This window comes from Hemitrygon akajei, chromosome 4 (genome assembly GCF_048418815.1).
Source record: "Hemitrygon akajei chromosome 4, sHemAka1.3, whole genome shotgun sequence".
NCBI classification, from domain to species: Eukaryota; Metazoa; Chordata; class Chondrichthyes; order Myliobatiformes; family Dasyatidae; genus Hemitrygon; species Hemitrygon akajei.
Window position 1 is genome coordinate 33,906,877 of NC_133127.1, and position 144,179 is coordinate 34,051,055.

The window sequence follows — 144,179 nt, forward strand, 5'->3', positions numbered from 1 at the left end:
TGGAGCCTCTCTAGCAAACCTACCTGCAAGAATATTTGTCCCCCTCCAGTTCAGATGTAAACCATCCCGCTGGAACAGGTCCCACCTTCCCTGGAAAACTGCCCAATTATCTATAAATCTGAAGCCCTCCCTCCTGCACGATGTCTTCAGCAACATGTTGATCTGCGCTATCTTACTATTTCTAAACCCACCTGCACATGGCACTGGTAGCAATCCTGAGATTGCTATCCTGGAGGTCATGTCCTTTAACTTGGCACCTAACTCCCTAAACTCACCTTTCAGGATATCCTCACTCTTCCTAGCCACATCATTGGTCCCTACATGGACCACGACATCCGGCTGCTCACCCTCCCTCTTGAGAATACTGAGAAGTCGATCCAAGATACCGCGGACCCTGGCACCAGGGAGGCAACAGACCATCCCGGATTCTCGATCTCTTCCACAGAACCTCCTATCTGTCCCCCTAACTATCGAATCCCCTAACACTACTGCTCTCCTCTTTTCCCTCCTTCCCTTCTGAGCTGAGGGTCCAGTCTCGGTGCCAGAGACGCAACCACTGCAACTTGTCCCTGGTAGGTCATCCCCACCAACAATATTCAAAACGGTGTACTTATTATTGATAGGAACGGCCACAGGGGTGTTCTGCTCATTCTGTCTAATCCCCTTCCTTCTCCTGACAGTCACCCAGCTACCTGTCTCCTGACTCTTAGGGGTGACTATCTCCCTGTAACTCCTGTCTATTTCTGCCTCTGCCTCCCGAATGATCCAAAGTTCATCCAGCTCCAGTTCCCTAACACGGTTTGTCAGGAGCTGCAGCTGGATGCACCTTTTACAGGTGTAGTCATCAGGGACAATTGTGCTCGCCCTGACTTCCCACATACTGCAAACGGAGCACGCAACTGCCCTAACTGCTGCCTCCATTACCTACTCCTAAGGTCATTAGATTAATTAAAGGAGCTTACCTGGCCTTACCTCACCTGGAGTGAAGCTCGTACTCAGCCTCTGCTCGCTTTTTAAAATTCCCCTACTGATCTCAGAGGCCGACTTTCACGTGCTTGCGCAGTCGTGCCCCATTCAAACCTCGCCTCTGTCTGTTGAGCCAAAGCCGTCCCACTCTGCCTCAGTCCAGTCCGACGATGGCCGCTGTATATGGCAGTCTTTTCTTTAAACATTGGCGCGCTACGTCACGCACCTGCGCAGTCTAGCATCTTTTCCCCGATCAGTTAAAAAAAACGGCTTCTCTCTGAGATGTCTTTACTTCTTCCCTCTCCGCCTCTTGCTTCGATTTAAAAGTTACTATTTAATTTAACTTTACCTTGATGTTATTGTTACCTTAGTTTCTTTTTGTTCATCCAGCTTTAAGTGCTCTGACCTTCCTTGTGGAAATCTACCAAGTGCATATCTGAACCATCACCTCCTGAAAGCATGTCCATTGTCCAACTGCAGTTTGGCCTACCAGTCTTCCGGTCCAGTTTACTCAGCCCAGATCTGCACTCATCCAAGTTAAACAGGCTCTATTCCTGATGATTAGTTTTACCTTAGACTGATCTATAAACTCTCTATCAATCTTCTAAACTTTATATTATTCTGATCACTGAATCAATGATTCCATTAGTCTAAATAGAATCTTACAAAGTGACTTTTTAAGATGAGGAGGTATAGAGCCTCTTGTAATAAATTCTCAAGCTAAATTGGCAACAATTATATACTCTTTACAAAGAGTACATCACAAAAATCAATACAAACATACTCAACTAAAATAATTTCTCGCCTAAGTTGGCAAAAATATTTCCTATTTTACAAAGAGCACACCACAAAGAATAGATACCAACATTTTCGATTTTTAAAAACCTCAAGCTAAGTCAGTAAAAAAAATTACTATTTTACAAAGAGTACATCATATAAATGGATACCAATTGATTTGCGAATGATTGATTTGTGAGCTTTCACCACAGAGGGCTATAGGTATCTGAGGGATGGGGCAAATTGGTGAGGGGCGTGTGACTCTGTAAGTCGGTGGGGATTGCAATTCTTTGGAAACAGGACCAAGATCCTCACGTAACACCATGCAACTGGGGGACGGTTGAAACTAGCCTGGCAGGGGAATGGGAACCTGAAGTTGGAATCAGGAGAGAGAAAAACTGACCTGTAAATAGACAAAAGGGGTCAGCTGAATGGTATTTAGAAAGGCAAAACAAAAGGAGCAGGTAAAATGCAGGGCAACAGCAGGGTAACAATAACTCAGAGTATATCAGGAAGGGGCAAAGCAGACAAACACGGGAGTGCATCTGCAAACAGAGTCAGAGTACAGAGAGAAACGATAAGATAAAATTAAAGGCTCTTTATCTTAATGAACACAGCATTCATAACAAGATAGATGAGTTGGCAGCACAAATAAAAATTTATGGGAATGATCTGATAAGTAATACAAAGATGTGGTTGCAAGGTGACCAAAGCCGGGAACTGAACATCCAGAGGTATTTGTCATTTCGAAAGGATAGACAGAAAGGAAAAGAAGATGAAGTGGTTCAGTTAATAAATTATGAGATAGTGGAAGTAATATATCGGTTCCCTAGCAGCAGCTGTACTGTAGGTCGTGATAGATCAAGAAATAAATGGGCCACTTTCGTCATTGTATAAACTGGACCAAATATAATTGGCAAGGATCATCTTGTTCTTGACTTCATTGTATGTATTCTGGTTTATTAGAACAGCAACTTGATGAAGCAATTAGCAAACAAGCTAGCTTCAATCTAGTATTGTGTAATGAGACAGGATTAAACTAATGATCTTATGGTAAAGGATCCCATAAGAAAGAATGATCACAACATGGCAGAAACTTCAGTTCAGTTTGAGGTCAAGAAACTTGGGTCTTAAACCAATATTTTAAATTTAATTCAAGGGAAATTTACAGTAAAAGGATAGAATTGATAAGGAAGGTTGGGATTAAGGGTGACTTGTTTCCACACCTATTCAGTGGTTTGTGAGGTGGCTGATGAGCCAATGTGGGAATGACATACTCTCCCACAATTTGGGGAGGAGGCGGCTGACGACAAGGTCAGGTGGGTAGTTTGTGGTCTTTTGTGCTCTTCCTGCTGTATGTGCAAGGTTTCTGTGCAATGCCAATGGATAACCTCAATGATCTCAACACCATCTCAAATGTTCCTTCTCCACTTTGAGCAGTCATGAGCCAAAGGTTCCCAACAGTCAGTCAGGGTGTTGTACCTCTTCAGTGAAGTTTTCTCATCCTAGACTTCCCAATCCTTTTTATGCCATGGTCCCCATACCATTAACCGAGAGGTCCATGAACCCCTGGTTAGGAATCCCTGTCCTAGAATCTTTGTTCTCTATTTAACTGGTAATGTCTAGAACGGGTAGAGTCTTTAATTATGCTGACTGCTTTACTGAGACAATAAGAAACATTGATGGAGTCATAAAGGAGAGGCTGGCTCCTGTGTGTGTGTGTGGAGCAGTGTCCAAAACGCAAAGAGATATGGACACAGCTCAAGCACACCATGGGAGTGAGCCTCCCCTCCATGCACTCTACCTACGCTTCTCGCTGCCTCAGAAAAGCCGAACTCGCCCTCTCCAGACATTCTCTCTTCACTCCTCTCCTACTGGGCAGAAGATACAAAAGCACATAGGTTTCAATTCTACTATTATTAGACTCTTGAATGGACCTCCTGCATGACAAGATAGACACTTGACCTTACAGTCTACCTCATTATAATCTTGTTTACATGCACTGTACTTTTTCAGTAGCTTTTACACTTCATTCTGCATTCTAATTGATTTACCTTGTTCTGCCTTAATACACAGTGTATTGATTTGGTCTGTATGAACAGTATGAGGACAAGTTTTTCATTATATCTCAGTTCAGGGGACAATAATGAACCAATGCCAATATCAACACCAATCTCCTCCGATGACAGAACTCTGAAAAGATTGTCCATTGAGAGAGTCTGGTGTTGGAATTGTGCTGCCCAGTGTAGCTGACACAGGGTAACCTGAGTCACCATGCTGGATTGCTGGCTTGGGACAGAATGCTGACATTTGGTAAGATATTAGGAAGACGATAAAGTAGTAGTGTTAGATATTTATGAATCATTCCTAAACCTCAGCAAAGATATAGTCAGTGAGAAATGGATGCACTTTAAGAAGGGAGCGCTATCTGAAGGAAAATAATGAGAGCATCAAATTAAAAGAAATTTCCTCCAGTCTTGCAAAACTTAGTGGTCGGCCAGGGGATTGGGAAATCTTTGGAAATTAGCAATGGATGGCTAAAAAAAATTATAAAGAGAGTAAAAGATAGTGTATGAATAAACTTGTAAATAATATACAAATAGTAAGAGGTTCTACAAAAATCAGGAGGGTAGCTAAAATAGTCAATAGGAGGTGAGATTGTGGATTTAAAAATGGAAATGGCAGAAATCTTAAATAATTATTTTGGATCAGTCTCCACTGGAGAAAATACTAAATAGATTCTGATAATAGAAGATAATAAGAAAGCTATAGAAAGAAAGGGATTTAAAAATCATCTCTAGAGAACAGAACGAGACAAACTCATGGAACTATTGATCAACAAGTCCACTGGACATGATGACCTGCTTTCAAGGAAGAAGTGGAACAAACAGTGAGACTCAGCAACACAATTAATAAGGCTGCTGCCTCATAACTACAGTGACCAATTTTTAATCCTGTCCTTGGGTGATGCCTACGTGGAGTTTGCTTGTTTTCCCTGGGATTTCATGTGATTGCTCCAGGTTCTCCATTTTCCCACCACATCCTGAAGATGTGTTTGTTGGTGGGTTAGAACATAGAACAGTACAGTACATGAAAAGGCTCTTTGGCCCACGTGTTGTGCCAAATTAATTAACCTAGTAATTAAATGCCTCAGAATCAGAATCAAGTTTATTATCACTGTCTTATATGATGTGAAATCTCTTCTTTTGAGGCAGAGTAAAGCCTGAGCAGAAGGTATGGAGATCCTGAAGTGTCCAGTCGTCAAGATTCCCCTCTTGGCCTCACCAGTGTAGTCCTAAAAAAAACTTATGAAGCAATACATTTTGCACCAGCTTGGCTGCAGGAGCTGCTGGAAGGATGGTCAAAGACATCCAGCCGCCTTAGGGGCTTCACTCCAGATTTGCTGACCGGGTTTATTCCTGTAGCCTTCATCTCTCCTGAGGCTGTCCACAAGGCAGTAGGGCTATTTACCCATTGCTGGGGATCTAGTTCATGAGCATCAGGGCGTGCCTACACACCAGTGGGCCTGCGTGCTACGTGTGCAGGGGCCAAACCTCCTCCCTGTCCTCTGTAGTTCAGCCTGAGTCCGAAAGGAGTTCAGTTGTCACCAACGAAGAGACACTATATGAGGCTTGCTGTTGGAGAGGTTATGTACTGGCAGGGAGAGACTTACACATTCAGCTCTCCTATTTGCAAGACTGCTATCCAGTGGTGGAAGCCAAACGTGGGAGCGACAAGCATTACCCACTATTCTACCACACTAGACGCATCACAACAGTCACTTGACACCATTAATTAATCATTGTAATTAGCCTCTAATATGCCGTATGGCATCCTGCATGTATTGGCTGTAACCTACCAAAAATTCCTGGATTCTGGAGAGATCCCAATGGATCAGCAAAGCAATGTGACAATTCAAAAAAGGTGCGTGACAGAAAGTAGGAATCCCGGGAACATCTGGCCTTGCTCCTGGAATCCATTAATAAGAAAATAGTAAGAAATTTAGATGTTATAATTGGGAACAGGGGACATGGAATTATGACAATATGAAATATGAAATTGTCTTTAATAACTTGGAGTTGAGCCCTTGAATGCACACACAAGCAAGCGTTGACTGCTGACTGAAGTCAGGGATGACCTTCTGTCCTGGGATGTTTAGGATTCCACGGGAGATCATGTCAATCCAGCTATATTGGGCTGCAATGCAGCTTTAACATTACCTCCCTATATTGGTTTATTCTTGTCTCACCTACTGATACACAGTGACAAATCTTTGTTTGTCGTCCACACAGATCATTTCATACATAAAGTACATCAAGGTAGTAAAAGGGAAAGCAAAAAACAGAAAATAGTTTCACAGTTACTAAGAAATCACAGGGCAGGTAGACAAGTAAAATTTATTTAGTTTATTTGTTGAGATACAGCACGGGCTCTTCAAGCCCGATGTAACCTTAGTCTAATCACGGGAAAATTTACAATGACCAGTTAGCCTACCGCCTGGTACGTCTTTGGACTGTGGGAGGAAACTGGAGCACCTGGAGGAAACCCACGCGGTCACAGGGAGAATGTACAAACTCCTTACGGACAAAGGTGGGAAATGAACCCATGTCACTGGTACTGTAAAGCGTAGTGCTGACCACTACTGTGTCACCCCTTTTAATTACTTCTCACTTTAATTCTGCTATTCACTTCCTCTGGGAATTCTCTGACCTCCCTCAACCTGTTCCTTTGGAGTTTGAGAGAAAGTGCCTTCCTTCCATCCCGGCACAAGAATTGTAAAACGATGTACTAACCTCTACATTTCCAAAGTGGAAGGGGCTCTGATGAAGTAGATAAACATAAACAGGTAAGGACTTGATGTGCAAAAGAAAATAAACTTTGCAAATAAAAATAATACTGAGAACATAAGTTGTAAAGAGTCCTTGAAAGTGAGCTGTCCTTGAGCCTGGTGCTATGTACTCACAAGCTTTTGTATCTTCTGCCTGATGGTGGGGGGGGGGGGGGGGGAGGAGAGAATGACCGGGGTAAGAGGCAATCTTTATTATGTTAGCCCCTTATGCCTACTCTGCCTTTCAATAAAATAATGGCCGATCTCTTATCTCAGCAGCAGATTCTTGCAGTAATCCCAAATCCCTTGATTTAATTCGTATTTAAAGACCTAAAAACCAAAAGGTAAATGAGCAGTATGTATTGCAGCACACCCAAGTGTCTTTTCCAAATGCACTTGAGGAGCTGATTTGACATGGAGCAGGTCCACCCTCTTGCACTTTCAAATGAAGTACTGTTATCTAAACATGTGTGGCAGCCAATACGTGTACAGCAAAATCCCACAAATAGTAAATAAACAACCACTCGTCTGCTGAAGTGAAATATTAATGTTGACCTGGATAAACCTTTTATTCCCTACATCATCATTTATTTAAACCTTTCTCAACAGGCACTCTTCTGTTTAATGACACATGACAAGTGGTGTTTCCTGGGATTAATCCTGGACCTAAAGTTTTGGTCAATAATTTGGATTAAGTATTAATGAGAATGTATAGATATTTACACACAACATTAATTTGGTTTAGATGCTAAGTGATGTGGATAGGGACAAGTCTAGAAAGACAGACGTTTTCATTGGCTGACCTAAACTTTGGCAAATGGCTTCTGGGGGTCCAAGTTCACACACACGAAGTGCTGGAAGAACTTAGCAGGTCAGGCAGCATCCGTGGTGGGGAATAAACAAAGTTTCAGGCCGAGACCCTCCATCAGGACTGGAAAGGAATGAGGAAGGAGCTAGAATAGGACGGTGGGGGAAGGGGAAGGGATACAAGGTGGTCGGTGATAGGTGAAAGCAGGTGAGGAGAAAGGTGGATGGGCGTGAAGTGAGAAGCTGGGAGGTGATAGGTGGGAAAGGTGGAATAGGCTGAAGAAGAAGCAATCTGAAGGAGAGTGGACTATGAGAGAAAGGGAAGGAGGAGGGACACCGGAGGGAGGTGAGGGGCAGCTGAGCAGAAAAGAAGGGAAAAGAGTGGAGCCAGAATGGGAATGAATAAAGAGAGAGGAGAGAGGGGGGAGAAATTACCGGATTTTAGAGAATTCAATGTTCATCCCATCAGGTTGGAAGCTACAAAATAAATGGGAAAGACTAATATGATCATGGCCTCCATTTAAGGAACTGGAATACAAAGAAGACAATGTTATACTTCAATGGCCCAAATACCATACTGGAATTGTACTTTCAATTTGGGATCCTGACCTCAAACAGGATGTAATTGGCCTGAAAGGGCATCCCATTAAGCCTCAGCAGAATAAGAGTTCATCAAAGTAAATTAGGACAGTCTCCTTTTTTGGGGGCGGGGACGGGGGTTCTGGATATTAACAGCATGCGCGGCCTTTCTTGGCCGTCCCAGATCCTGCTTGAGGAGGTGGTGGTGAGCTGTTCACTGCTACGGTCCCTCTGTTAAAGGCACTCGCACAGTGCTGTCGGACGCGGAGTGATTTAGATTTTGGTATTGGTATTGGTTCGTTATTGTCCACGTACAGTGAAAAGCTCTCACAGTGCATTGAGGCAGAACAAGGTAAAACACTAACAATACAGAGTAAGTGTAAAAGCTACAGAGAAAATGCAGTTGCAAGTAGACAATAAAGTGCAAGATCATAACGAGGTCAGGAGTCCACCTTATCAAAGAAGAGGTCCATCCAATAGTATGATAGATGACAAAAGTTTGCTGACGTAGTTCTAAGTCAGGTTGGTATACAATTTGAAGGAAACCTGGACATAGTTGTGCACCTCTGCACTTGTCCTCTGGATAGTAGAGTTCTTGTGTTTGTGAGGAGCTAGCAGAAAGGCCTGGATGAGTCATTACATTGCATTTTGTAATGGTAGACAGTACAGCCACTATGTGGGGGTCATTAAGAGGGAGTAAATCATAGGTGATGAACAGGTCTTGGCTTGTACAAAATATTGAGGTGTTCTGAACGAGGTTCAGAATGTTAATAGGACAACCACGGCTGACAAGGGAAGTCACAGCTAGTGTAAAAGCAAAGAGAGGGTATATGATAAAGCAAAAATCAGCGAGAAGACAGAGGATTGGGAAGCTTTTAAAGCCTACAAAAAGAAACTAAAAGAATCATTAGGAGGGAAAAGATGAAATATGAAAGCAAGCTAGCAAACTACATCAAAGTGGATAGTAAAAGCTTCTTCAAATATTGCGGAGGCATTAGTAATGATCTTTCAAGAATCATTGGACTCTGGCATGGTGCCAGAGGACTGGAAAATTGCAAATGTCACTTCACTCTTTAAGAAAGGAGGAAGGCAGCAGAAAGGAAATTATAGACCAGTTAGCCTGACCTCAGAGGTTGGGAAGATGTTGGAGTCAATTGATAAGGATGAGGTTATGGAGTACTTGGTGACACATGACAAGTAAGGACAAAACCAGCATGGTTTCCTTAAGGGAACATCCTGCCTGACAAACTTGTTGGAATTCTTTGAGGGGATTACAAGTAGGATGGATTAAGGGGATGCAGTGGATGTTGTATATTTGGACTTTCAAAAGGCCTTTGACAAGGTGCCACACATGAGACTGCTTACCAAGTTAAGAGCCCATGGTACTACAGGAAAGTTACTGGCATGGTTAGAACATTGGCTGATTGGTTGGAGGCAGCGAGTGGGAATAAAAGGATCGCTGTCTGGTTGGCTGCCAGTGACTAGTGGTGTCCGCAGGGATCGGTGTTGGGACCGCTTCTTTTTATGCTGTATATAAATGATGTAGGTGATGCAATAGATGGCTTTGTCACCAAGTTTGCAGATGATACAAAAATTGGTGGAAGGGCAGGTAGTGTTGAGGAAACAGGTAGGCTGCAGAAGGACTTAGACAGATTAGGAGAATGGGCAAGAAAGTGGCAAATGAAATACAATGTTGGAAAATGCATGGTCATGCACTTTGGTTATAGAAATAAATGTGCAGACTATTTTCTAAACAGGGAGAAAATCCAAAAATCTGAGATGCAGAGGGACTTGGGAGTCCTTGTGCTGAACACCCTGAAGGTTAACTTGCAGGTTGAGTTGGTGGTGAGGAAGGCAAATGCAACGTTAGCATTCATTTCCAGAGGTCTAGAATACAAGAGCAAGGATGTGATGCTGAGGCTTTGTAAGACACTGGTGAGGCCTCACCTTGAGTATTGTGAACAGTTTTGGGTTCCTCATCTAAGAAAAGATGTGCTGGTATTGGAGAGGGTCCAAAGGAGGTTCACAAAGATTATTCCAGGAATGAAAGGGTTATCATATGAGGAACATTTGACAGCTTTGAATTTGTACTCACTGGAATTTAGGAGGATGAGGCGGAATCTCGTTGAAACCTTTCAAATGTTGAAAAGGCTAGAGGGTAGATGTGGAAAGGATGTCTCCAATGGTGGGGCAGTCTAAGACAAGAGGGCACAGCCTCAGAAGAGAGGGGCATCAATTTAAAACAGAGATGAGGAGAAATTTCTTTAGCCAGGCAGCTGTGGAGGTCAGGCTGTTGGGTATACTTAAGGCAGAGCTTGATAGGTATCTTGATTGGACATGGCATCAAAGGTTACAAGAAGAATGCCAGGGAGTGGTGCTGAGGAGGGGAAGGAAAGGATCAGCCATGATTGAATGGCGGAGCAGACTCGATGGTCCAAATGGCCTAACTCTTCTCCTATGTATTATGTTCTTATGGTTAAAAGAAATCTGAATTGCTTTCCCTCACTAGAGGACTAGAATATAAAAGGAACAACGTAATGCTGAGACTTCATAAAGAGTTGATCAGATCATGGAGCATTGCGAACAGTTTTGGGCCCTATAGCTAAAAAAGGTTTTGCTGGCATTGGAGATGTCCAGAACAGGACTACAAGAAATATACTGGGAATGATAGAGTTAATATAAGAGGAGTGTTTGATGGCTATGGGCCTTTTCTCATTTCAGATTAGAAGGATGTGGGGAGATCTCATTTAAACCTACCAAATATTGAAAGCCTAGATAGAGTGGACATAGAGAGAATGCTTCTAATAGTGGGAGAGTCTACCACCAGAGGACACAGCCTCAGAATGGAAGGACATCCCTTTAGAACAGAGATGAGGAATTTCCTTAGCCAGAGGGTGGTGAATCTGTGGAATTTATTGCCACAGATGCCAGTGGAGGCCAAGTCTTTGGGTATACTTAAAGTGGAGGTTGATAGATTCTTGATTAATAACAACATCAAAAATTTAGAAGGTAAGAGAATGAGATAGAAAGGGAAAAAAAATTGGCCATGACTGAATGACAGTGCAAACTCTGAATGGCCTAATCCTACTCCTATGTCTTAAGGTCCCTTCACAGAGCAGTCTAGAATTGGCAAATCCTCTCTTCCCATCAACATGCTTGAGAATGAAATTAACAGACATTTATTTGGGATAGACATCAAGAAATATGCAGGTCAGCCTCGATCAATCTGAGTGCCAGGACAAACGGGAGGGGCTGTATTCGGGTGGGAGCCGTAATGTGCCTCACTGGAAGATGGGAGTCATTCCTCCAGCTTATATTGAGCTTCATTGGAACAAGGCAGAGTAGAGGTGGGAGAGAGACCCAAGTTACTGGCAAACTCAGGGACACACTTGGAAGGAAGCTACTTAGCAAAGAAGACATCCAGTTTGCTTCTGGTCACATCAGTGTAGACACCACATGAAGGGCATTGAATACAGCACAGTGAATGGAAAGAAGCATAGGTAAATCATTGCTTCACCTGGAATTAAATGAAATGAGGGGAAGGTTCACATGTCCCGCACATGTTACTGAATTCTTTATTACAACATAGAAGGTCTAAGCAAGCTTGTGACAGCTTCTAGAAATCTCATCGTTTTCATTCCACCCCCTAATTCCTCCCACCCTCCAGCCTCTGTAACCTCTTCTCTACTACATGCCCGTCAATTCCTCCTGATTCACAAATGACACCCATTTACACTAAGAGCCAGTTGCCATAGCAATGAACCTATCAGCATGTCTTTGGGATCTGGGAGGAAAGCAGAGCACCTGGAGGAGATGCATACTGCCAATTCAATGCATTGCTGGGTCAGGATTAAACACAGATCATTAAAACTGTGAGGCAGCAGTGCTAACTTCTGCACCTCTGAGCCATCTGTTGAAGAAGTTGCAGAGCCTGGGCCTCTGTACCTCCCTCTGCAATTCGATCCTTGACTTCCTAACCGGAAGACCACAATCTGTGCAGATTGGAGATAACATATCCTCTTTGCTGATGATCAACACTGGCGCACCTCAGGGGTGTGTGCTTAGCCCACTGCTCTACTCTCTGTATATACATGACTATGTGGCTAGGCATAGCTCAAATACCATCCACAAATTTGTTGACGATACAACCATTGTTGGTAGAATTTCAGGTGCTGATGAGAGGGCGTACAGGAGTGAGATATGCCAACTATTGGAGTGGTGCCACAGCAACAACCTGGCACTCAATGTCAGTAAGATGAAAGAGCTGATTGTGGACTTCAGGAAGGGTAAGATGAAGGAATATGTACCAATCCTCATAGAGGGATCAGAAGTGGAGGGAGTGAGCAGCTTCAAGTTCCTGGGTGTCAAGATCTGGTCTAACCTGCTCCCAACATATCGATGTAGTTATAAAGAAGGCAAGACAGCAGCTATACTTCATTAGGAGTTTGAAGAGATTTGGCATGTCAGCAAATACAGTCAAAGACTTCTATAGTTGTACAGTGGAGAGCATTCTGACTGGCTGCATCACTGTCTGGTATGGAGGGGCTACTGCACAGGACTGAAAGAAGCTGCAGAAGGTTGTCAGCTCCATCTTGGGTGCTAGTTTACTAAGTACCCAGGACATATTTAGGAAGTGGTGTCTCAGAAAGGCAGCATCCATTATTAAAGACTTCCAGCACCCAGGGCATGCCCTTTTCTCACTGTTACCATCAGATAGGAGGTACAGAAGCCTGAAGGCACACACTCAGTGATTCAGGAACAGCTTCTTCCCCTCTGCCACCTGATTCCTAAACAGACATTGAAGCTTTGGACACTACCTCACTTTTTTTTAACATGCAGTATTTCTGTTTTTGCACATTTTTAAAAATCTATTTCATATACGTAATTGATTAACTTGTTTATTTATTATTATTATGTTTTATTTTTATTCTCTCTGCTAGATTGCATTGAGCTGCTGCTGCTAAGTAAGCAAATTTCACATCACATGCCGGTGATAATAAACCTGATTCTGGTTCTGACTCTCACAAGACATTGTATGGGAAGGGTTTATGGAAGAGGAATGTGTCCCTCACTGTACTCAGCTTCCTACAGTTTTGAATAGCAGTTCAGTATAAGCAGCTCCACTTCATTGCTCCAACATGAGTCCAACAATTTTATATTATGTGAATTCCAGCATTTCTCTTCCGTTGCAAATTAGTGTTTTTTTTAATTATTGGTTTATTATGGTCACATATACCAAGATACAGTGATAGAGAAAGTGCAGAGGAAACTTACAAGAATGTTGCCTGGATTGAAGAAATGCCTTATGAGAAAAGGTGGAGTGAACTCGGCCTTTTCTGCTTGGGGCGACAGAAGACAGAGGTGACCTGAGAGAGGCATTGATTGTGTGGCCAGCCAGAGGCTTTTTCCCAGGCGGAAATGGCTAACACCAGGGGGCATTGCTTGAAGGTACTTGGAAGTAGGCACAAGGGAGATATCAGAGATAAATTTTTCACACAGAGAGTGGTGGGTCCATGGAATGCACTGCCTGCGACAGTAGTAAAGGCAGATACAATCAGGTCTTTTAAGAGACTTTTAGATAGGTACTTGGAGCTGTGCAGTCAGGAGATTCTAGGCAATTTCTAGAGTAGATTACATGGTCAGCTGAAGGACCTGTAATGTTCTGTAGATTTCTATAAATTTTTGTTTGCATCCCATCCAGACAGACACTCCATACATCATATACAAATACCGCTTCAAGAAAGTGTTTGACAGAGTCTGGCACGATGCCTTATGAGCCATCATGAAGAAATTCAACATGGGGCAGAAGCTGATTCATACAATCCATCAGCTTTATGCCAAGGCAATCAGTGCAGTACTCACTCGGCACCATTGGGGAGTGGTTCCATACCTCTGTAGGAGTCCGTCAGGGCTGCCTCCTCTCTCCCACTCTCTTCAACATATTCCTGGACTGGATTATGAGTGATGCCCTTGAAGATCGTGTGGGCACAGTCAGCATCGGAGGGAGGAACATCACAAACCTGAGATTTGCTGACAAATTTGATGGACTTGCAGGAAAACAGGACGAACTGGCCAACATAGTCAGCCATCTTGACAGAGCATCCACAAAGTTTGGAATGGAAATAAGTGCAGAGAAAACCAAGCTCATGGCAAATGCCTACGGTGCCATCACACAGACATCTCAGTCAATGGTCAGAAACTTGAGACAGTGCAGCAGTTCAAATACCTGGGGGCAATCATCAGTGATGAAGGATCAAGACCAGAAGTCCTGGCAAGAACTGCACAGACAATGACTGCACTATCCAAACTCAAGACAATATGCAGGGACAGCAACATCACCATGAAGTACAAGATCAGACTCCTGCGTGCATTGGTATTCTCCATCTTCCTGTACACATGCGAGACGTGGACCCTCACAGCAGAGCTACAGAGGAAGATACAGGCATTGGAAGTGAGATGCTAACGCAACATCTTGGGCATCTCATACTTGGACCACATCACAAACGAGTAGGTCCGCAAGACCATCCAGCACCACAATGGCCCGCATGAAGACCTCCTCACAACGGTGAAGAAAAGAAAGCTGAGATGGTACAGCCACGTAACAAGATCCAGTGGCCTTGCAAAGACCGTTCTACAAGGAACTGCGGAGGGGAAAAGGAGAAGCAGACAGAGGAAAAGATGGATGGACAACATTAAAGAACGGACAGGGAAAACATTTGTGGTGACCCAGGCCCTGGCACACAACCGCGACAGATGGAACAGACTGGTGCAAAGCTTGGCATGACGACACCTGGACGACTCCACCAGGAGCTAAGGGCGCAAGAAGAAGAAGAAGAAGATCCCATCCAGACAGACACTCCATACATCAGTGCACTGAGGTCCTCATCTTCATCATTATATGCTCTGTTGTATGACGTGGGTGATCATGGTTAACCTGATTGTCCTAGGCAAATTTTTCTACAGAAATGAATTGCCATTGCCTTCTTCTGGGCAGTGTCTTTACAAGACAGGTGACCCCCCCCCCCCCCAAGCCATCACTAATACTCTCCAGAGATTTATGCGAAACAGACACAAAATGCTGGAGGAACTGCAGATCAGGCAGTATCTGTGGAAAAGAGTAAGCATGACTGATGAAGGGTCTCGGCCCAAAACATCGACTGTTCATTCTTTTCCAGAGATGCTGCCTGGTCTGCTGAGCTCCTCCAGCATTTTGTGTGTATGACTCTTCAGAAATTGTCTGCCTGGCATCACTGGACGTATGATACGCTTCCGCGACTCATACGACCATCCACCACCTGCTCCCAAGCTACATGTGAACCTGATCAGGGGGGCAAAGCAGGTGCTACACCTTGACTAAGGGCGACCTGCAGGCTCGCAGAGGGAAGGAGCACCTTACACCTCCTTTGGTAGAGACACATCTCCACCCACGCCCCAAAAGGGAAAACAGAATGCAGAATATAGTCTCACAGTTTCAGAGAAGGAACAGTCAAGAGAGACAAGGTGCAAGAGTTATATTGGGGGTGAATTGTGAAATCAAGTATTCATCTTTATCATATGAGATGCCCATTCCTGGGTCTTATAATAGTGGGATAAATCTGTCCTTCAGCCTAGTGGTACATGCTTTCAAGTTTTTGTACCTTCTGCCGAAGGGAAAGGGGAAAAGGGGAGAGGAAGCACTGTTGTTCTCAAGACCCTAAATTGGATCTTGGTATCATCACCTACAACAAGAGGAATCTGAAATAGAATGGCCCAATAAGTGAAGAGGGGTTTGTTGATTGGCCAGGTCATCCATCACTCAGTCAGCGAACTGTATGAAATTTCGAGATGAATGTGTGAGTCAAAAAAAAAGAAAAACAGTTAACCCTCCTGTGTTCATTTAGCTCTCCGATAACTTAGGAAAACTGCAATGAATGCCATCCTTTAATGTTCACCGCTCTCTCTTCTCTCCTTTTTACGTTGTAGAAAATATTTGGCACTAATGGAAAATAGTGCCTGAGTAAAGATAATTTGCGAAAGGCATCCGTGCAGTCGTCAGGGATCTGCATTCAAGTAAAAACATAGTTGCATTCAGGAATGTGTCAGAGCAACAGTGGGGACTGCACAAACGGGTTAGACGGACACATTCTTGGATACAGCTTTCCATTAAATCCACATGAGCAGCATTTGCAGTCAAGAAAGTATTACCAACAGAGTGATGCGTGAATTATTTGGCAGTGTTCTGACAGGCTGTCAGAGTGACAGGTTAAAATCCTTCATATACAGGAGTACGTGTGGTGGGGAGTCGGTGGGGTGAGGTCAAGTAAAGCCACATGGCACTCTCCTATCTTTATAATTAATAAGTACATTAAAGAAATGGACATGAACATGGCCATGCTTAACTTGTAGTTTTAAGGTACCCTTTAAAAAGTAGCCGGATTCTACATACAATGACCAGGAAAACGGAACAAGCAATATCTGCAGTGATAGAAACAGAAATAACGACACTTCCTCAGAACATTGATAAATTTATATATCAACTGGGTATTAGTCGCAGGAAAAGAGGTGAGGAGGGGATGAGAGATGAAGGAAGTTGGCTAACTTGTGAGAAGCAAGAGATGCTAAGTGACGAAAATGGATGCTAATGGGACAAGAAAAGAAGCAAAGAAAGTGTGGAGAAGGTAGAAATAGGAGAAAGTGCATAATTAACTGGAAACAAAAGCAAATATTGCAGTTTCTGGAAATCCCAAATAAAAATGGAAAAGGGTGGAAAACCATCATGGAGAGGAGAAAAGATAATATTTCAGATCTATGACCATTACTGCTGATGAAAGGATGTCAGCCTGAAGCATTATCGAAAGTTCTCAATGAAACTGCAATAAACGCTCGAGGAAGTTTGGTGCGCAATTGCTCTGTCCAAGAGCACAACAGACTGCAGAGGGTATGAACACAGCCCAGTCCATCACACAATCCAGCCTCCCTCTATTGACTTACCATACACTTCACGCTGCCTTGGGAAAGCAGACAACATAATCAAAGACCCCTCCTCGCCTAGTCATTCTCTCTTCTCCACCCCTCTCCCCCACCACTTCCGTCCGGAAGGAGACACAGAAGCTTGAGAGCACAGAGCAGCTGGCTGAGAGACAGCCGTTATCCTGCTGTTATCTGATTCCTGAATGGACATCACCAATGCTAAAAGGTAAATAGTTCATCTCCCAGTCTCCCTTGCAGTGGTCCGGGCATCTTATTGTCTACCTGCTCTGCATTTTCCCTGTAACTATTACACTATATTACGCATCGTCTTCCACTTCAGTATTCATGATACTTATGCGTGGAATGTTGAAAGCATACGAACAAAAGCACTTCACTGTGTAGGTTTTCACAAATAAAACAAAGTGAGGCATTTTATGTTCAATGAAACCCGTAACACATTTTATTCAACTCCAAAATCTAAGCACAAAAGCCGCTAAAAGTCTTTCCATAGTAACGTCATCACGTCAGTGCAGCCTCTTAAGGTGAAACCCCAACTCAATGTCAACATTTCTCCCGATTACATACCTCACAACTGTATCTCAGTATACTTGACATTGAAAGATTCAGGAGATTCTAAGTACATTTTTTATCAAAGCATGTCTGCAGTATACAACCCTAAGATTCGTCTTTCCACAGACAGCCAAGAAACAAAGAAACACCATGGAATCTGTTCAAAGAAAACATCAAACACCTAACGTGCAAAATAAAGAACAAATCACGTCATCGCCAAAATCGAGCAGAAAACACAGAGTATATAACATCAAACCAGTGAGGGAATGTTTATTTTAGTTTAACTCAGTTCAATTTCACGCTGTATCATTCATTGACTGCAGGCCACAGTCAGTCTGCCTCAACATTAATAAAACAATAATAATAGTTTCTCTGCATTGTCTTGAAGAAACACATTGCTGATGTTCTCATTTCCAAAACAGTCATATACATATTGTTTTGTCATTATTGCATTACTTTTCCTGAGTGTCACATGATCACAGTGCCCGGTACTCCAAAAACAAGCAGCCTAAGTTAAAAGGGAGGAAATTTAAAGGGGACTTAATGAACTCTTTGAAATCTGGAACTCACTGCCTGAGGGGATGGTGGTGACCCTCACAACATTTAAGGAATACACTCAGTGGCCACGAAATTAGGCACACCTGTGCGCCTGCTCATTAATGCAAATATCTAATCACCCAATCATGTGGCAGCAACTCAAAATGCATATAGGCATGATCACAAGATTCGGTTGATGTTCAGACCAAACATCTGAATGGGGAAGAAATGTGATCAAAGTGACTTTGACTGTGGGATGATTGTTGGTGCCAGACAGGATGGCTTGAGTATCTCAGAATCGGCTGATCTCCAGGGAGCTTCATGCACAACGGTCTCTAGAGATTACAGAGGATTGGAGTGAAAACAGAAAAAAACATCCTGTGAGGAGCAGTCTGGGAGATAGGCCAGAGGAGAATGGCCAGACTGGTTAAAGCTGACAGGAAGGCAACAGTAATTCACAGTAATTCACCTGTTACAACAGTGCTGTGCAGAAGAACATCCCTGAACACACAACACGTTGAAACTTGAAGTGGATGGGCCACAGCAGCAGAAGACCACGAACATACACTCAGTGGCCATTTGATGAGGTATAGGAGGTACCTAATAAAGTGGCCACTGAGTGCATTTTGATGAGCCCTTGAAAAACTAATACATGGAAGACTGAGAACTGAAAAATGGGATTAGTGAAGATGCCTGATGCCAGCGCAGATGGACAAGAAGGCGTGTTTCCATGTTGTATGTCTCTCTGACTCTAAAACCACCCCGTAGAGTTCAAGATACTCCGTAGGCTGAGAGTCCACTCAAGTCTTTCACATTGTGCATGAGGTAGGTCTACACTTCTGACTCCTGCTTTCACTAACTTGTGCAGTGGTCATACAAGTCATACAAACCTGTCATAACATCAGCTTGTGCCTCTGCTCTCCAACCCAGAATACTCATTCAGAACAAAGGCAGATGGATCATTTTTGCTGGATTATTTTGATCAGACAATTATTCTCTGATTTGACATTCTATGGCTCAGAATTAGCATGGTTTAATAATTTCAGGTTACATTCTCACTTAGTTCTTTCCAACTAGCAGAAGCAAAACCAATCTGACCCATTTGAAGTAAACGTTTGTGAGAATGAACCCGGTGTGGTGAGGCAACTCCTTACTTTGCCTGCTGACTGGACATGTCTTGCTTGAATCAAAGGATTTGCAGTTCATTCACTGCTGATATTTATAACTCTATAACAAGCCTGTCAGCTTAGAGTGGAGCTGCCAGTGGGAGGCCGTGCTGATGAGTTAATTTTCCTTCCACATACATTTTGACTGGGGGCATTGCAGGAAGATGATATAAAGGGTACAGCCTCTGAGTGGGTCCCAGGATCGGTTCTTGTGAACCGTCGGCGGGGTTATTGCAACCATGGAGGACATTGGAGGTGACAGCTGTCCCGAGGGAATGCCATTGCAGTTTCCAGCATAATTCACCCGACTGCAATTAAATCCAGACACTATGGAAGGGTAGACCCACTGGTGCAGTATGGTCTCAAATTGGAACCACCAACTCTGGGTTGAGAAAGTAAACGGTGTAATTTTAATCCCATAGGTTCCCGTCAAGAATTGACAATGACATGCGTTATTACAGCATCTTCAACGCAAGAAAATATCTCACAATGTCCATCAAATAACACTTTACCTGAGGACATCACCGTCATGAAGGCACCAATGGGCAGGATCAGAAAAAGCTGCAAGGGTTGTGAGCTCCATCAAGAAGGCAGCATCCATTGTGAAGGACCCTCACCATCCAGTACATGCCCTTTCAGAATCCGAATCCGATTTATATCTTTGGCTTATGTCGTGAAATTTGATAGCGTTGTAGCAGCAGTACAGTGCAATACATGATAAATATAGGGAAAAAACTGAACTGCAGCAAGTACATTTATGTATATTAAATAGTTAAATTATATTTTTTGTCATTTATTTTTTATTGAAATTCAGCATTATACAAACATTTCCATAAGATGTATTTCACATACTGTACATATATATCATGTATTCATGTTTGCCACTGATCTCCACATAGTATTTATCTGAGGTATACACTAACAGAAAATAAAAGAAAGAACAAACAAAAGGAAAACTATGTACAAGTTGGGAGTGATTGTTTTTTACGACATATTCATTGATTTGTGAGAATAAAATCAGGCCTATGTAATTAAACCATTTCTCCCAGTATGAATCAAATTGTTTCAATTTATGATTGGCAGATGCTGTTATCTTCTCCATTTTGTAAATGTCCATTATAATTTCCATCCATGCGTTTAAAGTTGGGCTCTCCTGTGATAACCATTTCCTAGTAAGAGGTTATCACAGCCACCAGCAGTATATTCATTAAATATTTTTCTCTTTTCAACCATTCTTGAGGTATATACCCAAAATATATGGTCTTACTTTCTAAGGGTATTTCACATTTAAAAATATCTTGTAGGGCTTTGTGCATCCCACTTCAATAGTCTCTGATAACGGGACAATCCCTGAAAATTTGGTAATGATTTGCATTTTGATTTTCACAATTTCTCCAGCAAACAGGGAGGTTACTATCATAATGGGATTTCTGAGAGGGTGTAATAAAATAAGTAATATAAGTAATAAAAAATAAAAAATAAAATAAGTAATAAAATAAATTAAAATAAGTAATGCAAAAACAGAAATTTTAAAAAAGTAGTGAGGTAGTGTTCATGGGTTTAGGAAGGAGGAATCTGGAGATGCTCACTCAATGCTTTAGGAGCAATTCCTTCTCCTCCAGCATCAGATTTCTGAATGATCCATGAACTCTTCCTCACTATTTTGCACTTCCTTTTGCACAATTTTTAAAATATATTCTTATTGGAATTTATATTTTTTAAAAATATATTACATTGTACTGCTGTTGCAAAACAACAAATTTCACAACAAAATGCTGGTGGAACACAGCAGGCCAGGCAGCATTGATAGGGAGAAGCGCTGTCGACGTTTCGGGCCGAGACCCTTCGTCAGGACTAACCGAAAGGAAAGATAGTAAGAGATTTTCTTTTACTCTTACTATCTTTCCTTTCGGTTAGTCCTGACGAAGGGTCTCGGCCCGAAACATCGACAGCGCTTCTCCCTATTACTATCTTTCCTTTCGGTTAGTCCTGACGAAGGGTCTCGGCCCGAAACGTCGACAGCGCTTCTCCCTATTACTATCTTTCCTTTCGGTTAGTCCTGACGAAGGGTCTCAGCCCGAAACGTCGACAGCGCTTCTCCCTGTCGATGCTGCCTGGCCTGCTGTGTTCCACCAGCATTTTGTGTGTGTTGTTGTTTGAATTTCCAGCATCTGCAGATTTCCTCATGTTTGCTCTTTAATTTCACAACATGTCGGTGAAAATAAAGCTGATTCTGATTCTGACACATCAAGGTAACGATGTGATTGTAGGTACTTAAAATGGCCAATAGTTAATGTTTGTTTTGGGAGATCTGAAGCAGTCATGAGAGTAACATTACCACACTGCATAGCAGGTGTTGATGGGGGTTTGGGTGTGGGGTAGGAGTTGGTGGGGGATAGAATTCAAAATTCCATTCTGAGAAAACTATTCTATCTTGACCCAAAGAGGAATGGGGAAGATGCAAGTTTGCAGGAAGAGAAAGGTGAGATATGTGTGGATGGGGAAGGGTTCCTCATTTCAATATTTTTAATATGAGTGGCTCATGCATTCTAAAACATGTCACATGCAAATCAGATGTTTTAAAGGATCTGGGCTTTAAAACATCATCCAAAACCCAGAGGTTTCATTTGCAACGTGCTTGTGTTCTTACCAGTTATGCTTCCATCCAATACACAAATAAAGAAAAGTGACAATGTGTAATTTGAATATCTAACTTTTCAAGTTTCTGTTAACATTATTACCCAAGGAATTATGAAACAAGGAGTATTCTGAGAAATTCCTCAAGCAATGCATATTTACATCGGCAAGGAAGACTGAGGTGACGGAGTTTACACTTGTCCATGAGAGCACATTAGCATTTCAGTCCTACACTCACCAGGTAACAACAAATTTCAATACAAGTGGATGGATTGGAGAGAAAGAAAGAGCAGGAGAAGGCAAGTTTGAATTTTGAGCACATCTCCTATTTCTATCTCCAAATATGAACTCTGGACATTTCCCAGAGGTAACACACAAAGAAGGCATAATCTGATTCTAACTGTATATAAACTCATTTGGTCTCACCCTGTCAGAGGTATTTCCATTTTGCTCATGTGTTCCTCACTTTCTCTGCTATTGCAGTCTAACTAGCTTTCTTTCCTTCCCAGTTCTGCAGAAGGGTCTCAACCTGAAATGTGATCAATTTCTCTTTCCACAGATGCTGCCTGACCTGCCAAGTGTTTTCAACATTTTCTGATTTTTTTTTCCAGATTATCAGCATTTGCTGTTTTTCTTTATTCTTATTTTCACTCCCTCCAGTTTATTGGGTTTCTTCAACCTTAAGATCCCGTGACACGCGGCTGTGCCTCATAACACTGTTTATAGCGTGCTGCAGCTCAGTTGAAGTCAACTGTTACGAACACAAGCTGTGTTGACCGTACTTGGAACTCTTACATCTAGATGAGTAAATGAGTGTCTGATCCACTACTGGACACATCCAGTACTGTAGCGTTGATGTGGGGATGTGCAAATTCCTCTGCTGAATAAATTAACTGAGTGAGTTTGCAAATTTGCAAAAGCATTTTGAATCAGAATCAGGTTTATTATCACTGACACATGTTCAGTTGTCACTTTAATAAGCAAAGGACTGGAACCCATTGTGGTCTTCTGCTGATGAATTCAATTCAATCTGATGGTTTTTGGTTTTCACTCCATTTCCTGTAAACTCTCAAAACTGTTGTGTGTGAAAATCCCAGGGGATCAGCAGTGACTGAGATACTCAGACCACCCCATCTGGCACCACCAATCATTCCACAGTCAAACTCACTAATATCACATTTTCTCCCCACTCTCACTGTGCCCACAGTCACACTGTGCGCTGTGTGAGGCAGCAGCAAATTGCAGTATCTGAGTGTGTTTGTTCTGTTTGCCCTAAATAGCAACTGAACCTCTTGACCATGTCTGCATGCTTTTATGCATTGAGCTACTGTCACATGATTGGCTGATTAATAACCAGGTGTAGCTAATAAAGTGACCACTGAGTGCATAAAAGTTCAAACATTACAGCACAGTACAGCCCCTAAAGCCCTTGATGTTGTGCCAGTCTTTTAAACTACACTAGGATCAATCTAATCCTTCTGTCCCACAGAGATGTCTAATTTTTAATCAGTCATGTGCCAATGTCATGAAATTTGGTGTTTTGTGGCAACATACAATACAATACATAAGAAATTGCTACAAGTTACAAACAGAAATATATACATGTAAATGAGTAGTGTGAAAATTGAGCAAAAAAAAGTGTGGTAGTGTTCATGGGTTAATGGTCCATTCAGAAATCGGACAGCAGAGAGGAAGAAACATAGAAAACCTACAACACAATACAGGCCCTTCGACCCATAATGCTGTGCCAACCATGTACTTTAGAAATTACCTAGGGTTACCCGTAGCCCTCTAATTTTCTAAGTTCCATAAAAAGAAAGATTGTTGTCTTTCAGTCATATCTGACCTCATAGGATTTCCATGGCAAGATACAGAAGTAGATTGCCAGGCCTTTCTTCCACACATACTGCATTGGAACCCTGCCGGGCTTGAACTCAGGACTATCTGTCTTGAAGTCCAGCACTGATGCCACTACACCACCAGCCAGCCCAGGAAGCTGCTCCTAAAGCAGTGTTTTCAGGCTCCTGTACCTCCTCCCTGCTGGTGGCAATGAGAAGAGGGCACTGCTAAACAGGAGACATTCTTTGAAACTAAAATAAGACTAGGATGTGCAAAATTGGAACTCGGGACAAACTGACAGAAGCAGCACAGCAGCTTATGTTGGAAAGCTGGGAAAACACGGAGTGTGGAAACTGGCTCTTTTGGCCATTAAATCTAACAGCCACATACCAGGGGGATTAGTGACTCCGTTCCAATATTTTTTGACATCAAATTCCGCATATAAAATTGAGTCATAGTTACTCCATTTGATTTTATAAGGTCAATTCTCAATATTGCCTAACTTATAACAAAGAGTCATCTTTGGAATGTACTCTCATCCCAAAATTCAAGATCCAGGGTGTCAATATCTCTGAGGATCCAACCTAGATCCAACATATTGATGCAGCTACAAAGCAGGCACAACAATGGTTCTATTTCATTGGAAGTTTGAGGAGATTTAGTACATCACCAAAGAAACACGCAAATTTCTATCGATGTGCCGTGGACAGCATTCTGACTGGATGCTTCACCGTCTGGTATTGGGGGGGGGGGGGTGCTATTGCACAGGATCAAAATAAGCTTCAGAGCGTTGTAAACTTCATCAGCTCCTTCATGGGCACTAGCCTCTGTAGTATCAGGAACATCTTCAGGGGGCGATGCCTCAAAAAGACGACGTCCACCGTTAAGGACCCCATCGCCCAGGACATGCCTTGTTCTCACTGCTACCATCAGGAAGGAGGGACAGAAGCCTGAAGTACTCAACAATGCAGGAACAGCTTCTTCCCCTCTGCCATCCGATTTCTGAATGGACATTGAACCCATGAACATGACCTCGCTATTTCTTCATTTCTATATTTGCACTACTTAATTTATTTATATTTACTGTAACTCACAGGTTTTTTATTACTATGTATTGCATTGTACTGCAGCCACAAAGACAACAAACTTCATGACACATGCCGGAGAAATTAAACCTGATTCTGATTCTGATTCATCTCCAGCGAGTTTAGTGGGACTGAATTTCAGATATAAATGCTCCATTTAGCAGCACCAACCCCAGGACAAACCAACATGGAATTACTCATTCTGGGTGATTGACTCATCATGCATTTACGGGCAAAGTGAAGGTGAACTCCTGACCTCATCACGGCCCTTGTACCGTAATGTCCTGCCCCGCACTTCCTCTGGAACTGTACATTCTGCTATACATACCGTATATACCCAATGTCCAGTATAATGCATTCTGTCATTGTTCTTCCCTTTGTACTACTTCAATGTACTTCAGTTGTGAAATCATCCGACTGGATGGCTTGCAAAACATTTTTGAGTTTATTTCAATACATGTAACAATAATAAAACAATTACTAGCTTTTGTCTCATTAACTTCAGCAGTTTAGAAATCATGAACAACCTCTCAACTTCCCTTGACTGGACTTATTATAAACTGTAAGTTTACATCATGCTTTTTGTTGCAAATGCTGTGTTAGTTATATCCGCAGTCTTCTTTTGCTACGTAGCTGTTTGTAAGAGCTGCTGGATGAAGACTCAGGTGAAGGTCATTGTCAGAGAGTGAGAGATACAGCACAGAAACAGGCCCTGGATCCAGCAAATCTACTGCAACTAACAACCACCCATTTACATTGGTCCTACCTGGGAATCAGAGTTAGACAAAACAAACAGGCTCTTCAGCACAAATGGTCCATGCTGACCCAAAGTAGTCCCATTTGTTAGCACCTGATTCACTATCCATCTACAGTACCTGACCAACTATCTTTTAACCACTTCCTCGGGCATTTCATTCCACATACGTACCACTCTCTATATTTTTTTAAAAGGTGCCTCTCGAGTTACTATTAGATCTTTTTCCTCTCACCTTAAACTTATTCCTTCTAGTTCTTTATTCCCCAACCCAGGGGAAAAGACTGAGTACCTTCACCCTATCTGTGCGCTCATAGAACATAGCACATAGAAATCTACAGCACATTACAGGCCCTTCGGTCCACAATGTTGTCCTGACCATATAACCTACTCTAGAAGAAGCTTAGAATTACCCTACCACATAGCCCTCTATTCATCTAAGCTCCATGTACCTATCTAAGAGTCTCTTAAAAGACCCTATTGTATCCACTTCCACCACTGTCGCTGGCAGTGCATTCCACGCACCCACCACTTTCTGGGTGAAAAACTTACCCCTGACATCCCCTCTGTACCTACTTCCGGGCACCTTAAAACGATAGCCCCTCATGTTAGCCATTTCATCCCTGGGAGAAAGCCTCTGGCTATCCACATGATCAATGCCTCTCCATCTCCTAAACTCTAAGGAATAAAGTCCTAACCTATTCAACCCTTCTCTGTAACTCAGTTTCTCAAGTCCCGGCAACATCCTTGTAAACCTTCTCTGCACTCTTTCAACCTTATTAATATCCTTCCTGTAATTCGGTGACCAAAACTGCACACAATACTCCAAATTCAGCTTGAATCGCTCAATGTGTGCCTTCAGGCTTCTGCACCTCCTTCCTGATGGTAACAAAGAGAAAGTGACCTGAGTGATGGGTCCTTAATGATGGGCGGCGCCTTTTTGAGGCATCGCTCCTTGAAGATATCCTGGATACCATGGAGGCTAGTGCTCGTGATGGAGATGACTAATTTTACAACTCTCTGCAGCTTACATCGATCCTCTGCAGTATCCCACCACTCCCATTCCAGACGATGATGCAGCCTGTTAGAACGCTCTCCACCGTACATCTATAAAAATTTTTGAGGGCAACAATTATTCAACTCCCTATCAACTCACCCCCCAATTCTACCATTCACCTATGCAATAAGAGCACTTTACTGTGGCCACTTAATATACTAGTGCACAATGTGGTAGGAAACCAGAGTAAACCTGTGTGGACATAGACCATCGACAATACCTGAGCACAAGAAAACCAGCAGATGCTGAAAGTCCGAAGCACCACACACAAAATGCTGGAGGAACTCAGCAGGTCAGGAAGCATCTATGGAAAAGAGTGAACAGTCAAGGTTTTGGGCCAAGAATCTAGCTGAGGTACCTGATGACAATACCTGACATCAGGGCTGAATGTCTCAGATATTCAGCTGTGCCACTGACATTGACATCAGATGAAACATCCTCAACTGCTTGAGCATCAAGTCTCAGCTAAGCATCTGCCTCCTATTTCTACCCAAAAACATATGTTAGAGCAAAATAGCTGAACAGTCTCTGAAGGCTGTTGTTGGCATCTGTGCACACAATATTCAATGTACCTTGTCAGCCATTTAATAAAAGGAAAGGAGGACCACACACACTACAGAAACAAAATTCTGGAAGGGAAATCTATTGTCTATGTTTTAAGCCACCAGGCCTAGGTCAACATGAAGAAAGACTGTAATAACAGAGCTCGGGGCGTTTTGCTCTCTGAAGTACAGTAATAAGGAGTCAGCAATAGCACTGAGGATCCAAGCTGATGGGATAGCAGCCTCATTCAAATCAGAGATCGGAAAACACAGAAACTGTCCAGAGCTTTTGAGGAAGACACGTGACCACAGAAGTGAACAAGATTTCTGCTGGAAATCACAAACAATCAAGAAATTTCAAGTCACAGTTGTATTCAACGTTACGCTTGCTTACATATTATTTACACACAAATAGACTACGTTAGAGTCATTGTGTGGTACAATACAGAAACAAGTCCTTCGGTCCACCATCCCTGTGCCTGGCTCATTCAAGACTCTTAAACTTTGTTACTCTTCCTGATTCTGCCACCTCTTCTGGTAGCTCATTCGAAGGTTTCAAAGGTACATTTAATGTCAGAGAAATGTATGCAACATACATCCTGAAATGCTTTTTCTTCACAAACATCCACGAAAATAGAGGAGTGCCCCCCAAAGAATGAACGACAATTAAATGTTAGAACCCCAAAGTGCCCCTCCTCTCCCTCCCACGCGTAAGCAGCAGCAAACAACAATTCTCCTCTCCCCCCACTGACAAGAAAAAGCATCGGCACCCACCACTGAGCACTCAAGCATGTGCAAAGCAACAGCAAAGTCACAGACTTACAGTTACCCCAAGGACTTTGCATTTCACCCGGTATTCGACGTACCACAGGCTCTCCTCTCCCTAATAAGGGAGAAAGAGGTGTCTCCGTTCCACAGTGAGAGGGGAGACATGACAGACAACTCACTGGTTTACGATGTTAAAAAGTACGTTGCATCACTTTTTCTGAGCTCTGTGCTCAAAGATCTCGGGTCTCTGGGCACACAGCCAGAGATCTTCCATCTCCCACGACACAACAGTCTTCTGCTCAGACACCAACCTCCGGTCCCCCATCTCCAGAGCCACGAAAATTTAGTCCTCCAAAGAACAGCCAGTTATGAAACCCCGAGTTGTTGTTTTTTTTCTTGTGTTGTGGGGCTTGGGGAGGACACTAAGCTTACTTGTCTTTAATTTAGGTGCTTTTTTTGTTAAATTCTCTTCCTTTGTAGCATATTGTTATTGTATGCTTAATTTTGCACTGTATTAAAGCTCCTCATTGGGATTTGGGGTTTTTAATTTGTAAAATGTTTTGAAAAACTAATTTAAAAAAATTTAAAAATAAATAAAAAAATTATAAATCATAATTAGAAAATAGAAAAGGGAAAGTAAGGTAGTGCAAGTCAGGTCCAGATATTTGGAAGGTATGGCCCAGATCCGGGTCAGGATCTGTTCAGCAGTCTTATCACAGTTGGAAAGAAGCTGTTCCCAAATCTGGCCGTACGAGTCTTCAAGCTCCTGAACCTTCTCCCGGAGGGAAGAGGGACAAAAAGTGTGTTGGCTGGGTGGGTCTTGTCCTTGATTATCCTGGCAGCACTGCTCTGACAGCATGTGGTGTAAAGTGAGTTCAAGGATGGAAGATTGGTTTGTGAACCTGGGCTAGGTTCACGATCTTCTGCAGCTTCTTCCGGTCTTGGACAGGACAACTTCCATACCAGATTGTGATGCACCCTAGAAGAATGCTTTCTATGGTGCAACTATAAAAATCAGTGAGGGTTTTAGGGGACAAGGCCAAATTTCTTCCGCTTTCTCAGGAAATAATGGCCCTGGTGGGCCTTCTTGGCAGTGAATGGCAGTGGAGCTTCACTGCCAAACGAGCTCAACGCCTTCAATGCTCGCTTTGAAAGTGAGAGTAAAACCACAGCCATGAGGATCCCTGCAGATCCAGTGAGCCTGTGATCTCTGTCTTGAAGGCCAGCATCAGGCTGTCTTTCAAGAGGGTGAACCCTCGCAAGGCAGCAGGGCCCGATGGGGTACCTGATGGGGCTCTGGAAACCTGTGCCAACCAACTGGCAGGAATATTCAAATCTCTCACTGCTACAGTCAGGAATTCCCACCTGCTTCGAAAGGGCAACAATTATACCAGTGTCCAAGAAGAGCAGCTTTTCCCCCTTTGTCATCCAATTTCTAAATGGACATTGAACCCATGAACACTACCTCACTACTTTTTTATTTCTGTTATTTTGCACTATTTATTTTAACTTAACTATTTAATAGGCATATATACACTTAATGTTTCTTTCTCTACATATTTATTTATCATGTATTTCATTGGACTGCTGACGTAAAGTTAACAAATTTCACAACACATGCCGGTGATATTAAATCTGATTCTGATTCTGATTATGTTACCTCTCAGCATGGTTTACTCCAGGGATAACAAACTCAATTTATCAAATCTCTTTATAACTCAAGCCCTCCAATCAAGACAATACGCTAAAGAATGCTTTCTGCACCCTGTCTAGCTCAATCACGCCTATCCTGGCGACCAGATCTGCTCACAACGCTCCAAGTATGACCTACACAACTTTTCTACAACTGTAACGTGACATCTCAACTCCTCTACTAAATGCGTCAAAAAACAAAGGTAAACATTCCATGCATCTTCACCACTCTGCCTGCCTGTGTTGCCATTCGCAGGGAGTTATGTACAAGTACCGCAGTCCACATTCCCGGAGCCCTGTCATTCAGTGTCTACCTCCTGCCCTGGTTGAACTTTCCAAGATGTGCCACTTCTCACTTGGCAGAGTTCAATTCTACCTGCCATTCCTGAGTCCACTTTCCCAGTTGATCAATATTCCGAGATGCTTCAGGATGTCTCCAGGGCTCTGAACCGCGCTATGTAAACTGAAAACATTCTTAACTCTTAGCAGTTTACTTTTGAGTTTAGCTTTCAGTTTCTGAATTGGTTTTACCACCTTTGTCTGCACTTTGCAAAACTGCCAGAGTCAATGTTATTCAATCCCCTGTTCCAATGTTCACTGAGCCCAGTAGTTCCATCATTCATGAAGTCCAAATCAAAACAGATCAAGTCAAGTCAAGTTTGTTATCATTTAACTATATACATGTATATAATGTATATAACCATATAATGTATATGGAAATGAGACAACGTTTCTCCGAACCAGGGTGTAAAGCACAGTAGTACACATAACACACATAGCACATGATCATTTATGAAGGTACGGATATAATCTACAGATGAATCACACATAAATAACAAACTAAAGTGCATTAACTTTAAATATTTTAAAGTACGGAACAGATTAACCAGTGACATTTTGAATATGGTGCGGCAGTGAGTTCAGAAGCTTGGGGGGTGCGGTGGGGGGGGGGGGGAGAAACTGTTTCTCATCCTGACTGTTCTTGTTTTTATGCTTGGGAGTCCTGTGCCTGTTGGTGGAAAGTCAAAGAGGATGATGGATAGATGGGTGGGGTCCTTAATAATACTAAGGGCCCTGCATATGCAGCGCTCCTGATAAATGTCCCTGATGGATGGTAGGGAGATGCCTACGATCCTCTCAGCTGTTCGCACAGATCCTTCTTAAGTCAATGCAACTTAGGAAAATAATCACAGTATATTCTGATAAAGATATCCTGAAGTAAGCAATCCTGCTTAAGTCTTCTGTATTTTGTTTCCTTACATCAAACTACCATTTATGAAGGATTAATTCCTGTTGTCTCAAGTTACAAAGGATGCTTCCAAAACTCTGTGAGGGAAATGTACATTATATTCAAAATACGGTACATTTTCTCACATCAAGGGACAGACATATGATCTCACAGGTCCGGCAAGGCAACATTTAGTTAGAGATTGAGTAATAGCTGAGGGGAATAATTACCCTGTAATTACTTCACATTAAATAATGGTTTCGACTAACAAGGCATTCACTGATGCGGTTTAATTGGCTATTTAAATAACGGCGTCACTAGGACTTTTCTCAGTTAATCCCCTTAATATACAACTCTGCTGAGGCAGAATGTTCTGAGCAACTGATTCTATTCTCCACTCGTTTCACATCGTACATTTTCACATTGTGCTTGAACGTGTCTCCACTCTGACACTAACATTTCTGTGGCCCAGCTGCTGCGGAGGAAAACCAGGTTTCTAAACCAGCCACAAACTTTGGTGACAATTACACACAGTTCCCAGGGCTCAGTAGTTATTTCTGCAGGCAGACAAAGTTCATCTGTGTTCACACTCAGGTACCTGCCTGTGCATGGACCCCATCTCAATTTAAGCTCGGAAGAGTCAAGCCATGGGTAGAACTTTGCAAATGCTCCCCAATGTGTAGCAGACTAGAAAAGCCAACATAGGTTAGTGGTTTGTCTGAGGCCAGACAAAACAAAGGTGCTGACGAATCGGCATGCAGGAGGGAGATTGAAAATCTGGTTGAATGGTACCACAATGACAACCTCTCACTCAGTGTCAGCTAAACCAAAGAGGTGATTATTGACTACAAGAGGAAGAAACTGGAGGTCCCTGAGCCAGCCTTCATTAGGGGATTGGAGACAGAAAGGGTCAGTAACTTTAAATTCCCTGTTGCTAACATTTCAGAGGATCTATTCCTACATCTATTCTGGCATGTAAGTGCTATCACAAAGAAGACATGATAGCGCCTGTACTTTCTTAGAAGTTTGTACAGGATTGGCATGTTATCTAAAACTTAGACAGACATCTGGAGGTCTACAGTGATTGGTTGCATCACGGCCTGGTACAGAAACACCAGTGGCTAAGAACAGAAAAGCCTTCATGAAGTAGTGGAGACAGTCCGGTCCATCACAGGCAAAGCCCTCCCCACCGTTGAGCACATTTACAAGGAATGCTAGCACAAGAAAGAAGCATCCATCATCAAGGACATGATCTCTTCTCGCTGCTGCCATTGAGAAGGAGGTGTAGGAGCCTTAGAACCCACACCACCAGATTCAGGAACAATTATTACTCTTCAACCATCATGCTCCTGAACCAGCATCACTCAGCTCCACTCTGAATTGATTCTACAACCTATGGACTCATTTTCAAGGACTCTATAACTCATGTTCTCAGTATTATTTATTAACTTTTGTTGCATTTGCACAGTTTGTCTTCTTTTGCATATTGGCTGTTTCTCAGTCTGTGTGTAGTTTTTCTTTGATTCTGTTGTATTCATAGAAACATAGAAACATAGAAAATAGGTGCAGGAGTAGGCCATTCAGCCCTTCAAGCCTGCACCACCATTCAGTATGATCATGGTTGATCATCCAACTCAGAACCCTGTACCTGCTTTCCCTCCATACCCCCTGATCCCTTTAGCCACAAGGGCCATATCTAACTATTCCTTGGTTCTACCATGAATGCATGCAAAAAATGAATCTCAAGCAAGTATATGGTGGCATAAATGAACTTTGATAATAAATGTGTTTACTTACGTAGTTTATTGGCATATGCACCAAGATATAATTCCTTGGTCACATGAATCTTACAGACTACAGAGGTATTTTGATTGAAGTCGGCTGTGCCAGTGGCCACTCCTTTGATTCCTGTCAGTAAATGGAATAGGGACCCTGAAAAGAAAAGCTGAAAAGAAGGAAGTGAATTCATAGAAATTGATCTTTTCTTAGAAACAGGACAATGAAATACAGGCAATATATTATTCATCAAAAGGATACTAATATGTTTCTCAAGCAGGGTGATATTCTCTATGCAGAATGATTGCTCTATTATAAAAGTGTGTTTCAAGATCTTACAGATGACAGGATAGCCTGCTATATATTTGTATCTATTTTCAGCAAATGCACCAAGACAATATCACACACATTTTAACTAATCCATGCATAAAGCTAGTTTACAAAATCTTCTGATCTTTTCTGGGCACTTTTATAAAACTTTTCAAACTCTGGGATCTGCCCCAGGGAAGCCAGTACCCATAATTTTGTGATCAGAGAAGAAATGCCCTTGTATCTATTCCTTCATACATAATTTGATTGATTCTTGCTGGCAGCTGACACATTTTGAGGTCCACACTGAGAATGTGCAAAGAAATGGACTACTTTTCACCTCTCAGTGCTGAAGACATTGACAATGAGTTTAACCATCACCTTCAATGTATCAGCACACCCTTTGACGATGTAAATCAAAGAGTGTTTGAAGATCAAGAGCTTAGACCCAGCACAGATCTCATTGTTTACTGAGCAACTCTCATCCAAACCCTCTGTATGCTTCCAAACCTTGCTGAGAGAAAACACTTGCCTCTTAGATCCCTTTTAAATCTTTCCCCATCACCTTTAGACTCCCTTATCCTGAGAAAAGGACTATGATCATCCACTGTAAGCATCTGTAAAGTCACCCCTCAGCCTCCATCACGCCAGGCAAAACCGTCCCAATCTATTATTTCATCTCTTCCAATAACTCTTCCTATGCAGTTCCGTTCTGGGCAACATCCTTGTGACTTACTTCTGCATCATCTCTAGCTTAATAACATCCTTCCAAATTGGCAACCATACCTACATATAGTATTCCAGGCGCAGTCTCACTAAGATCATATAGAGCTGTAACATGGCGTTCTATCTCTTATACACAAGGTAAGTGATCCATCACCACCTTGTCCATCTATGTGGCCACTTTCTGGGAATTATGCACCTGTATCCCTCAGTCAGTCTGTTCGGCGACGCTCCCCAGGACGCTCTCATTCACTGGGGATGTCCTATTGTGGTTTAACTTTCCAAATTGCACCACTTCACACTTTTCAGATCAGATTCATTCACTTATCACATTGTAACATACAGTGAAATGTGCCGTTTAAACTAACAGCCAGCACAACCCAAGCGTGTGCTGGGGGAAGCCCACAAGTGCTGTCACACATTCCAGCAGCAACATAACATGCCCACAATGCTCAGCAGAATAACACAGAACACAGCAAACTGGAACATACCAGGCAACAAAACAGCAGCAGCAAAACAAGTCCCTTTCTTCCCTTCCACATACCCACACAGACAGTCTCCCAAGTTCCTTTCCAAATGATATGCTGTGTCAGTGAATCAGGCAGCATCTATGGGTGGAAATGGACAGTCAATGTTTCATGTCAAGACACTTCACCTGCACTAACAAAGTCAACCTGAAACATCAACTGACCATTTCCCTCCATGGACACTACCTGAACCTATGAGTTCCTCTAGCATCTTGTGTGTTGCTCCACATTTCAGCATCTGCAGTCTCTTGTGTCTCCCATATACACCATCCCTTCTTAAAGATTAGCTTTATTTATTACATGTACTGTACTTTGAAATATACTGGAGAGAGTTATCACCACCTTCAATAAATGTGGGAGTGTGACACCCAGTCAGGAATGTCACAGAAACATCCCTGAAGAGAGAAACAAAAACAGAGCCAACATTTTAGGTCAATGACCTGATGTGTGGAAGGTTCTATTAGGTTAGAACAAGGGCTCCCAAACTGCGGTCCACGGACCCCTCAGTTAATGACATTTAGAAGGTTGGGACCCCTGCATTAGAAAATAGTGAATTCAGCTGCTTTATTAAGAGGAATAGAGATTTAAAACAGGAACTAGAGGTCAGCTGATTTAGCATCTTTCATAGGGAAAGTATTGGAAGCTACTATTCAAGATGGTATGGCAGATTAGTTTACTAAGTTTAAGATAATCAGACAAGTTTAACATTAACAGTACATTGAAGAAAAAACAGACACTCCTGAAGACATTTGATAATGCATCCCATCAAGCATTACTGTGGAAAATAAAATCTTATGGCATAGGTAATACATATTTGCAGGGCTGGAGATTGGATATAATTGGGTATTTTTCTGATTGAAAAGATGCAACCAGTAATTGGACTTGGAACACTACAGCACAGTATAAGCCCTTTAGCCCACGATGTCGTGCTGACCTTTTAACCTACTTGAAGATCAAGCTAACCCTTCTCTCTCATGTAACCCTTCATTTTTCTATCATCCACGTGCCTATCTAAGAGGAGATTAAATGCCACTCGGTCAGAGCATTCCAAGCACCCACCACCCTCTGTGTAAAAAAACTTACCTCTGACGTCCTCCCCAATACTTCCCTCCAATCATCTTAAAATTATGCCCCCTTGTATTAAGTTACTTCTGCCCTGGGAAAATGTCTCTGCTATCATCTTGTAGACATTTATCGAGCTGCCTCTTTTTTACCTATGCTCCAAAGAGATAAGCCCTGACTTGCTCAACCTCTCCTCATAAGACATGCTCTCTAATCCAAGAAGCATTCTGGTAGATTTCCCTCCCATGACCTTCACTGGCCCTCAGGTATTTTTTCCAATAAGACAGGAATAGCACTACAGTTCTACAACGTACATAAACATAAAGGAAACAAAGATATTATCATTACCTTTGTCACTGAGCTGGATAGGAAAGGAAGCTGTGCAGGGGGCTAAAGCTGCTATGCCTTTTTGAAAGTCAGTCTAAGTGCCTCTTAAACATTGTAAATTCATCTAATTCCCATTTCCACCATTCCAGATATCAACCATTCTCTGTCTAAGCACATTACCTCTAAGATCCCTCATAAAATTTCTTCCTCTCAGTTTTAGTCTATGCCCTCTTGATTTTATACCTACTGCTAAACATTTATGAAACAACAGAGCAGTTTTGAAGGGCAGATTGGCCTCCTCTTCTCCTACTTGATGGTTGCATTTATGTTTGAATGGCTGCATCAAACAGTTCCTCGTGGTTGTAAATCTCTTTTGGACATCTTCACAGGGATACGTGTCCTTATTATCTTTGCAATATGTTGGCAAGGCCAGCATTTATTGCCCATCCCAAAGACACCCTTTAAATCTAAGTTTGTCTTTGTTTTATCTCATACAATCCCTCTGAGAGGAATTTACAAGAGCATTTTGTTTTCTAATTGCTCCAGTGATCTTCTTCAATATATTTTTTCTCTCCCAGGACATTATTTGGCAAAGGGAGAAAAGGTAGTAACGATCTTCCTATCTTATTCCAGACATTTTGAGTGTGAGCTAGACCTATTAGACCATAAGCCATAAGATATAGGAGCAGAGCAGAATTAGGCCATTCAGCCCATCAAGCCTGCTCCCACATTCAATCATATCTGACTATTTTTCCCAACCCCATTCTCCTTCCTTCTACCCATAACACTTAACTTTCTTATCAATCAAGACCTGACAACCTCTACCTTAAATACACCCAATGGCTTGACCGCTCCTCTCTACTGCCCTCTGTGGCCACAGATTCCACAGATTCACCATACACTGAATGAAGACATTCCTCTTCACCTCAGTTCTAAAGAGACATCCCTATACTCAGTTGCTGGACCTGCAGATCCTACAACTAGTGGAAGCACCTCCTCCACATCCACTCAGTCCTGGCCTATTGAAACAGTTGGCCTTTTCCTGCACATCATTCCCATGTTGGCGGAGCAAATGATGTCCTAAGACAGCTGGTATCTTCCTCCCAGGGTTGAAATGTTTCATACAAGAGGACATGCATTTAAGATAAGAGGAGATAACTTCAAAGGAGGTGGGAGGTGGCAATTTTATTTTTAACACAGAGAGTAGTGGGTGCCTGGTATGTGCTGCCTGAGGCGGTAGGGAAGGTAAACACGTTCAAGAGCCTCTGACATAAGTAAATGTACATGAAAGGAAGGATATGGACATTGTGTAGGGAGAAGGGCTTAATTTAGTGGGCACTTGGTTACTAATTTCTTGAATATTTCTAAACTGAGAGTCAACCCATGGTCACTGTCTCATTAGTTTTGCTCCTTTTGCACTATTTATTTAATTAAATATATATTGGTTATTGTAATTTATTGTGTATTTTATGTATTGCATTGTACTGCTGCCACAAGCCCACAAATTTCACAACGTACCATATGTCAGTGACAATAAAGCTGACTGTGATTCATCACTTTGTGAGCTGAAGGGAATGTACCCGTTCCTGGCATTCTGTGAAGTTCTCAACAGGCATCTCTGTAAGCCACCATGGAATAAATTCAGTTTTCCAAAGAAAAAAAAAGGCATTTCAGTGTCCTGTTCTCTTCCCCTTCCAGTAAATTTCTTAACAGAAAGAATCATTGCTCACTCCTCTGCTGCTCCTTCTGGGAGCCGGAGCCTCATGCAGTAATGCAGAAGGAGAGGTGCTGCAGAGAGGCTGTGTTCCACATTCACAGTATAATCTTCTTGGCAGGATAGGAGGGGGTGACAGCAGGGGTGGAATTTCCCAGGCCTCTGAGCCCTGATTGACTGCTTTGGCAGTGACAAGGAGAGGGTCTTTGATCCTTGCCACTGACAGGCTTCAACCAGCTCTTTGGTGTTTCAGACTTATTAAGTAATGCAAGTAATATGCATAATTCTGCAATTTCCCCAATTTTCTCAATGTTTGCAATTCTTTTAGATGAAAACAAATAAACAACATCCTAGGCTGAAGGATTTCAGTTCCAAACTGTGTGAATTAATCACTGTTTGTGAATTGGCCTGGCCTGCTATGTTCTAATGTGAGCACTGAACTAACTCACTTACATTGCTTTCAGCACTCTCCATTATTTTCAATGGGAACTCAATGACCACTTTTGGCACCTCCACGTGTTCTGTATATTAAAGAAGTACAGTGCTCAAAAACTTCTCTTGTGTACAAACAGTACCCAATTCAGAAGACTGAAACACCAATCTCTACATTCAGTTCAATAAAACCTCCCACTCTTTGGGTAGTTTCAAGTTGTTTTAAACCAAAGAGAAGATAAAGAGAACCTTAGGAAAACACAGGCAGTGATATCTTTTTTAAATAGTTAATTTCACAGCAGGCTCCCATCCACACCACCCTTGCTGTCAAACAGGCTGCTTTACATTCAAGGATTTCTGTCTTGCAAACCAGAAATTCTAATGTTTTTGTTCTTTGTAAAAGCACGTTGTCTTTGGATGAAAGGACTGATTTTACGCTATTCAGAAAAAGACCTGACAACTTAATATGCGGTAACTTCAAGATGGCCAGACCCTCCCAGCGCAGGGATTCAGCGGCAAGTATCACCAATATTGGGCCAGAATCAAGAAGCTTACAAAGCAGGACAGGCAATTTGCATGAAGGACGAAGTAACGCAGGTTAAAGATACATCAGCCTGTAAAAGTGGTATCTATAAGGGCAAAAAACTTTGAAATAATGATGGCAAGTGTTCAATGGGGCAGACAGAATCTGTGGAGGGTGGAGGTTGTAGTGGAAAATCAAATCAAATTGATGGGCACATTTTTTCTATTATGAAATAATATTGGTCCCAATGAAGTAGGTAGGGAAAGGAATGAGGTCCTGAAGAGAGAATCTGGGGAGCTAGGTAGGAATCTGCAAAGCAGGAACTCAGAGGGAGTAATGGGTGACAGGGCAGTGTAGCCATTAGCCTAACGCTATTACAGTGCCAGTAGCCAGTTTCAATTCTGCCGCTGCCCGTAAGGATTTTGTACATTCACCCGGTTCATCTGGCTGCTCTGGTTTCCTCCGACGTTCCAAAGACATAGGATCAGGTTCATTGGGTGTAACTGGGCAGCACGGGCTCATGGGCCAGAAGGGCCTGTAACCGTGCTGTACCTCTGAATCAAAAAAAGACCTGACGTTTCAGGTCATTTGAAGCTCCATCAAAAGTAGGAAAAGTTGGAAATCAAAAAATCGAACGTGTTTTATGTTGGAAGTCAGGAGGAAGTGGAGAGAACAAATGTCTGTGATTGGGTGGAGGCCAGAAAAGATTGAAAAGCATAATTACTGCTGTAGTTTTTTGGTTTTCCATTATTATCTTGGAGGTATGAACTCAAAGCCCACCATGACTATTGTGCAATTTCGAAGTTCAAAAGTTCAAGGTAAATTTATTATCGAAGTATATGTCTGTCGCCACATACAAACCTGATATGCATTTTCTTGTGGGCATTCACAGTAAATACAAAGAAACACAATAGAATCAATGAAACACCGCGCACAACAAAACAAACAGCTATTGTGCAAAAGGCAACAAAAGAAACAAAAGCAAAATAATAATAAATAAGTAACCAATAAATATTGAGAAAATGAGATGACGTGTCCTTGAAAGTGAATCTATAGGTTGTGGGGAAAGTTTGGTGTTGGGGTGAGTAAAGCTGAGTGAAGTTATCTCCTCTGGTCAAGAGCCTGATGGTTGAAGGATAATAACTGTTCAAGTTTAATAGCTATTCACCCCTCCATGAACATTACTCTGGGGCCAAGGTGCAAAACGCACTACCAGCAGTCACACACAGCACATATAGCACATATAAGACAGCAGTAAAATACAGTCACACAAAAGATATGTAGTCCAAGTCCCGACTCCATGACTGTTGCAGCAGTCTGCAGTTGAAAACAATACGCCAAACAAAAACTGCAGGGCTGCACCGACTCTAGCTTGGACCGTGCCACACTACCCCGTCACTCTGGTGGAATGCATTGACTCCAACACCTCTCTCCTGGGCGGCTGTAACAGGCAACACCACAGCTTGAGGTCTGTCCTCACTAGGAGCAAGCTCCCCCTCCATCCGCCAATAAATCAGGGAATCAGACTTGCAGACTTCCACATTTACGATCTCCAACAGGGTCTTGAAATCACAAGGAAGGCGACAAAGACGATCATTCGCTGTTAGACTGCGCACCGCCTTCGCCCACCGATGCTTCTGACGCCTCTCTGACACAGGCAGCAGCACGAGTTTCTCCTTCAGTTTCTCCGCCAACGAACAACTCACTAATGGTGTAGACGGTAGTACTTTAAGTCCTGAACCTTGTGATGTGGGGCCGAAGGCTCCCGTACCTCCTTCCTCGTGGCAGCAGTGAGAAGAGAGTATGGCCTGGATGGTGAAGGTTCTCGATAGTATTGCAGCAGGGCTCCTTGTGGATGTGCTCAGTGGTGGGGAGGGCTTTTCCCATGATGGACTCGACTTTTTCACTACTCTTTGCAGGCTTATCCATTCACGGACATTGGTGTCTCCACACAAGGCCAGCATGCAGCCAGTCAGTGCACTCTCCACCGCACATTAACAGAAGTTGGTCAAAGTTTTAGAAGATATAATAAATCTTTACGGACTTCTAAAAAAGTAGAGCACTGCTGTGCTTTCTTTGTAATGGCACTTACGTGCAGGACAGATTCTCTGAAATGATAAGTCTGAAGAATTTAAAGTTGCTAACCCTCTTCACTTCTGATCCCCGATGAGGACTGTCTCATGGACCTCTGGTTTCCTCTTCCTGAAGTCAATAATCAGCTCCTTAGTCTCGCTGACATTGAGTGAGGAGTTTTTGTTACCACCACTCAGCCAGATTTTCAATCTCCCTCCTATGTGCTGATTCTCATTCGCCCAACGACAGTGGTGTCGTCAACAAACTTAAATATGGCATTGGAGCTGTCCTTAGCCTCACAATCGTAAGTATAAAGCAAGAAGAGGAAGGGGCTAAGCACTCAGCCTTGTGGTGCTGATGATGATTGTGGAGGAGATGTTGTCAATCCAAACTCACTGTGGTCTGCAAGTGAGGAAATGTATTGAGACCCAGGTCTTGGAACTTACCAATCTGTAGTCAATGAAGAGCATCCTGATGTATCATCTTCACTGTCCAGATGTTCTAGGGTTGCGTGAAGAGCCAATCAAATAACATCTGCTGTGGACCTGGTGTGACCATCGGCAAATTGGAGCAGATCCAATTCGCTCCTCAATCAGGAGTTTATATGCTTCATCACGAACCTCTCAAAACACTTCATCACAGTGGATGTAAGTGCTGCCAGATGATAGTCATTGAGGTAAGTTACCACATTCTTTTTAGACTCAAGTATAATTAAAGCCTGCTTGATGGAGATGGGTGCCTCAGACTGCCGAAGCAAGAGGTTAAAGATACTCCAGCCACTTGATCAGCACAGGACTCGGTACTCGGCCAGGTACCCCATCTGGGCCAGATACTTTCTGTGGGTTCACCCTGCTGAAGGACGATCTCACATCCGCCTCAGAGACTGAAATCACAGGTTCATCAGTGGTTGTGGGAGTTTGTGATGGTGCCTCCATGTTTTGATGGTCAACGCGAGCATAAAAGCCATTGAGCTCATCTGGGAGCAAAACCTTGTTGTCACCTATGTCACTTGGTTTTACTTTGTAGGTGATAGCATTCAAGCTCTGCTACAGTTCTCGAGTATCCTTCAGTGATTCCAGTTCTGTCCAGGATTGCCAGTTTGATGCGAGCTGTCTTTCCAGAGGTCATACTCGAACCTTGTGTATTTTACTTGGTCACCAGACCTGAACACCACTGACCTGGACCTCAGAAGATTCCGGATCTCTTGGTTCATCCAGGGCATCTGGTTGGGGAAGACACTAAACGATTTTGTGAGGGCACATTCCTCCATGACTGAGTTTATGAAGTCTGTGACAACCCTGGGGTATTCATTCAGATCGTCTGACGAGCCCTTGAATATGGCCCAGTCCCCTATCTCAAAGCAATCCTGTAGCTGCTCCACTGCTTCCCGTAGCCACCTCTTCATTGTCCTTACATTTGGAGCCTTGCTGTTCAGCCTCTGCCTGTATGCAGGTAGGAGGAAGACGGCCAGATGATCAGATTTCCTGAACTGTGGTCTAGGGATAGAACGGTGGCCAGTCCTTATGGTAGTATAGCAGTGGTTGGGTGTGTTGGGACACCTGGTGATGTTGATAATCGGCCAGAGATTTCTTCAAGAAAGCCTGATTGAAGTCCTCAACAATGATCTGAAAGGTGTCAAGAAGTACTTCAAAAACCTGGAATACAAATTTGCATCATATTTGGGACTCCAGATCTGGGAAAAGTGATTATCTCTAAATTGATGTCTGTCATGGATAGGGTAACCTACTGAGTTTAAGAACCAAATAGCTTGGGTAACAATAGTCAGCGATACTCATATGCTGTGAACTAATTTAACAAACGCTAAGCTGCAATTTGAGAAGCACATTGAGTCCTGTAAATAATGATCTTCGCCCATTTGCCACTCTCCCTCCTCCAACCCAACTCCACCCTCTGCCATATGCAATAAGCTGGCTATCAAAATAGTGGGTGGAGTGAGGAGTTGAACAGTAGATATATCTGGAGTTATATTTGTCTTTGCTGGAAAACAAGTCAGGGGCCACACTGCAGTCTCTCCATCCCAGTGAAATGGTCTAAATGTGGTCTCTGAAGATATAGTTCCACCTGCAAGCGAAGGGGACCATTGACAAAGGAATCTTTGCCAATAGCCAGTTTCACTGTAGAAAAGAAAATAGATCATGATCCAAGGAAATCTCCTTCAATTCAAGGGATTGTACCTGAAATTACATCCATAGCACCCTGCACATGGTCAGTATCCCTCTATTCCCTCCCTGTCCATGGGCCTGTCCAAAAGCCTCTTAAGCATTGCTTCCATCTGCTTCCATCACTTCCCTTGGCAATGAGTGGCACTAAACTGGCACCCTGAATTAAATCCCACAACCACCACCAGCTGGCAACAGTGTTAAGGTTCTGCGAGGCTCAGTGACGGTGGTGGAACCTTACGTCCAACTACGCTGTCTGCTGTGTTGTGGCTCAAATCTCAAGAACAACTACATGGTGACTATTGAAAGTGCATCAGTTATCAAAGTTCTCCTGTTTGTTATTGTACATTCAAGTTCTCATTTGGTAGCTGAAGCTGCGAAGCACCCACAAGACATAGGAGAAGAAGTAGGCCATTCTGCCCATTGAGTATGCTCTTCCGTTTGATCATAACTGATTTATTTTCCCTCTCAACCCAATTCTCCCTGTAACCTTTGAAAGCCAGTGTGTTATGGGCTGGTGATCATTACTAAAGCCGAGACTGTGCGGTTCACTTAATCAGCTGCTCCAGCATTCTTTGGAGGAGACAGGGCTGGAATTGTATGGGGGTGTGATACTGGCTAGCATTACCCCTTCACTGGCAGGAAGGGTTATGAGATAAAGCTGCCCAAGTGAAGAGCAGAGATGGCGAAGTAAGGAACAACTGGAAACAAAAAAGTTGGGGGCTGGGTTGCAGGGGAGAGATGGGGGAATCTCCGTTTCCTAATTGCTCATTAGGAGCTGTCCTTTTCTCCTCTACCTTTCATGTCCGCTTTTCAAACAGTGCGTCCTAGACATTGGCATTGTACTTGAGGACAGGAAGGACAGAAAAGAATCATGTTTCTTTAATTTGGAAGGGAATGAAAGCAGTGGGAAGCCCCTCTTCGACTAATTTGACCATGAAACAGAAGCATAAAGGATGTAGAGAATCCGGTCTACACCTGGGAAGAGGAAGTTGGGCCTGCTGAATACTCCTGCCAGACTTTTCTTCCCTTCAGCACTTGATTAATGTAGTTTAAAGGGTTTCAAGAGGGGGAGGGTGACACCAGTAAATTTGTTTACCATATACCCACTCACTGACCCTATTCACGTTCACATGTCATGCTCATTAAATGACATTGTCTTCTCGTACTTGCCTTAGGATTTCACAAGGGATCGTTCTCTTAATTATCTCACCACAACCTAAACACCACCACGTTTCTTTCTTTCGCTTCTCCCCGTCCAGCTCGAGCAAGTGACAGGGTCTGATTTAACTAATTACTCTGATTGGCCTGCTCAATCTGGTGCTCACGTTTAATTGGCCTCGCCGATGTAGAATGGTGTAATCCTCACAAAGTAATGTGAGAATCTGGAGACCCATCCCAGTGTGTTTGACACTGCTTAAGAAATCAGCCGATTTTTTTTCCCAGCCAACAGACAAAATTTAATAGATGCCAATCTGGGCCACAAGGCTGAGGTCATTACTAAAAGTGAGGTGCTTCAAAGGAGCTCAAAGAATTAATTAAAACTATCGACAGTGAAATTCTTTCAGTGTCAGACACAAAGTTCCCCTCTTCATCTGACCTGAGTTCAGGGGCTTCTATATCATTGTCTAGAAGAAGATTTCCATTAAGTGTTGCTAGGCAATGTGTCTAAATAATTCTGTGAAAATGATTGCTGTTTGTTATACGTCCATTGATTCTTATTACCGTTTTTGAAAGTGGAGGCATCACTGTAAGGTCGATTGGGTACTTCTAACTTGCCATTTTTACCATTCTGAAAAGGATCATTTGGCCTTCCTGCATTCCATGTTACAGTGCTTAAAAATATTTTTATTATGAAGTCCCTTTGTTTAAATCTGAATTTTCATTTGACCCTAGAAAAATAAACTCATAGAATCATGCAGCAAAGAAGGTCATTCGGTCTATCGGTTTTGTGTTAACTCCTTGAAAGAGATTCCCAATTAGTCCCATGCCTCAGCTTTATTTGGACAGCCGTTCATTTGTCACACCCTCAAGTGCATATTCAATCCCCTTTCAAAAGTTTCTATTAAATCTGCTTCCTCCCGCTTTTCAGGCAGGACATTTTAGATCATAATAGCTCACTGCATTAAACAAAGGTCTCACCTCAACACTTCTTTCTCTTTGGGATCTTCTGGCAATTACCTTGAAGCTGTGGACTGTGGTTGTTGGCCCAATTAACATTCAAAGGGCCCGTGGTATGCAAAAAATTTATCTGAATGTCAATAGCAATGGATGCGCTATAAAGCAGAAGCTGGAATGGAGAGATAAACAGAAATAGGTGATGCATCCGTTGTGGTTGTAAGGGAAAGTGGTAGGAAGTGGGGTGATTCCGATTTATTTATCACATGCTCAGTACATTGAAGTATACAGTGAAACACATCATTTGTGCTACCAAACAACACACACAAGGATGTGCTGGGGGCTGCCCGCAAGTGTCCCCCAAGATGGTAGGTGAAGATAGAAAAGCTTTGGAGGGAATGATCCCTTTGGAATGGAGAAAGGGGAAAAGGACAAGGAATCTGTGCCGGGTGATGGGATCCTGGTGGAAATGCTGGAGAACGATCCATTGAAACATCGAAACCTAGAAAACTTACAGCACAATACAGGCCCTTCAGCCCACAAAGCTGTGCCGAACGTGTCCTTACCTTAGAAATTACCTGGGGTTACCCATAGCCCTCTATTTTTCTAAGCTCCATGTACTTATCCAGGAGTCTCTTAAAAGACCCTATCGTATCCTCCTCCACCACTGTTGCCGGCAGCCCATTCCACACACTCACCACTCTCTGTGTAAAAAACTTACCCCTGACATCTCCTCTGTACCTACTTCCAAGCACCTTAAAACTATGCTCTCTCGTGCTAGTCATTTCAGCCCTGGGGAAAAGCCTCTGACTATCCACACGATCAATGCCTCTCATTATCTTGTACACCTCTATCAAGTCGCCTCTCATTATCTTGTACACCTCTATCAAGTCACCTCTCATCCTCTGTCACTCCAAGCAGAAAAGGCCGAGTTCACTCAGCCTATTCTGAAAAGGTGTGCTCCCCAATCCAGGCAACATCCTTGTAAATCTCCTCTGCACCCTTTCTATGGGTTCCAAATTGAATACGAAAGCTGGTGGGGTAGAAGATGAGGATCGGGGAACACAGTCAGTACAGGGGAGGTGTGTAAGCAGAAGTGCAGGGAAATCACGTAAACGCAAATGGTGGAAATCTGAAATAAAAACAGAAAATGCTGGAAGATCTCTGATCAGAAACAACGATTCCCTCTCTACACCCCAACCCATCACCACTTACCTTTCCTGCTACTTTTCATTTGTATAGTCTGCTCTCTTGTATGTGTTGCAGAGGGATAAACTGTAGAACATTACCCAGACTTCACTACAAATTGCACAGAAAAAGAAATTTAACAGCACCCAAGCAGCCACCGTTTGCACATTTTCAGGGAAATTCCACCCTCCCTCACCTTCCCTACAATGTGGACCAACCTTGTTGGTTCCAGTTCCAGTTTCGATGATGGGCCTCAGATCTGAAATGTTAGTTGCTTCTCTCTCCTCAGGTGCTGTACAGCCTGCTGAGTTTCTCCAGCATTTTGCAGAATGCCTCCATTCAGTCCTCCAGGGTGACCCTGTGTTCCTAGTATCTGTCATTTAATTGTCCATCCATTCCCACCCTGACCTTTCTGTCTAAACCTAACCCCTTCCCCTTTGTTGCTGCTGAAGCTTCTACACACGTTCTCTCTCTTCCGCATTCCGAATTTCATCGTTTCCCCATTGCCAGAGACGCCTGCAACCTTGCCGGCCACCAGCTGTGGGACTCTCTTCCTTTATCCCGCCATCATTCTTCATCCCACTCCTCCCTCAAGATGCCCCTACCTCTACGTGTTTTAACAAAATCAGCAGATGCTGGAAATTCAAGGCAAAACACACCAAATGCTGGGGGAACTCAGCGGATCAGGCAGCATCTGTGGAAATGAATAAACAGCCAACATTTCAGGCTGAGGCCCTTGTGACCAACTAATCTATGGATTGTGGGAAGAAACCGGAGCTCCCAGAGGAAACCCATGCAGTTAAGGAGAGAACATACAAACTCCTCACAGACAGTGACAGGAATTGAACCCAGCTCACTGCCACTGTAGTGGCATTACATTAACCACTCCAATGATATCATATCTATTTCTTTTTGTATCTTGGGGTCAAATTTAGAGTCATAGTGTGGTATCACGCAGAAACAGGTACTTCTGCTCTTCTCACCCACGCCAAGCAAGCCAGTCCCAGTTACCTGCATTTGGCCCATATCCCTCTTAACCTTTCCAATCCATAGATCAGTCCAAACACTTTTAAAATGTTTTCATTTTACCTGCCTCAACTATTTCCATATACAGTCCACATCACCCTCTGGATGAAGAAATTGCCACTCAGATCTCTTTTAAATCTTACCTCTCTCATGTTAAACCTATATTGTCAAGCTTTTTCAGTTGCTTTCCCTAGGAAAGACTTGTAAACATTCATTGCGTCATTGCTCCTGATAATTTTCTACACATCCAGAAGTTACCCCTCAGCTTCTGAGTTCTGAGGAATAAAGTCCTAGGCTGCCCAATCTGTCCCCATGACTCAGGTCCTTAAATCCTGACACCATCCTGATGGATCCTAGTTATGAAACAGGGACACCAGGGTTTAAATTGCATTAGAAGTTTGAGGAGATTTAGTACGTCATCAAAGACTCTAGCTGTTTCCTACGGATGTACCATGGAGAGCATTCTAACTGGTTGCATCACCACCTGGTATGGAGGGGTCACTGCACAGGATTGGAAAAAGCTACAGAGGGCTGCAAACTCAGCCAATTGCATCATGGGCACTAGCCTTCCCAGCGTCGGTGTATATTTAAAAGGAAATACCTCAAAAAGGTGGCATCCATCATTAAGGACCTCCATCAGCAAGGATGTGTCCTCTTCTTATTACTGCTATCAGGGAGGAGGTACAGGAACCTGACGACACACACTCAGCTTTCTACTCCTCCACCATCAGATCCCTGGACAGACTGAGCAATGAACCAATGCATGAACGCTACCCGTGCTCTGTTTTTGTATTACTTATTTTGTTTACTTTATACATATGTACTGTATCCCATTGTGATTCATAGTGCTTTTATGTAATGCCCTGTATCACTGTCGCAAAACAACAGATTTCACAATATATTAAACCTGATTCTGATTCTGTAAGACCTATCCTTGTTTGACTTCCCAAAACACAAGACCTCACACTTATCTAAATTGAAAGCCATTTCCCATTTCTCAGCCCACTTACCGAGCTGATATAGGAATATTTCCTCGTGTTTGCATAGAAATCCTTGTTATTTTTGATAACCTTCTTCACTGTCTATAATACCAGTTCCTTTAGTACCATCTCCAAACTTACTAATCATGCCTTGCACATTCTCAATTGAATTGTTGATATAAATAACAAGCAACAATGGTCCCAGGATTGATCCCTGGGGCACACTATTAATCACAAGCCTCCACTCTGAAAACATCCTTTCTCCATCACTGTCTGCTTCCCATGTTAAACCAGTTATATATCATCCGATTTAAGATGGTGCTGGTCAAGTACAACAACTACTTTCTGGTAGCAAACAAAACAAAGAATTACTGTATTAATCACACTTTTTCTCAAATATGATCACTAAAATCAATAGCCTGTAACTTTTCGTTCAGAGTTGAGCTTTTGAACCACCCGTATGACCTTGCCATTTTTGAGGTGTGAACTGAAGTCTCGAAGGTGCAGGTCGATTGCAGCGTGGTGTGTAAGGGCCGAATCCAGGTGGCGGAGCCCAGGCCCGAGAGAGTATCAAAGTGGCAGGGCTCAGGTTCAAGAGCGAGGAATGGCCCCAGATTTGGACAATTTAAGCGCCAGGCCAGATTGAAAAGGACAGGATGTTGGGGCCAGAAGCAGGGGATGGGCTGGTTCAGCTCGAGGTTTACCCGTCTCTACACTGAACTGAGGCTGTGGGCTGCAACTAATGGGCTCCTGAATTGGCTACAGTGATGACTGGCTTCATGGCAGTAGACTCACTTTCGTGCTTCGGTTCTGAATCTAACTTGGTTACTTTTATTGTTTGCATGATTTGTTGTTTTCTTCTGCACATGGGTATATGATGGTCTTTTTTTTAAAATGGGGTCTATTATGTTTCTGTGTTTTGTGGCTGCCTGTAAGGAGACAAGACTCAAGGTAGTATATAGTATACATACTTTGATAATAAATGTACTTTGAACTTTGCATCCACTTAACTACTTTCCATGGATCCCATGCAATGTAGTCTTCCATGCGAGACTTTGTCAAAGTCTAATATGGAAGAGGGATGGGAACCAGTATGATAGAGCTGAGGATGAGCCAGTAGGTTTACAAGTAGATGATGGATGTAACATGAATGTAAGGAAGGACAAGTCAATTATTGGGTACAAATGCATTAAGAGCAAAGAGTTAAATTGTACCACAAAGGCAAAATTCAAAAGGGTGAAGAATGCAGGACTGCAGGTGCTGTATTTAAATGTGCGTAGCATTTGGAATAAAGTGGACAAACTCATGGCGCAATTAGAGATTGGTCAGTACGACGTGGACATCACTGAGTTGTGGCTGAAAGAAGGCCATAACATCAAAGGATATACTTTCTATCGAAAGGACAGGCAGGAAGGCATAAGGCAGTGGTGTGGCTCTTTTGGTAAGAGATGGAATTACATGTTTAGAAAGCAGTGGCATAGAGTTAGAGAAAGTCGAATCTTTGTGGGTGGAGTTAAGAAACTGCAAGGGTCAAAACATCATTATGGAAATCATACATAGGCCTCCAAATAGTAGCCAAAATGTGTGGTTGGGTTTGCAAAGGAAGCTGGAAAAGGCATGGAATAAGGGTAATAATAGAATTAAAATGGGGGACTTCAATATGCAAGGGGATCGGGAATATCAAGTTTGTGTCGAATCACAAGAGAGGGAATTTGTTGAATGGCTACAAGAGAACTTTTTAGAGCAGCTTGTGCTTGATCGTATTCGGGGAAAGGCTATCTTACATTGGGTGGTGCATAACCCAGATCTTATTAGGGAGCTTAATGTAAGGGAACCCGTAGGAGGCAGTGATCATACTATGATTGAATTCATACTGCAATTTGAGAGAGAGAAGCATAAGTCACATATATCAGTATCACAATGGAATAAAGAGAATTATGGAGGCATGAGAGAGGAGCTTGTCAAGTAGATTAGAGGACATTACTGGTGGAGATGATGGCAGAGCAGAGATGGTTGAAGTTTGTGGGAATAGTTCACAAGGTGCAGAATAGATATGTCCCACAGAAGAAGTTCTCAAATAGCAGGGATAGGCAACCATGGCCGACAAAGGAAGTTAAGGACTGCATAAAAGCCAAAGAAAGGGCATACAAAGTAGCAAAAGTGAGTGGGAAGTTGGATGATTGGGAAGCTTTTAAAATCCAACAAAAGACAACTAAAAAAGCTATAAAAGGGAAAAAGATGAAATATGAGGGCAAACTAGCCAATATTATAAAGCAGGATACCAAAATTTTTTTTCAGTTATATAAAGAGTAAAAGGGAGGTAAGAGTCGATATTGGACCACTGGAAAATGATGATGGTGAGGTAGTAATGAGGGCAAAGAAATGGCTGATGAACTTAATGAGTACTTTGCATCAGTCTTCACTGTGGAAGACACTAGCAGTGTGCCAGAGGTCCGTGAGTGTCAGGGAGCAGGAGTGAGTGCCATTGTTATTACAAAGGAAAAAGTGCTAGGCAAACTCAAAGGTCTTAAAGTGGATAAGTCAAGTCAAGTCGCTTTTTATTGTCATTTCGACCATAAACTGCTGGTACAGTACACAGTAAAAACGAAACAACGTTCCTCCAGGACCCTGGTGCTACATGAAACAACACAAAACTACACTAGACTACAGACCTACACAGGACTACATAAAGTGCACAAAACAGTGCAGGGCTATAAATTAATTAATTAATTAATTAATAATTAATAAACAAGACAATAGGCACAGTAGAGGACAAATTTCAATATAATAATAAATGATGTAGGTGTCAGTCCAGACCCTGGATATTGAGGAGTCTGATGGCTTGGGGGAAAAAGCTGTTTCTCAGTCTGGTCATGAGAGCCCGAATGCTTCGGTACCTTTTGCCAGATGGCAGGAGGGAGAAAAGTTTGTATGAGGGGTGTGTGGGGTCCTTCAGATTGCCGAAGAGATAACGGATGCATTGGTCATGATCTTTCAAGAATCACTTGACTTTGGCATGATCCCGGAGGACTGGAAGATTGCATATATCACTCCACTCTTTAAGAAGGGATGAAGGCAAATGAAAAGAAATTATAGGCCAGTTAGCCTAACCTCAGTGGTTGGGAAAGTGTTGGAGTCTATTATTAAGGATCAGGTTTTGGGGTACTTGGAGGCTAATGATTAAATAGTCCAAGTCAGCATAGTTTCTATAAAGGGAAATCATGCCTGACAAATCTGTTAGAGTTCTTCAAGGAAATAACAAGCAGGGTGGACAAAGGAGAGGCAGTGGATGTCATTTACTTGGATTTTCAGAAGGCATGAGGTACCACTCATGAAGCTGCTTAACAAGATAAAATCATGTGGTATTACAGAAAAATTATTGGCATGGATAAAGGATTGGCTAACAGGCAGGAGGCAGTGAGTGGGGATAAAGGGGGCCTTCTCTGGTTGGCTAGTGGTGTTCCTCAGGGGTTCAGTATTGGAACCATTACTTTACACATTATTTGTCAATGACTTGGATAATGGAATTGATGGCTTTGTGTCAAAGTTTGTGGATGATACAAAGATAGGTGGAGGGGTAGGTAATGCTAAGGAAGCAACATAATTGCAGCAGGACTTAGATTGGAAGAATGGGCAGGAAAGTGGCAGATGGAATACAGTGATGGGAAATGTACGATGATACATTCTGGTAAATGGAACAATAGTGTGGACTATTATCTAAACGGGGAGAAGGTTGAAACATCAGAGGTGCAGAGAGACTTAGGAGTCCTCATGCAAGTTTCCCAGAAGGTTTATTTATAGGTTGTGTCTTTGAGGAGATTACAAGGAGGATAGATAGAGGGAATGCACTGGATGTTGTATATTTGGACTTTCAGAAGGCCTTTAACAAGATGCCACACATGAGGCTGCTTTCCAAGTTAAGAGCCAATGGTATTACAGGAGAGTTACTAACATGGTTAGAGCATTGGTTGATTGGTAGGAGGCAGTGAGTGGGAATAAAAGAATCCTTTTCTGGTTGGCTGCCAGTGACTAGTGGTGTTCCACAGGGGTTGGTGTTGGGACCACTTCTTTTTATGCTGTATATAAATGATTTAGATGATGGAATAGATGGCTTTGTTGCCAAGTTTGCAGCCGATATGAAGATTGGTGGAGGGGCAGGTAGTGTTGAGGAAACAGGTAGGATGCAGAAGGACTTAGACAGATTAGGAGAATGGGCAAGAAAGTGGCAAATGAAATACAATGTTGGAAAATGCATGGTCATGCACTTTGGTAGTAGAAATAAATGTGCAGACTATTTTCTAAATGTGGAGAAAATCCAGGCATCTGAGATGCAGAGGGACTTGGGAGTCCTTGTGCAGAACACCCTGAAGGTTAACTTGCAGGTTGAGTCGGTGGTGAGGAAGGCAAATACCATGTTAGCATTCATTTCAAGAGGTCTAGAATACAAGAGCAGGGATGTGATGCTGAGGCTTTATAAGGCACTGATGAGGCCTCACCTTGAGTATTGTGAACAGTTTTGGGCCCCTCATCTTAGAAAAGTTGTGCTGGCATTGGAGAGGGTCCAGAGGAGGTTCACAAGGATGATTCCAGAAGCAAAAGGGTTCTCATATGAGGAACATTTGATGGCTCTGGGTCTGTACTCGCTGGAATTCAGAAAGATGAGGGGGGATCTCATTGAAACCTTTTGAATGCTGAAAGGCCTAGACAGAGTAGATGTGGAAAAGATGTTTCCCATGGCAGGGTAGTCTAGAACAAGAGGGCACAGCCTCAGGATAGAGGGGCGCTCTTTCAAAACAGAGATGTGGAGAAATTTCTTTAGCCAAAGGGTGGTGAATTTGTGGAATTTGTTGCCACGTGCTGTTGTGGAGGCCAAGTCAATGGGTGTATTTAAGGCAGAGATTGATAAATTTTTGTTTGGACTTGGCATCAAAGATCACAGAGAGAAGGCTGGGAACTGGGGTTCAGGAGGAGATAAGAAAAAGGATTAGCCATGACTGAATGGCAGAGCAGACTCGATGGGCCAGATGGCCTAATTTTTTGTCTTACGGTCTTGTGGTCTAAAGAAGGCAAAAGCAATGTTGGCAGTTATTTCAAGAGGAAAAGACTTTAAAAGCAAGGAGATAATGCTGAGCCTTTATAAAACACTAGTCATAATGCACTTGGAGTACTGTCAACAGTTTTGGGCCTCGTATCTCAGAATGGATGTGTTGTCATTGGGGAGAGTCCAAAGGAAGCTCACGAGGATGATTCTGGGAATGATGGAGTTAACATTTGAGGAGTGTTTGGCTGTTTTGAGCCTGTACTCACAGGAATTTAGAGGAATATTGGGGGGGGGGGATCTCATTGAAACCTATCATATATTGAAATGACTAGATAGGGTGGTTGTGGAGAGGATGTTTCCTATGGTGGAGATATCCAGAACTAGAGGGCACAGCCTCAAAACTGAGGGGTGACCTTTTAGAACAGAGGTAAGAAAGAACTTTTTAGCCAGAGCATAGTGAATCTGTGCAATGCTCTGCCACAGACTGCGGTGGAGGCTAAGTCCGTGTGTATATTCAAGGCGGAAGTTGATTGTTTCGTGGTCAGGCGGGGCATCAAAGGATATGGCAAGAAGCCAGGTGTATGGGGTTGAATGGGATCTGGGATCAGCCATGATGGAATGGCGGAGTAGATTCGATGGGCTGAATGGCCTATTCTGCTCCTATGTCTTATGGTCTTATGGTCTTAAAGTCTAAAGTCCTCATTGATTTTAGCTATCATGCTGTCGTCATCAATGCTCTTGGTTGCCTTGTCAAAAATTTTTGCTTCATATGACCCTCCCATGAAGTTCTTCAGCTCAAATGACAGTATTGAAAATGCTAGATAAATGCATTTTGGTATTGCTGTTGTCATCTCCATGATCCTATATTTTTTATTACCATCCACTATTTATCTCATTAAATCCTTGTACATCTGAGACTCACCTACCAAGTCCCACTGGATAAAATGCACATTAAAATATAAATTAAAAGCCAGCTGTACTGGATGCAGGCATTACTGCAGGTTTAGCTAAGATGGACCAAGTGGTTTTCCTTGTATTAGCTTATGATCTTTCAAGTCACCTGGCCTTCATCCTGACCTTGAAGGGATTAGCCCAAATAGATCCAGCATTGTAGACGCCATCACACTATACGGCAGGGATCCTCACAGCATGAGACAAAAATCAACATTTACCTCAGGCCGTGCAGATAAATTGCTCTCTTGTGATAAATGGAGGAGGATACATGGAGAATGCCAAGGTTTGTTTAAAATTACGAAACCTTGTCGTACAGTCAGATAATAAATCTGATTTTATTTCCCTCAAGTTATTCTAAGCCCCATTCTGTTAGTAATTATCAGTGTCCTGCCCATTTTTTTGTGCTGCCTGCTAACAAAGGGTACTGTATACTACAAACGCAGCAGACTTTCCATACCAGCCCTGGATCAGGCTGTAAGCAATGTGTAAATTTACACTGGAGCCTGTATTGTATAAAGACAAAACTCTCTTAGCTCAAATCTAAATCTGTCTTCTTTTCTTGGGTCATGGCCAGGCTAAGAAGAGGCAAGATTCCCACCAGAACAGATGCCATTTTATCTGAATCATTTCAGATTCTTGTGTCAGATTGAGTGGGTTACCGAGTTAACTGAACGGCGTGGCTCCAGGAGAACCTGAGTTGTTAGCATTTAGAGCACCGAACATAGATCAGTGCTACACAGGGACAGGCCCTTCAGTCCACAATATTGTGCTGCCTTGATTAAACTAGCAATTAAACACCTAACTGAACTGTCGGGCCTGCACAGAGCTAACAGGAATCACCTGTCACTCATTTCCACATCATCACCTGCAGCCTATTTAAACCCAGCTCTCTTCCACAGTGTTTACTCACTCATCGAACCAGCTTGCCTGAACCAGTGGCTCCTGGCCTTCTGTAACCTTGTTGTCTGTGGCCTTTAGTACCTGTTCTCTTGTGTTTTGTGGCTCCGTGTCGCCTGTTATTTTGCAGATCATTGTTAAAGCTATCACTCACCACTAAATCACTTCCTGACAGGCTGAGTGAACCAGCAGTTGTGCCGGGAGAGTTTGCTAGCCTAATAAAAGTTATCCATTGTCATGGCTACACGATTCAGAAGCAGCAGGATACCACTGACTTTCTGCTCAACCCTCTCAACTAACTCTGTATCTCAATAAAGCAACCCCGCACCAGTCAGCCTCCTCCCTCAGAGCCCTGGATTCTGATACCCAAACGCTTCAATGAATCCCCAACGGATGCCACAACTTCCTGCCCCAGTGCATCTTGTACTTCCAGCCATCTCTGTTTTTATGGACCAAGCCAAGATTGCCTTTGCCATCTCCCTCTTGACTGGGTGAGTTCTGATCTGACTGCCGCTAACTGGGTCAATAAAACTCCCATTTGCAGCGAATATGAGGATTTCCCTGCTGAGATGCCCCAGGTTTGTGACCATCCGGGAAATGCAAGGGAAGCAGCGGATCGTATACTTGGCCTGTGTCAAGGCTCGTGCTCGGTGCTGGATTACACCGTGGAATTCAGGACCCTCGTGATGGAGAGCGGTTGAAATGTTGAAGCACTGCTGCTTCATTCCCATCACAGCCTCTCAGAGTGCTTGAAAGATAAGCTTTCTACCAGGGAGATGACCACCAACCTCATCACTCTGTCCCTCCATTTTGACAAACATCTTACGGAACAGTGCTCCATATCAACAGACAGAGCCCCAGTTCTGTTTGCAGAACCACTTCAGGCTGCTGGGCCCCCATCAGCAATGCCTCCAGAATCCATGCAATTATGGACAGCTCCAAGAGAGTGAGTGTTGGTGGGAAAACAACTTGTGTGCTCACTGCAGATCAGACAATCACACACGAATCAAACACCCACTGTGTTTGGGAAACGGCACCACAAGGTAGAGATAAGTGCCCTTCTATCTGATAAGCTGCCCCTGGTCCCTCATTCCAACTCCACAGCTCAACTCACTCGTCCTGACCTCCTCTACACCCTGACAGTTCTATGTCCACAAGAGGCTCTGAGGATTCTGGTGCAACAGACAATTTTTTGGACTGGACTCTGTATATGCAGCATGGACTTACTACCAAGTCTACATCTCAACCGTCCTGGATCATGGTCATTGACAGACGTCTCTAGCGGTCTTGGATGGTCAGTGTGCGCACATGAGCATCAGAGAGCCTGGTCATCCGGTTCACTGCTGTGTTGGGGACCCACCTACCAAACCTAAATGTAAATTGACTTCACCCTGTGAATCCGTGGACACGGAGGAAACCAGTCTCCCTTGGGAATACCGCGACTTAGCCATCGCTTTCAGTAAAGGGGAGGTCAGCACCCTGCTGCCTCACAGACAACACGACTGCATGGTCAACCTCATCCTGAGCACCACCCCTCCCTGAGTTTGTCTGTAATCTCTCTCCCCTACTGAGACCCAAGTCATGAATGACTGCATTGCCAAAGTGCTATACCATGGCTTCATTTGAGCAGGATTCTTCTTTGTCAGGAAGAAAAATGGGGGTCTTCGCACTTGCATTCACTCCCCAGGCTCAACAAAATCATTAAGAACCGATACCCTCCCCCTTGATGGATAATGCATTAGAAACACCCCGTGGGGCCCAGGTCTTCACCAAACTAGATCTACAAAGTGCGTACAACCTGATCCACATCTGCCAAGAGGATGAGTGGAAGATGGCCACTACATCTTCCACTACAAATACTTGGTGATATCGTTCAGACTTTCCAACAATCTGTCCATTTTCCAAGCCTTCATTAGCAAGATCCTCCGAAACATGCTATAGGGATATTTTTTGGTCTACCTCACAACATCCTCATCTTCTTGAAGGGCCCCAAGATGATGACTATCACGTCCATCAGTCAGTGTCTCCTCGAAAACCAACTGTTTGACAAGTTAGTAAAATGTCAGCTTCACACCCAAGTTATTTCCTTTCTGGGTTACGTCCTCCTTTCACCCAAAGGCATAACCATGGACTCAGAGAAAGTACACCATCAATGCATGGCCTAGACTGCGCTCCCTCATACAGCTACAGCTCTTCTTGGACTTCTCCAGCATCTACCAACATTTCGTCAGGAGCTACAGCCAGACTGCCTTTTCTCCCACCTATCTTATGGATAACCTGGTCTGCTGCTACAGACCATGCCTTTGTGGACCTCGTGGAGATACTTCACCATTGCTCCCGTTCTCCACTATCCAAAATCCTCTGGACCTTTTGTGGTTGTGTTGGGCGCATCTGACATGGATGCCAGGGCCAGCCTCTCCCAGTGAGGACCAGATGGGAAGACACAAACTTGTGCATTCTTCTCACACAAGTTCATGGATGATCAGCCATGATCATACTGAATGGCGGTGCAGGCTTGAAGGGCCGAATGGCCTACTCCTGCACCTATTTTCTATGTTTTTTCTAACTCTATACAGCGCCATTTTGGAAAAGGAGACAGGGAGCTACTCACCATCAAATGGGCCTTGGAGTAATGGAGGCATTGGCTGATTGGGAACATCGGGCCTTCCTAATCTGGGCTGACCACCAGAACTTCATATCCCCCATCTTGACCCATGTGAAGCTCACTGGGCCCTCATCTTCGAGCAATTCAACACCATCTCCTACCAGCCTGGTTCCAAGCACACTCAGGAGGACACCCTGTCATGACCGTCTGACCCAGCGGAACTGGAGATCAACCCTCAGCCCATCATTCCACCCTCTCAGATACTCACCCCAATCATCTGGGACCTTCATAACCAGACCCTTCAGCAGGACCCTCCGCCAGCAGTATGTACCAGCAGCCATGTACTCTGAAGCACTCCAGTGGGTCCACTCCTCATCCCTCTCCAGCCTCACTAGGTGCACGATGGACTCTGAATTTTCTGCAACAGTGGTTCTGGTGGCCTACCATGATCACAGATGTACATCAGTTCATTGCTGCCTGCCCTCAATGTGCCATGTCCAATTCTTCCTACCAGGAGCCCTCTAGACTCTTGTGGCCCCTACTGGTTCCTCAACACCCATGGACCCACATTGCCATGGATTTCATTATGGGTTTGTCACCTACCATCGAGACCACGGTGATCATGACAGTGGTGGACCAGTTCTCCAAGGTGGCCCACTTCATTGCCCTTCCCAAACATCCATCAGCCACTGAGATGGCAGACCTGGTTCTCCAACATGTAGCTGGCTTCCACAGCTTGCCTCAGCACATTGTGTCTGATCAGGACCCACAATTCGCCTCCTGCTTCTGGCAAGCTTTCTCCTCCCTTCTCCGCACCTCAGAGTGATTATCCCCTGGCTAACATTCGCAGACCAGTGGTTAGTCAGAGAGCCATCAGCAAATGGAGAACTTTCTGCAATGTTTCACCGTCTCTAACCCTTCCAGATGGAAAAAGTACTGTAATTTTAGCTGAGCTGAGCTGTCACAGTGGTTTATATGCTTCCTCTGCCATGGGTATGTCACCCTTTGAAGTGCTTCATGGCAACCAAAACCCCATTGTTCCCCACAGAGGAGCTTTGGTTCACTGGTGCCAGAAGCTTGGAAGAGGGAATGGAAGGCCATCCGTGTGGCCAACTGCACTAACTGTCATCAGACCAACTGCTGGAGGTGCCTAGCCAGACAACTCCAGTCTGGGGACCATGTCTGGCTATATACTCAAGATCTGCCCCTGTGCACCAACTCTCGTAAGCTCTCACCCCGGTTCACTGGTCCCTGCAAGAATACCCATTGCATCAATCCAGTCACTTACCATCCCCAGCTGTCACCATCCCTCAGGATCACACCTACCTTCTATGTGTCCTGAATCATGTCTAATGCCCATGGACCTGAACCTGCATCTCTGGAACCTAGGATGGTGGAAGGTGGTCCAGTGTACATGGTTCAATGGTTGATGGATTCACATTGTCATGGATGGGCTGCGCTGTACCTGGTCGACTGGGAAGGGTTCAGCATGGGGGAGAGTTCTTGGGTAGCATCCAGTTTCATTTTGGATCCATAGCTCATCGATGAGTTCCACCAGGCCCATCCAAATCACCCTAGGTCATTGGGTGCCAACCACAGGAGATGTCCAGTCAGGGCTGCATTGGCAGGCACCTCTCAGTCTCCACCCAAGTAACAGGAATCATCTGCCACTCATTTCCAACTCATCACCTGCAGCCTATTTAAACCCAGTTTTCATCCACAGTTCTTGTTCACCTAGCAAACCAGCCAGCTTCAACCAATTGCTCCTAGCCTTCAGTAACCTTGTTGCCTGTGGTGTTCAGTACCTGATCTGTTTTGTTTTGTGGCTCTTTGTGGCTTGTTATTTTGCAGTTTATTATTAAAGCTGTCACTCACCATTAAATCATCTCTGCTGCTCTGACTTTTGGGTCAAGCCCCCTCTACATTTCCTGACATAAACTAGTCCCTCAGCCTATATGATGTTCATGTCCCTCCATTCTCTACATATTCACATGTTTATTCAAGAGCTTCTTAAACACCTCTATCATTTTTGCAAGCACCACTTCATACAGCACATTCCAGGCACCCATCCCTCTGTGTTTATTTAAAAAAATCTTTCCCCACATGTCCCCTTTGAACTTTTCTCTCTCAACTTAAATGCATGCCCTCTAGTATTAGACATTTTCTCCAAGGGAGAAAGATACCTGTCTACTTTATCTGTGCCTCTCATAGTTTTATAAACTTTTATCAGGTTCCTCTCAGTCCTCTCCAGAAAAACAACCCCAGCTTGTCCAATCTCTCCTTGTAGCACATTCTCTCTATTCCAGGCAACGCCTGGTAAACCTCTTCTGTACGCTCTCCAAGGCCTCCAAATTCTTCCTATTCAGGGGTGGCCAGAAATGAATACAATATCGCCGATGCAGCCAAAACAGAGTTTTATAAAGGTATAACATCACTTCCTGTTTTTTGAGCTCAATGCTCCAACCAATAAAGGCAAGCATGCCATACGCTGGATTGGACTCCAAAATCCCACAGTACTGTACGTCAATGCTGATAAGGGTCCACTCATTAACTGTGTACTTTTATTTTCAGCTGAGGAACGGTAAGTATGCAACATTTTATATATCACAATTGAGGAAAACGTATTAACATTCCACATCACAGCAGTTCCTACATAAAGATTTACGATGTTTAGGATGCATGAAGTTCTCTGTGTTTTTATGATTTGTCTGTGGTATTTCCTATGATTGATTTTTTTTTAAACTGTGCTGTGTGTCACCCCTAGTTAAACCGCGGTGAGTACAGGAACCAAGCCAGATCTGTGAGTAACCAGCCAATTTGGATGAGGCATCTAAGTGGTAGTTTTAAGATCCAAAAAGCCATTTTGTTCACAGTTTGAGTCACCCCAGTAACTAAATTATACAGATCCCAATTACATAATCCCCACCTATAAAATTCAATGAAGGGGAATACTTGGGCAAAACAAGAAAATGGGACCGATTGGATAGCCCAGCCAAACAACCACCGTAAATATTATGGGCCAAGTTGCTTGCTTCCTCCAGGAAATTCAACTCATGACCTACCCTTAACAAATACACATTTGATTAATGACTATATTAAATATCGCTGATCAATTGATTAGCATAATCAGCAATTACAAGCATTCAGTAGCATCACTCAATGATGTAGCAACTTCACATTACGGCACTTCTGTCATGCGTCCAGCTTCAATCCAATTGGTATTAAACGCAACCATGCATGACCGTGCATTTGGAATATGGGAGTGTGGCAAGGCTTTCAGTAAAGAGTTGCAGGTGAACTGATGAGCCTTGTTCCAGTGCCAGCGCGCTGACAATATATTGAGCAATAAATGCTGACAAGTAATATTTGTAGCAAACTATCTTGTGTTATGTTATATTGTTTGGTACTCCTAATTTGTCAGGTTCCATAAGCCATGCATTACATCAACTCCTGGCTTCTGATGACAAGTACTATGCTGATTTAAGCCAACAGTCGGTGTCAGATATGACATAGCACCATCTTACTGGAAGAGGCCTTGGATAATGAAGCACAGCCAACCTTCCATCCACACAGTTCATAGAGCCAAATATGAAACGATGGAGTGGAATATGGCCACTCAGCTTCTCAGAATGTTCAACTGTTTAATCAGTTCTTGGCTGATCAGTACCTTACCTCTATAGTTCCGTATCTCCTCAGCTCTCTAGTGTTTGGGGTTTCTGCTGCCACTTCTCAACATCTAATGTTTTAAATAATCTTGTGAGCTTAAAAAAAGAGTGATGACTTAAGCAGATGGGGGGGGGGGGTGGGGGAGGAAAGGATTGACAGATATTCCATCCACATTTGGATAACCAGCTGCCGGGAAGGCTAGCAAATACTAAACATATTATTTTTGCCTTTTTGCAAATGTGGGTGGAATTTCTGTCAATCGTCCCCGTCTCCCCTCCCCTACAGATGCTGCTGAGCCCAGTAAGTCCCTCCAGCAGATTGCTTGTTGCTCCAGATTCCAGCATCAGCTCATCTATCTGCTTATGTCGCCATTCTTTTCCTCAAATGTGCAAGATTGTTTAAATAAGCAGACCTTCCAAGTTCAAGTGAGGATGGGTCATGGAGCCATGTGCTTTACTATCAATAAGCAAAGGGAGACCTTGAACCCGAATTAGATCAGTCATTTCTGCCTCTGCGCAGGTCTTCTGGCCTCTCAGCCCAAAACTGCCAAGTTATTGCTAGTGGGGGTGGTGATTTATGGACAACATTTATGTCCTGGATTTGTGCCACCAGAGAACCAGACTGTAAATGCTTAAGCTCATTTCATCTGGAATCCTTCACAGAGAATAACTTACATCGTATCAGACAGGATTGGATTCGAACCCAAGTTCCATGGGTAAAAGGAAAACTTCGCCACTCATTCCACAACTTATGCCTAACTGATTTCCAAATACCTACTGAGTCACGAGTTGCCCGGGAAGAAAGGAAGAATTTTTGCAACGGTGTGGATTATTTTTGAATTACAGTAATATTTGCTGTAATAACCGCGTCAGTTGCATTAGACAACCAGTCAAGTTGTAATAAATAGCTGTCAAATGAATGGCCAGTTAATCTGAAAAGCACAAATGAAGTCATATGGTGCTTTCACTTCCCTTTCAGGATGTCCCAAAGCACTTTACTGCCAATGAAGTACTTCTTCAGCATAGTCACTATTGTGTTGTAGAAAATGCAGCAGCCAGTTCCCACAGTAAGTTCCTGTAAAGAGCAATGTGATAACATCCAGGTAATTTGTTCTGGTAGTGATGATTGCAGAATCACTATTGGCCCCGATGACGGTGATAACTGACCTGCTATTCCTTGAAATACAAGTAAGCAGATGGCAGTTTTGTTTTAATGCCTTATCAGAAGGATTCTGCACACCCGAGATTCTGCAGACGCTGGAAATACAAAGTAACTCACACAAAACGCTGGACAAACTCAGCAGGTCAGACATGCATCTATGAAAAGGAATAAAGAGTTGATGTTTCGGGCTGACGCCCTTTCTGATGACCCAGTCTTAATGAAGGGTCTCGACCTGAAACATCGACTCTTCCCCTCCCCCGCATAGATGCTGCCTAACCTACTGAGTTCCTCCAGCATTTTGTGTGTGTAGCTCTGAAAGACTCTGCATTAAATTATCAGCCACAATTTTGTGCTAAAGTCATGATATTTAAACCCACAACCCTCTGACTGAGAGGTGAGCCTGTTTTTGTGTTGTTTTGGGCTATGAAAGAAATATTGGCAAGCCCTCTGGAAGAACACACTATTCTGCTTTGAGTAGTGCCTTGGGATTTTGGCTATCTTTCTAAACCTCTCCCTGGTTAACAGCCAGTGGAGAGTTGTAACCATTAGTGGGACGCAGGAAAATAGAGGAAGGTTGGTTTGATTTGCCCATTCAGTGCATTTAGTGCCTCGCATCAATGGCTCTTGTTATACCCTGAACAACGTCACTGGAGAGACACTGAAGCTAGTGGATATAGAAGTGTTTATTCAGCAAAACGAGCAGCTATTCGAGATGCTCGTGGAAGAAGAGTGACTCAATATTACATGACATTTTTATATGCTAAAGATCAAAGGTAACAGCAGGACAATTCTATAGTTACAATATACCTACAATGCTTCCTTTGAATTACATATAATTTTCAAATACCTCCTTCTTCACACCTACACTCCAAACACCAAAAATGAATGTTAATTAGCACTCTCTCTCTCTCTCTCTCTCTCTCTCTCTCTCTCTCTCTCTCTCTCTCTCTCTCGATTCAAGCATCAATAGAATGGGTGTTTCCTGATTTGTAATCAACCCCAGTCTTCAACTCCAGGGAGCCTCTTGTACAGAGCTGCATTTTAAATTCAATCTACAATCCACATTCAGATCTGAAGGTTGGTTGCTGCTGAAATCAATATTTGCTATACACCTTAACTCCAGAATACGCCTTAACAGCCCTCATTTGTAAAATTAGCTATGAAGCATAAACCTTGCAAACAGGTCCTACATTGAAGTATAAAGAAATGTTGATCAATGTCGCTGGATTAGAGTGCATGTGTGATAAGGAGATTATAAACACAAGAGATTCTGCAGATTGTTGAAATCTTGAGCAACGTACACAAAGTGTGTCTTCTCGTTCTTCTTTAGCCTTTTACTTTATCCACCTATCACCTCGCACCTTCATACCCCCTCACCCACCCCCGACTTTCTCCTACACCTGTTCTCACCTAACACCTGCTAGCTCATATTTCTTCACCTACACCTCCCCCTCCCACTTTCTTATTCTGGCTTCTGCCCCCTTCCTTGCCAGTCCTGACGACGGGTCTCAGACCAAATCATCAACTGTTTATTCCCCTCCATAGGTGCTGGCTGACCTGCTGAGTTCCTCAGGCACTTTGTGTGTATTGCTTTAAGGAGAGATTGGACAAACTTGGGTTGCGAGGGAGGCTGATAGAAGTTTATAGGATTATGAGAGACGTAGAGAGAGTAGACCCATCTTTGCAGGGTCAAGATATCTAACATTAATGTGAAGGGAGTAAGTTCAAAGGAGACGTGTGGGGCGAGTTTGTTATTCAGAGAGCATTGGGTGCCTGGATTGTGCTGCCAGGGGTGGTAGTGGACGCAAATACAACAGGGGTATTTATGAGGCTCTTAGAGAAGCACATGAGTACACAGAAAATGGAGGCATGTGGGCAGCAAGCAGAAGGGATTGGTCTAGTTAGCGGTTTAATTGCTCATTGAATTAGTTTCAACAGAACATTGTGAGCTGAAGGTAATGTTCCTGTGCTGTACGGTTCAATATGCTATGTTGTTCTCTGTACCTGCACATTAGGAGTCAGACTGGCTGCCGTGGAGCAATATAACACGGTAATAGGCCCATTGGCCCATCCAATCCATATTTGACCCATCCCATGTTTAGCCCATATCCCTCTAAACCAGGGATCCCCAAACTGGAGTCCACAGAACCACTCCCTGCTTAATGGTATCAGTCCATGGCATAAAAAAAGGGTTGGGAACCCCTGCTCTAAACCATTCCTATCTAGGTACCCATCAAGGTTTCTTTTAAATGTTAATGCATCTGCCTCAATGACAACATCTGTCAGCCCATTCTATGTACGGACCACCACCTGGCTAAAAAAGTTACCCCTCAGGTACATATTAAATCTCCTCTCCTCACCTTAAACTATTGCCCACTAATTCTTGATTCCCGAACCCCAGGAAAAAATTCTGTGTGCATTCACCCCGTCTGGAGGCACAGGTATGCTCCACTGATGTGCATGTGTATATGAACCTTGTGACTTTAGTGTTTTACTTGGCTGCTGCACGTTACTAGTATTGGGCAACTGGTTTCACACTCCTTGTTTCTGCTTTGCGATGTGCTGAAAGAAAGTTGTACTCAGGATAATGATCTTCAATGAGATGCTTGACTTGCTTTTGAGATATAACCAACATGTAGCTCATCTCATCAGCATTTATAAAACTTCCCTGCTTCCCCTAAGCACATAACACCAGCCAAACCAGATAGGGGTGGGGATTGTAGTTGTTGACAGAAGTTACATAAACCTTTCTATGTTGTGGCAGCCCAAGAATTTGCTATATCTAAAACAAGTTCCAAAAGTATTAAGACTTCTGATCTGAAGTAAGTGCCACGACTTGCTAGGATGGAGCTTGGTGCAAAAACCTTAATTGTTACACAAACAATATGTCCACATAACAAGTCTAATCAGTTACCTGACTTATTCATAATAACAATGCTACACTTGGATTCAAAACTGAGGAAATTTGATCTTAAAATTAGAGCTGGGGCATTCAGGAGCAATTCTATACTCTGAATTCAGAAGACCGGAGATTATATTTTATTATTCATTTAGAGATACAGTGCAGAACAGGCCCTTTTGGCAAAACAAGCTATACTGCCCAGCAACCACTGATTTAACCCTAGTCTAATCACAGGACAGTTTACAATGACCAATTAACCTACTAAACCATACATCTTTGGACTGTGGGAAGAAACCGGAGCACCTGGAGGAAACCCACACGGTCATGAAGAGAACATACGAACTCCTTACTGACAGCACCAGATCTGAACTCTTAGCTCCAAAGTGTCGCACAAGCTACTGAGCTATCAAGGTGCTGTAATTGACCGAGATCCTCTCTGTTTACACAAGTTACCGAGAAAGAAATATGTTTGTTAGACAAGTTTTTCAGGGGATATAGAACTAAGGTAATTAAGTGATATAGTGCTATATTCAAATGGCCTAATCCTGTTCTATATTCCTGTACAATATTTTTTCATACACTGTATGATGACAAAAATAAAACCAAACTTTAAACAAAAGTTTAATCTTCTATAACATGATTCATGTTCCTTTCTGCGCAACACACAGAAAGTTGGTGCACACAGTAACCAGATAACCCGCAAATGGTGTTTCAGTTGAGGATCAATATCAGCAAGAATGTCCGGCAGAAAAAATATCCTGGGATCTTTTAAATCCATGTGAAAAGACAGATGTGGACTTAGCTTAGCATTTCATTTAAAAGACAATCCTTCACGCCCTCAGTGGATATTTTACTGGAGTGCCAGCCTGGGCTTTTTGTTCTTAAATTTGAGGTGTCTGACTTGAATCTGTGAATCTCTGACTCAGAGATGAGAAAACCATTAATTAGTCCATGGCTGACTAAAGAAGAGATTTAGTAACTGGCGAAGAGGTTTGCAAAGCAATTTTCTAACAGATATTTAACATTTTATAGAACATTTCAATCACTGCATTAAAGCACAGTGGCTTTTGCTTTCATTCCTGACAGCTCCTTCATCAAAATTATTAGTAAACTTATCCATTTATCAAAAGTACACTAACTGCAAAGTGTTCACAGTCTCAATTCAGGGTTGAGTTTGCACTGAGAGAGATAGAATTAACAATTTGACTTCACAGTTATCCCCATCATCAACATCTTCAAGAGGGAGTGCCTCAAGAAGGTAGCATCCATCCTGAAGGATGCTTACTTTCCAGGACATGCCCTCTTCTCATTCCTATCATCAGGGAGGAGGTACAGGAGCCTGAAGGCTCTCACTCAATACTTCTGGAGCAGCTTCTTCCCATCTGTCATCAGATTTCTGAACAGTCATGAACACTACCTCATTGTTCCTTTTCCATTGCACTACTTATTTCGTAATTTATAGCAATTTCTGTATTTGCCCTGTACTGCAGCCGCAAAATAAGACCACACGATATAGAAGCAGAACTAGGCCATTTGACCTATCGAGCCTGCTCCATCATCCATCATGGCTGATTTATTATCCCTCTCAGGTGCATTCTCCTGCCTCCTTACTGTAATCTATGACACCCTCACTGATCAAGAACCTATCAACCTCTGCTTTAAATATACCCAGTGACCCGGCGTCTGCAGCTATTTGTAGCAATGAATTCCACAAATTCACCCTGCCCCCTGCTAAAGAAATTCCTCCTCATCTCCGTTCTAAAGAGTCGTCCTTGTATTCTGAGGCTGTGCCCTCTGGTCCTAGTATAGGAAACATCCTCTCTACATCCACTGGTCCTTTTAATATTCGATAGGCTTCAATGAAATCCCTCCATTCTTCTAAACTCCAGCAAGAACAGGCCCAGCGTAACAAATTTCATGAGATATAAAACAGTGATAATAAACTTGATTCTGATTAATCTAATCTTTGAAATCAGTAGAACACACAGCACAAACCACTGGGGCACACCCTGGATACTGGAGTTCAGTTTTCACAAGCCGGTGTCACTTTAAATCTAATCAAAAATCAGCATGTAACATTCACACCTCTTCTCGAGTTTATGCCTTTTTCAGTATTATTCAAATAAAAACGTAAATTATAACTTGCACAGGGATTATCTGCTTTAAAGAGACTGTCAGTTCTTTCATGGGTATAATCCACCCACCCCTGCCCTAGTTCAACCCCACCCCCACCCCCACCACCCCACCCTAGACCTCCGGGTCATTTTGTGGTGGGAAAAGGTCAAGTTGTCTTTTGCAAAGGGAAGAAAGGGCAACAGAGAAAGGGACTATGGTGCTTTGCTGCCTGCTCCGCTATATTTCAGTGTCAGCAGAGGAGAGAAACTGAATGAATGAATTCAAACAGCTTTTTGTATTCATGCTTAACGCAAAAGGTTAGTAAATTAATGAAGCATTTCTTGAGTCACTGGCCTCAGTGCATAAAATTTCCATCTTCACCAAATTACAATATATCAGGCAGGATTTACAGATTAAAAACAGGCCATCCAGTCCATCTAGCCTGTGCACTTGTTTACATTTCACGCGGGTCTTCCCCGAGCATAATTCACACACCCCCCCCCCCATGTGAATAGATGCTCTTCCGTCTGCTTCACTTTCCTATACAGTGCGAAGCCCAACGCAGCCCGGCTCTCCGGGTGCTTGTGGAAAGGCCCAAAGAGAACGGTGAGATGGGCAGGTGTACCTGGTATACTTGTACAATTTATGCATAGATTTGTTGTTTGAATAAAATTAATCTTGGTAGAATTCCATGTTTACTTTTCAAAACCTGATGTACGTATTTTTAAAATTGTTCATATTTTACTAAATCGGGCTTGAGACGGTAAAATTCTAAAATTTAACCCCATTGTTGTTATGATGACCATCATTATTATTATTAATGAAACAAAGCATTTCAAAGTAGCACAAAATGCTCGAGGAATTCAGCAAGTCAGGCAGCATCTATGGAGGAAATCTTTGAAGCAATTCAAAACACAAACTGATTTTCTTCTTTTGTTATTGTCCTAAATCTTACAGAAAAAAAACATGACTTGCATTTTAAATGCAAGGAAGGCATTGTTGTTTTCCTGAAGTGAAGCCCCCAAAGGCAGGAAACACTCAGTGTGGCTTAAAACATAGAACATGGAACAGTACAGCACAGGAGCAGGTAGGCCCTTTTGCTAATGAAGCTGTGCCAAAAATAATTAAACCAGTAACTAAATGCCTAACTAAGCTAGTCCCTCCTGCCTATGCAGTCTATATCCTTCCAATCACTGCACGTTCATGAGCCTCTTAAATACATCTCCCTACACATCACACCTTCAGTGAGATAAAGCCCCACTCGTATGTGAGAAGCTGGAAGAAATACCAAAGGTGGAACTCCAGCTGATTTCAGTGGGGAGAAAACGTCATACTCATGCGAAGGAGTTAGAGAGCTTGAAGACATTCAAGCTAAGGATGGCCCTCTCAGAACAAGACGTTAAACTTGTAATCTGCCAAGTGAATCATCGATTGTCACATAACTAAGCCCACAGAATGTATTTGTAACATGTGCATGAAAGAATATGATGTTGCTCCAAGTGTCTTTTATGCCTACTGTTGTGGAAGGATAATGTGGGTGCTCTGATTCTTACAGGTAAACAAGCTTCAGAGCTAATACTAATTAGGACTCCATGCTCAGTGACGTGGACGTGTGACGAAGGACATCTGTGGATGTCGGGCTGATCCCAGCCAGTGGGTCCTGGGATCGGAGGTCCATGCAAGTAGGCGGCATGGGGAGGCACAAGGGCTGGTGAGCTGGTGAGCCCAGAGTTCAGGGTCCTGTCATCGGATGGACCAATGGTCAACACCAAAGGTCAAAGTCTAAAGGTCAATTGGAAGTCTGGAATTTGAAGCTCAATGCCCAAAGCCTGGAGACCCAGTGGTTTCTGATGGAATAGGAGAAGTAAGTGTGTGTGTGTGTGTGTGTGTGTGTGTGTGTGTGTGTGTGTGTGTGTGTGAGTGTGTGTGTGTGTGTGTGTGTGTGTGTGTGTGTGAGTGTGTGTGTGTGTGTGTGTGTGAGTGTGTGTGTGTGTGTGTGAGTGTGTGTGTGTGAGTGTGTGTGTGTGTGTGTGTGTGTGTGTGTGAGTGTGTGTGTGTGAGTGTGTGTGTGTGTGTGTGTGAGTGTGTGTGTGTGTGTGTGTGTGTGTGTGTGTGTGTGTGTGTGTGTGTGTGTGTGTACACATGCGCGAGGAAAGGAGCTTGTGTTGCTGCACTGGTTTGGTTGCTTCTTCTGTTCTGTGTTCAGTGAGCATTGTGATCATTTTAAGTTGGCACCAGAATGTGTGGCCACACTCGTGGGCTTCCCCCAACACATCTGTAGGTTTGTTGGTTGTTAACACAAACGATGCATTTCACTGTACGTTTCGACGTACATGTGATAAATAAGTGAATGTGATTCAGATCAGAGTTTGAGGACTTTAACATGCAACCTGCACTTTTTACTTCACAGGAACTAACAGCCCAATAATGCATCTTGAGTTGTAGCAGGTTCTAAAACCCGACAGAAAATATCGTTCTGAACTTCAACAGATGATTGGTGAAACACAGTAAGTTCACAATGGGTCTATAAACTATACTGAATGGTACAGTAACATGAAATGGCAACAGCTGGTTGGAATAACAAAGAGTATTAACCCCAACTAGCTTTTTTGTTGCTTTATCTTCAGTCAAATTTATGAATCTTTTTCCTGGAATATTTTCATATGTCCAAGTGTGTAAAACTTGCTCTTTCTTAACACTCAGCAGGAATTTATTGCAATTAAGAGGGATTCCAGGAGAAAGAACACACATTGTAGTTAACAAAGGTGTCATGGATAATATTAAATTTGAAAGAAGGGCATACCAAGTAGCGAGGGCTGATAGTAGGGCAGAGGACTGGAAAGTTCTTAGATCAGGCAGCAAGAGATTAGAAAGCTCATAAAAATGGTTTTGAGAGCAAACTTGTGCTTAATATCAGACAGTAAGAATTTCCATGGATAAATACAGAGGAAGAGGCAGCTAAGCTGGGTATGGGAATGAGGAATAAGCAGAGAATGAGTCTGGAGATTCAGTACAGGAATCAATAATCAGTACCAGACACCGTACATTAAGCCCACTTTTTGCTTCGGTCTTCACCACAATAAGACCACAAATATTTCTATGATATCTGATGAACTAATATCAAAAAAACAGAGGAATTTGTAAAAATCTCAAGTATTAGAGAAACTAAATGCCTTGGAACCCAAGGTTTTAATGAAAATGGCTGCCGAGATAGTGGACTCATTGACTGAAAATTTTCAAAGCCGGTATGTTCTGGGAGGGTTTCAGAACACTGGAAAACAGCCAGCGAGACTCCATTGCTCAAAATGAGAAGACAGAAGGCAGGGAACTGCAGACCAGTTGTCTTAATTTCTATTATTGGCAAAATGCTAGTCTATAATCAAAAAGGAAACAACTTATCATTTAGGAAAGCTGAATATAACCAAACCTGGTCAACGTGCTTTAATGAAAGGTGAATCATGTTTGACAATTTGCATGAATTCTTTGAGGGTGTGACAAGCAGAGGACTGGGAAGACAGAGTGACAGAGGGGAATTATAATGTAGTATATTTAGATTTCCAAAACACATTTGATAACGTGATATGTGAGGTGAGTAAACTAAGAGTTCAATGGTTTAAAAACTGGCTGTTTCACAGAAAACGAATTGGATTAAATGAGTCCGTTTCAGCCTGGGATGATGTAACTAGAGGAATATCCCAGGAAACAGTTCATTGGCCCTCAGTTGTTCATTATTTCCATTAATGGCCTGGACGAGGAGGGTTTCAAGTTTATTGATGTACAAAAGTAGGTAGAAGGGTCTGTTGTGAAGAGAACATTGTGATACTACAGTGGGATACAGACAGATTGTGTGACCGAGTGAGTACCTGGCAAATGGAATTTAACGTGGCGAACTGTGAGGTCCTGCCCTTCATTAAGAGGATTATAAAGACAGATTATTATCTAAATAGAGAGAGACTACAAATGACTGAAGTGTAAAGGGATCTACATGAATCTCAAAATATAAGCAGCCAGACCAAAAAGTAGTTAAGAATGCAAAATGCATGTTGGCTTTCAGTGTACAAGGGGTTGGAATTTACAAAGGGGGGGGGGGGTTGTTACAGATGTACGGGGTATCAATGAAACCACACCTGGACAGAGCACAGCTTTGGCCCCATTACCTAAGAAAAAATATAGTAGTCTTGGAAAAAGTCCAAAGGACGTTCAGCCAACTAATTCATGGGATGAGAGGGCTGTCCTATCAAGACACGAGACAAGTTAGATTCTTCATATCCTTTGGAGTTCAAAGGGGTGTTCTTATTCAAGTATATAAGATGCTAAGGGGGCTTGTGGGTTTGATAGGGTAGATGTTGAAATGTTTTTACCAGTGGGAGATGGTCTCAAATAAAGGTAATTATGTAATAATACACTAGATGTTTTCACAGATAATAATGCACTAGTGGGTTTTTTTAAACTGAGGTACACAGAAATTTCTTTTCTTAGAGGGTAGTAAACATCTGGAATTCTCGGCACCCAAGGGTGACGGTGGCAAGATCATTAGGCAATATTCTGGTGATAAACAGGAGAAAATCTGCAGATGCTGGAAATCTGAGCAACACACAGAAAATAACTGGAAGAACTCAACAGGCCAGGCAGCATCTATGGAAAAAGAGTACAGTCAATGTTTCGGGCTGAAGAGAAAAAGCTGGAGGACTGGAGAAGAAAAGCTGAGGAGCAGATTTAAAAGGTGTGGGGAGGGGAGAGAGAAACACAAGCTGATAGGTGATAGGTGCCACCTCCAGAGTGGGATCCAACCCTCCCGGCATTTATCCTTACAAAGAGAGCAAGTGCTTCACCTGCCCCTACACCTCCTCCCTCACTACCATTCAGGGCCCTAAACGCATCTTCCACATGAGGCGACGCTTCACCTGTGAGTCTGTTGGGGTCATTCACTGTGTTTGGTGCTCCTGGTGTGGCCTCTTGTATATCGGTGATATCCGACGCAGATTGGGAGACCACTTCGCCGAGCACCTACGCTCCGTCCACCAGAGGAAGCGAGATCTCCTAGTGGCCACCCATTTTAATTCCACTTCCCACTCCCATTCCGCTATGTCCATCCATGACCTCCTCCACTGCCGTAATATGTCCACACTTAGGTTGGAGGAACATCACCTTATATTCCATTTGGGTAGCCTCCAACCTGATGGCATGAACATCGATTTCTCAAACTTCTGGTAATGCTCCCCACACCCTCTCCGTCACCATTTCCCATCCCCCTTTCCCTCTCACACCTTATCTACTTGCCCACCCATCGCCCTCCAGTGCTCCTCCCCTTTTTCTTTCTTCCATGGCCTTCTGTCCCTTTCACCAATCAATTTCCTAGCTCTTTACTTCACCCTTCCCCCTCCAGGTTTCACCTGTTATCTGGTGTTTCTCTCTCCCCTCACCCCACCTTTTAATTCTATCCTCTTCTTTTTCTCTCCAGTCCTGCCGAAGGATTTCGGCCTGAAAAGTCAACTGTACTCTTTTCAATAGATGCTGCCTGGCCTGCTGAGTTCCTCCAGCGTTTTGTGGGTGTTACTCTGGTGATAGATTAATCTTTGAAGGATTAAGGGCTGCCGAACCTCTTGTGTTGAGGAATTCGGGGTTATGGCACAGGAGAAGAGTTGAGACTAGCATAGATCATCTGTGATTATATTCGATGGCAGAGCAGCCTATTCCTGCTTCCATTTCCTTATGTCCTTCAGCTCCTGGCCTTTAATGACTGCCGGGTTATTCAGTAACTTACCTGAATAATTCAAAAGTAAAAACTGCAGATACTGGATATATGAACTCAGACTGAAAGCACTGGGAATACTCAGCAGGTCAGGCGTCACCTGTGGAGGGAAGAAGAGAGTTCATGATGATTCATCCATACTTCACCCCCCCATAATAATCTCATCACCACATTTCAATGATGTGACAGCTGAGGGATGGGCAGAGGAGGCAACGTTGCAACTAATAACATACACAAGAGATTCTGCAAATGCTGGAACTACAGGGTAACACACACAAGCTGCTGGAGGAATTCAAAATGACCCGAAATGCCGACTATTTGTTCCTCCCATAGATGCTGCCTGACCTGCTGAATTTGCCCAGCATTTTGAGTAAATATGCAACTAAAGCTGGTGATGCCTGAAATTACAATCCAGAGCATAACTCAGATGACTTTTTTACCGTGGGTTACCATCGAAGCAACTTTCACTGCTTTAAATGGTAGTTATTAATTTATATCATAATAATGTAATCATTTTTAAATTAATAAAAAGCAAAAGAATAATGGTTAAAATTCCATGTACAATTACTTAAAAGCATAACTAATAGATTAATAATAATAAAAGAAAGGTAAGTAAACACAATAGTTAACTAAGCATAACTTTTTGATGAGTCAGCAAATCCACCCAAATACATCAGCTGAAAATAACTCGAGGGGTTGGTTGCAAAGTTCACTTTCCTGTCAGTGTGTACTGGAGTCAGCCCTGCACAAATAAACCTCTGGTAATGCCCCCTACACCCCCTCCTTCAGTGTGTGTGTGTGTGTGTGTGTGTGTGTGTGTGTGTGTGTGTGTGTGTGTGTGTGTGTGTGTGTGTGTGTGTGTGTGTGTGTGTGTGTGTGTGTGTGTGTGTGTGTGTGTGTGTGTGTGTGTGTGTGTGTGTGTGTGTGTGTGTGTGTGTGACACACAAGCAACCAATGTGCAAAAGAAGAGAAACTGACTGACAATAATAATAATAAAAATAATAATAAACAAGCATAAATAATACTGATAACATGAAATACTGCGTGGAATTTCATATAATTCTTTATTCTTTATAATTGTTGAATCTTATTGTTTTTTTTGTTTTTCATGCCAACACACCACAGCAAATTCTGAATACATGTAATGTGTATGGAAAATAAAGTTCACCCTTGACCTTTGTATTACAAGCTTCCATGTTTCCACTGGCTGAACAGGTCAAGGGTACACTGAACACCAGAGGGGTACAGGAAACAGTTGCATTCAAATTCACCATCTATAACCAGCACCCAACATCATACTTCAGTGACCTTTCACCTACCGTATTAATGAAATTGTACAAAGTTATGGCACAGTTAGCAAGGCAAAATCATTATTCTCTCCAAATGATCTTCAAAGGCTCTTTACAATAGAACCAGTTTATGACAGATTTTTTAGTTCGGAGGAATGCAAAACAAGTTGAGGAGAAGCCAAGGGAAACAAGTCATTTTCCTAAATGGGCCCATTTTTAGGACATGAGATCTGGCTATACTGAAAGAAGTTTGCACCTGTTTCACCATTTACATTCAAAGGGGAAACTCTGTTGCACATTCTTCAATTCTGGACATCATGTTTTAGGGATAATATCAAACTTTTGAGTGCAAGTAAGAATGATATCAGAAACTTCACTCATGTACAGAAACATCAGAAGCATGGGGTATTCCCATCGAAGCAGAGAAGACTGATGGAAGACTTAACAGATGTGCCCAAAACAAAACATAGATTGATTGGAGAATTAGTTCGCACCAACAGCAGCAATGGCAATTATAGGACGCAAATTGAAGGTCAGTGTCAAAAGTACTACAGGGTGAGACGAAAAGAAATTGTTTTTTTTATGTCATTAGTTACCGTTTGGAATGAACTGTCTGTAAAAAAGAGGTAGAAGTTGAACAGTGACCTTTAAAAGAGGATTATATAAGAATCCCAAGAGGAGAAGTGTTTCAGAAAAGAGAAGTAGGCTAAGACCTAGTGAATGGCCTTTGCAAAGAGACAGCTCAGGTACATTGGGACAAGTGTCCTTCTTCTGTGCATTGACTTTATGATACAATGCAACAGTTTTTCGAACTTTGCAATCACTTCATTACCAATGCTGGTGCTGCTGGAGTAAATTGGAGACATTCACCGTCTCTGCCTCCTGTAACATTAGAGCATATCAGAGGAGGCAGGTTAATCAATACCTCTGGTCTCCCGATTAAGGAATCAAATAGAAATTGCTGGAAACACTCAGAGATCAGTCAGTGTCTGTAGACAGAGGAACAGAGATAATGTTTCAAATCTCATATTTCTCACAGCATTGAAAGTCATTTGTCCCATAGAGTCGGTGTCAGTTCTCAGAGCAATCCCTTCAATCCCATTCCCCCATGCTTCACTCTTTATTGTCAACTCCTCTGATCTCCCTTGCACTCTGGGAAGTTTAACTGTGGCCAGTTACCCGGTCATCCGAGCACAGCTTTGGGATGTGGGATGGAACTAGAGTGCTGGGGGGAATTCCACAAGAATTGCAGATGCCCCATAGTTAGCACCAACAGTCAGGACTGAACCCAGGTCGCAAAAGCCATGAAGAAGCAGCACTACCTGCTGCTCCCCTGTGCTGTCAATGACCCACTAGCTTCAGGAGACCTTTTACAGAGAACCCTCTGAACTGTTCCTTTTTATTATTGTGCAACAGAAGATGGTAGCAGCACAAAGGTTAGTGTGTGAAAGTATGTTCCCACTGGTGGTAAAATGTAAGCCTCGTTCTCAACATTGCTGGTGGTATTTGTGTGGTTAATTCCTGTCTATGAACCTTAAACTTAACCAAGTATCTAGAACAACAAGTACTGAAAAACATTGTGGTTTGAGAAAGTTGCAATTGTTACAAACTTAGAAACATTTGATTAACAGTAGCCACAGCAATTTGCATTAGAGTGTAGCTCTACATGAAGGTATTACCAAGCAAAATTTGTGACTGAAATTGAAATTAAAGTAACATTGTGAAAGAACTGCGGCAACGAACAATGACAATTCATTGTTAGATTCACTGCTTATTCAAGTTCTACTATTCTTTCCTTTAATGCAGGGGTTCCCAGCCTCTGTCATGGATCCCCACCATTAACCAAGGGTCCGTGTTAGGATCCACAATGTAATGGCATTCCCATTATTTTACTTACCACCAATGCAGAGCTACCTGATTTGAAATTCCTTGGACATGCTCTATACATCAATTCCACTCCACCCTGGTCCCAAGCTTTGTAAACATCAATATCATGTAAGATATCTACTCTTCCTGGGTACCAGGGTTTTGCAAAACTCTTGTGTGGGAGTGCAGGAAGCAAAATAAATTTGGCACCAATATTCACTGATGCATCACGGAAAGCATCACAGCTTGGTATGGCAACTGTTTTGGCCCTGACCACGAGAAACTGCAGAGATTGGTAGGCGCACGGAAACCAATTTCCCCTCCATGGGCTCTGTCAACCCTTCTAGCTGCCTTGGTAAAGCAGTCATCATGATCAACGACCAACCCACCCTGGACATTCTCTCTTCTCTCCCTGCCGTCAGGCAGAAGGTACAAAACCCTGAAAGCATAAACCACAAGGACAACTTCTATCCCGCTGTTATAAGACTATTGATTAGTTCCATAGTATGATAAGTTGGACTCATAATCTAGCTTGTTATGACCATACACTTTATTATCTACCTGTGATATACTTCCCCTACAACTATAACACCTTATTCTGCACTCTGTAATTGTTTTATCTTGCACTATCTCAATGCACTATTGCAAAGAATTGATCTGTATGAACAGTATGCAAGACAAGTTTTTCACTGTACCTTGGTAAATGTGACAATAATAGTCCAGTTTACCAATTTACCATTTACCTCCATGCCCTTCACAGTAATGACATCTATTCATTAGTAAATGTGTAGATGCAATCTCTTTGGATTGGGGTTTAAATCCTCCCTGAGTTTGATTAGTTTATTTAGTATATTCCAACTTTTACTTAAATACAGTGGATTCTGCTTAATTGGGACATCAGTTAAGCGGGGTAGCTGCTTATTTGGGGCAACTCTTAAAGAACAAAAGCTAATTGATAGATAGATAGATAGATAGATAGATACTTTATTCATCCCCATGGGGAAATTCAACTTTTTTTCCAATGTCCCATACACTTGTTGTAGCAAAACTAATTACATACAATACTTAACTCAGTAAAAAATATGATATGCATCTAAATCACTATCTCAAAAAGCATTAATAATAGCTTTTAAAAAGTTCTTAAGTCCTGGCGGTTGAATTGTAAAGCCTAATGGCATTGGGGAGTATTGACCTCTTCATCCTGTCTGAGGAGCATTGCATCGATAGTAACCTGTCGCTGAAACTGCTTCTCTGTCTCTGGATGGTGCTATGTAGAGGATGTTCAGAGTTTTCCATAATTGAGAATACAGCCGGGATTCCCTTTGTTTGTTTGGGACACTATGCTGCTTAATTGGGGCCGACGACTGTTGCCGAACATTTTCTAACTAGCGTCAGTCACGTGCATATCATGTGGCCGTTAGACACTACAATTAGAGTGAACAGTTTTTAAATAGTGTCACTTGTTTGTTTGTGTTCAAAAAAGCAGTGATTTTCTCACTGATACTTAGTGAGTAATAAGCAGTTAGACAATTCAGAACAGTTTTGCTCACCGTGGTTCAAGCATTCAGACCAGGAGATGCCAGAAGTGACTGGGAGTCCTGACGAAGGGTCTCGGCCCGAAACGTCGACTGTACTTCTTCCTATAGATGCTGCCTGGCCTGCTGCGTTCCACCAGCATTTTGTGTGTGTTGCTGGGAGTGAAAATGAACTGATTTCACAATTTCAACAAGTTGGGAACTGCAAAGAATTTGAAGGTATCAACTATCATCCTGAATGTTACAATGAAAATGAAGACTTGGAGAATGCAATCGACAAAAACACCTTTGAAGGCTGTCCACTACCTGCACTAATTTTGTTCATTTATAGTCAATCAAAAGAACACAGCAGCATACGCTGGATGAATTCCTCTGTCGAATTGAATTTGAATTGAATTGACTTTATTATTCACATTGTTCATATACATGAGGAGTAAATATCATTACGTTACATTTCTGTCAAAATGTGCAATGTGCAATTATAGTAATTTGTAATAAATAGTATGTATAACAGGACAGTCAATACAACATAGAAATACAGTTGTGTCAGCATGAATTGAGCAGTCTGATGGCCTGGTGGAAGAAGCTGTCCCAGAGCCTGTTGATCTGGCTTTTATGCTGTGGTACCGCTTCCTAGATGGTTGACAACTAGTAGAAACTAATACACAGGATTTTAGTACTGTAATAGTTTTAGTAGTATTCTAATTTATTCTCTATTTCATTTAAATACATATGTTTTACTCAGTTAATTGGTAATTTGTCTTTTTTTTAAATACCTTTCTAACTATTTCCATGAAATAGACAAAAAGGATAATTGGGGCGGCAGCTTATTGGGCCAAAATGTACTGGCCCTAATGTGACCCAAGTAACTGGATCCACTGTACACTTATATTATAATTCAATGCCACTGCTACTTGTTCTATCTCTCTGATAAATATGAACTAAAATAATGACTTACTATTCTGCTGTTGTTCTATCGAATGCTATTTAATGATCAGACATATTTCTCAAGCGAGGAGTTGCATAACTCATGGCAATTGCAACCTCAAGCAGACATACCCAACTCAGCACCCTCGTCAACACAACCCTAGTGGTTTCAGTGGATTCCCAATGGAAAATATGGCCTAAAATGTCAGATAAAAAATGTCCTGCAGAATTAGATGTGGCTCCATGTTTTTTGGATAAGAATTGAGTAAAATAAAAATCAGGGAAAACATCTGACCAAAGAGATGGAACCAGAGAACTTCTCAAGCTGAGCTTCACAGAGAGACAACCTCTAGTCAGCACTTACTGCAGGAACAGTATGCAGTTGCAAGAAAATGTTTGTGAACCCTTTGCAGTTACGTGGTTTTCTGCATTTATTACTCACAAGATGCGGTTTGATTTTCATCTAAGTCACAATAACAAACAAACACAATCTGCCCAAACTAATAACACACAGGCATTTGCACTTCTTTTCGTCAATACTGAGTACATCATTGAAACAATCATAGTCTAGATTCAAAGAAGTCTGTGAACCTCTGGGGTAATGCCTTCTACAAAAGCTATTTGGAGTCAGGTGTTCCAATCAATGAGATGAGATTGGAGGTGTGGGTTGTAGAGCTCCTGCTCTATAAAAAAGGCACACAAATTCGGGTTACTGACAGAGCTTGCTCTTCTCAAGAAAGATCTGCTTATGGGAACCATGCCTTGATCAAAACAACTTTCATAGGACCTTAGAAGAAGAATTGTAGAGATGCATGAAGCTGGAAAAGGCTATAAAAGCATTTCTCAGTCCACAGTAGGAGAAACTGTCTCCAAATGGAGGGATTTCAGTACTGCTGCTACTCTCCCTAGGAGTGAGCATCCTGAAAAGACCACACCAAAATCACAACATGCAGTGCTGAAGGAGATGAAAATGAACGCAAGGGTAACAGCAAAAGACCTATAGAAATCATTAGAACTTGCTAAGTTGTGTGTTCATGTGTCCACTATAAGAAAAACATTGAACAAGAGTGTTCTTCATGGAAGGACACCATGGAGGAAGCCACTGCTCTCTAAAAAAGTTTGCAGAAGACTACCTAGATGTTTCACAGCACTTCTGAGACAATGTTCAGTGGACAGATAAGACAAAAATTGAACTTTTTGGCAGAAATACACACTGCCAAAAAGGGCACTGCACACCAACACCAAACCCTCATCCCAACTTGTGAAGCAAGGTAAAAGGAACATCATGGTTTGGCGCTGCTTTGCTGCCTCAGGGCCTGGACAGCTTGCAATCGTTGAGGGAACAATGAATTCAAAATTTTATCAAGAAATTTTACAGGTGAATGTCAGGGTAGCAGTCCGCCACCTGAAGTTTAATAGAAGTTGTATGATGCAACAAGACAATGATTCGAAACATAAATCAACAATAGAATGGTTTAAAAAGAAGAAAATTCATGTTTTGGAATGGCCAAGTCAGAGTCCAGACCTTAACCCAATTGAGATGCTGTGGCATGACCTGAAGAGGGCTTTCATGCAAGGTATCCCAGTTTTGTATGGAGGGATGGTCTAAAATTCTTCCTCACTATTGTGTAAGTCTGATCAGCAGGAAACATTTGGAGGAGGTTATTGCTGCTAAAGGAGGTTCTGCCAGTTACTTTTTCCAGCCTCGACTGTGAATGATTAAACAATGCATTCAATAAATTCATGAAAAGCACAATTGCTTGTGTGTTATTAGTTTAGGCAGACTGTGTTGTCTATTATTGTGACTTCGATGAAGATCAGACCACATTTTATGAGTAATTAGTGCAGAAAACCATGTAATTGCAAAGAGTTCACAAACTTTTTCTTGCAACTGTACACAAAAGCTGTACTTCTGCAAGGTGATCCTCCCCAACATCTGTGATGTCTCACGTACCACTTACATGCTGCTCTAAAGGTTTATTTAAAAAGGAGAGCTTTTGTGGGCGTTAGTCCATTGTACATGGCCTATCAGCGGCATCAATAGAGCTCTACCAAGAGGTATTTCTCGCCGGTCGGCAGCAGTTATTTATAAAGGGTTATTTAAAAAGAGGCTTCAGCTAGGAAGAGGCATTGGCTCTGTGTAAAGCATCTGTTAAGGTTTCCGTTTTGTGTTTTCTTCCTCTTTTACCGTACCATTTAAATGGCTGTGGTGTGCTCTTCCTACCAGATGTCGGAGAACTATTAGGCCCAGAGTCTCCTGGGGAACTACATCTGCATGAAGTGCATCTGGCTGCAGCTCCTTGAAGACTGGAGAAGCAGCTGAATGATCTTCGGCTTGTACGCAAAAGCGAGGATAAAATGATCAAAGTTACGGGGAAGTAGTCACCCCGAAGTTGCAGGAGGCGAGTAGCTGGGTGACTGTCAGGAGAAATGGAAATAAGCAGTTAGAGCAGAGCACCCCTTTGGCCATTCCCCTCAAAAACGAGTAAACCGCTTTGGATACCTTTGTGGGGGATGACCTCCTGGGAGAATGCCACGGCAACCGGGTTACAGGCACTGAGCATGGGTCCGTGGTGCAGAAGGGAAAGAGAGAGAAGAAGGGAGTGGAAGTGATAGGAGACTCGATAGTGAGGGGAACAGACAGGAGATTCTGTGGATGTGCATGGGACACCTGGATGGTATGTTTCCTCCCAGGTGCCAGGGTCAGGGATGTCTCCGATCGCGTCCACAACATTTTGCAGAGGGGGTGGGGTGTGGGGGACAGCCAGATGTCTTGGTACATATTGGTACCAATGACATAGGAAGAAGAAGCAATGAGGTCCTGAAAAGAGAATTTAGAGAGCTAGGTACAAAGCTGAGAAGCAGGACCTCCCAGGTAGTGATTTCTGGATCGCTGCCTGTGCCACACAACAGTGAGGGAGGAAACAGGGTGATTTGGCAGATCAGCGCGTGGCTGAGAAGCTGGTGCAGGGGGCGGGGCGGGTTCTTGGATCATTGGGATCTCTTCTGCGGGAGGTATGACCTGTTCAAAAGTGATAGGTTGCACCTGAACCCAAGAGGGAGAAATATTCTCGCAGGCAGGTTTGTTAGAGCTGTTGGGGAGGGTTTAAACTAACTTGGCAGGGGGTTGGGAACCGGAATGAAGGGACTCAGGATAGCACAGATGGTAAAAAAGTAAAGATGGCATGCAGTCAGACTGTCAGGAAGGGCAGGCAGGTGATGGGACTTAGTCGCAGCCAACAGGCTGAGTATCAAATCATTAGGGATGCGGAATCAGAAAGGATAGCAAATATGGTACTTAAGGTGTTCTATCTAAATGCGCATAGTACAAGAAATAAGCTGAATGATCTTATTGCAATATTACAGGTTGCCGGGAATAATGTTGGGGTTGATAGCAGTTACATACAGGCCTCCCAACAGTGGCTGGGAGGTGAACCACAGGTTACAACAAGAAATAGAAAAGGCGAGTCAAAAGGGCAATGTTATGATGATGAGAGGCATTGATCATGTGGATAGTCAGAGGCTTTTTCCCAGGGCTGAAATGGCTAGCACGAGAGGGCACAGTTTTAAGGTGCTTGAAAGCAGGTACAGAGGAGATGTCAGCAGTAAGTTTTTTACGCAGAGAATGGTGAGTGCGTGGAATGGGCTGCTGGTGACGGTGGTGGAGGCGGAAACAGTAGGGTCTTTTAAGAGACTCCTGGATGGCTACATGGAGCTTAGAAAAATAGAGGGCTATGGGTAACCCTAGGTTATTTTTTAAGGTAAGGACATGTTCGGTACAGCTTTGTGGGCCGAAGGGCCTGTATTGTGCTGTAGGTTTTCTATGTTTCTATGGTGGTCATGGCAGATTTTATCATGCATGTTGATTGGGAAAATCAGATTGGTAATGGATCATGAGAGTGAGTTTATTGAATGCCTAAGAGTTGGCTTTTTAGAGCAGTTTGTCGTTGAGCCCACTAGGGGATCAGCTATTCTGGATTGGGTGCTATCTAATGAACCTGAGGTGATTAGTGAGCTTAAGGTAAAAGAACCCTTAGGAACCAGTGATCACAATATGATTGTGTTCAACATGAAATTTGATGGGGAGAAAATAAAGACTGATGTAGCAGTATTTCAGTGGATTGAGGGAAATTACAGTGGTACGAGAGAGGAGTTGGCCAAAGTAAATTGGAAGGAACTGCTGGCAAGGATGTCAGCAGAGCAGCAATGGTGTGCATTTCTGGGGGAAATGAGGAAGGTGCAGGACATGTGTATTCCAAAAATGAAAAAAATACTCAAATGGCAAAATAGCACACCGTGGCTGACAAGGGAAGTCAAGGCTATTGGAAAAGCAAAAGGAAGGGCATACAACAAAGCAAAAATTAATGGGAAAATAGAGAATCAGGAAGTTTTTAAAAACCTACAGAGAGCAACTAAACAAAATCATTAGAAAAGGAAAGATGAAATATGAAAATGAGCTAGCAAACAATATCAAAGTGGACAGTAAAAGTTTTATCAAGTATGTTAAAATAAAAGAGAAATGAGAGTGGATATAGAACCATTAGAAAATGAGGCAGGAGAAATAATAATGGGGGACAAGGAGACGGCTAATGAACTAAATGAGTATTTTGCATCAGATTTCACTGTGGAAGACACTAGCAGTATGCCTGATGTTGTAGTGTGTGAAGGAAGAGAAGTGGATGCAGTAACTGTTGTAAGAGAGAAGGTGCTCAAAAAACTGAAAGACCTGAAGGTACATAAATCACCCGGACCAGATGAAATGCACCCTAGGGTTCTGAAAGAGGTAGTATTAGAGATTGTGGCAACATTAGAAATGATCTTCTAATGATCATTGGACTCTGGCATGGTGCCAGATGACTGGAAAATTGCAAATGTCACTCCACTCTTTAAGAAGGGAGGAAGGCAGCAGAAAGGAAATTATAGACCAGTTAGCCTGACCTCAGTGGTTGGGAAGATGTTAGAGTCAATTGTTAAGGATGAGGTGATGGAGTACTTGGTGACACAGGACAAGATAGTACAAAGTCAGCATGGTTTCCTTCAGGGAAAATTCTGCCTGATGAACCTGTTGGAATTCTTTGAGAGAATTACAAGTAGGATAGATAAACAGGATGTAGTTGATGTTGTATATTTGGACTTTCAGAAGGCCTTTGACAAGGTGCCACACGAGACTGCTTACCAAGTTACGAGACCATGGTATTACAGGAAAGTTACTAACATGGTCAGAGCATTGGTTGATTGGTAAGAGGAAGTGAGTGAGAATAAAAGGATCCTTTTCTGGCTGGCTACCAGTATCTAGTGGTTTTCCTCAGGGGTACATGTTGGGACCACTTCTTTTTCTGCTGTATATCAATGATTTAGATGATGGAATAGATGGCTTTATTGCCAAGTTTGCAGATGATACGAAGATTGGTGATGGGGCAGGTAGTATTGAGGAAACAGGAGGGCTGCAGAAGGACTTAGACAGATTAGGAGAATGGATAAGAAAGTGGCAAATGAAATACAATGTTGGAAAATGCATGGTCATGCACTTTGGTAGTAGAAATAAATGTGCAGACTATATTCTAAATGTGGAGAAAATCCAGGCATCTGAGATGCAGAGGGACTTGGGAGTCCTTGTGCTGAACACCCTGCAGGTTAACTTGCAGGTTGAGTCGGTGGTGAGGAAGGCAAATACCATGTTAGCATTCATTTCCAGAGGTCTAGAATACAAAAGGAAGGATGTAATGCTGAGGCTTTATAAGGCACTGGTGAGTTTTGGGCCCCTCATCTTAGAAAAGTTTGCTGGCATTGGAGAGGATCCAGAGGTAGTTCACAAGGATGATTCCAGGAATGAAAGGGTTATTATACGAGGAACATTTGATGGCTCTGTGTCTGTACTCACTGGAATTCAGAAGGATGAGGGGGGATCTTTTTGAAACCGTTCAAATGTTGAAAGGCCTAGACAGAGTGGATGGGGAAAGGATAATTCCCACAGTGGGAGAGTCTAGGACAAGAGGGCACAGCCTCAGGATAGAGGGGCGCCCTTTCAAAATGGAGATGTGGAGAAATTTCTTTAGTGCAAGGATGGTGAATTTGTGGAATTTGTTGCCACATGCAGCTGTGGAGGTCAGGTCGTTGGATGTATTTAAGGCAGAGATTGATAGGTTCTTGATTGGACATGGCATCAAAGGTTACTGGGAGAAGTCCAGGAACTGGGGTTGAGGATGAGATAGGTAAAAAGGATCAGCCATGATTGAATAGCGGAGCAGACTCAATGGGCTAGGTGGCCTAAATTTGCTCCTATGTTTATGATCTTACGGTCTTATATTGATGGCAGATAAACAATTCGGATAAAATTCCTAACCCAGCATCTCTAAAATCTCTAAAACCAATTGAATCTTATTCCTTTCTGCTTGGCTGAATATCCCCAGGGACTGGGAGCTCTGCCTCCTACAACTCTTTTCATCTGTTTGACACTACTTTGAATTTTTTTGACGTTTTAATGTAATTAAGTCTTTCTCAATTAAGTTATCCTAATCAGTTTTGATTCCCAGAAACAGTAATATACCATGAGTTATTTTCCCTCTCTCTCCAGCCAGCCAACACCTTCATCTGGCCTCTACCCCCAGGAACATGATCCACCAGGATAGACATTGGACTGAGAACCAAAAGTCAAAACGATTTTCCTGCTTTTTTTTCAAACTTTCTTGGCTAGAAGTTCCAAATAAACCCCCGTGATGCGTGTTTTTTTTAAACTATATTGTTTGTGACTCTGTTTGCTAATTGCAACCATCTGCAAACACAAAACTAGACTTGTTTACAAAGGTTAAGTGGCTCGTTTCCAGGTAATTGAGGTGAACAATGAAATCGTTGCAACGTGGGCATTCTTACAGAAGATCTAACACCCACATTGAGACCCTTGGCAATGTGGTATGGTGGTTCCTGTGACTGAGCTGGCAATCAGGAGATAGGAATTCAAACCTTCCCATGGTAGCAGAAAGTATATAAATTCAGACTGTGAATCAGATTTATTATCTCTGACATATGTTGTGAAATGTATCGTACTGCAGTTACAGTACAGAGCAATAAATAAAAATTACCATAAATTACAATAAGGATACATTAAAAACAAATATGTAGTGTATGGGTTCATCGGCCCTGATGAAGTAGCTATTCCTAAAGCATCTTCAGGCCCCTGTACTTGCACATTGATGGTAGTGATGAGAAGACGGCTTCTCCTCGATAGTTAGGGTCCTTTATGATGAACCCCACCTTCTTGAGGCGTTGTCTGAAGATGTTCTCAGTGGTGGGGAGGAATGTCCCTGATGGAGTCAGCTGAGTTTACAAACCTCTGCAACTTTTTGTCATCCTGTGCATTGCTGCCTCCATAGGTAATTAAGTAACAAAGTTAGTTATGATAGATGAGGATTGTATTCACGGGGGACCATGTAAAAAATCTGTTTAGCACAAAACCCACTGGTTCATTGATCTTCCTCAAACAAGGAAATTGGTTGTTCTTACCAGACCTTCATGTGACTCTTTTAACCCACAAATATGTGGTTGACGCTTAGATCCAGCAAGTGTCTGAGATGTATGACTTTTGGGGATACACTTTGCAGTAAATGTTGCCTTTGCCATTGCAGCCCCCATCTCCGGAATGAATACAGATAACTGTGGTTCTGACTATGTATGTATTGGTGAAAGGTTTATAGCAGTAATTATTTTACCCTTTGAACTCCTGTGCTCAAGGGTCCTGATGAACGGTCTGATCCAAAGCGTCAACTATTTATTCCTCTCCAGAGATGCTGCCTGACCTGCTGAGTTCCTCCAGTATTCTATGTGTGTTACTCCTATGTACTTACTTGCTAATAATTAGTTGTATAATGAAAATATTGGGGCTAAATTGAGTTAGACATGATACCTTTCATTTTCCAGTGCTGATAGTGCTGCTAAGAATTAAAAACAACACCCACCAAACAAGAGAAAAGTGAGTCATCCCTTACACCTGAACCATGTATAAAGGTCAAACACGAGGAAATCTGCAGATACTGGAAATTCAAGCAACACACACAAAATGCTGGTGGAACACAGCAGGCCAGGCAGCATCTATAGGGAGAAGCGCTGTCGACGTTTCGGGCCGAAACCATGTATAAAGGTCTACAGTATGTATAATCACAGAAGAGGCCCAATACTCTGTTGAAGGCATGAGCTGTGTGTGGGTAAAATCCTGAGGGGGTGTAGGGGAGGGGGAGTGCAAGCCCTGTCAGAAAGTGGGGTCCTCATCAGTATGACTTCCATTGTATCCAGTTTTTACAAGCTGAGTGAAGATGTGTGACTCGATAAAAGTTGCAACTCTAGGTGAGAGGACAGAATAACTCCTCTCCGAACACTTGCCAGACACAATTTAACTACCAGTAGTGGCAGATTCACACAACTCTCATGGTGAATTTTTTCCTTCAATTCCCCTACCAACTAAATTAAATCTATATTGCTCTAAGTTATTAACATCTCTGTTAAGAGAAATAAATCTTTACTGGTCATCATATCTAGGCAAGTCATAATTTTATACATCTAAACTAAATCTGCCTTCAGTTTTCTTTCATTCAGAGAAATCAACCTCAGCCCAGACAATTTCTTCTCACAACTGAAATTTCTCTGCCTTCTCAACACCCCCATAAATTGCCTCTGTATTCTTTCTAGTTAGCGCTGTCAACTATTCTTGCAGTGAGTGTCCCAGAAAAATGCACAGGTTCCTCTGCTCCTGATTACAGTACAACCCACCATTTTGTCATCTATTACCTTGGCTAAGGCAAATATTCAGTATACTTTCTTAAAAAACTTTCACCCATTGAATCCATTTTGAATCCTCCCAACAAGTTCATAAAGTCATGGAGGTATGGATGAGGTGGGCAGTTATAGTCCAAAACTGGAGGGCACACATGGAGGGGAGGAATTTAAAAGGGACCTGCGAAGTAACTTCGTTACACAGAAGGTAGTGGGTACCTGGATCGAGCTGGTCAGGGCAGGTACAATTGCAACATTTTAGAGACATTTGTATAGGGACCTGGTGGGCCGGGGTATGGAGGATCATGGTCTGCACACAGGCAGCTGGGACCAGAGGGGAGGATATGATGGTCAACATGGACCATTTGGGATAAAGGGCCTATTGGTGGGGTTATTCTATTTGCATTTTGAATCCAGTTTGCCATGTCATTTTATTTTCATGATCAATAGGCTGAGCAGGATCTTAGAAACACCCTGCGAAAATCTACAAAGACTACACTGAATCCTTATTATCTTCATAATGTCAAGTTTAACATGTTGTTCCTCTCCGTGCCTTGTGGTGCATCGAGCGGCAACCTTTGCCATTTCCTCAGCATTTGTCTGTTTTTCATCAGGCTGAGTTGCTGGCTCAGCACTGGAAAGTGTCCAAGAAGACAACCAGATTCAAAACCGGGACCACTCGCCTCAAAGTCTGGTGTGGATGCCACTACATCACCAGCTGACTGAAGTTTAACATGCGTAAGATAATTAAACCAAAAGAGACAGGTCCAGAATTAGGTCATTCGAGTATGCTCTGCCGTTCGATCATGGCTGATTTATTTTCCCTTTCAACTCCATTACCCTGCCTTCTCGTATAACCTTTGACACCCTTACTAATGAAGAATCTATCAACTTCTGCTTTAAATATTCCCAGTGACTTGGCCTCCACAGTCATCTATGCCAATGAATTCCAAAGATATACCACCCTCTAGCTAAAGAAATTCCTCCTCACCTTTGTTCTTAAGGGACATCCTTTTATTCTGAGGCTCTACCCTCCAGTCTTAAACTCTCCCACTAATGGAAACATTCTCTCTAAGTCCATTCTACCCAGATCTTTCAATATTCCATGCACTTCAATGAGATCCCCTCTCATTCTTCTAAACTCCAGCAACTAAAGGCCCTGAGTCATCCAGTACTTAAATATGGCCTTCTAGATACCTTCATATACATGGCCTTCTTGATACGGTACCTCCATGCTGACTGTCACAGATTCACTGGTTTCCTTCTAAATTAGGTTTGTTGTTTTTTTACAGTTTTTTATCACCATTTTAGGTGACTAAACTTTAATGCTTTGTTCTTCTGTAAGCCATGGGCATCAGTGAGGCATGGCCAGCATTTTTTGCCTGTCCATTACTGCCTGTGAGTTGATGGTTGCTGACTATCTTTTCGACCCAGTGCTGTCCTTCTGGAATGGGGAAAGTCCAGGTACACACAAGATCAATGGTTTTGATTCAGTAAAGATGACAGAACAGCAATGTATTTCCAAGATTGCAAAGTATGTAATTTGGAGGAAGACGCTAGTTGGTGGGTGGTCTTACAAACAGACCCACTCCAGCTGTGTCCTTACAGTATGCAGCTGTACTTGATTTATCATGATCAGAATGGGCTCTTTGGGGGTTTTCAAGAGCTTGTTTGAACAAGCACTTTGATTCTTCAGCAACTGATAGCACAGAGTGAATGAAGTTAGTGACAGGGAAAAGGATATAAGGGAAGGAACAAAGTTGAATCCATCTCCTAATTGCTGTCTCATCTGTTGAGACTCCATTACTATCTTTGGTCACAATAAGTACAACAATGTTCCTCTGACACTCACATCCATTTTGTCACTCGTTCCAGTAGGGAATTGTTTAATTGAATTGAACTTTGTCTGAACTTTAATGTACTGTCACTTTCTTCCGAAATTCTTTATTGAATATTGAAAAAATATTAAATAAGAAAAGGACATTTAAGGCATTTGATGATCATCAATGGTCGAAGAAAAAAGAACTGCAGCATTTTATAATGGAGAAACAAGAAACTGCAGATGCTGGAAGGTGGAGACCTGTATGGACCTTTCCTCAGAATGTCCTATGCATCTCAGACTCTGACCAGACACTTGAAGAGAGATTCCTACTCGAAGGCCTCAGCCCAGACAGACCTGAACTTAAAAGAGCCCCTGGCCCAGACTTAGCCCACAGGCACAGAATGGGTGTCTACTGACCTACATCCCCATCCAAGGATTCGACACAACCTAACAGTGGTGTGGACAGATTCAACATCCCACCAGCTGCCTGATCACACCACACTGACTCGCAACACCTTCGCCTCAAGTTAGGAAAGAGGCGTGTTGCTAGAAAGCATTTTGTACAGGACGATGCAGTTCAAGAACTTTCAGATGTTGCTCATTTACTGAGTTTCTATGCTTATTGCAATGTGCTTATAAAAATGCCAAGTGGAAATGCTTTTCCTCAATCTCCTTCTCACCAAAGGCTTATTTTGGAAGAACTAAGTCATTTAATTCATACCAAATTTCAGAGAGAAAAAAAATAACAATAACAAATGTCATGTAAAGGAGCCAAGTGTTTTTACAGCCAGTGTTTTCCATGTCACCCTCTAATTTCATACTTTACTATAAACATTCTAAGTAAACCAAGACCTTTCGTGCATTGTTTGCAAAATATGGTTTGCAAATATCTTTTTCTCATGGGTTTATTGTAGGGCAAACTCATATTGCTGGGTCTCAGTGTGCACTAGATTGTTACATCCACTGGAACTTTAGGGCCTGATCTTGATTTTCTGTAGGGAAGCTACCCTTTGAGCATGCTGTCATTGGATGCTATTACTTTAGCTCTTTGAAATTTATGGTGGCATAGTTCATTCCAGTTTAATTGTCATTCAACCATAAAAATGTATACAGCTAAACAAAGCAGCTTTCCTCCGGGGTCAAGTGCGTACAGTCACACACAGAGCACATAGTTACCATGGCACAGACAGTCACAAAATAATATTAGCACAAGTCCCTGAGTAACATGGCCTGAAGATTGATGGTGCACGGGATGTAGTTTTCAATGCATCAACAGTTAAGGAGTTTCTCACAGCGTTCCATCAGCAGGTGCTGGTTACCTCTCTATCCTTGCCCACACACTCACTGAAAAACAACAAGGTCTTAGGAGCAAACTGAATCCTTGCAGATTTTCAGAAAGCAGGCAGAGAGGAATAAATCCAAAGGATCATTCCTAAACCAGGAAGAGGACCCTAGTGGAGCTCAGACATGTTGTGATCAAGAGCATATTCAAGAAAGGCCATATCTTTGGTGTCAGCCACAAGTACGATCTTTGTTGGTGTTAGTGTTGGTTTTGGTATTGGTGTTAATCCATGACTTCCTGACCAACAGACCGCAGTCAGTAAGGATAGACAGCAATACCTCTACCACAATTATTCTCAACACTGGTGCTCCACAAGGCTGCATCCTCAGCCCCCTACTCTATGCCTTGTACACTCATGAGTGTATGGCCAGTTTCAGCTCTAACTTCATCTACAAGTTTGTAGATTATATCACTGAAGTGAGGTGCATCTCAAATAACAATGAGTCAGAGTACCAGAAAGAAAACCTACTGACATGGTGTCATGACAATAACTTTTTTCTCAATGTCAACAAAACGAAAGAGCAGCTTATTGACTTCAGAAATGGGAAGTTCACTCTTGTTTACATCAATAGTCTAAGACTGAGAGGGCTGGGAGCTGCAAGTACCTAGGAGTGAACATCACCGATAGATTGTCTTGGTACAACCATGTTGAGATGATGGCCAAGAAAGTTCAATAATACTTCTACTTCCTCAGGAGGCTAAAAGAAATTTGGTATTTCCCCTGTGACCCTCACAATTATTATCGAGGCACAATAGAAAGCATCCTATCGGGAATCATCACAGGGTGTTATGACAACTGCTCTGCCCATGACCTCAAGAAACCGCAGAGTTGTGGAGACAGTTCTGCACATCATAGAAACCAGCATCTCCTCCAGCAGCTTTGTCTATGTCTCACTGCCTCAGTAAAGCAGCCAGTATAATCAGGATCCCACCAACACCAGACATCCTCTTTTCACCCCCATTGGACAAAAGCCTGAAGCATGTACCACCAGGCTCAAGAAAAACTTCTATCTCATTGTCATAAGACTGTCAAATGGTTCCCTAGCACAAAGGATGGAATCTTGACCTCACAATCTACATCATTATGATCTTGTACTTAACTGACTATCTGCAGTGAACTTTTTCTGTATTGTAACATTTGATTCTACATTCTGAAATAATTTTACCTTGCACTACCTCAGTGCACTGATGTAATGAATTGAGCTGTATGGACAGTATGCAAGACAAGTTTTTTTTACCAGTTACACAGCTTTAACTCATACTATCTACACATCAGTGGACGTGTGAGATGAATGAAAACTAGTTCACACTGTAAATGTTCAATCATTGCTCTCAAACATCATATAGCAGTTATCAGTAAAATGGTAGGTCATTCAGACACCAATGTATTCCTTCACAGTATGAGGAGACTACTGAATGCCATTATACTGAGCTATAACCTTCTAGCTTCCAGTTCTGATTCCTGGGCATAGCAGGTTCCTGCATTAGGCTTGGCAGACAGGTGAAGAGCTGACTAGTGCACAGACACTATCCAGGTGGATAAAAGCTTTCTTCGACCTGACGATTCCCTTTTCTCTGGGAGAAGATCAGGGAGCTTAAAAGCCAAGACGTCCAGACTCAAGGACTTCTTCCTTCCCAGTACTATCAGACTTCTGAACCAATTACCTCTTTCTCATCCCATTCTCATTGGTGCTACCAGACTCTCATACTCAATTCTAGCCCTCTCGTTTACTCTGCTGTTGTTACTTGGGCCACATGTTAGCATAGGGGTTAGCGCAATGCTTTACAACCCCAGCTCTAAGATAGGAGTTGATATGCACTGCTGTCTGTAAGGAGTTTGTACGTTCTCCCTATGACCACATGGGATTCCTCCGGGTGCTCTCGTTTCCTCCCACGTTCCAAACATGTACATATTAAGATTAGTAAATTGTGCATAAGCAATGTTGGTATCAACACTTGCAGTCTGCCCCCAACATATCCTCACTGATTTACTTTGACACAAACCACGTATTTCACAGTATGTGTGACAAGTAAAGATAATCTCCCTTTACTCTTGCATTTCTGCTTCAGGTTGCCATACAATCTTTGAACCATTCCGTTGCTTTGTGCTTGTCCTAGTTACTACTAGTGTTTATTATTACCATGGACGCTGGTTACTCTGTGGGCTTCATGCGAGCAAGGAATGTCATTGCACCCTGGTGTTTATGTCAATAAACTCATCTAATCCAATCCAAAAGGTAAAAGTCAGAGTTTGAAAACAATGGCGTGAGACTCAGAAGTAGATCAGAAGTTAACACACTGAGTGGCGACTTAGAATAGGTGCTTTATCATATTTATTAGCGAGGTCGAGAGTGAACATTTCTTTTACATTAATAAATTTGATTGACATGAGAGCCTGTGTAGACGAGAATGTTTACTCCGACAGATTTGAGATGAATTTGAAGTTCGACTGTGCATGCCAGCCTTGATGTGAATCACTTAAAGAAAATATTTGCATTTGAAGTCTCTCTATGCAAAATAAATACGGCATTTCATGTGAACCTTGCTTTTGCTGAAGAATAGCTCCCCAAAATTGCTTAGCATGACTTTGCGATGTGAAGGGAAAGATATATTCATAGATCAAAGCATCTCGTGTCTGACTTGAACACGAGGACATTTCCATTTACCAAAGCTCTGCAAATTCTTGCAGGTTTAGTCGGCACACTGATAGGATAATTAATTCTGTTATAAACACATCTGCTACAATTGTACTTTCCTTTGTCCACATTCATTTACCCCATAGAACAAGATTGCTGTGTGTTACACTGGTGTTTTTATACCACACACATATTTTGAGTCTTTATGAATTCAGAACTCACATAAATGGAGTGCAAGTGTACATTAAAGACATATTTTTCCCCTATTTGGTTTTAGTACAGATGCAGTTCAGGCTTCACATTTATATAGTATATTCAATTTATCAGGATGATATTCCTTATTTGGCAGCCAAGGGGAGCCTGGATGTGAAAGTGATTCTAAATGCATACACACTCTGCCTCCTTTCTCACTGTGTGCAAGTTTTTATTCATTAAATTTAAAAAGAAAACATCACCATTAATTTAAACACGGCTGTTATGGCTGACTGCCATCTTCAATGGTGCATTGCATTATATTCTGTCGAAATCATTTTTCAAATCAAGCAAGCATGGAAGAAAATGCAAAGAAGGACAGGTATGATAAACAGATTACTCAGGCACCCCTATTTCACACCCACTCTCTATTATTTATCATTCCCATGCAGATCCCATCCTGTTCTCCTCCTCGCCTTTTATTTTTTTTTCGAAAAAAATCAAATCTGAACATATCTGGCGCCAGCGTTATTCAAATTGCAAATCTTACAGGCCAACTTTCGCTCCCAACATGTAGCCTGAGCAAGCGTGACTTTCTGCAAGTGGCAAGTGCAAACTCATAAAACCACAGGACACAGGCAGAGGCACATCGAGTCTGCTCCACCATGGCTGATATATTATCTCACCCCAACTGTCCTGTCTTCTCCCCAGAAACTTTGACACCCGTACTAACTAAGAACCTGTTAACCTCTGCTTTAAATATACCCAAATGGCCTTCACAGCTGTCTATGCAATGAATTCCACAGATTCACCACCCACTGGCTAAACGGGAAGAGTCTACCAGGAATACGAAGGAAATGATTAAAGGAGTTTTTCAGAATCTCCTTGCAAAAAAACAATATCCTCATTGACTCCTTGATCCCTGGACTGTGACTGCTTAATGTGGTGAAGGAGCATATGAGATGGCACTGATAACCTTGAGACCTTGTGCAGCAATTGATGGTAGTCCAGCATAAACAATCAGCCACCCATCTACTGGAAGTGTTAAATCTTTCGTTCTCCATAGTTGCTGTCCGACCTGCTGAGTAATTATAGCATTTTTGTTTTTACTAATTAGCTTCCCATCTCAATATAATTTGTGAGATCTGGGAGTTTATTAAATACCTGTAACTCCCACTTTTACTGATGTCATTCAATTTCACAAGTAAATCATTACATGTGAAGTTCTTTGAGAAATTCTTCAAGGAGACTTGATAAAATGCTAGAACTTCTCTCTTGTAGAAAAAAATGCTCAGCTCAAGCAGAATTCCTTTTGGTGATAGATACTACAGTCATTACAAGTTTCTTTGATGAAAAATGCATCAAGCTGATAGCTCTAATGGGATGAGCCCTAATCAAATTAATTGATACATTTTTCATGGAAATTTGGACACAGGGTTTTCACCTCACAGTCTTACTTCCACCGGTTATTATAAACTACTGTGATTCTGTCACTTCTCTTCCTCTCCTTCACCGTTAATGAGCAGAATACTCCCAATTTTTACTTCTAACATCCTGACTCCTCCATTCACCTCTACTCCTGATTCAGAGCTTGCAAATCAACAGTGTCGGTTTCACATACACAACCCAAACAGAAAATCAGGATGCTCAAGCAAATAAGGACTATTTGCCTCATCAGATTGGCTATTTTGTCAATCTGACCACTGGCTGCTTACTCTATTTTTAGAGTTGGCAGGTGAATTCTCCAGGAAAGTACTGATCAGCCCACCCAAGATCATCTGACATACGTCAGGCATCAAACAGAAGACATTCCCAACTTCCCTGGACAGGAGTTGGATGCCAAACTTGAGGTAATGACCATCGACTGGTCAGTGAGGCTTTACATGTTAAACCAGAGAGATAGTCAGTAACAATCTTCAGATGCATTGGGGGGGAATGTATCTAAACCAGTCTGAACCTCAGGAAGCATAACACTTACTGTGCCAACCGTTATCGAAGCTAAAATCAATGCTCAGAATATCATTTTCCACAAAACCATAGACCATAAGACGTAGGAGCAGAATTAGGCCATTTGGCCCATCGAGTCTGCTCTGCCATTCAATCATGGCTGATCCTTTTTTCTCCTCCTCAGCCCACTCCCCAGCCTTCTCCCCATAATCTTTGATGTCATGTCCAATCAAGAACCTACCAAGCTCTGCCTTAAGTACACCCAACATCCTGGCCTTCACAGCTGCCAATGGGAATAAATTCCATAAATTCACCACCCTCTAGCTAAAGAAATCCCTCCACATCTCTGTTTTAAATGGATGGCCCTCTAGCCTGAGGATGTGCCCTCTTCTGCTAGACTCCCCCACCATGGGAAACATTCTTTCCACATCTACTCTGTCTAGGCCTTTCAACATTCAAAAGATCTCAATGAGACTCCCCCCACCATCCTTATAAATTCCAATGAGTACAGACCCAGAGCCATCAAACATTCCATGTACGATAACCATTTCATTTCCAGAATCATCCTTGTGCACCTCCTCTGAACCCTCTCCAATGCAGCACATCTTTTCTTAGATGAGGAGCCCAAAACTGTTCACAATACTCAAAGTGAGGCCTCACCAGTGCCTTATAGAGCCTCAGCATCACATCCCTGCTCTTGTATTCTAGACCTCTTGAAATGACCTCTTTCCAAACAACCACTGAAACAGAATTGACATCAATGTCAAACTACAGCCTACAGAAATACTGGTATTAATGTATTTAACCAAATTTTCAATCGTTCAACCTGTCTGAAAGCAAGAAGCTGGTGTGAGAAATAAAAGAAGGAATAGGTCACGTAACTCCTCAGTCTCAATCCATTTAATAAGATCATGGCTTATTTGGTGCATTGTCTACTTTCCTGCCTGATCTCCATACATTCTCTTCCTGAAATCTATCTCAGCTTGAAGATGCCCCTTGACTGGGTTATCCACAGTCTTCTGAGGTTGTGAATTCCAAAGACTTGTAAAACTTTGAGTAAAGAAATTAGGTTTTTATGGGTGGCCACTTCACCTGAGACATCGCCTTTTGGTTCAGATTTTTCTACAACAGAAAAGAGGACCTTTGACTCTTACAAGGCCATTGGCTCTCACATTCTTGCATTTCCTTATAGAATCCTCACATTGTTCTAATCTTCAATGAGTTTAGGACAATCTTCCTCAATCCCTCCACATTGAACATCCACCTCATTCCAGGAACCACCCCAGTGAACCTATACAACGCCGACAAGGAAATTCTTTCTTTTGGGAAGAAAGCCAAAACTGTATTTCAGCTGAGGATTTATCAAAGCCCTGCATAATCTCAGCACGACTTCCTTACATAAATACACCTTTACAAAGCCATTATATAAACTATGTAGCAATTCCTCTCACGCAGCTTAGTTATAACTTTCCATTCTTTCAAGTCTGCAAGCTGCTTCATTCACAAATTCAAGGAGGTCTTTGTTGGCCAAATACATGTAACCTCCCCATTTAAAGGATGTCTAGCCTGACATATTATTAATGTCATAGTCAGCAAGATATTTTACTTCATTTTAGGTCTGTCCCATAAAATTAAAAGATAAGGGTATATATTAATTCCTCACTCTCTGGACCAGCAAAATTGTTTGAAGATAATTAATGTGTGGGGGCAGAAGACAGACAAAAGGATATTTTATTTAAAGCACAACTGTTCACTTCAAGGATTTATGGAACAGCTCTGAGTTACAACCTAGGGCATATATAAAATAACACAAGCTTTTTATTTGGTTGGCAGTTGGTGGTAATACTACCAAGGTAATTGGAGTCACAGTCACTACCTTTTATTTCAATACCCAGATGCTACCAAACACTTTTGCTATTTCTCTACAAGGTCAGAGAATGAAGCCATCTTGTAGCCAAACATAAGACAAACTGAGAAGAGTCATTAATGTGAATAGAACCAAAAGATTGTGGTTTCAAGCCACATTGCAGAGAATTAATCACAACCCAGGTAAGTACTAAAGGACCCTGCAGCCTCCTTTTTACAGATGAAATACCAAAACATAGTTTTGCCTATCCAGGATGTTATAGTAGTAGAGTGTATTGGTTTCCTGGTATTTTGTTCGACATTCATTGCTCAATCAATGTCATTGAGATAGTAATATTTATGTGGATATACCAAAAATCCAAAAGCCTTGTTCAGCAATTCAGAGATTACAAGCCAAAGAACCATTTAAACCATTTGAGAATTTTATTTCATTTTATTGTAATCAGAATAGAAAAAAGTTAGTTAAAGTAATGCTAACACTGCTGACTCATCATGAAAACAAATACCCTTCACTTTGGTCCTAGCCTAATTTTACTTCATGTCATTCCAAATAAATGTCCCATATTGTTAACCCTTAACTAATCACAGAAATGGCTGAGCAATTCCCTCGGCTTTTGTGGATTGGGGATAAATGTTAACTTTCCTGGTGATGGCTCTGTAAAGAATAATCTGTTTAAACAAGGGTAACCAGTCCACATCCCATTTTGTTGTATGTAGTACAGGCAGAGCCCACAAAGGGGAGGCTGGTTTCCATGATGTGCCGGAGCTGTATTCATAACATTGCAGTTTCTTGTAGACACGTGCAGACTGGTTACCATACCAAGCTGCATCCAGATAAGATGCCTTCAATGGTGCATCCATAAAACATGGGCATGCAAAATTTCTTCATCCTTCTGAGAGAGTAGAGGCATTGGTGAGCTTTCTTCAAAGTTCAAAGTAAATTTATTATCGAAGTACATATATGTTGCCATGAGATTCATTTTCTTGTGGGCATTCAGACCAAAACAAAGAAATACAATAGAATCAATGAAAAACTACACACAAAGACTAACCAGTGTGCTAAAGAAGACAGACTGAGCAAATACAAAAAAATAATAAATAAATATTCAACATTCAAGATTGTTTGTCATTTCTTGAACACAGTGTAAAAGATGACAAAATAATTGTTACTCTGCCTCCAATGCAGCACAAAAAGCAACAAAAGATAAAGAATACAATAATAAAAACAATGAGTATAAATACATAGGATAGCTTATATACGTTGATTGTGTGTCTATAAAGTGATGCTAAGCTATGCATCAGGTGACTGACAGGAAATAATAGAGTAGTGGTGGAGGTGTTGATCAGCCTTACTGCTTGGGGAAGGTAACTGTTTTTGAGTGTGGTGGTCCTGGCATGGATGCAATGTAGCCTCCTCCCTGGAGTGGGACAATCAGTAAGTAGTAAGTACTTGTCTACTTGGATCACAGCTGATCTGATTTAACCTCATCTCCATATCCACCCTATCAAACTCCTCAGGGTCTTATCTGTTTCAATCAAGCTCCTTGAAACTCTTTTAAATTCCAGTAGATACAGTTCTAATCTGTCCAACCATGATTTGGCCCATCCATTCCAGGTATCAGAACACTAAAACCCCTCTTGGCTGTTTCCCGCATATTAACATTCTTTCTCAGATAAGGAGAAAAGTAATTTACATAATGGTCCTGATGTGGCCTCACCAATTTACTTTATAACTGAATCATAACTTTATTACTTTATATTCATTTCTTCCAGGGTTTATGACATTCTATTAGCTTTTCTGATATCTATCTTACTTCTATACCAGCTTTTGTGAGCCATGTACTAAGAAACCCAGATTCTCCTACATGTCAAAGCTCTACAATCTTCACCATTTAGATAAGATTTTAAAATCTCCTGCCAAAATGGATTAGTTTCCTTTCTCATATAATCAATGCTACTACTTATTTTTTGTCTTTCAATGAACAGAATTTCTCCTATTCTGAAAACACTAGGGATGAAATTTACCCAACAAAACTCCATTTTAATCCAATGCTGGGGCTCGAGCACAAAATCTGGAGAGACACTAGAGGGCAGCACAGAGAACCTGTCATGTCTTAGCTTGTCTACTCTCACACATGAGATCTCTGTAGACTCATTATTTTGATGATGTTAGGGAGATATCCACAGTGTCCCAGTCAATATTGTCCTCCCAACCAGAATCACTGAAACAGATTAATCAACACAACCTGACAATTCCATTCCAGCCGGTGTTATTCTGGGAAACCTAAGTGTTGTTCTGTGGAAGGGACATCAACCTTAACTCTTGTTTCCCTCTCTGCAGATGCCTCCTCACCTACTAAGTATTTCCAGAATTTTCTATTTTCGTGTCAGAGTTTCTGCATCTGCAGTTCTCATTTTCAAGTGCTGTCCTGTGAAGTTTCCAATGAAAGACCTCAGTCTTTAGGACAACATTTGCAGGCTGTTGAAATGGGTGGGGCAATTTCTTATGTTAGAAATTCACCTAGAAATTTACATCAGTTAGAAATTCACGTATGTTAAAAAGTCACCAAACAGGAAACCCCCGATAAGGAATACCTACCCTTCCATGCCAGACCACTTTTCAGGAAATTAAATCACCTGGCTGTCCCTCTCCTACCTGCATACAGGTAGGGGCTAAAGAGCAAGAGATTGGGACAACAAAGGGGTGGTTGCAGGAGGCAGAGGAACATCATGGGTTTGCTTCCAGTTGGTAGACTATGGTCGTCACAGACTTTATATAAACAGTCGTAGATGAGTGCGTTCCCACACAATCATTCAGAACCTTCTCCAACCAGAAGGTTTGGATGAACTATGTTTCTGAAATTCATTTCCTGGACTTCAATGGCAGAGAACAAACATCTACCTGTTGTCCTGCGGCTATTGCATTGGTGTTTGTGGGAGCTAGCCATGCATCATTGTCTGCGACCTTTTCCACATTACATCAATGGTCGCACTTCAACAGTACTTCATTAGTTACAAGCACTGGAAGTACAACCTAAAATCATGAAAAGCACAGTATAAATGTGGGTTTAAAGGTGAGAATAGGGTCAAACCGAGCTGCCCTGCAGCGTGCTCTCTTACCAAGCTCACCTTCGTGTGATACGTGCTTGGTCAGGGTATCTCTCACAGAGCCGTCTGCGAGCGAGCATTCATTATGGATGGTGTGTGCTGGAAAAATTAGTGCAGGTTTAAAAAAAGAGAAAAACACCTCGGAGATTTACAACCCTTTACTGTCCGTCAATAAACGCAGGTCAGATTATAAAATTACCCTGTGAAACATTATGATTTACAATGCTGCATGAAGCTTATTGTGTACAGTTTTATAAAGTGTGGTTAGAAACACCAGTGGTCAAAGCTGTAGACCTTGGAGCGAACAGCATCGTTTAATTTAGTAAATGCTCCAGCTGCACGTAAATCAGAAGTGTAGGAAGTGGGCAATGAAAAATGATCTCAGACATTTTCCATGCAACTTCTGTAACCCCAGCCCCTCCCCCCACCCACCTCTTCCACCCTCCCTGACTTACACCAAACTGCCAAGACACACACACGCATTCATTAATGGCCATTCACCGCTCATACAAATTACTGCCTTCGCAATTCATAAAGCCTGTTATAAGGAGATCAGTATGTTACCTTTCCAGGTTCCTACTGCGCACGGTTATGAATTGAGCTACTATTCTTCATAAAACAGTCTTAGGCAGTAGCCAGAACTAATATTAACACATGTTTACCAAAGGACTAAGCATCATGGCTCAAGCTGACAGGCTGTAGATCGCATCAAACAGGCAGTAACTCTACAGACTGCCATTCTTGACATGGAAAGTCACAGGTTTACAAGGTGTGTGTGTGTGTGTGTGTGTGTGTGTGTGTGTGTGTGTGTGTGTGTGTGTGTGTGTGTGTGTGTGTGTGTGTGTGTGTGTGTGTGTGTGTCTATTCGTATCTGTGCATGTATTTGTGTGTGTGTGTGCGTGCGTGCGTGTGTGTGTGTGTATTTGTGTGTGTGTGTGTGTGTGTGTGAGTGTGTGTGTGTGTGTGTGTGTGAGTGAGTGTGTGTGTGTGTGTGTGTGTGTGTGTGTGTGTGTGTGTGTGTGTGTGTGTGTGTGTGTGTGTGTGTAGTCACTGTGCTCCTTCCAGCTCCTATTTATATCCCAGAATCGGAACAGCTTTGCCAACGGCCAGATTTTTCTGCTAATGCTGACCCAGATTTGTAAATTAGCTTCTGTTTTTGATAATCAAAAAATGTATCATGCACTTTTTCTCTTCTTGAGGGAACTTTGAAAATAATTTTGTGGGTGGAATGGTAGCATAGCACTTAGCATAACATTAAGCGTGAAGGACCCAGGTTCAGTTCTGCTGCTCTGGTTAAAGAATTTGTATGTTCTCCCCAAGACCATGTAGGCTTCCTCCAGCACTCCAAAGACAAATGGGTTACCAGATTAACTGGTCGGGTGGTTGTAATTACACAGTGCGACTCTTTGGGCTGTAGTGGCCTGTAGTGGCCTGTTACCACACCGAATCTCGAAATAAAATGGTAGCAACAAGGAGCAGAGGTTTCTGATGGCCACTGTAGGGACATGCAAACATGGCAATGATCTTCCCACCAGACTGGGGTCGACATAACCAGTCTGAACTCTATCCTCTCCTGATATCTTAAATAACAACATTTAAAAGGCAGTTACATGGATAGGAGAGGTTTAGCTTAAGGGTCAAACATGGGCAAATGGGACTTACTTCAAAGGGGATTTTGAGCGACATGGACGAGTTGTTTCAGCCGCTTGGTTTCCACACCACATGACTCTGTGCAGTATGGCTCTAGTTCGCTGAGAATTATCGACTTGTCATGGGGGAGAGGCTTGCGAGTTCCTGAGATCCTGAGAATGATGCCTTCCAGAATTTAGCCATCTGGCGCTTATCTCCTGATGGAATTGCCCACGATAGTGAGGTCAAGGGGGAGGTTCCAGACGAAGAGCAAACCAACCAAGACCTCATGAATGGAGCTAGCAGAAGATGGTGACACATCACAGCAGCAGTGAAGGCAGAGGAAGCTCGCAGAAGCGAAGGGTCCCCATTTGCCTTGCGTCTCATGCTGCTGGACACTGACCCCGATCTGCCAGGGACCATATGGTGGCTACCCGTGCATCGGTTCCCCACGTTAAACAAAAATAGGCATTCTTCATTAAGGGAATCTACCCTAATCCAAAATATGTGGATATCAGATTGGCCTCTCCCATCACCAACAGACACCCCCTATCATACTCGACTTGACGATTGCACAGTTATGTCTCCTCACCTTCCCCATTCCCTTTTCCACAGGATGGGTCCTGGTGGCCAATAAAGCAGGTACCACAGCATGTTTATGACACTAAAACGGGGAAGACATGCCATTGATACCGTTCCCACCAGCCACCTGCATAATTAACCAAGCATGGGAATAAGCAATGAGGTACAAAGCACTACATTCTCAGGGCAGGGGCAGCAGCAATATGCAGATTTCAGTGGGGGTAGTGGCACCCAGCTCCTCTCAGAGTTTGGTCCTGCACAGGATCCATTAGATAGAGGAAAAGGCTTGCATCATACAAAATCACTGTCTTCGGCTGTCTTTGAGACGGACTTTTTAATCCCTCGATCTGCTATTCTGGACCGTCTCTCCACTGACTAGCCCGGCTCATTCAGCGTCCTGTTGCCTCAGCAGCCAAGGCTGGCTTCAGTTCTTCCTCCCCTCTGCCTCACCAGCAATTTCTCCCACCTCTCCCACAACTCTTACAATACGACTGGGATAAATCTTCATAAAGCACTCTAAGTATCCAGAAAAATCCTTCCTCTATGCTAATTTCTTTGGTTTTTGCCTCTTAGATGAAATACTTTGAAACCCAGAGTGAAGGATGTCACTTAACCTATTGAAATGCATTGAATTTTGAGAGGGTGGCATTTGCAAGAGTCTAGGAGCAGAGGGCAAAGCCTCAGAGTACATCCCTTTAGAACAGAGATGTGGAGGAATTTCTTTAGCCAAAGAGTAATAAATCTGTGTAATTCATTGCCACAGGAGGGTGTGGTGGACAAGTTATTGGGTATACTTAAAGCAGAGATTGATAGGTTCTTGATTAGTAAGGGTGTCAAAGATTACGGGGAGAAGGCAGAAGAATGGAGTTTAGAGGGATAATAAATCAGCCATGGTGGAATGACAGAGAAATCATGATGGGCTGAATGGCCACATTCTGCTCCTAAGTCTTACGGTCTGTACTTTATACAGATCATCAGGTCCTAAAATGCATTCGATCCAGCCGTGCAGACTAATCCATCCTAATTCAACTTTCAAAATGATGTGAAATTGTTTGACTTGGTGCAGATCAGTTTCAATAAACCATCGGTTCCCAGAGTATCCTCTCTTAAATACACACTCCGAATACAGGTCCTTAAAACAGCACCAGCTGGGTTCCAAATCCAATAAAGGAATTCCAGTGAGTCTGATATTGCTGAATATCAAGAACAGAGAGAACTTGCCCCATGCATTCCCAGTAATTAAGGTATTTATTTATCTTTAATAAGTTGAGCAGTGGGGTAGACGAGTACAGTGACACAGGGAGGTCTCATTGGATGAAGCTCACATTGCACGGGCAGACTGAAGAAAGTGCACAGTAACACAACAGACCTTAACTCCTTTTCTCATTCTGAATTTCACTCGGGCAGGGAAATTACTAAATTAATTGCTCATTATGTAACATAGAACATTACAGCACAGGAACAGGCTCTTCAGCCCACGATGTTGTGCCAAACCAATTAAATTATTAATCAAATGGCCAAATAAACTAATCCCTTCCTCCTACACAATGATTATATCCTTCCATATCCCTCAAATTCATGTGTCTATCTAAACATCTCTTAAAAATCCCCTGTGCAGGATTACTATGCAGAAAAATAGCCGGCATTTTATAGCACTGTTAAGTATTAATCCCAGGAGCATTATACAGCAGAATTTGACACTGAGCGCATAAGGATAGTCGACCAAAAGCTTGCATCGATTTGCTATAAAGAAACAAACTACAGGAGGAGAGGAGAGGAACAAGGCTCAAGTAAGGATTCCCAAGCTAGGACTCTTGTAGGGCTAACCAGCTGCTTTAAAGCAGAATGGATATGGTCCCAGATTTGTCAGCAGGAACCCTGTTTCTAAAATAAAATAGATCCTGTTTTCTATCCTCTTCTCTTCCTTTTCTGTCTACTGCCAGGTTTTAGTATCCCTCACCTTCCTCTTTTAATATCCAATAACAGGGGAGTTAAAGTCTGCCTCTCTGCTGCTCAGATTCCTTATTGTTTATCCTACTGAGTGGTAAGAAGGTGAGGGAGGAACAGAGAAGGAAACATTTTTCCAAGGAATGGTTGAAATCTGGAGTGCACTGCTGCTTGGGGTTGGCGGTGGGAGCGGAGAAAGGGGTGCTGGAGTTGGTGGAGGCAGATATTCCCTCAGTTTCTAGAGGTGTACTTGAATCACCAGAGCATGGAAGTCTACGGACCAAGTGTTGGTAAATGGCTTTGCTGTTGATGGGGTCAGTCTGGTCATGGTGGGCCAAAGGGTCTGTTTCTGTGCCGTATGACCAGGGAAAATTTTAGAGATGACTGAGTGAACAGAATTGGATACCGGCTAGCACAGCTGGGGGCCACTTTATTAGGTACCCCCTGTATCAAATAAAGTGGCCACTGAGTGTATGTTTGTAGTCTTCTGCTGAGGTAGCCCATCCACTTCAAAGTTTGATGTGCTCTTCAGGATACCACTTTTGTTATATGTGGTTAGTCACCTAGATCACATTTCATCCTCATTCTCATGTTTGGTCTGAATAACAACTGAACCTCTTGACTATGTTGGTATGTTTTTACGCATTCGGTTGGTGCCGCATGATTGGCTGATTAGATATTTGCATTAACAAGCAAGTGTACAGGTGTATCTAATAAAGTGGCCACTGAGTCATAGGGTCAGGAGGAGGATTTAGAAGTTGGGAATAACAAAATTTGAACAGGAGCTTGAGATGCTTAAAACTAATCAGATGCAGGGGCTGAAGAAGGGGAGGAGCCTACACTCCTGGATGGGCTTCGTCAACCAGACCTGCCGTGTGGGGTCTTGTAGATCATTTCTGGGTATCAGGAGCCTGGAGGCACAAGAGATTCTGCAGATGCTGGAAATCTGGAGCAACACGTACAAAGTGCTGGAAGAATTCAGCAGATCAGGCAGCACCTTTGAAGGGAAATAAACAGTCGAATTCTTAGGCAGCGTCCCTTCATTTGGACTGAATAGTCACCAGGCAGGGCAGGTAAGTTGGTTGATTCCGTTCCATTTCTCCTTCTCCAAACCTGATGTCATTTGGGCTCCAATTAGAAAAACAGAATGATATATTCACCAGCCAGCCAGGTGGGCAAGTCATTGCGTGGGATGGGAGCCAGAACTATTTTAGTCTTGGCAACAAATATGGCTGAATATGACTGACAGCCTCATCCCACCACTCTTGATGCTACTGCCTCCCCCCCCAGTTTAGTAGGCTCAGAAGGCCACTGATCTACTCGTGCTCCTGTTTCCTGTGGGTTCTTGTGTATAATTTCTCATTTCCACCATACCTCTGGGCTGAAATGACACAGAAATCATCCCCCCACTTTTTTCTGTGAAATGAAACACACTTGAAGCAAATCTCACAGAAGTATTTCCCTAACCAAATAAATATCCTTTACCTTTGGGTTGGATTTATGGATTTATGAAGTTGATTGTTTTTCATTCTCGGTTGTTTTAAAGAGATTAAAGATTAACTTTATTTGTCACATGTACATTGAAACATGCGGTGAAACGCATCATTTGCATTGACGATGTGCTGGAGACAGTTCACAAGTGTCACTATAATATATCCACAATGCTGAAGGAACTCAGCATGTCAGGCAGCATCCATGGAGCTGAATAAACAGTCGACATTTCGGGCAGAGACCCTTCTTCAGGACCTGAGCATCGACTGTTTATTCATTTTCCTGAATGCTGCCTGACCTGCTGAGTTCCTCCAGCATTTTGTGCGTGTTACTGGGGATTTCTCGCATCTGCAGAATTACTTGTGTTTGTGACCATAGTAAACCACCATGTTGGTGATGTTTTGAGCACAGTGTGATTCCTTCCTTGCAGCCTGTGATTACAATTCTGCAGTTCCCTAGATCCTGCAGACTCTACTTCCCCTTGCCTCTTCCATTTAATCTGAAGTGCCTGTTCTTAGAAATGTTAAAAACAAAACTATATATAGGCAACTCAATTCTACTAAAATGTTCGGGGTGAGAAATCCAGCTTGTGTTTCAGTACCAGAGCCCACTTCGTGATCAATTCTGAGTGCCAGGTTTCAATGACTAGCTCCATTGCCAGTTTTTATGACTTTGTCTATAAATATCATGAATCACCTTTGTACCTGTAGTCTGCTCAACTGCAGTTTATACAGAAGACGTTGTGGGGAGGTTGAAGTGAAGCTAATAAAGTTCTACTTGTAGTTAAACATACATTGCTTGCTTTACTTTGCCTGTATCTATTTCAGTTGTGACCCATGTAACGAGAGTTGAGGTTTTATGTTGTAGCCAGCCAGTGCTGCTACTTAACAGCATCAATGCCAAAACACAAAGACCTTATGGCATCCCGTGACATGACACACAGTGGCCACTTTATTAGGTACCTCCCGTATCTAATAAAGTGGCCACTGAGTGTACGTTCATGGTCTTCTGCTGCTGTAGTGCATCCATTTTAAGGTTCAACGTGTTCTGCGTTCAGAGATGCTCTTCTGCACATCACTGTTGTAATGTGTAGTTATTTGAGTTATTGTCACCTTCCTGTCAGTTTGAACCAGTCTGGCCATTTTCCTCTGACCTCTCTCATTAAGAAGGCATCTTAACTCACAGAACTACCACTCACTGGATGTTTTTTTTTGTTTTTCACACCATTCTCTGTTAACTCCAGAGACTGTTGTGTGTGAAAACCCCAGGAGATCAGCAGTTTCTGAGATACTCAAACCACCCTCTCTGGCACCAACAATCATTCCATGGTCAAAGTTACTTAGATCACATTTCTTCCCCGTTCTGATGTTTGGTCTGAACAGCAACTGAACCTCCTGATCATACCTGCATGCTTTTATGCATTGAGTTGCTGCCACCTGATTGGCTAATTAGATATTTGCATAAACAAGCAGGTGTACAGGTGTACCTAATAAAGTGGCCACTGAGTGCAATATTGACTACTGGTTCACAGAGGAGGCTGTCCCACAGCAGATGTCATTACAATGCCCTGACTTCATTTATTTTTCTGATACACTTTCCAATGTAGAGTCTCATCTACAAATCAAGTGAACTGTTTCAGCAACCGGATTGTTATCACCCACAATCTGCACAGGAACCAGCATTTTCCCTGCCGCTGGCCCTCAGCAGCGTTTAAAGAGCAAATTTGCAGTAATGGGTATCTGAACTTTCCAGCATCTGTGGTCAGGTTTAATGCCATTCCAAATCACTCGCCCTAATCATTAAACCATCTTGGAGCCTGGGTAGCACTAAGGCAAAAAAATAAAAACTTTTCCCAAGGGTTTAGTTTACTCCGTTTATCTTTAATTTTGTTTGGAGGCTTCACAACGGGTGAAGGAGTGACCCAGTGGATTTTCCTTTGTGATGATAGATTATTTTTGTTCCCCAAATGCTCAGTTGTAATGCCAAAACAGAAATGAATAGAGGCCAAGGAAGTCTCAGGTTCCATTCTTAGTCTAATGCTGACTTAGCTGGTCTCAAATAAATTGATAGTAGATTTAACTAGATTGTTTATCTTACTACTATAAGCCCAGCACTGGACAGCAGAGATTTAAAATCTGCTAGACTCATGCAATAAAAAAATAAGTTTGACATAGGCAAGATGAGTGTTAAAGGCTTTTCTCACTATTGTCAGGTTTTACAACCTAAAGGTACAAGATTTGCATCTTCAAATGTATTTGTCATTTGTACATAGAAACATACAGTGAAGTGTTTTGTTTGTGTTAACAACCAACACAGCCGAGGGTGTGCTGGGGGCAGCCCGCAAATGACGGGGTGCATTCCAGCACCTACGCACCGTATGCCCACAATGATCAGCAGAACAATACAGAACACAACGAGCAACAAAACAACAGGAAAACCAGCCCCGTTCCTCACTCCCACCCACCCACATACACCGTCCTTTAACTCCAGGACTGGTCTCCAGCCTCCAGGGGACTCGGACTTGGGCCTGCAGAAATTGGGCTTTGACCATCCCCGTGGACTTGTAGAGATTCACAGACTCGGCTCCAGTCAATGGGCCTCAATATCTAGACTCCCAGCTTGACCCTCAGGCCTCATTCCTCAGCATTTATCCCAGGACTGGGTAAATAGTCTAAGGGTTTGGTCAGTGAATGCCAGTGGCAGATATTTAAATGTTTAATTCACTGCACTCAGCAGAAATTTATGCCAATTGGAAAGAGGGATGCCAGGACAAAGATGTACAAAGTGGCTAACAAAAGAGGTCAATGAAAATGTTAAATCAAAGGTAAGATCACCTAAAGTAACAAGGTCTTTTGAAAGTCCAGAGGACTGAGAACTTTCTAAGGGTTAGCAGCAAGCGACTAGAGAATTAACAAAGGGAGATAAAGTTGACTATGAGAAAAATCTGGTGTGGAATATCAAGGTCTGCAATGAAAAGAAAAAAAGCGAAGGTAATTGAGGTATTTATGGTACTCCTGGAGAAGCAATAATTTTTATTTTATTGAGATACAGCACAGTGTAGGGTCTTCCAGCCCTTTGAACCGTGCCATCCTGCAACTTCTGATTTAACACTAGACTGATCACAGGGCAATTTACAATGACCAATTAAACTACCAAAAGATATGTCTTTGGACTGTGGGAGGAAACCGGAGCACCTGGAAGAAACCGATGCAGACACAGGGAGAAAGTACAAATAAACTCTCTAGAGGCAGTGGTAGGAATCTGTGGGTCATCTGAACTGTAAAGCACTGTGTCTTCATGATGGAGACCATTGCAAACATCTCAAGGATATCTGATGGGCAAGTTTCAAACAGGATGCATGAATTTGTAACAATTGCTGTCACAAGGGGCAAGATATTGAAGAAACAAATGGGACTAAAGACAGACTAGTCACTGGCTCCCAATGACCTGCATAGATCATAAGATATAGGAGCAGAATAAGGCCATTCAGTCCATTTATTCTGTTCCACCATTACATCATAGTTGATTTATTATCCTTCTCAAAACCATCCTTCTGCTTCTCCCAGTAACCTTTTACACCCTTACTTATCAGGAATTTATCGATCTCCACTTTAAATATACCCAATGACTTGACATCCACAGACATCTGTGGCAATGAATTCCACAGATTCACCATCCTTGGGCTAAAGAAATTCCTCCTCATCTCTGTTCTAAGGAGATGAGCCTCTATTCTGAGGCAGTGGCCTCTGGTCCTAGAATTCCCGCTATAGAGAACATTCTCTCTATGTCCACTCTCTCTAGCTCTTTCAATATTCAATAGGTCTCCTCATTCCCCTAAACTCCAGCGAGTACAGGCCAAGAGGCATCTAATGTTTGTCATACATTAACTCTTTCATCCTGGAATCATTCTCAAGACCCTTCTCTGGACCCTTTCTAACGTCAGCACATCCCTTCTTAGATAAGGGGCCCAGAACTACTCACAATACTGCCTGAGGGTTTTAGCGGAAGCAGTTTCAAAAATAATTGGGACACTGGGTTGAAGCTTTTCTAAACCCTCTGAGTTCTACGGCGGATCAACAGATTGAAAACACTGTAAATTACTCAGGAAGTGAGGAAGACAAAATCCTGGTAACTACAGGCTTGCTAACTTATCAGCTTCAGCCTGCTTCTGCTTCCTATCCAAAATCCACAAGCAGGACCACCCTGGTAGACCTATCCTTACAATCTACATCCACCCCAGGAAACGCCTTTCATTCTACCTTGACTCTATTCTTTCTCCTCGGGTCTAGCCCCTTCCCACTTTCATCCATCACACCTCAGCTGCCCTCCAGCACGTTGAGCATTTCCAGTTGCCTGGTCCCAACAGACTCACGTTTACCCTGGATGTACAATCTCTTTACACCCCCTGTATGAGAGCTCTCTGCTTTTTCCTGAACAAAGACACAACATGTTTCTCTCCAGCAACACACCCTGTCACCTAGCTGAGTTTGTTCTCATATTGAACAAACTCTCCTTCAGCTACACTCACTACTCCAGATCAAAGGTATACTGTGGTCTCCCGATATGGAAATCGAGGATCCAGCTGCAGAGAGGGGTGATGGTGCCGAGCTGCAGTCAATAAGCAGCAGACTGACGTATGTTTTGCTGTTGTCTAGGTTCAAGGTTCAAAGGTTCAAAGTTCAAAGTAAATTTATTATCAAAGTACATATACAACCCTGACATTTCTTGTGGGCATAGTCAATAAATCCAATAAGCATAATAGAATCAATGAAAGGCCACGCCAACAGGGCAGACAACCAATATTCAAATACAAACAACGGAAATAAAAAGAAATAATTAATTAACAGATCACATCACTAAATTTTAAATAAATAAATAAAGCATGCGGATAGATGGATAAATAAATAAGTAAATGGAATGAACGATAAATATCAAGAACATGAGATGAAGGGTCCTTGAAAGTGAGTCCGCAGGTTGTGGGAACAGTTTGCTGATGGGGCATGTGAAGTTGAGTAAATTTATCCTCTGTGTTTCAGGAGCCTGATCGTTGAGGGGTAATAATTGCTCCTGAACCTAGTGGTGTGAGTCCTGAAGCTCCTGTACCTTCTTCCTGATGGCAGCAGTAAGAAGAGAGCATGGCCTGTGTGCTGGGGGTCCTGGATAATGGATGCTGCTTTCCAGCAACAGCGCTCCAAAGCAGAGAGGAGAACCAGTGAGATTGCATCCACTACAAACCTGTTGCGGTGGTAAGAAAATTGCAGCAGGTCCAGGTACTTGCTCAGGCAGGAGTTAATTCTAGCCACAACCAATCATCTCTCCGTACAATAGTTGTTGAGGCAGCTCAGCCTGCTCTCTAAGACAGAGATCACAGTGTTGCCAGGTGCTTATGCTCCTCCTCTGCATTTCCCTACTCCCACATTCTCACTTTAGCTAACTCATTGACCAGGTAATCTATTTTAGTTTATCCCCACACCCTGTCAGAGACATTCCCCATCTCCACCCTCCCTGCAGTTTAATGGTTTTTTGTCTCTTCAATCCTTCGGTCTGAAGCTTTGACTTTGTTTCTTTTCCCACCGCCTGATCTAAATGTTTTCAGCATTTTTTACACTCGTTTTAAGTTTCCAGCATCACTTTTTTTTTATTTTAGCCTAGCATCTCTTTTAGGCAAGGTGCTGAAATCTATAATCGAGGAAGAAATAGCCATTTAGAGAAGCTTACTGTGCTTTTATGAAGTGTAAGGCATGTTTTGCGAATTTGCTGGAGTTCTACAAGGATATAACAAGCAGAGTCTGCAGAGGGAACTAGGGGATGTAGTGAACGCGGATTTTAAGAAGGCATTTAACAAGGTGCACAAGATCAGAGCTGCAGTATTTGGGAAAATGTGTTAACATGGATTGAAGAATAATTGCCACACAGAAGATAGAGAAAGAGAACAAATGGGCTATTTTCTTGCTCCAAGGATAAGATCCTGACCCTCAGTTACTTAGATTTGCACTATTGGCCTGGAGGAGGGGGCAGTGTGTAAGATATCCAACGACACAAAATTAGCTGGGAAGGCACATTGCCATGAGAACATTTTGTCTCTGCAACAGGATATAGATAAGTTAAGTGAGTTGGCAAAAACTTGGTTAATAGAGTTTAATGGGGAAAAGAGTGAAGCTCTGCTCTTCTGTAAAGACAGGTTTTTATACAGCCATCATTAAGGACCCTCCCCATCTGGGGCATGCCCTCTTCTCATTACCACATCAGGGAAGGGGTACAGGAGCCTGAGGACCCACAATCAGTGGTTCAGGAACTGATTCATTCCCTCTGCCATTAGATTTCTGAAAGGACATTGAACCTTTTACACTATTTCTTTATTTGGAATGGATTGGAACTTACAGCTTTTTTGTATGTCTCGCACTGTATTTCTGCCACAAAACACCAACTTTCACAACATACGTCAGTAATAATAGCCTGATTCTGATTCTGGAGAAAGGCCGCAGGTGGACAAGAAATGAGATATAGATTCTTTGGACTTGAGAGAAATAAGGGGTGTTTTTTATCAAAATATTCTGGAGGGAATGGTAGGGTAAATATTGAGATGTTTTCACTAGTGGGAGAATCGCAAAGTAGGGAACGTTGTCTCAAGAATGGAGCGTGATCTTAAACTGAGACTCACAGGAGCTTCTCACAGCAGATGGTGAGTCTCTGGAATTATCTACACTGGAGAGTTCTGAAGACTGAATCACAGTGGCTATTCAAGAAAAAAAACATGTAGATAAAGATCAGGAATTCATGGTTACAGGGAACTGGCACAGATGGGGAGATGAGGTCTGGGATAGATCTGATATGATCTTATTCAATGCCTGGGGAAGTCTGACAGACTGAGGGGCCTACTCCTGCCCCTATTTTATTGTGATTTTGTATGTTCTCAGCTGATGAATCATCTCTTTTCCATTCTGAACAAGACTTGGGGGCAGAACTGAAAGGAGCCATGACACTGAATATGTTCTGTATGGGAGCTTTAGTGTCCATCAGCAAGATACCACCGTAGATCAAGTGCTGAAGATTGGTTCTGTGATAGGTACTGAAAGCTACTTGATTGCCTCCTCAGCCACCTGCCAGTTGTCTGTCACGCTTTGGTCCAAGTGATACCACTTTGTTTGCTTCAATTGTTTGCGTGATCTGTATTTTGTTTCTTTCTCTTGTGTTGGCCTTTTATTTTAATTTTTATTCTTCTTTTTCTTTAATTGGACTCTTTCAGGTTTCTTGCTTTGTGGCCACTTGTGGACAAACAAATCTCAAAGTTGTATAATTTATACATTCTTTGATAATAAATGTACTTGAAACTTTATTGAAAGAATGTCCACAATAAAGATACCCTCACACAATACAGATATTGTGTGATGCTATAATCATGCTAGGTGGGAGAGTCTCCTGAAGGATCTGGCAGCCTGTGCTATGGTACCATACAACACCTGAAAAAATCCTCTCCAGAAATAGTTGCTCCTTTTTAGATCCAGCAATAGCATCAACATAACAACGTGGAAAATTGCTCAGCTCCCGTTCACATCAAGCAGAGTAGATCCAGTTTGGCTAACTGCCATGAAGGCAGTCTGCTCTCAGCCATTAGCAAGTGACAGAAGGTGTCAAGGACAATGCCATCAAGATGCACTTACCCAATAACTTGATCATTGATTCCAGTCTGAGTCCAGATTTCATCATAATCTTGGCCCAGTGTAGATCAAAGAGCTGAATACCATACAGCCATAAGATATAGGAGCAGAATTAAGCTATTGGGCCCATCGAGTCTCCTCCATCACTCTATCATGGCTAATTAACTATTCCTCTTGACCCCATTCTCTTGCCTTCTCCCCATAATCTTTGAGATCCTTACTCATCAAGAACTTATCAAACTCCCCCTTAATTATATCCAATTACTTTGTCTCAACAGCTGTCCATGGCAATGAATTCCACAAAGAATGCCAATGATAAAGTGAGAGCAACTGCTCCTGATATTGAAGTATGGAATTAAGGAGTCTTTGTAGAACTGAAGGAATGGGCATTACTTGCTACAGACACAGGAAGATGTTTTTAATTACTGGCGTTTAATCATCAGTTGTGGGAGCTCCTCAGAGTGTCTCTGGCTCAAATAGCTTCCATAATCTTCTTCTATCATAAAATCAGAAGTGTGTGTTCACTATGGTCAATTCCATCTGCAAATCTCCATCAATGAAGCATCAAAACACAGGCGACATTCACACATGGAGCCTTACCACTAACCAAGGTGTCCGTGAATCCCAGGCTGAGGAAACCCCAAGCCTTCACTGTACCAAAGTGCACTGTAATAATTCCCATGGGCTTCTCTGGCAGCTCTTCTCAAAGCACAATCTCTGCCATCCAGAGTTGCACAAGGAACAGCACCCCTCCAAGTCACACCAACCTGACTCGGAAATATAAACCAAAGAACAGTGACTACAGGAGCAGGAGCTTCTGCCCACAATGTAGTGCCTAACTAATTATATTAGTGGTCAAATGCCCACTAGTCCCTTCGGCCTACACAATATCCATATCCTTCCATTTCATGCACATTTATGTGCCTATCTAAGAGCCTCTTGAATGCTCCCCCACCACCTCAGGCAGCACCTTCCAGCCTCCCTCAACCCTCTGTGTAAAATACTTACTCCCCACAACACCTTTAAACTTATCCTTTCCCTCACCTTAAATGCATGCTTTTTGGTATCAGACTACGTATAGAATGCAACTCGTAGTGTATCATCAGTGGGATTCCCTACCCATCAACATTATTGAAGGAGCTTTCCCAAAAGAGTTACAGCAGTTCAAGGAGCAGCTCAGTACCAGCTTCTCAGAGACAAATTGGGATGGATAGAAATGCCTCAACACCCAGGACACCCCCCCTGAACAAATCAGAAAAAAAACAAAGTTTCATTAATTTAAAAGTGCTCATGGGAATTAAAAGAAATATCAGAAAAACTCTATTTGTGCAGACTGTTTTGCCACAAGGAGTTTTGGGGCAGATTAAAATACGATGGAAGAGGGTTTGAGCAGAGAAATTAACTGCACAAAGATTCCAGAGTCCCTTTGCATTTCAGTTTGTGCCTCATAAAGCAGATCACATCTCCTCCACCCCTGCCACAAGCTTCTCCACTTACTCTCTTAGATTGAAGATGATCATGCTTCTCATTCACCTATCCAGCTACTTTCAGATCTTGCCGTTCAGTTTTAGTGCTCCCAGACACCACCAAGCCAAACAGCTGTATTGAAATACCCATCGAGTTCGATCTGCAAGAAAGTGAATCTCAGGGTAGTATATATATTTGACCTTTGAATTTTGAATAGCTTTAGCTTATGCTGGTCACCACGTTCAATATCCTTTATTTTTCTGGAATCCTGTGAGAACCTTTCAAGAGATCTCTAACAGGTTCAGAGGTTCAATGCAAATTTCAAAACCACCCCATGTTTGCAGATGTAACTGTAAACACATTGGATAGAAAAGCAACACATTTTCACTGGGTTAAAGGAAATACAATGGCCATTTGCTGTGGCACAGATTAAAAAAATGGATTCCATGCATTTTCCCATAATCCTGAATTGAATTGACTTCAGTTCTTACATCCTTCACATACATGAGGAATAAAAATCTTTACATTACATCTCTGTCTAAATGGGCAATGTGCCATCATAGTAATTTATAATAAGCATCTTCAGTGATGGTTTCTTCAGATTCAGTCATGCTTGTCCTGCAGTTGCACAGAAAGTCTCTACTTCCTTAGAAGTTTATGAAGCTTTGGCATGACGTTTAGAACTTTGACAAGCTTTTATAGATGTGTCGTGGAGAGTATATTCACTGGCTACATCACAGTCTGGTATGGAAAAACCTTTGAAAAGAAAAACCTACAAAAAGTAATGGATACAGCCCACCCTGCCACTGCGTACATCTACATGGACATTACTTTGATAATAAATTTACTTTGAACTTTGAACCTTGAAACTGCGGAGGTAATTAAACATCAGGTGACACTGTAGTGTAGCAGTCAGCATAGCACTAGCGACCCTTATTCAATTCCCTCAGCTGTCTGTAAGGAGTTTGTACATTCTCCCCATGACTGCATGGGTTTCCCTGGGTGTTCTGATTTCCTCCCACAAGGACATAAGCGTCAATAGGTTAATTGGTCACATGTCATATCTCTGAATAAATAGAAAAATAAAGTTAACCACGTTGGTGATCTCAGGTCATGGACGGACCAGACCAGGTAAAGATGGCAGATTTCTTTTTGAGTACGGCAGGCCAATGTGTATAAAATTTCTATTAGATTCCTGGTTGCTATTACTGATATATGCTTTTCCTTTAAATTCCAGGTTTATTCAATAACTTCATCTTAATTTCCCCAGTTCCCAGTGTGGGATGTGAACTGCTATTTTTGGACTAATATTGCAGAAACTCTAGTGATCCATCCAATTCTGGATGGATAATTGCTGGCCATTCTGGAATTGGTTTATGCTGAATGAAGCCAAGGAAAGTGAAGGGTAAAATCCTTAAAGGATGGAGCGTACATCATCAAAAACGAAGGCTTATTCAGCCAAGTAGCGTCTGTCAATGTTAACCAGACACTACCTTTCACCAGATTTGATGTTAGGTCAAATAATCATCTAAGCTCATAGATTCTGGGAAGACCATGCTCTTTAAATAATTCATGTGATTTCTTTCAAATCAAGGGACCACACTGCAACACAAACTCCTGTCCAAGGTATAATGTCTTACTGGATCTACTAAAGGAGAATTGAAAAATACCCTTCAGGAAAGGCAAGCTAGTTAAACAGTGGCAAGAGTGAATGAAGTATCACTCCACAATAAATAGTCTTTATATTTATTCTTCACTGTTTTCAAAGTTTTATTTGCAAAAGATTAGTGCTTTGGGGCGTGGCATTTTAGAGAGAGAAATAGATCTTAATTATTCTCCAGGTAAAAATTCTGAGAGCAATTTGTGGTGATTAATGAGATACTTGCAGTAGATGGAGCCCTGATCTTAATAGTAATATGCTTGCAGCGAATAGGCCACCTACCGTAAATCACGACTGGAGCTGTCCCATGCTCCATTTCAAGGCCAGTTTTGTAAAATGATAACTGATTATTGACAGATTATGCTACAAAAGTGTAACAATGTCAATAAAATTTCAGTGGAAGTTTAACTTGAGTGTATGTTGACAAAGCACATAATCTTTTCCTTAATATGAACAGAAGAGCTCCTTCGCCTGCATTCAAAATTCAAAGTGCTTTAATTTTATCATGTCAGTCTGTTCATATGTTGCATGGTCAATCATTCTGATTTTGGCCCTCTTGTTCTGAACCTGATTCACATATACAAGCACAGAAGAGAAATACAGTAAGATTGAATATGACTTCACCTCAGTAGTCACTTTTACTGTGGCAATTATCTAGCACTTACATGTTTGCAACAAGCTAAAACCTATATTAAGCAATATTCAGTTTATGTTGTAACTGTGGTTAAGTATTCAAAACATCTGCTCTGTGTTAGTTTGGGAATCTGTCTGAGACACAAGATGGGTGTTCTTCACCGTCTGCCAAATAGGACTTTAACATTCCATCACTGGCCAGAAGTGGGCTTTGTTAAGGCTCTCAAGTTGCCTATGGTTACAAGTACAGCTCCATTTTATTTTTATGTTTGCTTGTAGAGAAGTTTCAGACTGTTCCTGGTATTGTTACCGTTTGATCTAGCAAAAGCTTCAATTTGACAGTCAGAATGTTTGTAACTGAAGAAGATTTGCATCCCTTTGTGAAGTGGGGTGGGTGGCTCTGTGCTTGTTTATTTCGTTATTAAATTTACTGACTTGGTCTTCCCAGCACCCTCTATGAAATTCGCAATAATGTTGTCTCCAATGATTATGGTCTCTGCTTGTCTCTCAGGTAAACACTGTACAATTAAGTTGAGGGAAATATCATCAGCTAAGTGTACTCACCACTTTAGATAACATCTGCCAGGTTGTTGATCAAGAGATTTTGGTAATATCCTGCAGCTCTGTGATCAATACGTCAAGGCTTATATCTTTAAGCAGGGCGGGGAGGGAAGACGATAGAACTGAGGGTTTGTGTCGATAACCAGTTCAGTAGCATTCCACAGAAAAAAAGAATTGGACGCAGGGGAAGATTATCTGGCCCTTCAGCTCTGCTCTGTCATTCATCATGATCATGACTGGTCTACCACTTCAATACCACTTTCTGAACTATTCCCGTATCTCTTCATATCCAGCAATCTATTGATCTATGCTGTGAATGAGCTGAATGCTTTATCGTCCACAGCTCTCCAGGGTAGAAAATTCCAAAGAATTACTACTGCCCACAAGGATGGATTTCTCCCATCCCAGCCCTAAAGGTCCTGAGATGCCGATTCCTGCTTCCAGATTACTCAGCCGGAGGAAACATCCTCTCTGCATCTACCCTGCTGAGCCCTGTTAGAGTTCTGTAAATTTAATGAGATAACTTTACATTATTCTCATACGGGAGCATGCAATTGCCTTTTCATGCTTTTTAATTTTGATTGCAGTTGCATTCGGTAGGAAAGCAGATTTCAGATGGAAGTAAGATTGATGTAAAATTGAATTTGGGAAATGGTGACGATTGGGATTGGAAGCGATTACCAGCATCTCCCTGCATTATGGTCATGTGGGTTAGAGAACTTAATCCTGATGGAATTCATCAAGCGCTACCTAAATGTTTGAGAAACAAAATAACCGAAGCTCTGGACCTGCGAGTCTGTGAGCCCACTGGGCAAGTCAGAGACCCATAGTCTGCGAGTCTGTGAGGCAACTTGAGGCTGGAGGCCCAGAGTTGCCCTGTCTTTGTGTTGGAGACCTGTCTGTGTGTGTGAGTTTAGAGGTGAAGAAAGGAGCTTGCTTTGCTGCTTTTCTTTTGTTGCTGTTGCTCGTGGTGTTTTGCTGAATGTGCCACGTTAGTGCTGGAATGTGTGGCGACAGTTGTGGGCTACCCACAACCCCCCAGCACATATTTAGGTTATGTTAGTTGTTAACACAAATGGCATATTTCACTGTATGTTTCGACGTATATGTGATAAATAAATTAATGTGAAATTTAATCACATTTCCTCATCATCTCACATCTCTGGAACCTATCTAGTAATCTTCATCGCAAAGCACTCCATTTGTGGCAAGGAGAGAGCAAAACTGTTCAATTACAGAGGATTCTGGTTAATTGGGCCATCAGTTCATCAGACATAAACTGAATCAGTTCATCAGACATAAACATAAACTGAATTGAGAAAACAGCCAGCTTACTCTTCTGTGTGGATAAGATCTACAGTGAGCTCCAATGGCCAGGAAGTTCGTTCTGTTCTGCAACACTACAGGGAGAGTGAAGGGCATGACAAGGCACAGTTACGGTCATGCACTGCAACCAAGGAAGACCCCAATCGTAACGCCTACTCGTCCCACAGGACTCAGACTTCCCAGGTTCAGAGGATAGAACTGCTCCAGTGCAATGCCCTTTCCACTTAACAAAAAACTCTCCTATTGTCCGATATGACCAACAACCACCAGTGGTATTGGTAGTGTTCTAATTTGTTCTGTACTTCATTTAAATACATAATTTGTTACTCAGTTAAACAGTAGTTTGTCATTTTTTTAATCCCTTCTATTTCCATGAAACTTTGGTTAGTTGAGGCAGCCGCTGAATTGGGCCAAAATGTAGTGGACCCGATGTGTCCCAATTATCTAGAATAGCTCAGTCCTATTGCAGCCTCACCAACGCCCTATATAATCACAGTAATCTTTACTCCTGTTCTCAATTCCTCATGTAATAGAAGTCAACATGACAATAGTCTTCCTAATTTCTTGGCACACCTACGTACTCAATGACATGACCTAGTTTCAGGAGCTGGGCTTCGGAACCTCCCTCTGCGATTGGATTCTCAACTCCCGCAGTGGCAGACCTCAGTCAGTGAGGATTGGTAACAACATCTCCTCCTCTCTGACCAGCAGTGTTGACCTCAACCACAAGGCTGCATGCTTAATACCCTACTTTACTCTCTATGCACACGTGACTGTATGACTAAGCTCCAACACTATCTTCGAATTTGCCAATGACAGTACTGTTGTTGGACGAATCACAGGTGGCAATGAGTCAGCTTACTGTAGGTCACCTGGTCGAGTGGTGTGGCAACAACAGCTTCTTGCTCTGCATCAACACAATAGCTGACTGTTGAATTCAGAAAGGGAGGAGGATGAACATACAACAGTCTACATTGTGAGACCAGCAGTGGAGAGATTCAGCAGTTTAATTTGCTGGGTGTTAACATATTGGATGACCTGTCCTGGGCTTAGCACTTGGAAGGAAACCACATCAGCATCTTTATTTTCATAGGAGGCTGGTTTTATCGTCAAACACTCTAACAAACTTACAGATGTATTATTAACTGTATCCTGGCTAGTTGCATCATGGTCTGGTAGAACAATTCGAATGCTGCAGAGAACAGTGGGCTCTGCCCAGTACATCACGGGTACTTGCCTCCCCACCATTTGTAGTATCTGTAAGAATCACTTCCAGAAGAAGGCAGCATCTCTCAAAGGTCCCCACCATGCCATATTTTCACATCCACTATTAGGTAGGAGGTACAGAAGCTTAAGGTCCCACACCACCAGATTCAAGAACAGTTAGTTCCCTTCAACCATTCAGTTACTGAACCAACTAGAAAAATCTTCAACAAACCTTGCACTAGAACAGGACTTGTTAGTTTTTCGTTCAGGTTGTGATTTTTTTCCCTAAAAATTGTCTATCATTTATGACACATCTATTTTTTTCTTGTGAGTGCTGCTTATATAATGCTATGAGCTTGTAAAGCTGCTGTAAACAAGCTTTTCATTTACATATATGTACTACCTGTGCAAGGAGAAGGGAAACTCTGATTTTAAACCTCCGCTGCCTTGCGGCTGTACCCACCCATGAGAAAGGCTTCAGGAGTAAACCCTGACGAAGAAATCCGGAGCTGGGACCCCTAAGGCAGTTTGATGTTGTTTATAACTTCACTCTGGCAACCTCTGCGACGACACTGACTAAAACCTAACGCATTCACCATGGCTCAGAAGCAATAACCTAGAACTAAATTAATACTGCTCCTATATGAATCACTAATCTTTTTCCCCAGGACATGGACTAAGGGTACCAGGTAGCGTTGTTGTCACTGTGCTTCAAGTCAAGACCTGACAAGGCTGGAAAAAAAAGGAAGAGAGTTAAATACAGTTACAAAGAAATGCTAATTGGCTGGAATGTGTGCATTCTGGCGTGCGTGATTGCTGCCTTCTTTCAGCTGCCCACCCTGCCAGAGCGCCCTGAATCCGCGGCAGTGTCTGCGGTTGTGACACGGCCTGGCAATATGACACTTAGCTCCCCTCTGCCAAACTGTTGAAGTGGATTGTGAGTACGGGCCCATTCACCAATCCCTGCACTAGCCACAGCTTGCCAACCTGAGAAGGAGCCATTTATTCTCACTCAGAAGTCACAAAAGTTCATCTTTTACCTCAAGGAACTGGCATAAGAATGTGAAGGGTAAATATAATGACTCACGTTGTGTACAGAATGAGGTAATTCAGCCCACGGTACTTGTGCCAACTCCCACAAAACATTTTACCAAATTATTGCAAGAATAGAGAAATGTAACTGCAAAGGGAAAATAGAAAAGGAAGCTACAAATGATCTTGTCTTAGTTTCCAAGCATTACCGCTTATTTAATCATTCAAAATAATGGGCAAGGTTTGAGTTGTAGCTGCAGCCTGTACTATCAACAGCGCGTATTGCAAGGCCAAGGTAGATGGAACGTGGAGAGGATGTTTCCAATAGTGAGGGAGTCTAGGACCCGAAGGGACAGCCCTAGAATAGAAGGACATCCCTTCAGAACGGAGATGAGGAGGAATTTCTTTAGCCAGAGGGTGGTGAATCTGTAGAACTCATTGCCGCAGGCATCTGTGAAGCCACGTCTTCGGGTATATTTAAAGCAGTTGATGGTTTCTTGATCAGCAAAAGCATCAAAGGTAATGGAGAAAAGTCAGAAGAATGGGGTTGAGAAGAATAATGAATCAGCCATGATGGAAAAGTGGAATCGACTCGATGGGTTGAATGGCCTATTTCTGCTCCCATGTCTTATTTCCTTTTTAATCAATTGCCCTAATGGTCAAGAATCAGCTTGGTTATGCTTAAGGCATCATATCATGTTGGGTGGACTAAGGAAGATAGAGTCTGTAGATAAGGAGCAAAGAGCCTTTATTTAGAAAGTATTCCTGAAGATTGTGGTGGTAAATATTTACTGATATTAGTAAATATGTGCACCCTTCAGACAAGGAATCAATATAAAATAATCCACAGGAGAAGCAACCGAGACAAGCACTTCAGTAAACCTTTTGGCAGCCTTTCTGTGGCTGAGCTACTGGACGCCAGATTCCACATCCATCCAGTCCGAGGCCGTCTGCAGTGACCCGCCTGTCAACACCAGGCCAGCCCCGTGAGATCATTCAAAGAAAGTCATTGAGAAAGCGATGAAGCAGCAGGATGTGCTTGGTCAATTGGAGCTGAAGAAGGGAACGGGCTCATTCAGCTCACTGTCCGAGAGATGTGCCAGGACGTCAACAACACACAATGAGCCACCAAGCACTTGAGGAGGCACAGCTCTGCTTCGCTGCCAAAAGGGAGGCTAATTTGCTAAATCACCATCTCCAGGGAAAGCCATCTCGTGCCAATCATGGTGAAAGCGTACCAGGGAACTCTTCTTAAAGACACATCGCCTTTGTTTGAAGAAGCGGCGCTGGGTCTTCAACCAATATGTCCACACAGTACTCCACCTCACCTCTAAACAGATTCCTGCTGAAGTGGAACTATCCTACAGGATAAATGGGAACCTATCCCAGCTCCCTGTGTCCCCTCCAAACCAAAGTCACTCCAAATATAGTCATCAAGCTGCAACATACAAATAGTCACAGTAATAGTCAACTTTGCATCTGCACAAATCAAAGTAAATTTATTATCAAAGCGTGATCTGGTAGTATTCAATTTCTTGCAGGCATTGACAGGAAAATAAAGAAGTAAAATAGAATTAATGAAAAACTATACATAAATAAACAACCAATATGCAAAATAATTCAAATTGTGCAAAACACAAAATAAATAAGTAAATAAATAAAACTGAGAACATGAGTTGTAGAGTCTTTGAAAGTGAGTCCATAGGTTGTGGAATCAGTTCAGAGTTGAGATAAGTGAAATTATTCTTGCCTGTTCAGGAGCTTGATGGTTCTGGGGTAATAACTGTTCCTGAACCTGGTGGCACAGGACCTAAGGCTCCTGTACCCCCTTCCTGATAGAGCTAGTGAGAAGGGAGTATGGCGTGGATGGTGGGAGTTCTTCATGATGTTACCACAGGTACAAAGAAAAGCTTACTTAAAGAAGCATCGCAAGTGCATAGTATTATATAAACAGTATTCACAAAAGGAAACAGAAAATGAATATAAATTAAACACAAGTTTTATAAGAACTGTCAACTGTGGCAGGAAAGCAGCATCTATCATCAGGAACCCCCACCACCCAGGCGATGCTCCCTTCTTGCTGCCGTAAACAGGAAGGAGGTACAGGAGCCCCAAGTTCCACAACACCAGATTCAGGAACGGTTATTACCTCTCAACCATCGGGCCCTTGAACCAGAAGGGATAACTTCATCCAACTTCACTTGCCCCAACACTGAAATGTTGCCATGGGCTATGGACTTACTTTCAAGGACTCACGTTCTTGATATTTGTTGCTTACTTATGTGTTTGTTTTTGTCTTCATTTTGCATTTGCAGAGCTTGTTGTCTTTTGCACTTTGGTTGTACTGTGTGTCAGTCCTGTTGTGTGTGGATTTTCATTGATTCTTCTGTGTTGATTTACTGTGAGTGCCCATAAGAAAATTAATCTCAGAGTAGTATATGGAGACATATATGTACTTTGATAATAAATTACTTTGAACTTTGAGAAATGGAACGATTAGAACAAAAACTCACTAACAAGAGAAAATTTGCAGATGCTGGAAATCCAAGCAACACACACAAAATGCTGGAGGGACTCAGCAGGCCAGGCAGCATCCATGGAAAAGAGTACAGTCAATGTTTCCAGCCGAGACCCTTCATTCCACAGATAAGGTTTCCCTCGAGGAAATGATGCTGACTACAGCTATTTTATCATGTGCTTCCAAATACCCCAAAACCAACAATTGACTCCAACATCTTCACAACCATTGAGGTCAGACTAACTAGTTATAATTTCCTTTCTTTTGTCTCTCTCCATTCTTGAAGGGTGGAGTGATATTTGCAGTTTTCCAGTCTTCCAGAGCCATTCCAGAATCTAGTGATTCTTGAAAGATCACTACTAATCCCTTCACGATCTCTTCAGCCACCTCTTTCAGACCCCTGGGGTGTACACCATCGGTCCAGGTGACTTATCTACTTCCAGTTTTCCAAGAACCTTCTCTCTAGTTATGGTAACTTCACACCCTTTATGACCCCTGACACTTCGAACTTCCACCACCCTGCTAAAGTCTTCCACAGTGAAGAGTGACTCAAATATTTATTCAGTTCATCTGCCATTTCCTTGCCCCCCTTTACTACCTGTCCAGCATAGTGTTCCAGTGGTAAATACTACCGATGGTAGTGAGGGATGAAGCCATGATGTATCAGGCTGAGCCCACTACTTTCTGCAGCTTCTGATGTTCCTGCACATTCAACTTGCTGTACCAAACCATGAGCCAATCAGTCAGGATACTTTCAACATTATATCTGTAGAAGCTTTCAATGAAAAGCAAAACCTCCTTAACCTCCTCAAAAAGTAAAAGTGTTTTCCTTACTACTCCATCTATGTGCGGTGCCCAGAACAGGTCGTCCAATATGTCAATGACCAGGAATTTAAAGCTACTGACTCTCTCCACTGCTGATCACCCAATGTAGACCGGCAGATCTTCTCCCTCTCCCCTTCCTGAAGTCAACAATCAGCTCTTTAGTTTTGCTGATGTTTAGCAAGTAATGGTTTTTTGTGGCACCACTTAAGCAGCTGAGCTGACTCACCAGCCTCTGTGATACACCCAAAAACAATAGCGTCATCAGCAAATTTGAAGATGGCATTGGGGGTGTGCTTATCCACACAGTCATGTGTGCAGTGAGAGTAGAGCAGGGAGCTAATCACACAGCCTTGTTGATGGTCAGCGTGGCGGAGATGCTGTTCCCAAACCTCGCTGACTGAGGTCTCTTGATGAGGAAGACTGATTAGCTTTATTGGTCACATGTACGAAGGGTGATTGATAAGTTCGTGGCCTAGGGTAGAAGGAGTCAGTTTTAGAAAACCTAGCGCATTTATTTTTCAACATAATCCTCTCCTACATTTACACACTTAGTCCAGCAGTCTTGAAGCATACAGATCTTGGATCTCCAGAAAGTGTTCACTGCAGAGGTGAATGATAAGTTTGTGGCCTAAGGTAGAAGGAGATGAGTTATACAGCTCTCGTTACATGCACATGCAGGTCAAATCTTTGAGTGATTATGGAGAAAGTTTGAAGTTAATAACTCATCTCCTTCTACCAAAGGCCATGAACTTATCAATCACCCCTGCTGTGGACCACTTCCGGAGGTCCAAGGTGCCAACTTCTACAAAGGGATCCGTATGCTCCACGACCACTGGAATGAGTGTGTAAATGTAGGAGGGGACTATGTTGAAAAATAAATGTGCTAGGTTTTCTAAAATTGACTCCTTCTACCTCAGGCCACAAACTTATCAATCACCCCCCCCACCCCCCATACATAGAAACATGGAAGAAACAAAAGTGTTTGTGTTAACAAGGATGTAGTGGGAGCAGGCAGCAGGTGTTGACATGCTTCTGGCACCAGCACAGCATGCCCACAACTTACGAATTCGAACCTGTATATCTTTGAGATGTAGGAGGAAACTGGAGTACTCCGAGGAAACCCACAGGAAGAACATACACGAGGAAATCTGCAGATGCTGGAAATTCAAACAACACACACAAAGTGCTGGTGGAACACTGCAGGCCAGGCAGCATCTATATGGAGAAGCACTGTCCACGTTTCGGGCCGAGACCCTTCGTCAGGACTAACTGAAAGGAAAGATACTAAGAGGTTTGAAAGTAGTGGGGGGGAGGGGGAAATGTGAAATGATAGGAGAAGACGGGGGGGAGGGATGAAGCTAAGAGCTGGAAAGGTGATTGGCGAAAGTGATACAGAGCTGGAGAAGGGAAAGGATCATGGGACAGGAGGCCTTGGGAGAAAGGAAGGGGGAGGGGGGAGCACCAGAGGGAGATGGAGAACAGGCAAAGAGTGATGGGCAGAGAGAGAGAAAAAAACAAACAACTAAATATTGTCAGGGATGAGGTATGAAGGGGAGGAGGGGCATTAACGGAAGTTAGAGATGTCAATGTTCATGCCATCAGGTTGGAGGCTACCCAGCCGGTATATAAAGTGTTGTTCCTCCAACGTGAGTGAGGCTTCACCTTGACAGTAGAGGAGGCCATAGATAGACATATCAGAATGGGAATGGGACGTGGAATTAAAATGTGTGGCCACTGGGAGATCCTGCTTTCTCTGACAGACAGAGCGTAGGTGTCCAGTGAAATGGTCTCCCAGTCTACGTCGAGTCTCGCCAATATATAAAAGGCCACACCGGGAGCACCAGACGCAGTATACCACACCAGCCGACTCACAGGTGAAGTGTTGCCTCACCTGGAAGGACTGTCTGGGGCCCTGAATGGTGGTGAGGAAGGAAGTGTAAGGGCAGGTGTAGCACTTGTTCCGCTTACAAGGATAAGTGCCAGGAGGGAAATCGGTGGGAAGAGATGGGGGGGACGAGTGGACAAGGGAGTTGCATAGGGAGTGATCCCTGCGGAAAGCAGAAAGGTGGGGAGGTAAAGATGTGCTTGGTAGTGGGATCCCATTGGAGGTGGCGGAAGTTACGGAGAATTATATGTTGGACCTGGAGGCTGGGGGGGTGGTAGGTGAGGACAAGGGGAACCCTATCCGGAGTGGGGTGGTGGGCAGATGGGGTAAGGGCAAATGTGCGGGAAATGGGAGAGATGCGTTTGAGAGCAGAGTTGATGGTGGGGCAAGGGAAGCCTCTTTGTTTAACAAAGGAAGACATCTCCTTCGTCCTGGAATGAAAAGCCTCATCCTGAGAGCAGATGTGGCAGAGATGGAGGAATTGCGAGAAGGAGATGGCATTTTTGCAAGAGACAGGGTGGGAAGAGGAATAGTCCAGGTAGCTGTAAGAGTCTGTAGGCTTATAGTAGATATCAATAGATAGGCCGTCTCCAGAGATGGAGACAGAAAGATCAAGAAAGGGGAGGGATAGGGTTCTCCTTGTCCTCACCAGCCTCCGGTCCAACGTATAATTCTCCATAACTTCCGTCACCTCCAACGGGATCCCACTACCAAGCACATCTTTCCCTCCCTCCCTCTTTCTGCTTTTCGCAGGGTTCGCTCCCTACGCGACTCCCTTGTCCACTCGTCCCCCCCATCTCTTCCCACCGATCTCCCTCCTGGCACTTATCCTTGTAAATGGAACAAGTGCTACACCTGACCTTACACTTCCTCCCTCACCACCATTCAGGGCCCCAGGCAGTCCTTCCAAGTGAGGCAACACTTCACCTGTGAGTCAGCTGGTGTGGTATACTGCGTCCGGTGCTCCCGGTGTAGCCTTTTATATATTGGTGAGACCTGACGCAGACTGGGAGACCGTTTCTCTGAACATCTATGCTCGGTCCGCCAGAGAAAGCAGGATCTCCCAGTGGCCACACATTTTAATTCCACGTCCCATTCCCATTCTGATATGTCTATCCATGGCCTCCTCTACTGTCAAGATGAATCCAAACTCAGGTTGGAGGAACAACACCTGATATTCCGTCTGGGTAGCCTCCAACCTGATGGCATGAACATCGACTTCTCTAACTTCTGTTAATGCCCCTCCTCCCCTTCTTACCCCATCCCTGACAATATTTAGTTGTTTGTTTTTTTCTCTCTCTCTGCCCATCACTCCTTGCCTGTTCTCCATCTCCCTCTGGTGCTCCCCCCTCCCCCTTCCTTTCTCCCAAGGCCTCCCGTCCCATGATCCTTTCCCTTCTCCAGCTCTGTATCCCTCTTGCCAATCACCTTTCCAGCTCTTAGCTTCATCCCTCCCCCTCCGGTCTTCTCCTATCATTTCACATTTCCCCCACCCCCCACTATTTTCAAATCTCTTAGTATCTTTCCTTTCAGTTAGTCCTGACGAAGGGTCTCGGCCTGAAACGTTGACAGTGCTTCTCCCTATAGATGCTGCCTGGCCTGCTGCGTTCCACCAGCATTTTGTGTGTGTAGGAAGAACATACAAACCGCTTACAGACAGTGACGGGAGTTGAACCCCGATTGGGCAGACGGAGGTACAGCGTGCCAGGTCTTGAAGCCTGATGATGATTTTGGATGGGATGCATGTGTTGAATGGCAGTCTGTAGTCTGTGAACAGCAGCTGAAATATCAGTTTGTGTTGTCCAGATGGTTCAGAGGAGAGTGAAAAGCCAGAGAAATCACACTTTCAGAGGCTGCACTCAGTTCAATGTAGACATACAGTGACAGGTCCCAGATGGAGTGATAGTGCAGGTCAGGCCCTGGTATATCCAGGCCTGGGGGGGAGGAGGCTTGTGACAGCGTAGGCTAGACACTGGCCTTAGCTTCATGTGCGGTTAGTGCAACAGACAAACGGGAACAATGGTCTGGTTAGGATTCATGCAAATCAGAGGCAATGATCATCAGAAAGGAGTGAAATGACACCATCAGAAAAGTTTAATTTCTTTTCAGAACCTTTACCAAAAACAACAGCAAAACAGCAGAAAGCACAAAGTCTAACTCTGTAAAACAAAATATTAAAGTGTGGAAAAGAGCAGGGGTCTGTGAGTCTTTCAGAGATCTAGTAGACTGATAGCTTTTCTTTTGCCCTACAATATTTTCTGAATCTCTGAGTTACTTGACTAATTAAATTTGTTTCATGCTGGCCACAAACTATCAGATTAGGGTCAAAATATGTCACCTCACAATTTAATAAGCATTTCCTTGCTGACTGAATATCTTGTTTGCGGGAATACTGGAAGTAGTTGTTATCACAGATCAAAGTGGATTACAGGTGTAGTGAGACAGCCACTGAGAACATCAAATTCCCAGTGCGACGAAGGGAAGTGATACACTCTGTCTGTGCTGACACCCTCAGCCGAGAGAGTGCTACACTGTCTCCATGTGAGACCTTCAATCAAGGCTGTCTGCTCTCTAAAAGAGGTGCAAGGGACAAGAGGGCGAGCTGAATGTAGTCCTCAGAATCCTGGTCATTTACCATCCTCACCAGACAACTTTCAGCTATGGCTCCAAGTTTGCACGTGAACAGTGGCCACACCCCAGTCCACCGCTTCGACAGGCAGGCTAAACCAGGTGAGGAAGGCCGGTGGGCCTCACGCTCCGGTGAATTAGGGACGTGTCGGACCTAGCATGCATAGTCAGCTCCAGCAGACTGGACAGATGAGACCAACAGTGAGATCCAAGACCAAGAAGCTGGTTCTGCCACACTCCATGGTGGTTCTGCAACATTTTAAGAGGAGCAAAGGGGATGACAAGGCACAGAAGAAATCATGGTTATCCACTGCAACCACGGAAGACCCCAGTTGTGATGACTATTGGTAGCACTGGACTTCCAGGATCGAGTGAGTGGAGCTTTCCCAGTTCAATGGCTTTTCCACTTTAAAAACTCTCCCACACAGGTTTCTCTGTCTTCATCAGATACAACGGACAACCAATCAACGTTACAGAAACAGATTACAACACACACAAAATGCTGGTGGAACACAGCAGGCTAGGCAGCATCTATAGGGAGAAGCACTGTCGAGCCGAGACCCTTCGTCAGTCAGTACTCATTACAGATTACAGATCGTCAGAAACAGATTACTTGGCCTCTTCACATTGGTGTGCATGTTCTGCTCTAAGTAATAAAAACAGAAGCAAGGTATCATCAAGCTGAAACATTGACCCTGTCTCCCTTTTCATAGACGCCACCTGAACTGCTCAATGTTTCCAGAGTTTTCTGTTTTTATTTCTTCACCAATTCTAATAGACCAAGCTTCCGATTTTTGTTTTGCTTTGCCCAGCAACTGGATTTGAAGCTCGCTACTTGGTGCTTGGGATAATACAGAAGCCAGATCGGGAGAGCCAAAATATAATCACTACTCAGGTGAGAGACATGTTTAAACAATTACAAGTGTGGTTTTGAGCTAGATTCCTTTTTAGCTTCCTGATGATGACGGACACCATAATAATCTTTAGAAGATCTTGTAAGAGACATGTAAATGGCCTTATGAATGCAACCACGCTTTCTGTTTCAGATGATCTGCGCCGATGTCAGCATGTTTCCAGACACAAGGAACAACAGTCTGCCTGTTACCGAAACCTTCCAGGGGACAAGGTCTTGAGCACTGACAATATCGGAGTTCTTTAACACTCTTGCACAGCAGGCTTCAACTGGAGATTTATTTACTTATTCTCTGCTCTTCACTAGGGGCTTACAATTCCACGGCAACGAGAAGGTTTCTTTGCCCTGTGGCACTAACGCATCAATTCTGTTTAATTGTTTTGGTTATTTTGAACACAGCACATCCAGTGACAGGGTGCGTTTGGATATTTACGTAACAAGGGACAGCTGTCACACCCCATTGGGCCCTTGAATACGATGGACGGCTCCCACATTTAAACTCCTGTACTGTCTGCAAAGTCACTCAGCTTGGTTTACACGATCAGAGATGGGCTGAGTTTCACCACTGCATGGAAAGTGCTGCTGAAGTGGTGATGGAGGCAGAAACAATAGAGTTGTGAGGAGGCTCATTGTTGTGCAGGGAATGGAGGGATATGGACCGCGTGAAGGGAGAAGGGGCACCACGTTGCGTAGTGGTTAGTGCAACGCTATTACAGCTTGGGGCATTCGGAGATTGGAGTGCAGATTGGGAGCCATCTGTTCGGAGTTTGTACGTTCTCTTCGTGATTGTGTGGGTTTCCTCCGGGTGCTCCAGTTTTCCTCCGACAGTCCAAAGACGTACCGGTTAATAGATTGTCCTGTGATTAGACTAGAGTTAAATAGGGTGAGTTGCTGGGCTATGAGACTCGTTGGGCACTGTACCTCTTATGAATAAATAAATAAATAGCTTATTTAATTCAGCACATCATTATGGGCCAAAGGGCCTGTTCCTGTGTTGTACTGTCCCATGTTATGTACAAACAATGGGCTCACCGCTAAATTCCAGAGCCCCTTGTACTTCTGGACAGCTAAAGTGAGTCTTGGGCTCACTAAGTATGCCAATTAGAAGCTGATTGCCTGTTAGACCCCTCAGAGAAGTTAATGAGCAAAGATTTCCATAGCCAACAATTGCAGATCAGATAAAGATTAAAATAATTAAATCTGATCCTAGGGAATCAGGAGTCTGCATACCTCCATCCCATCCCACCTCTCCCTTCTGGGTCCAGGGCTTTAAACACCTGAAGCTTTGTCTGGGGATGGAGGTACCCCAATGCTGAGAATTCTGCTTCAGTGAGCTTCACAAAGTACATTCTGATTTTTGAGGTCCAAACAATACACAGGACAACTTGAGTCAACACACAAGAGATTCACAGTTGCTGGAAATCCAAATAACACACACAGAATGCTGGAGGAACTCATGAAGGGGAATAAAGAGTCATCGTTTCAAGACAAGATCCTTCATTAGGGTCCTTGTTGATGATCATTGCTAAACACCTATTGTTGTAATGGAAAGACCGAAGAGAAAACAAAGCATGTGCTTATCTGGATGTTACTATCCCCTTCTGGAGAGCTCAATTCCCTTGTCAAAGCCAGGCAGGCATCAGGGGTGAGGGGGATAAGAACATTGAACAGACCAGATTGTTAACTCCATTGAAAGTGATTGACTGCAACATCATCCACCGACTGCTCTTTCCAAGCTTCCGTTAGTTCCAGGCGTCAGGCTACTTTGCTTGGTAATTACATTTGGAACAAGACAGCGCCAAAGTGGCTGGAAGAATTGCTGGTTTACTCCTGGGGAAAGTCATTCGAAACACTTATCGTTTATTATTCAAAATTTCTGTGTTTTGCATTTCTTAAAAAGGAACCACACATTTTCACCCTCTTTGGCAGTGTGCATAAGGAATACATTCCAGAAAGGAATTCTGACAAGAACAGTGTCGAAACTACATTGATTCTAGGGTGGTCTATATCAGTGCTTATCCTCCCTTTAAGCCCCTTCCCACCTCCAGTTATTAACCTTGCTCCCTATTACTTTTCCCATCATCGAGTCTTTGAGACCCAGCACAGAAAGAAGCCCTTCAGCCCGACAAATCCACACCCACCTGGAAGCAACTATTTTTACGGCAATCCTTCCCTAGGCCATTTATTCTCCTCAGATGCCCCTCAAATCCTCCCGTCCACTCTAACTGATTGTTATCGACACATCATAGAAAGCATCCTATCTGCATGCACAACAGCTTAGTATGGCAACTTAATATGGTAATGATAGAGATCTTGAAGATTATAAAACTAGCAGGAAGGAGCTTAAGAAAGAAATTAGGAGAGCCAGAAGGGGCCATGAGAAGTCCTTGGTGGACAGGATTCAAGAAAACCCCAAGGCCTTCTACAGGTATGTGAAGAGCAAGAGGATAAGACATGAGAGAATAGGACCAATCAAGTGCGACAGTGGCAAAGTGTGTATGGAACCAGAGGAGATAGCAGAAGTACTTAGTGAATACTTTGCTTCAGCATTCACTATGGAAGCAGGTCTTGGCAATTGTAGGGTTGACTTACAGTGGACTGAAAAGCTTGAGCACGTAGATATTAAGGAAGAGGATGTGCTGGAGTTTTCAGAAAGCGTCAAGTTGGATAAGTCACCGGCACCGGATGAAATGTACCCCAGGCTACTGTGGGAAGTACGGGAGGAAATTGCTGAGCCTCTGACGATGATCTTTGCATCATCAATAGGGACAGGAGAGGTTCCTGAGGATTGGAGGATTGCAGATGTTGTTCCCTTATTCAAGAAAGGGAGTAGAGATAGCCCAGGAAATTATAGACCAGTGAGTCTTACTTCAGTGGTTAGTAAGTTAATTGAAAAGATCCTGAGAGGCAGGATTTATGAACATTTGGAAAGGGATAATATGATTAGGAGTAGTCAGCATGGCTTTGTCAAGGGCAGGTCGTGTCTTACGAGCCTGATTGAATTTTTTGAGGATGTGACTAAACACATTGATGAAGGAAGAGCAGTGGATGTAGTGTATATGGACTTCAGGAAGGCATTTGATTAGGTACTCCATGCAAGGCTTATTGAGAAAGTAAGGAGGCATGGGATCCAAGGGGACATTGCTTTGTGGATTCAGAACTGGCTTGCCTACAGAGGGCAAAGAGTGGTTGTAGACAGGTCATATTCTGCATGGAGGTCAGTCACCAGTGGTGTGCCTCAATGATCTGTTCTGGGACCACTACTCTTCATGATTTTTATAAATGACCTGGATGAGAAAGTGAGGAAGTGGAGGGATGGGTTAGTAAATTTGCTGTTGACACAAAAGTTGGGGGTGTTGTGGATAGTGTGGAGGGCTGTCAGAGGTTACAGGGGGATATTGATGGGATGCAAAACTGGGCTGAGAAGTAGCAGATGGAGTTCAACCCAGATAAGTGTGAGATGGTTCATTTTAGTAGGTCAAATCTATGACAGAATATAGTATTAATAGTAAGACTCTTGGCAGCGTGGAGGATCTGAGGGATCTTGGGGTCTGTAGGAGTCCATAGGACACTCAAAGCTGCTGCACAGGTTGACTCTGTGGTTAAGAAAGCAAACGGTGCATTGGCCTTCATTAATCGTGGAATTGAGTTTAGGAGCTGAGAGGTAATGTTGCAGCTATATAGGACCCTGGTCAGACCCCACTTGGAGTACTGTGCTCAGTTCTGGTCGCCTCACTATAGGAAGGGTGTGGGAACGATAGAAAGGGTGCAGAGGAGATTTACAAGGATGTTGCCTGGATTGGGGAGCATGGCTTAAGAGAATAGGTTGAGTGAACTTGGCCTTTTTTCCTTGGAGTGATGGAGGATGAGAGGTGACCTGATAGAGGTATATAAGATGATGAGAGGCCTTGATCATGTTGATAGTCAGAGGCTTTTTCTCAGGGCTGAAATGACTAACACAAGAGGGCACAGTTTTAAGGTGCTTGGAACTAGGTACAGAGCAGATGTCAGTGGTAAGTTTTTTTACGCAGGGTAGTGAGTGCATAGAATGGGCTGTTGGCGATGGTGGTGGAGGTGGATACGATAGAGTCTTTTAAGAGACTCCTGAACAGATATATGGAGCTCAGAAAAATAGAGGGCTATTGGTAACCCTAGGTAATTTCTAAGGTATGGACATGTCCAACACAGCTTTGTGGGCCAAAGGGCCTGTATTGTGCTATAGGTTTTCTATGTTTCTAACTGCAGTGAGTTGTGGATGCATTTCAGCACATCACGGAAACCAGACCACCACCACCACCCCCCCCCCCCACCCCCATGGACTCTGTCTATTGTTCTCACCGTCTCTGTAAAACAGCCAGCGAAATCAAAGTCCCCACCCACCCTGGACATTCGCTCCCATCAGGCAGGAGATATGTGTGTGTCGCAAGCAAAGAGGACCACTGACATCCTTTGGATGTCGTGACTCGCGCGCGAGTTTGGTTAAAGTGAGGGAGAGTTCTGCAGATCGTCAACCTCATTCTCTCATCCCAGCCTATCTGGATCCAGTGGTAAGTCGAGCAACAAGATGACTGGAGATAGGTCCGGATGACCAGGATGATCTACGTGTTTTGCAATGCTCTTCGCACTCCACAATGCGCACTGGGAAATACCTTCCCGCCCACTGAACCAGCTGGTGGTTTCCTCCATGCGGTCCACCAAATCCAGTCTTGACATAACTTTGGGTAACCGAGCCCAAAATCTCCGAGGGTTCCAGAAAAAAACTTCCCGACAGCTACCTTCACCTGGTTTTGCCGGCCTGTCGAGCCCGTTGCCCAGGGTGTGCCCGATGTTGTATGCAAGCAGCTTACTTCCAGCTGAGAGCCGAGTGCCAGGTGAGGGCCAAAGGTGGAGGACCTACCTCGGAAGGTTGACAAGTCTTCACACCCTCCCAACCATTGAGCACATCTGCATGAAATGTTGCCGTAGAAAAGCAGCATCCATCATCAAAGATCCTCACCACCCAGGCCATGCTCTTTTCTCACTGCTGCCATCAGGTAGAAGGTACAGGAGCCTCAGGACCCACCACTAGGTTCAAGAACAGTTACTACCCCTCAACCATCGGGCTCTTGAACAAAGGGGGATAGTTACGCTCATTTAGGACTCTGTTATATTGTTATTTCATGCTCATTGCTATTTATTTATATCTACATTTACACAGCTTGTTTATAGCTGAACAGATTTGTTAAGTATGCCTGCAGAAACAGAATCTCAGGGTTGCATGGTGGTGACATGTATGTGTTCTGATAATATATTTTAATTTGAACTTTCATCAAACTGCAGTTGGCACATTAAAGTGAGGTCTGTACCCTTCCCTGATGCAGGGAAGAATGTGACAAACTGAGCCAAGCGGCAGTGCCCACACCTACGAGATGTTTACAGCTAAGTCAGGCTGCAGTGTTGGCACAGGGGTCAGAACGGGTACAGCTGTACTTCAAAGTCCGTGTCAATCCGAAGAGCCTGCTCAGGAAAACAAACTTAACAAACCACCTCAGACTGTCGAAATCGCACTCAGAATAGCCACCTCCACTTCTACACCATCTGTACCAGGGGTAAAATGTCCCATTGACTGGAGAGATATCACACACAATTTGACTCTGATCCATAGAGAATGCGTGGGTTGAGAAATTTATCAACGAAAGAACTTTAGGGATTAAGAGTATAAGAAATCAACACTCCCCTTCAAGCCTTCAGTACAACCACGGTCTTCTATCACTTCATTCCCACTCTGGCACAATGCAGTAAGCAGGCAGAAATGACATGCTGACCATCATTGAGAGAAGATTTGAGTACTGGAGTAAATTAACAGTCTTATTGCGATTATATGGGGCGGTGGAGGCACTGGACCTGGAATGCGGTGCAGCGTTGCTCTCCTTTCTTTGAAAGGAATGGAAAACTCTGAACATCCTCTACATAGCACCATCCAGAGACAGAGAAGCAGTTTCAGCGACAGGTTACTATCGATGCAATGCTCCTCAGACAAGATGAAGAGGTCAATACTCCCCAATGCCATTAGGCTTTACAATTCAACCGCCAGGACTTAAGAACTTTTTAAAAGCTATTATTAATGCTTTTTGAAATAGTGATTTAGATGCATATCATATTTTTTACTGAGTTAAGTGTTGTATGTAATTAGTTTTGCTACAACAAGTGTATGGGACATTGGAAAAAAAGTTGAATTTCCCCATGGGGATGAATAAAGTATCTATCTATCTATCTATTTGTCATTGTGTAGTGAAAATTCAACAGACTGTTTCCTAGGATAAACACGAGAAAAGTACGCAGATGCTGGAAATCCAAAGCAACACGCATTAAATGCTGGAGGATCTCAGCAGGTCAGGCAGCATCTATGGAAACGAATAAACAGTCAATGTTTCGGGCTGAGACCCCTCTTCGGGAATGTAAAGGAAGGGGGAAGATGTCAGAATTAAAAGATGAGGGGTGGAGGGGAAAGAGGATGGCTAGAAGGTGATAGGTGAAGCCAGGTGGGTGGGAAAGGTAAAGGCCTGAAGAAGAAGGAGGAATCTGATCAGAGTTAACCATGGGAGAAAAGGAAGGAGGAAGGGACGCAGGGAGGTGATAGGCAGGTGAGAAGAGGCTAGAGCAGGGAATAGAAGAGTGGAGGGGGAGGGAAATTCTGTTTTACCGGAAGGAGAAATCGATATTCGTGCCCTCAGGTTGGAGGCTACACAAATGGAATATAAGATAATGCTCCTGCATCCTCAGGGTAGCTTCATCAGGAGGCCATGGACTGATGTTTCGGAATGGGAATTAAAATGTTCGGCCACCAGGAAGTTCTACTTTTGATGGATGGAGCAGAGGTACTTAATGAAGCGACCCCACCCCCGCCCCTTTATAAGGGGTATCACCAATGCAGAGGAGGCTGCATCGGGAGCACAGGGCACGATAGACAACCCCAGCAGATTCACAGGTGAAGTGTTGCCTCACCTGGGGCTCTGAATGGAGGTGAGGGAGGAGGTGTAGGGGCAGGTGTAGCACTTAGTCCACTTGCAAGGATAAGTACCAGGAGAGAGATTAGTGGGAAGGGATGAATGGACAAGGAAAGTGGAGAGAGAGGTGGAGGTAAAGTACGTTTAGTGATAGGATCCCTTTGGAGTTGGTGGAAGTTGCAGACTTCTGGGTTGGTAGGTAAGGACAAGAGAAACTTTTTTACTGTTAAGGTGACAAGAAGATGGCATGAGCATGGATGTTCAGGAAATGGAGGAGTTGCAGGTGAAGACAGCATCAATGGCAGAGGAAGAGAAAACCTGTTCTTTGTAGAAGGAGGACACCTTTGATGTCCTGGAAAAGCTGCATCCTGGGAATAGATGCGGCAGAGACAAAGGAACTGAGATAAGGGAATGGCATTTTTACAGGAGACAGGATAGGAAGAGGTATAGTCAAGATAGCCATGGGAACTGGTAGGTTTATAAAAGATGTCAGTCAACAAGATGACTGCCAGTTACAAGGGTCGGTGTTGGAACTGCTGCTTTTTACGATGTATGTCAATGATTTGGACTATGGGATTAATGGATTTGTGGCTAAATTTGCTGATGATACAAAGATAGGTGGAGGAGCGGGTAGTGTTGAGGAAACAGAGAGCCCGCAAAGAGACTTAGATAGTTTAGAGGAATGGGCAATGAAGCAGCAAATGAAATTCAATGTTGGAAAGTGTATGATCATGCACTTCGGTGGAAGAAATAAATGAGCAGACTACTATTTAGATGGGGAGAGAATTCAAAATGCAGAAATGCAATGGGACTTGGGAGTCCTTGTGCAGGATACCTAAAAGGTTAACCTCCAGGTTGAGTCGGTGGTGAAGAAGGCGAATGCAATGTTGGCATTCATTTCTAGGGGTATAGAATATAAGAGCAGGAATGTGATGTTGAGGCTCTATAAGGCACTCGTGAGACCACACTTGGAGTATTGTGTGCAGTTTTGGGCTCCTTATTTTAGAAAGGATATAATGACATTGGAGAGAGTTCAGAGAAGATTAACGAGAATGATTCCAGGAATGAAAGAGTTACTGTATGAGGAACATCTGGCAGCTCTTGGGCTGTATTCCCTGGAGTTCAGGAGAATGAGGGGGGATCTCATAGAAACGTTCCGAATGTTAAAAGGCCCAAACAGATTAGATATGGCAAAGTTATTTCCTATGGTAGGGGAGTCTAGGACAAGAGGGCATGACTTCAGGATTGAAGGACGTCCATTTAGAACAGAGATGCGGAGAAATTACTTTAGTCAGGGGTAAGTAAATCTGTGGAATTTGTTGCCACAAGAAGCTGTGGAGGCCAAGTCATTGGGTGTATTTAACGCAGAGATAGATAGGTTCTTGATTAGCCAGGGCATCAAAGGGTATGGGGAGAAGGCAGGGGAGTGGGGATGACTGGAAAAATTGAATCAGCCCATAATTGAATAGCAGAGCAGACCTGATGGGCTGAATGGCCTACTTCTGCTCCTATATCTTATGGTCTTATGGACAATTTGTCTCCAGAGATGGGGCAGAGAGATCGAGAAAGGGAATGGAGGAGTCAGAAATGGACCAAGTGAACTTAAGAGCAAGGTGGAAGTTAGAGGCGAAGTTGATGAAATTGATGAGCTCAGCATGGGTGCATGAACAGCACCAATGCAGTCATCAATACAGTGGAGGAAGAGTTGAGAAGCATTACCAAGCAAGACATGAAACATGGGTTGTTCTGCATAACCAATGAAAAAGCAGTCATGGCTGGAGCCCGTCCAGGTGGCCATGGCTACCATTCAAGTCTTGAGAAAGTGGAAGGAGCCAAAAGAGAAATAGTTGAAGTTGAGGACCAATTCAGCAAGATGGAGCATGGTGCTAGTGGAGGGGAACTGGCTGGTTCTTTTATTGAGAAAGAAGCAAAGACAGTTAAGGCCTTCTTTAGTTGGTGGAATAGAAGTGTATAGGGACTGGACACCCATGGTAAAAATGAGGTTGCCAGGGCCAGGGAATTAAAGGTTAGTGAGGAGATCGAGAGCATGAGAAGTGTGCAGATGTACGTGGGAAGGGACTGAAACAAGGGGGGGGGGTAGAATAGAGTCGAGGTCGGAGTTCAGTGGAGCAGGAGCAGACAAGGTCAATGGACCTACCTGGACAATTAGATTTGTGGATCTTGGATAGGAGGTAGCAGCGAGCGGTGCAGAGTAAGGGAACTAAGTGTTTGGTGGCAGTGGATGGGAATTTGTGATTCCTAGGATGAAAGGTTTGCTGCAGAGAGAACAATTGGATAGACTAGACCAGTATTCCCTGGAGTTTAGTAGAATGAGATTTCATTGCAATTTACAGGGCTCTGCCAGCTGGATTCAGGGAGGGCATGTTTCCTGGCTGAGGAGGCTAGACCAGAGGTCACTGTCTCAAAACAAATGATAGACCATTCAAAGTTCAAAATTAAACATTCAAAGTAAATTTATTATCAAAGTACTATATATGTCACCATATACAACCCTGGGATTCATTTTCTTGCAAATATACTTAATAAATTCATAACAGAATTATTGAAAGACAATGCCAAGTTAGGTATTCAACCAGTGTGCAAATACAAAAAGAAAGAGATAATAATAATAATAAACACATAAGCAATAAATATTGAGAACATGACACGAAGAGTCATTGAAAGTGAGTACATAAGTTGTGGGAACATTTCAACGATGGGGCAAGTGAAGTTATTCAGTTTGGTTTAAGAGCCTGATGGATGAGGGATGAGTCACTGTTTGTGAACCTGGTGAATTGAGATTTCCTTACTCGAAACCTAGCAAATCATAGGAAGTGTATGCTCAAGAGACCTGTGGAGGCTCACTTGTAGAGTTTGATTGATTGCCCTAATATTGAAGGAATCAAAAAGTGTAGGAATGGTGCAGCAATGTGACATTGATGTTGAAGACCAGCCATGATCCTAATGAATGGCAGAGCAAGATTAAGCATGAAATGGCCTATGTCCACCACAATTTCTGCAAATCAGAAATAAAAGAAGAAATTTCTGGAGACACTCAGCAGATCAGGTAGCACCTGTGGAAACAGAAACAGAGATAGCATCTCAAAGCGAGAATTCAAAGTGGGAAAGAGAAAAGGCAAGTTATTAAGGGTTTAGACGGTTAGGACAAAGGGAATATTTGTGATAGGTTAAGACTAGGGTTCCTTCCCCTCCCCTCTAGCATTTCAAAAGGACCATTTCCCTTGTGACTCCTTGGTCCACTCTTCTGTCTCCACCAACTATTGACGGTCTTACCAAGTCAGAGGCCATGCAACACCTGTCCTGCCACCAAGGGAATGCAAACAGTCCTTCCAAGTGAAACAGTTGATTCACTTAAAGTACTTCCAGGTTACAGGACTGCATTCAGTATTCACAGTGTGGTCTCCTCAACGTCTGAGAAAACATTTGGAACACGGACAATTGCTTTGCAAAGCATCGACATTCAGTAGGTGGCAGTAATCCTTAGCTTCCTGTTGCCCTTCATCACCTCCACTGGCAACCTGTTCCAGTCACCTGCCACTCCATGTAAAAAACTTCTCTGTAAATCTTCCGTGAACTTCTCCTCTCTCACCTTAGAGCTACGGCATCTAGTATTTGGCATTTCTGCCCTGGGAAGAGACTAACTACCCTAACTGTGCCACTCATTATTTTACATAATGGCATCAGGTCGCCCCTCAACCTCGAGCACTCCAGAGAAAGCAAACCAAGCTTGTCCAACCTCTCCTTATTACCAATAATCTCCAATCCAGGCAATGTCCTAGTGAACTTCTAATGCACACTTTCCAAAGCTTCCACATCTTCCCTGTATCAGCAACCAATACTTTGAATGAGGCCTATTCTTTTTAAAGAAAGGAGAACAGAACTCTGCACCAGGTGCAGTGTAACTAAAGCCCTATAAATTACTGAGATATTTCTATTCCAGTAGCGGCATCCTCCCGTAATAAATAGCAATATACCATTTCTTAAACACAAGAGTTTCTGCAGATGTTGGAAATTTAGAGCAATGCACACAAATGCTGGAGGAGCTCAGCAAGTTAGGCGGTATCTTTGGAGGGGAATAAACAGTCGATGTTTTATCAGGTCTGGAAAGGAGGGGGACAGAAGCCAGCACAAGAAGGTGGGAGGGGGAGGGGAGGGGGTGAGTAAAGAGGGAGGGGACAGAAATTACTGGTTAGAGAAACCAATGTTCATGGCATCAGGTTGAAGGCCACATGATGAAGCCAAACTCAGGTTGGAGGAGCAACAGCTCATATCCTGTCTGGGTAGTCTCCAACCTAATGATATGAGCATCGATTTCTCTAACTTCCAGCGATTTATCCCCACTCCCTCCTTACTCCTTCCACTCCCTTCAGCTTCTTAAATTCTGGCTTCTGCCCTCTTCCCTTCTAGTCCTGATGAAAGGTCCTGACCCGAAATGCCAACTGTTTATTCCTCTCTATAGATACTGCTGAACTAGCCCAGTGTGTATTGTGTAACCTATCATTTCCTGCAATGCTCCATTGAACACAGAAATACAAATATGTTTGGAAGATAGTGCAGGAGTTCACTGGGTGATTGATAGCGTGTGAAGGCGATTCAACACAAGGCGGTGATTGTGGTCATGGGGGTTCATGTGAGCTTTCAAGTTGGTACCAAGGAGCAAGGATGGAAGTCTCCTCAATCCAATAGGTAAGGTCTTAATCCAACAGCAGGATTGCAAGGTAAGCAAATATGGAAGTACTATGGGGTTTCAGAAGCCATTTGCTGCAGTGGAGGGTTAGAAACTTAACAAGAATCGCTTGTAAATCGCTGCTACAGTTGGGCTTAATATAGCAACAAGAGAAGAGAGGGAAATCAGAATCTGTAGGAACAGACAGGATGTTGGAGGAACTCAGATGGTCAAGCAGCATCTTCGGAGGGAAATTGACTATTGACATTTAGGGTCAAGACCTCAACCTTCCTTTCCCTTCACAGATACTGCCTGATACAAGTGACTTCCTCTGGCATCTCTATTATTGTATTGAAATGCCCCATCCTTTCAAAGACCATAAGACCTTAAGATATAGGGGCAGAATTAGGCCATTTTACCCATTGAGTCTGCTATGCCATTTCAATATGGCTGATCCATTTTTCCTCTCAGCCCCAATCTTCTGCATTCCCCCCTCCCCTGGAACTCTTCATGTCCTGACCAGTCAAGAATTTATCATACTCTGCCTTAAACATACATAAAGACTTGGCCTCCATAGCTGCCTGCGGCAATGAATTCCACAGATTCACCACTCCCTGGCTAAAGAAATTCGTCCTCTTCTCTGTTTTAAAAGGAAGCTCCTCTATTCTGAGACTGTGTCCTCTGGTCTTAGACTCTCCCACCACAGGAAACATGAACTCCACATCCACTCTATCAAGGTCTTTCACCATTCAATAAGTTACACAAACATCACCACTCATTCTTCTGAATTCTAGTGAATACAGGCCCAGAACCATCAAACACTATTAATAGGACACACCTTTCAATCCTGGAGTCATTTTCATGACACAGACAAAATGCTGGTGGAACACAGCAGGCCAGGCAGCATCTATAGAAAGAAGCACAGTTGACGTTTCGGGCCAAGACCCTTTGTCAGGACTAATTAAAAGGAAAGATAGTAAGAGATTTGAAAGTAGGAGGGGGAGGGGAAAAAGTGAAATGATAGGAGAAGACTGGAAGGGGTGGGGTGAAGCTGAGAGCTGGAAAGGTGATTGGCAAAAGGGATACAGAGCTGGAGAAGGGAAAGGATCATGGGATGGGAGGCCTAGGGAGAAAGAAAGGGGGAGGGGAGCACCAGACGGAGATGGAGAACAGGCAAAGTGATGGGCAGAGAGAGAAAAAAAAGAGGAGGGGGAAAAAAACTAAATATATCAGGGATGGGGTAAGAAGGGGAGGAGGGGCATTAACAGAAGTTAGAAAAGTCAATGTTCATGCCATCAGGTTGGAGGCTACCCAGATGGTATATAAGGTGTTGTTCCTCGTGAACCATCTTTGAACCCTCTCCAGTTTCAGCACATCCTTTCTAAGATAAGGGGCCCAAACCTGCTCACAATACTCCAAGCGAGGCCTCACCAGTGCTTTATAAAGTCTCAACATTACATCCTTGCTTTTACATTCAAGTCCTCTTGAAATGAATGCTAACATTGCATTTGCCTTCCTCACCACAAACTCAACCTGGAATTTAACCTTTAGGGAATCCTGTTCAGGGACTCCCAAGGTCCATTTCTTTTAGTATTTTCTTTCCATTTAGAAAATAGTCAACCCTATTATTTCTTCTACAAAAGTGCATGACAATAGACTTCCTGACACTATATTCCATCTGCCACTTCTTTGCCCATTCTCCTAATCTGACTAAGACCTGCTGAAGCCTCTCTACATCCTCAAAAATACCTGCCGCTCCACCTATCGTATCACCTACAAACTTTACAACAAAGCTATTAATTCAGTCATCCAAATCATTGACATATAAAGTAAAAAGATATGGTTCCTACACAAATCCTGTGGAAAATTACCAGTCACTGGCAGCCAACAAGAAAAGGTTCCCTTAATTCCCACTTTTTGCCTTCTGCCAATCAGCTACTGCTTTATCCATGCTAGTATCTTTCCTGTAATACCATGGGCTCATAGATTGTTAAGCAGCCTCATATGTGGCACCTTGTCAAAGGTCCTCTGAAAATCGAGGCACACAACATCAACCAGTTCTCCTTTGTCTATCCTGCTTGTTATTTCTTCAAAGAATTCCAACAGATTTGTCATGAAAGATTTTCCCTTGAGAGAAACCATGCTGACTACGGCCTATTTTATTACGTGCCTCCAAGTACCCTGAGACCTCATTCTTAACAATTGACTCCAACATCTTCCCAACCACTGAGGTCAGACTAATTGGCCTATAATTTCCTTTCTTCTGCCTCTCCCCTTCTTGAAGAGTGGAGTGACATGTGCAATTTTCCTGTCTTCCAGAACCATTCCAGAACCTAGTGACTCTTGAACAATCTTTACTGCTGCCTCCACAATGCCTTCAGCCACCTCTTTCAGAATTCTTGGGTGCACCCTATCTGGTA

The 144,179-nt window shown here is 42.9% G+C and overlaps 1 long non-coding RNA gene across 1 annotated transcript; it reads right to left on the bottom strand.

The window, feature by feature from the left end:
- Nucleotides 1-97,505: 97,505 nt before the first annotated feature.
- Nucleotides 97,506-100,726, bottom strand: LOC140725901 (uncharacterized). The gene is made up of 3 exons (XR_012098505.1): nucleotides 100,690-100,726; nucleotides 100,138-100,224; nucleotides 97,506-97,910 (listed from the first exon to the last, which is right to left on the bottom strand). It is a non-coding gene; the product is annotated as an uncharacterized lncRNA (long non-coding RNA).
- Nucleotides 100,727-144,179: the final 43,453 nt, after the last annotated feature.